Source organism: Eubalaena glacialis, chromosome 15 (genome assembly GCF_028564815.1).
Source record: "Eubalaena glacialis isolate mEubGla1 chromosome 15, mEubGla1.1.hap2.+ XY, whole genome shotgun sequence".
In the NCBI taxonomy this organism is placed as follows: Eukaryota; Metazoa; Chordata; class Mammalia; order Artiodactyla; family Balaenidae; genus Eubalaena; species Eubalaena glacialis.
This window is the reverse complement of record NC_083730.1, coordinates 15,536,165-15,680,343: the sequence shown is the minus strand read 5'-3', so window position 1 is coordinate 15,680,343 and position 144,179 is coordinate 15,536,165. Positions and strand designations below refer to the sequence as shown.

The 144,179-nt window shown below is 35.7% G+C and overlaps 1 protein-coding gene across 1 annotated transcript; it reads left to right on the top strand.

Annotated features, from left to right (window-relative positions):
* Positions 1-30,975: 30,975 nt before the first annotated feature.
* On the top strand, positions 30,976-125,406 carry LOC133075097 (glutamate decarboxylase 1-like). The gene is given in 17 exon segments (XM_061169224.1): positions 30,976-31,031; positions 39,900-40,012; positions 40,744-40,910; positions 40,912-40,987; positions 43,385-43,475; positions 46,260-46,372; positions 46,691-46,806; positions 48,392-48,471; positions 50,686-50,740; positions 51,259-51,375; positions 52,163-52,227; positions 52,330-52,407; positions 56,878-57,028; positions 62,097-62,204; positions 63,538-63,626; positions 119,125-119,132; positions 125,141-125,406. Coding segments are annotated over 17 exon segments (1,749 nt in total).
* The last annotated feature ends 18,773 nt before the right edge of the window (positions 125,407-144,179 follow it).

Below are 144,179 nucleotides of genomic sequence, written 5' to 3'. Positions count from 1 at the left end.
GATTTGCCCCTCTTAGAGAAATGAGGTTGTGGGTTACTTCCCTTATTACTCTACCACTGAACAGATTATATAAATTATACATAATGCCTCACATTTAGTTTTCAACTTTCATTTTTTTTCTATCTTTTAATACTCTCCTATTTAGAATATACATGTGTTTCTGGAATGTAATATCACCACTAAATACTCATGATTTTGTCTTTTTATCCTGTAATTGTAAGAGAAGTTTAAAAAAGCATGAAATATCTGGTAAGAAATTTTATAAATTGTATATATATATATATTTTAAATTAATTAATTAATTAATTAATTTACTTTTGGCTGTGTTGGGTCTTCGTTTCTGTGCGAGGGCTTTCTCTAGTTGTGGTGAGTGGGGGCCACTCTTCATCGCGGTGCGCGGGCCTCTTACTGTCGCGGCCTCTCCCGTTGCGGAGCACAAGCTCCAGATGCGCAGGCTCAGTAGTTGTGGCTCACGGGCCCAGCTGCTCCGCGGCATGTGGGATCCTCCCAGACCAGGGCTCGAACCCGTGTCCCCTGCATTGGCAGGCAGATTCTTAACCACTGCGCCACCAGGGAAGCCCTAAATTGTATATTTTTAATGCAATGCTTTAACTTTGTTTTTGATTTAACAGAAAAAAAAGGTATATGACAGTATGAATTAAAAAGTATAAAACAGGTAAAGTAAGACTGGGGGGAAAAGAACAAGCAAGTATGCCTCTGGTAGATGTTAATGTTGCTATAATTGAGCACAATCAGCTCTTACCTTCTGTAGCTAAGGCAAAAATGGAAATGTAATTACTTATAGAACTTATCTTCTTGTTTTCCATAGCAACTTATGTATATCTCTTACATTTAATTTATTGCATTGCTTTAGAATTAGCTTTCTTAGACTCTGGTTCCCACTAGACAGAGTTCCTTGAGGTCAGACACTCTACTTACCCAAAATAGTTGCTCCAAAAAAATCCCTACATTTTTACCCTCACAAACCGAAACTCATTGTCCGGAAAGACAGAAATAATCCAAGTTTTCCCAGCAATACAGATTTTTCATTTACTAAATCTGAAGGGGAATTTCCCACTTGGGTTATTATGAGAGGTCCATTGGGTAGTACATCAGAGAGTGTCCTCAACAAGTTTTATAGCAAATAAGGAAGTGAAATCCAAATATCCATTTCCTGTGGTGAAGTCTGATTAATTTGAGAGCCTAATATTGAAGCACCCATCAGTGTAGTGCCCTTACCAGGAGCACACTTAGGAGCTGCACACACGTAGACTTCTGGCAGTTTTAGTTAATGCCAAGGTGAAACTGTATTCCTAGAGAATTGTGGGTTTTGGATTTACACATGTGTTCCATGGACCCTGAGGGACTGCAGGACTTCAGAATTCACTAAGGAGTAAGGAAGAGATGGGAGCTTTTGATGTTCTAGATCACAAATCATTTTTTAACCAGAAGACGTCCTCTTCAATCTGACTAGCATATTGTTTCTGTATAAACATAACTACAAAAAACTGCATTGCTAAACAAACATACAAACAAATAAGTTTTGAAGATAATGGGCCTAGATGATTAGATGGATGCTGTGCACCTTGCGTGAGTCTCAAACCTGGCTGGTCAATCTGTGCACCTGGGGTTCTTTCCATAACCACAAGTATGAAGGTCCTGACCTTTAGAAATTCTGATCTATTAAGTACAGGGTAGAGCACAGAAATCTGTCCTAAAAAAAAAAAAGAAAAGAAAAAGAATAAAGCTCTTCAGAAGATTCTGTGATCACTCAGCTTGGAACCCACTGCTTCTACCATTTCCTAATACATAGTCTTTCTGTAAAACTATGGAAATAGTTGTAAATACAATGTAAAAACTATGGAAATAGTTGCTGGTACACAGCAAATTTAAACTTTGCTTTTTAGAATTTTCTGGAAATTTTTTTAGAATATTTTTGATTTACGGTTGGTTGAGTCCGAGGATGCAGAACCCTGGTGATACAGAGGGCTGACTGCACATTCTTTAAATTTTATTTATTTATTTATGGCTGTGTTGGGTCTTCGTTTCTGTGCGAGGGCTTTCTCTAGTTGCGGCACGCGGGGGCCACTCTTCATCGCGTTGCGCGGGCCTCTCACTATCGCGGCCTCTCTTGTTGCGGAGCACAGGCTCCAGACGCGCAGGCTCAGCCACCGTGGCTCACGGGCTTAGTTGCTCCGCGGCACGTGGGATCCTCCCAGACCAGGGCACGAACCCGTGTCCCCTGCATTGGCAGGCAGACTCCCAACCACTGCGCCACCAGGGAAGCCCTGACTGCATATTCTATGTTTAATACCCGATGACATAGATATATTATAATTCTACTAACTTAATGATAAGGAAGTTGACCTTTATAGAAGCTAACAAATAAATAGCAGGCTGGTACTTGAACCCTTGCGGTGACTTAAAAACTCTTTGATCAACTCATGGGGGAAAAATAAACACCTGAATTGAACCCTTTCATTACTGCTGTCTTTGGAAAATGTAAATGAAAATGCCTAAGATGTTGTAGGTGCCCCTAGAATAATGCTCTGAACAATAGCAATAATGGGTTGAGAAGGATCTGCTGTGTTTTTTAAAACAGTAATTCTGCAATACCTATGTAATACGGAGCAGTCCAATCCTTCACTGAATGTTTTATTTGACTTTTTTTTTAGCACTTTGGAGAAATAGAATTTCTATTCCTGAAAACCATCTGATGTCAAGTTTCTTTAAAATAAACTTTAAATTAATCTTCTTTTGGCTTTTGATCTTAAGTTTTAAAATGCCCTTGGAATGAAAATAGGACAACTTTGAGTACATGAGACACATAATCAATTGAATCTAACCTGGTTTTTTAATCCTTCTCAAAAGGGAGGACCAATTTAATCATTCAAAGTGGGCCAATTTTGTGTTGAGACAACCTTTAATCTTTAAAGAATTGAAAATAGGGCACTGATGAACAAATAACACAGTGTATTAGTATAAGACCAGTTATAAAGTAGGTGCATATGTAGAGGATCTCTCTGATCAAGTGAATCAATGAGGAAACATAAATAAACATAAATGTCTGTAGAAGACATTTAATAAATATTTGTTGGATGATGAATTATTTATCTTATAAGCATGACTCAGCTATGTGATTTCAAAATTTTCTGTACAAAGTCATACTATTAACATAGTACTATTACTCACTTGGGCCTTCATGATATAACGGAGATGGGAAAAATTGGACATAGTTAGGGTAAAACAATTGAAAAAAAATAAAGGAATACAAACAGGGATTTTAAAGGAGGTAGATATGTTTGGTAAGTTAAGTCAAACATCATATTCGCTAAACATGAAAAGCTGTTACCTGTCTGGGTGGTGGTCAGTTTCCCCAAAGTGTGCAGTACAGGGGTGAGTTCGTAGCGTAGGAAGGATTGAGTAGTGGCAGCATCCTCTTCATCAGCGCTCATGAGAGCCTTGCAAATGATGAACTTATTGGATTTTCTGACTATAAGGAGATCTACCAAAGTGATTTGGGATGTTTGGAGAGTTGGTAAACATATGATGTTTTAATCACCGCCTATTTATCCCATCAGTGAGGGAGGGATTCCTCCACTAGAGTTATGGGGATGGCTGAACACATGACACCAGACACTGGACGGATGAGATCACAGCAGTTTATTAATCACAAATACTCACAGCCTGGGGGAGGAGGACACCCCAGCCGGGCAGGACCACATTGGGCTGTACTTGGGAATAGAGCAATCAACAAGGGGCTGGAGGAGATGGGCTCTGGACCATCACAAAGGTGAGGTGACCCCTGGTTCCCACTCGAGGATGTGATTGGCTTGTTTGAATAATTCCCAGCTAGCAGCAAACTGAAACCCACTACAGTACTCTTGGATTAAGCAGGAACTGCTCTAGGTCCCTCTGATAAGGAGGGTTGTTTAGCTGGGGGACCTTATTCTCAGGAGCAGAGTAAGGAGAAGTTGGGCCATTCAGCGCCCTCTCAATTTCACCGGGTATCAAGGTAGCACTCGATATGGAGCCTTTATTTTAGGCGGCCTTACACCACGTGATGATGCAAGACATTATCAAAGGATGAACATTTTATTCCACATTTTTACTAAGACAGGAGAATTGCAAAGTGGCCTCCATTGGATAGGAAACATTCCTTTTCCCCTTTGAACAGAGGTGAGGTGAAGGGAAATAAAAATCGTTTTTGGCATCCTGCACCCAAAAGACACAACTGACAAACATGGGCCTGGACAAAACAGGCAACACATTTCTTCTGATGTTTTCCTTGTCTGCTATGTCATCCCTTTGTTCTCATAGACAAGTGATCCTAACTACAAGAGTGACAAGAACTCAGCATTATTTTTGGTGTGGAGTTCAGACAACAGCTGTAGGTCCAATCTCGACAAAGCAGAGGACGAATCAACCTTTAGCTTTCCTCTGTGTCCCATCTCTGGGCCCCTTTGGCCCGTTCATCTTCTTCAGCTGTTTCCCCTGTGTTTTCACACTATTTCTCTGGTTTACTGTGGCCCCCTAGAAGGGCTAGCTTTAATCAGATGTTTGTCTTTCATCCAAATGTCAGTCCATTCTTTATGCTCATTCAGAACTTGAATTTTCTTGGGTCAGCATCTTCCATTTATGTGCTGCGGTGTACGGAGAGTGAGATTTTGAACATCTACATCTGGACTCGCATACTAAGTCCGCTATTAACTGTGTGAACTTAAGCGACTTCATTCGTTTCTCTGGCCATGAGTGCTTTCATTTGTCAAACTAATTAGTCAAACTGTGATCTCTAAGGTACCTTGTAGTTTTTTCATCTCAGGCTTCTGAATCTATGTGTCAGAAGTCTGGCTCTCAGGCGTGGTTTAAAATAAACAAAAAAGTTGGTTCCTGTTCCGTAAGAGTGAGTATAAGAGGTTTCCTTCCTGAGCTGAGGCTTACTCCAGTTTTGAAGTCTGTGTGCTTGAGGTGTATATCTGCTTCTGCTGACTACCTGGCCCTCATCTTGGAATTCATTCCTCGGATCTTCCACTCCGCCTTTAACGAACACCTGGCTTGGGTTTTTCTTCTGGAATTGTTCTTCCCCCCCGCCCCCAATGCCCACTCATTTTAAAAAAATTATATTTCCTCCTGGCTCAGGTTTCTCATTCAGGAGTTTAATTGGAGCCCATGTTAGGAAGGGCAACTGTATTAACTGGTTGCTTGGAGGAAAGGCTCTAATTAAACCTTGTAGGGATGAATAGATCTTGAATTGGATGTCATTTGAAGTAACATCACATAGGTGATTGCCTGCTTTGCTTCCTAATAAATTCATTGGTACTGGCAGTCATGGTGGGGAACCAATTTTCTTTCTTTTTCTGCATGATTACCATTCCTGAAAGATTCCACTAAATGGTCCTGGTTGGATGTAGTAATAATCAACCTTCGTATCTTCTATCCCTGGTGGCTGAATTCTACTCAGCCTTGACTTCAGAGTAGATGGTTTTAAAGGGGCTTGTATGAGGAACTAGTCTTGTTTAATATTCTTTTTATCTTTTATTGATCTAGAGAGGAAGCCCAACAAGGGAAAAAACTAGATGTGATTAAATAAATTCTCATAAGAAGCAGTTTTAAAAACTGGCCATTCTTGATAAAATGTTGAAATTTAATTGTATGTGTTTACTTAATATTAGCTCATTATTATTGGTGCATTGGGATTCTTAACTAGATGTAATTGATTTAAGATTTATCACCATGATTTCTTATCATTATTGAATAATTTAATAATGTTTAATGCAATAATATAATGAGTCATAATAATTTTCCTCATTATTTAAGCTCTAGAAAAATTAATCCTTGACCTCAACTTTTTTTACAGAATTCTTTCTATAAAATTTAAAGCTAAGGAAAAGAGCTAAGTTTTAATTTTCAAGGGCAATGAAAAGTTTTGGAAATACAGACCATTATTCTGATCAATACGACTCGCACCTTCCTGCTCTGAGAGGAAGGCGGAAGCAGCGTTAAGTGAGCAGTTTGAGTATTTATTAAGACTTTCCAGGTGAACAACAGTCAGGTGGTATTATAAGTATTAAAGTCATTCAGAGTGTTTCACATTAGATTCCAATCGGCCTATCCGACTTTGGATTGACTCGTGGAAAATGTACACATATTTTGCTTTCAGAACAATTCAAAAGAACAAAACTCATGCTTTTCAAGGGAAGGACTTGACACTCCCCGAGGCACTTTAGAATTCCATTGCTGGTCTGTATTCCTGCTGAGCTTGCGTCAGGAAGTCAAGGCAGGACTACGAATAGACAACACCTTTGTTCCAAGGCACCAGCACAGGAACAAAGAGTATGAGTTTTGCAGTTGAACAGACGCATGTGAATTCCTCCTTATCTATTTACCCTGTGCCTTTAAAAGTTCTACTTGACCTCTCTGAGTTCTAGGTATCTCATGATACATATCTAAATATATCATAAGGTTACCCTGTGAGATAAATAAGATAAAATGCAGGCTTTTTTAAGGCTTTTACAAATGGTACTTAATATTATTTTATTCATAGAAATTCTAACTGTGATACTCCTCTCCATGAAAAACTTAGTCTAATTATCTTGTATTATGAGAATGATCTTAGCCTGCTGTGAAGCAATAACCTAGCATGAAACCCAGCAGGGTTGATCATCATTGCTAGTTGTTTTCTCCCTTATTAGAAATTCAATCCCCAAGATCACCTGGGAGGCATCCGAAACAAAATCTGAGGTTAGAGACTCTTAAGTTAGTTTGATTTTGAAAATGGTCAAGTTATAAGTTATAACTTTATGAATTTACAAAGACCAAGAAAATAAACATTTTTCTAATACAACTATTGTTTACTTCCTTGGGCTTTTAACGTTTTTTATGATAATTCAACAAATTATACTGTCACAATGAAACAAACTATGCTTTGCATATAGGGCGCTTGCTAAGTTACTATTTTTTTTCAAACAGACTAATGCAGTATTAGGAGGTAAAGAAAGTCATAAACATTCATATCCATTCAAGCACACCATAATAAAAGCCATCATCACTTTTTAAATTACTATTTTATAGGATAAATTCATTTCTGAAAAGTTGACTGTTAAGTAATGCTTAAATAATATAAAATGGAATAATTCAAGGAAATATTATTGGCCATTTAAAGTATGACATAAATGTATATTGTTGACATAAAAATGCTCACTATATTTTTAAGTTAAAAAAATCAAGTTTCAAGACAGTTTGCATATAATTCCATTTAGAAATTCTTATCATAAAATTATTGTAATACATGGAGTCATAATTTATCTCTTTGTGGTGGAGTTGGCTCTACAGGGTGGTAAAAGTTAAGTATAATGAGAAACACTCTAATTCCTGTATTGGACAAAATACATCTCTATTAATTATGATTGTTCTCACTTTAAATTCAGAATCTCTCCCTCAAATAAGTCCTGCAATCCTACTTGAGTTTCCCAGTCAATTCACTCTCCCACTTTCCTATAAACTATTCATACTCTCTCTCTCTCATCAAACTTTCAATAGCTCCTCTTTCCTTTCCCCTCATTCTTTGCTGATAACCTTCTTTGTTCCCTAGAAACTGAAAGCATTTGGAAAATAACTTCTACCTGCTCCCTCCTCCAAATCCGCCCTCCTTACATGCATCTGTATCTGTACACTCGTCCTTGCCTCATGTTTCAAGGGATAAACCATGTGTGCTATTGTCCAAGGCCAACTCCTCTCGAATCTATTTTGTAGCTGTTTTCTTTTTCTATCAGGATTTCAAAACGCCGTAATCGCTCATTGATTGTTTTTCAAATTGTCACCTCATTATTGCCTCTTCTCTATTCTCTGGGACCCTCTTTAATCAGGCTTTTGTCCCCATAGCCGTTCTGGCCAAGGTCACCATTGACCGCCCCCTACCCCATGGTCAGTTCTCAGTCCTCATCGTATTTTCTCAGCAGTATTTGATACCTGAATCATTCCCTTTTTTCTGAAACACTTTCTTCATTTGACCTACTGTACACCTCTCTTTTGGGGGGTTTCCTACTGTTTCACTGACTGCCTGGCCCTTCTCAGTCACTATTACTGGATCCTCCTCATCTTCCTGTGTTTTAAACTGTGTAATTCTACAAGGATTTTTTTTTTTTTCCCCATAAGGGGGACCTTCTGGCAAACCGCCCCCTTTTTTTTTTTTAATTTATTTATTATTTATTTATTATTTATTTTTGGCTGTGTTGGGTCTTCGTTTCTGTGCGAGGGCTTTCTCTAGTTGTGGCGAGCGGGGGCCACTCTTCATTGCGATGCGCGGGCCTCTCACTATCGCGGCCTCTCTTGTTGCGGAGCACAGGCTCCAGACGCGCAGGCTCAGTAGTTGTGGCTCACGGGCCTAGTTGCTCCGCGGCATGTGGGATCTTCCCAGACCAGGGCTTGAACCTGCGTCCCCTCCACTGGCAGGCAGATTCTCAACCACTGTGCCAGCAGGGAAGCCCCTCTACAAGGATTAGTACACATTTTTCTTCTCTTCTCTGACCACAATTACTCTTAGGTGATCTCACTTATATATTTAATTATGATATATATGACACATGTATATATAAAATTAAATATCATATGAGAATATATATATTTCATTTTGTATGAATATATGTATATTCAAAGTAGCCCCTTCCTCCTCAACTTCTCACTTAACTCCAGACTAATATGTCTCACTTCCTATTTGGGTATCTATAGATAAGTCAAATTCAACATTTCTAAAACTGAACCCTTGATTTGAATTTTCATCATCCCACTCACCCCCATGTACACATATCCCACACCTTGTTCTCATGCAGTCTTTCCCACCTCAATTAGTGGAAACTCCAGTTCATCTGTAGTTCCAGCTTTAAAAAAAAAAAAGGAATTCTATCTGACTCCCCACTTTCTCTTACATCTTGTATTGAATCCAGGAGAAACTCCTAGTGGTTCTCCCTTGAAAATGTTTCCCTAATCTGACACCTTCTCATACCATCCTCTCTGACCATTTGAGTCTGAGCGCATCATCTCTTGGATTACTGCAACAGAATCCCAACTTCTGTTTTTGCTTCTGCCCTTGCCATCCTATGGTCTTTTCTTAACACAGCAATCAGTATGATCCTTTTAAAACCTAAGTCAGTTCATCTAACTTCTCCACTCTAATGCCTCCCCCATGGCTCCATCTATCTTACTGAAGGTAAAGGACAAATCCTTACAATGGCCTGTAAGCGTCTATGCAATCTAGCCTCCTGTTACCCTCATTGACCTCATTTCCTACTCTCCCCGTGGCTCCTCCCACTCCACTCACCCTGGTCTCCTTGAGGATCCTTGAACACATTAAGGAAGCCCAGACATCAGGACTTTTGCTATTTGCTCTCCTAGGATTCCTTCACCCCACCCCTTCCAGGTAGTCATATCACTTACTTTCTCACTTCATTCTGCTGTAACATCATCTCATTAGAAAAGACTGTCTTGATCACCCCGTGTAAAAGAGCACCGCCCTCCCTCCACCACAGTCCTCCTTATCTCACCAAAATGTTATAACTTGCCATCACCTGACATAGTTTATGTTATTTATTTATTGTCTGTCTTCCTCGGCTAGAATAGAAGCTACATGACAGCAGGAACTTGGCATGTTTTGGTCATTGCTGTATGTCCCATTTTGAAGTTGTAATCTACTCTTCATTCCAGGGCCAGACCACCTGGAGTTTGGCCCGTGCCCCAAACCAACAACTCCATGCAGATAGGCTCTGCCGAAGCCCAGCAGCAGGATCTGTGAGTCAAAGGTGACCCTGAGACCTGTCCCTGGAAGGCTGGGCCACCAGCTTGCCTTCTCTGACTCTCAGGGGTCCACTCCAGGGGGATATCCGCTCGTTTAGGCGGTGCTCTGAATCCCCTCTCCTCACGCACCCTGATACAATGGTCTCTTGCCTCTTTGGCAGGTACAGACCTTTTTCCGGACTCCCTCCCGGCTAGCTGTGGCGCACTAGCCCCCTTCAGGCTGTGTTCACGCCGCCAACCCCAGTCCTCTCCCTGGGATCCACCGAAGCCCGAGCCTCAGCTCCCAGCCCCCGCCCGCCCCGGCGGCTGAGCAGACAAGCCTCTCGGACTGGTGAGTGCTGCTCGGCGCCGATCCTCTGTGCGGGAATCTCTCCGCTTTGCCCTCCGCACCCCTGTGGCTGCGCTCTCCTCCGTGGCTCCGAAGCTTCCCCCCTCCGCCACCCGCAGTCTCTGCCCGCGAAGGGGCTTCCTAGTGTGTGGAAACCTTTCCTCCTTCACGGCTCCCTCCCACTGGTGCAGGTCCCGTCCCTATTCTTTTGTCTCTGTTATTTCTTTTTTCTTTTGCCCTACCCAAGTACGTGGGGAGTTTCTTGCCTTTTGGGAGGTCTGACGTTTTCTGCCAGCGTTCAGTGGGTGTTCTGTAGGAGCAGTTCCACGTGTAGATGTATTTCTAATGTATTTGTCGGGAGGAAGGTGATCTCCACGTCTTACTCCTCCGCCATCTTGAAGGTCCCTCCACCATGTCCTTTTTGTGTGTGACTCAAGGCTTAATAGTTAACCGTCTTAGCAAATTTCAACTAGGCAATATAGTATCATTAACGATACTCACCAGGCTGTACATTAGATCGCAAGCACTTATCTTCCATAACTGAAACTTTGTGCCCTTTGACCAGCGTCACCCTATTTCCCCTTCCTCCAGGTCCCTTGCAACCACTATTCTAGTCTCTGCTTGTATGAGTTTGACTATACCAGTCCCGCCTTATCTGAGGTCTCTCTATCTGCAGTTTCAGTTACTCTCAATGAACTGTGATCTGAAAATATTAAATGGAAGATTCCAGGAATAAAGTTTTATAATGCATGCCATTCTGAGTAGTGTGATGAAATCTCGCACCAACCTGCTTTGTCCTGTGCTGTGAATCTCCCCTTTGTCCAGTGTCTCCAGGCTGTGTATGTCACCACCCGATAGTCACTTGGTAGCCATCTCGTTATCAGATTGACTGTTGCGGTATCACAGTTCTTTTGTTCAAGTAAACCTTATTTTACTTAGTATTGGCCCCCAAAGGCAAGAGTAGTGATGCTGGCAATATGGATATTCTCTTATTGTGCCTAATTTGTAAATTAAACTTTATCATAGGTATGTATGTATAGGGAAAAACATAACATATATAGGGTTCGGTACTATTCATGGTTTCAGGCATCCACTGGGGGTCTTGGAAAGTATCCTCTGTGGGTAAGGGAGACTACTGAATTTTAGATTCCATACCTAAAGTAAGACCATGCAGTATTTGTCTTTTTAAAGTTAGATACAAAAATAGAACATAAATTATCACGAAATATATTTTGAATTAATTAACTCTTGAAGTTTACTCTCTACTACCCTTCAAATTTCAATCAACTTCCATTTCATATTATTTCAGTTGGCATAATATTTCATATTATTTCAATTTCAACCTCCCAATATTTCCAACCCCAAATATGTTCAAGGTCCCTGGCAGAAGGGTGGGGCTGTATAGTGGACGATCTTATAGGGGTAGGGCTTCTACTATTATTTCAGTATTTTCATAACCCGTATGATATTTCAGAACTGGCTGAATATGAGCCCTGATTATCACCAATATTTCACAGAGAAATGTATGAATTTGAAACAAGCAGCAGGAAAGACACTGAAGTTTAAATTTGTTCAAATAAACCTCAAATATATACAAGAAAGCCTAATGAGCAGTAAATGGAGGAAAATATCTGTCCAGATGAACAAAATCTTTTCTCATTCCTATTTTGAAATTATAAGCCATATTTATATTTTCTAAACTTTAGTCTTTATAAATTTTCTGAGAAGCCAACACATGTTTTTCAGTCACAAGGTTTTTAGTTCTCTCACAAGAATAGAGAAAATCTTGACTTATACAAACATGCTTTTTTATTTATCCTTCTGGAATCCAAAGCCATCAAATGTTAGTGTGTAGAATTCAGGTAACTAAAAGAAGGAAAACCTGTGTTGCCTAGTAGAAAAAAATTAGTGCTTATAAGAGAAAGGTGGTTGGTGATTTGCCATCATGAATTCAGAAGTTTCTTTGTCCAAAGTCGGAAAGTAGAAAATAATTAATTACATCATCAAGAATAAGACTCACAATTGCCCATTTTTATATTTTCAGATCAGATTACTGTGAGTCAGAAAGCTGATTCATAGGATGAAATGCATAAATGACACAATGTCTCTAACAAAGGAAAACATCAATTTCCCTTTTTTCAATATTTAGATATTGCCCTTTGATTGAACTGAAGATTCTTGTAAGTTAATAGAAGATAAGCAAACTGATTCTATTCATGAGGTTTCCACTATGTCCTTCAACTGAAACAAACTAAAGGCCAGTCTGTCACTGACATAAAGCAACCAATAACTCACGCACCCAGAAATAAAGAATACAGTTCAAATAATGTTATCTAGCATACATTGTTTCAGAAATCAAGATTATTAGCTATAGATGGAAATGTCAGCAGGCAGTCAGCAATGGGCATGTTTTCGGGATAGAACATCACCCTCATGCTCTGTGCTATTAACTCATACAGCCCGTTTCCTGGAATCGTGTAAATGCTATATATTTATTGTCTTTGAATTTGTTTTTGTGAGCTGTCATCACTTGTGTTCCCTGAAATTCAATCTTAGTACCATCAGTTTCACCACATTAGGGTGATAAAATAGATTCTGCTACTTCTCATCCTACTGCTTTACCCAAGTGCATTACCAAAGGGTGATATGCCCCATTTATGAATATATCTACTCATATAAGCCATTGGCCATAGAGATAAAATGATTAGAATCTTAGCATAGTTCCATTCACTCACTTCATGGGTTTTTAGGTCCTGTAAATATCAAACTGTTTTCCTTGTAAAAATAATTGTAAAGTTTAGAGAGGCAAACCATTTTTGTTATTAATGACACTCCCACAGAGTTGTCAGTTTCTTTAAACTTGAGCAGGGTGCACCTCCCTTAAAGGTAAACAGTCCAGGCATTCACAATGGCTTAAAAGAATGAATGGGTGACTTCATACATGTCAGAACCCTGGCCACTCATCCTTATGCATACAACCATTTCTTTCCCATGACATCACTGCTGGACAAAGACATTAGAAATATGTTCCCCTTTAATAATATGTTCCCCTTTAATATAGTGCTTTGGAGTTAAGCAAACTAGGATTTTAATCCAAGCTCCATCCCTTACTTATGAGAATATCCTCATCTTCTTTGAGCCTCATCTTTAAAGAGGAGGAAAACTGGCACCACTCTTACAAGATTGTTTTGAAGGCTAGTTGAAAGCCTAGGGCATGTGAAAGATATGCTCCTCCAAGTAGTGATGGGAAATTAGACACAGTGCATGTGCATCAGTAATATCACGAAAAAAATGTACCCACATTATCCCTGTGGCAATGAACCTTAGCCAATCGCCACAGGGCATGTCTCCTGTTCTACACTGATTGATGCACAAGTTCTTAGCATATTATGATAATTACTATAATATAACTAGGAAGAATAAAGATAGGAAATTGAGTTCCTACTGTGTGCCAGGCATTGTTCAAGGCTTCTTCTATTAAAAGTGCACTTACAATGAACTTCCATGACTGTACAGTAGAAAGAGCAGTGTCAACAGTTAATGTAATTTACCGTCAAGAGAACTCCAGCTATTCATGAGGAAGAGCTACCTTTTATTTCTCTGTGGTCTTTAGCTGGCCTACACCTGGTAAATGCCCAGGGAAGATCCTGAAAGAGTCCCAGGAGGTGTCAAGATTTCAGGCTTTGCTTTCCTTTCCTCTAGAGAACCTTACAAACAGAGAAGACCAAGATGTGATGTAAACAAGCATGACAATGTCTGGGGTGTGTGTAACTACCAGGTAAACTTTGGTAGTGCTCCGGCGACATTTCTCTCTCTTAATATTTGGGGAATCTTTTCATTGTTCCTCTACCTTCTTGCCCTTGAATATCATACTTATATCATAGGCATATATTCAAATATAATGATTATTTTGTATCAATTTAGTGGAATAGTTTATTTTTGGATGAAAAAATAAATCCTCACACATTGTCCATTGTAGTCATAGAAAAGTATTCAAATTTGTATTTTTCTCTACTGAATTGTGTTTCTTGGCTTCTAATAAAAAAAGAGAGAATTCTAAAATATAAGGTGGAGATCATATATATTACATTGTATGATTTTTACTATTAACTAATAGTTATTTGCTAATAACTAATTGTTATTTATTAATAATACATACTGTTATTTAAAGAATCAATGATTTTTTATTACTGTTGCATTTATTCACTAGAATGTGAAAGAATAAATATCAATGTCTCCAGAAAAACATAGGACAGAACCAAAATGGATCCTGTCCATTACAAATAATAAAATGATGAATAAAATATAAAAACACTTAAAATATATAGCTGAGTTTTAAAGAAAAAACATTTTTGAGTGCTGGAAATAGATAAGACCCTCAATGCCAGGTCAAGAGACTAGGGCTGATGATTTTGCAAACCCTGAAAGTGGGAAGAGGAGGCAACAGGACGAGATGTAAAGCCTAGAAAATTTGGAGCAGAGGTTCTGACTCCACATGGGGCTTTGGACTTACTAAGTCTTAGGTCTGAAAATCCTAAATAAAACCATAAGGCCAGGACTTTGTGGTGCTTCCTCTTCTGTGAAAATGAAACTGGAAAAAAATCTTCTCACCAGCCTAGGAAAGTTGAAAGAAGCTTGTAATTTGCCCCAGGTACAGGCTGACATTGGGGAGGGGAATGGCTTTTAAAATTGAAAACTCAAAAATATGTGACTCATGAGTCACTTTCAAATTCACACTATCAATCAATGTCATATATTTTGTTAATAGAATAAAGGGGGAAAAACACATGATTATCTCAAAAGCTACAGAAAATCATCTGACAAAAATCCAACACCCTTTCGTAATAAAAACACCCAGCCAACTAGGCATAGAAGAGACCTTTCTCAAACTGATGAATGTCATAGATGAAAAAAAAAAAACAAACAAACCCACAAAAACCACAGCTAATATCATACTTAACGGTGAAAGACTGGATGTTTTCCCACCTCTATCAGGAATAAGACGAGGAGTTTCACTGTCCTACTTCTGCTCAGCAATATACTGGAAGGGTCTAGTCAGGGCAAGAAAAAAACAAACAAAAGGCATACAGATGATTGGAAAGAAGAAAGTTAGACTATCTCTACCTGTAGATGACATGACATGATCTTGTGTATAGAAAATACCAATGAATCTACCCTCAAAAGTCTGTTAGAACTAATAAAAGAGTTCAGCAAAGTAGCATGATACAAGATCAAGATTAAAAAATCAGCTATTTCTATAAAACAGCAACGAACAATCCAAAAATAAAATTGAGAAAATGATTAAATTTACAATGGTATCAAAAGGAATAAAATACTTGGAAATAAATTTAACAGTAAGTGCAAAATTTCGCATTGAAAACTACAAAACCCTGTTGAAAGAAATTGAAATAGACCTAAATAAATGAAAAGTTATTGCATGTTCATGGATTGAAAGACCTAATATTGTTAATAAAGCAATACTGCCAAATTTACCAACACATTTAGTGAAATCCCTATAAAAATGCCAGTTGGATTTTTTTGTTGCTGTGGAAATTAATATTCAGATCCTAAAATTCACATGAAAAGACAGGCAACCTAAAAGAGCCAAAACAATCTTGACAAAGAACAAGGAGTAAACTTCACATTAACAAGAATAAAGGCTAAAAACTACCTATGAATATATAAAGGAAGTTTTAATATAATGGAGATACCACTACAAAAAAAAATAATGGACTGGGGCTTCCCTGGTGGCGCAGTGGTTGAGAATCTGCCTGCCAGTGCAGGGGACACGGGTTCGAGCCCTGGTCTGGGAAGATCCCACATGCCGCGGAGCAACTGGGCCCGTGAGCCACAACTGCTGAGCCTGCGCGTCTGGAGCCTGTGCTCCACAACAAGAGAGGCCGCGATAGTGAGAGGCCCGCGCACCGCGATGAAGAGTGGCCCCCGCTCGCCGCAACTGGAGAAAGCCCTCGCGCAGAAACGAAGACCCAACACAGCTAAAAATAAAAAAATAATAATGGACTAGTAAAAGGATGAATGTTTTTAAAAAGTGGTGTTCACTACTCAGCTATATATATGATTAAAAACTTAAATCAGATCCCTGCTCACAGCGTGGAGAACACTAAAAGTCTGAAATGTAAAAAGCAAAAGTTTAAAACTCACAGAAGTACAGATAAACTAACAAGAGAAAGGCAAGTCAATTATGAAATGGATAAAAGACAGGCAGGCAACTCACTGCAAGGGACCCCAAGAGCCAACAGACATACGGAAAGTGCTCAGTCGCACTATTTATCAGGAAAATGTAAATTATAACAACAGTGAAATACCGTTTTACATGATTGGCAGAACTTAAAACTCTGATAATACCAAGTCTTAGCTAGAATATGGGGAAACAAATTCTCTCATGCAAGGCTTGTAGGAATCTAAGTGTTTGCACTGTTTGGGGGGAGCAACAGGCAATTTCTAATAAAGCTGAGCTGTGCCTATGTTTTGATCCTGCCATTCTACTTACAGAATTAAAACCTATTTAAAAGACCTCAACATAGGTGCAGGTGAGCATCCTAGTATAGTCATTATAGCCTTGTTTGAAAAAGCAAAAACAAATGAACAAACTAACAAATAAATGTATATCAATAGGTACAAGGAACACCTTACTATGGTGCACTTATACAAGAGAAATGAATTTAATCTGTTTCAATCAGAATTGATAAATCTTAAAACCTAATGTTGAGTTTAAAAAGAAGGTAAATAATAATTATATTATGGTGTGAATTTTACAAATACATAGAGGAATTGTATTTGTTGTTTACAGATAGGTAAATATGTTATAAATTTATAAATCATAGAGAGAAGGATGTACATGGCTTCCTCATGAGGAGAAGGGTGTGGGGAGAGATGGAGGAGAGACTTTTAATCTTTTTTGTAACACTTTATATAAACTTTATTTTTATATATTTAAAAATCTGCATATAATAAAATACATTATTATTTATGTATATACATTTTATAGCAAATGTATATATATAAAATCCTGAGGTAAACCTGGCAAAACAATTTTAAAATCTGGGTAGTGAGTACATTGTTTTATTGTTCTCTGTACTTTTACTGTCTTTGAAATCTTTCATAATTAAAAATAAATATATGAAAGCCTTCTTTTGAAAGTAAAATATATCACATGGTTTTGGAACTATCAAGAAGTGTGTAAGCATAGGGCATATTTTGGTTAGTTTAGCATATATACGTAATTCAAGGAAGGGCTTTTTTTTTTTTTCAGCTCTGAGGAAGCAGTTAAAGACTAAATGAATTGATTAATAATATGTTCTTATCATCTTAAGATGCTCCTAAAATACTGGAAAATCAAGTATCTTTAAAATGGCCATATCCAGAATAATATTTATCTTCTCCTTCATATATATAAGATTTAATTTCAAATTTACCCCTTTACTAAATCTCTGGCCCTGAGTTTATGAAATGAAGATTATCAGTTTATACTTTGTACATACTAGAAAAAGTGTTTGTCTTTAGGATGCATATGTAAGCACTATAGGGGAATAAATTTGCAATTATAAATACAGTTATCACTGCTATTTACAGAATGAATACTATTCATTAGTATCTCAACAGCTGATATACTAATACCAAGGGATTTTTAAAAAAAACAAAACGACAATATCCCTAGCACTTAGAATGGTGAATAGCACTTAGTAATTAATTACTCATTAGTTTTTTATCGAATGAATGGGACAATGAGTGTGGAAATATTACTTCATTTGATCTTCAGAATGATCTTTAAAGAAGGTATTAATCTCTACGAGGTTAACAAGGTTTTCTAACTTACCCAAATTCACACCATAAACCACTGTTTCTTTCACAGTTGCCTCTTGAACCATCCTCCAAGTCGGGAACAAGAGTTCCTGTCCTTACAGAACAGGGTTGCTGTGGATGTGTCAGCAGCAAAATCTCTGATTGGGCTGTTTTTCTAGCAGGTAGAGACACTGTATGACCAAGGTTACGGGAAGTGGGTTCTCCTACCTCTTTCCTATGAATTAGTGGTGAGAGAATTTGAAGATTTTTTCTTTGGAGAGAGAGTCTGCACTCATTTCTATATTCTGTTTTTCTTCTCAGTTAACAGAAAGCTAAACACAAAGTTCATTTGCTTCTATCTGCTATCATATCATGGAAATACATCTCCTTCAGGAAGTCAGTATGTATGCGCATGGGGCGTAATTGAGGCCCTGTGATATGGGCCAATAACTTCTCTTTAGCTCATGTGTGAATCTCAGGTTAAGTGTTACTCTGTTAAATGACATTTAAATTATTAATGCAACTTTCAGACATGTGTATTTTAGTAGTGCCCTCTCTAGTCTCAAAGGCTTTAGGTAGAAAATCATATATTTACCTTACCTAGTGAGGACCAGCCCAGGTGAAATACCAGAGTGAGATAGAGGCCTCTCGCCTGGTGGGAGAGGGATGAGGACGTGCTCACAGGTGGAGGGATCACAGGTGGTGCTGAAAATGGAAGTTGTACAAATTCTGTTCCATTTCACCAAGTAGGGCCTTGCCTGGGCCTTTGGTTGGGAGGCCTCTCACCTAAGTCTGAGAAGCACAGATTGCTGACCTTGGTTCTGGGTTCTCTAGACTGAGGCTTCATGACTGTGGCTCTCAGGAGTCTAGTAAGAGGGTGACACATGCTCACAAATAACTGTGATAGATGATAGAATGTCCCTGTGAGAGAAATAAAGAAAATGATTAGATTTCCTTTTAGGAGAGAATTTGTAGGTCATAGGTACCAAAAGACTTGGGGATTAGGGTGGAATTTTTCATGACTGTTAATGACTTGGCAGCATTTTTGATGTAAGGAGAGGAAATGGGATAAAAAATACACTCATCTCAATCAAAAGAGGCAATTAGATTTCTAAAACCTGCCATCAAAAAATGAGTGTTAAAAACAAACTGAGGATTACTGAGTGTGGATAAAGAAATAATTTCTCTTATTGTGGGAGTCCTGGATTAATCACATCTAAAGCATATTGCTTTTCCTTAAATTTGACCTCTCCAAGCCAATACATATCTTCCCCAGAGCTGAAAAATATGTACCACCTGACATTATAAATCTCTCTACCTGATTTTTAAAATAATTTTATTAATGATTTTGTTGTATTGTAAGAAAATTCCTGTATGAATAATACAGCAATCTGATTTTCTTAATACATTGTAAGAGGAAAAAGTAGCATTTTGGACTATCAAATATTTTAAAAAATACTTTTGTTTTCTAGTCTGGTAAACAAAGTGAGAGAAACGGATCCTGCTGAGTTAATTCCTTGAATTTCATCCTGCACAGGCTCTCTACCTCTGATTTTAAGTCCAACAGTGCCCTCTACATCCCATTCTCTGTACGGAATTCCAGCGTTTTAAAAACACAGAATGATCAAGAAGACGAAACTGCCCTCAGATTTATGACTGTATCCTCAAAATAAAATACGTATAACAAGAAAAATTTACTCATATACTCTTTAATCTAAAGTACATAATTCTCAATATTTTCTACTTCTAAATCGGCAATATCTTCTGATCTTCTAAGAAGATAGATGTCAGGCATAGGTTGCTGGAAAAATATTAAATCTTATATATTATATTCACATATTACTTATGATATTTTCAAAGCCATATTTGAATTATCAGTAATTTTAGAATTTTTTTTAAAAAATGTGATCTCTAAAGGTTGTCACTGCTTGAAACTAGATTTCCAGAAAACTGGGTCCTATTCTAAAATGTTTGTCTTTGAGATCAAATAACTCTCAAGTTGCCAGCTGTTAAATTGTCATTAGTAATCTTGACTTAATAACTTGATATATTTAGAGACAGCATGCTTTTCTTTTATAAATTTATTTATTTATTTATTTATTTTTGGCTGTGTTGGGTCTTCGTTTCTGTGCGAGGGCTTTCTCTAGTTGCGGCGAGTGGGGGCCGCTCTTCATCGCGATGCGCGGGCCTCTCACTGTCGCGGCCTCTCTTGTTGCGGAGCACAGGCTCCAGACGCGCAGGCTCAGTAGTTGTGGCTCACGGGCCTAGTTGCTCCGCGGCATGTGGGATCTTCCCAGACCAGGGCTCGAACCCGTGTCCCCTGCATTGGCAGGCAGATTCTCAACCACCGCGCCACCAGGGAAGCCCCAGCATGCTTTTCTAAATGATTTCTCCTGATAAAAGTAACAGCAATTTCATTTGAAGGACTCCATTTTTATTAACAAATGTTCTTATTCAATTTGATTTTTAAGGATTTCGATGTGTGATGAAGAGGTTTGTTAAGCAGGACCAATTCAGTTACTTCTGAACTTTGTGCACTGTCACTGTGGCCTAATTTATATGTATCAACAGAGTTTCCATTAGATGTAGAATTTTACTTTGTGATTAAAGGTGCTATTTCATAGGTAAACATTTTGAATCCTGAAGAAGAATTTCAGGAATGTAAATGTTTTTAAGAAAAAACAAACAAATAATTGATTTATTCCAGATCATTATTAGCTACTTAATATATACCACCACATCTTGGGAACTAGAGATAAAGAGGTGAATAAATTGAGAACATCACTCTCATGGGGAAATTAGAGGAGGGTGTCCAGACAATAAAACAGTCAAGAATCAAGTTAATTTTATACTTGCAGATAGTTTTGAGTGCTCTGAGGAATTACAGCACAGTGACATGAGAGTTATGGGTCAGAATGATGAGGAGCAGATCATTTACACTGGGTTGTCTCAGAAGACTTGTCTGAAAAGATGAGGTGGTATAAATACTCAGAATTACATCAAAGCTCATATAACCAACATCATTAGTGTGAGAACTTATAATAGAGGGAAATTCTTATTCTCTGCTCCACAGGATGAATGCAAGGACAAGGTGGGGACCGACATGAGGAAAACTTGGGATTATAACTGGGTGCTATTTTTGATATTGTACCATTGGATTTAACATTTGGCACCTCTTTGGAGATACACTAGATTTTGAAAAGAGAGAGACAGACAGACAGACCAAGCTATCATTTACCCCTCTTTGAAGAGTTGATCTAATTAAATTCTCTGAAAGTAAATGATAACCAGATTTCTCACAGCAGAATCATAATATAACATATATTACATATATGACATACATATATATGTTTATATATTATAATCCCTATATATATATAACATGTACAACATATATAACATATATAGAATATATATAGCATACACATAACTTTTAATTTTGTTAAATATAAATAGAACTCTGAATACTTATTCTGGCAATGAAAGATTATCAAGATTTGACTTATCCTCCACCTGTAAAGTAATAAAAGTCCAGATGCAAAATGTGAAACAATAGTATATTTTTAACAAAAGGAAGAACAAGAGTGCAACCCTTGAGAAAAAGAAAACAGCCATGTGAGCCTTACAATTTTGTCAGTTTCCAGCTTTGAGGCAACCTGAATTTCAGGCACAGAAACAAAATACTTAAAAATTGCCCAGAAGCTTCGTCTGCATGAATGCCTGAAGATACCACCTTTTAAGTGCTGAAGAAATGCTGTCAACATACAATTCTATATTTCAAAAAATATCCTTTAAAATGAAGGGAAAGTAAAAACATTTTAGACAAACAAAAGCTGAACTTCACTATAAGAAATTTTAAAGGATGTGTTTTCGGGCAGAAGGAAAATAATGTCGTATAAATTTTAGACCTACTCATGGATGAGAGGAACTAAGAATGATAAGTATTGGGTAAAAATAAAATAATTTTTCTCATTTTTCAGTTTCTTTAAAAGACAATTGATTGTCTTTTAAAAGCAAAAACAAACAAAAAAGTACTTTTAGATTTTTAACCTAAATAGAATTAAAGTGTTTGACAACAATAGCACAAAAGAGAGAAATAGAAGTGTGCTGTATAATTTGAGGATAGATAGGGATAACTTTAAAATGTATATGGTAAACCTTAGAGCAACTATTAAAAAATAAAGCAAAGAGGTACAGGTAATGAGCCAAAAGTAACCCAAAAGAAGGCAGGAAAAGTGAAAAACAAAAACCCAAAAAACCCAGAAACAACAGATAGGACAAATATGAATCAAATAGCAAGATGGTAGATTTTGAGCCATACACATGGGAAATTGTATTAAATGTAACCTGTCTAAACAATATAGAAAAGGCAGAATGGATAACAAAGCAAAGAGGTAATGTAGGTTAAAAGTAAATGGAATGAAAAGATATACTTTGCAAACCCTAATCAAGAGAAAGCTGAAGTAGCTATATTAATATTAGACAAAGTAGATTCCACAAACAATGAAGATCATCAGGGATAAAGAGGAACACTTCATAATGATAAAGTGGTAACTCAGCAAGAAGATGCAAAAATCCTAAATGTGTACTCATTTAATAACAGAGCTAATAGGTAACTAATGAGAACCTACTGTATAGCACAGGGAACTCTACTCAACAATGCTCTGTGGTGACCTAAATGGGAAGGAAATCCAAAAAAGAGGGAATGTATGTATACATATAGCTGATTCACTTTGCTGTACAGCAGAAACTAACACAACATTGTAAAGCAATTATACTCCTGTAAAAATTAATTTAAAAAAAAACCAGCTGCAATGTACATGAAACCAAAACTTATGGAACTGAAAGAAGAATAAATAAATCCACAATTATAATTAGAGAATTTAACTTTTATTTTTCAGTATTAGGAAGAACTAGATGGTGAAAGGAGACATATAAAAGACATGAATAACACAGTCAACCCATCTGAAATAACTGATTTTTAAAAAGTACTCCATTGAGCCAAGAACAATACAACTTCCTTTCAAGTGCTCATGGAACATTCACCAAGATAAGCATTATACTGGGCCATAAAATGTCTCAAAATTAAAAAAAAAAAAAATTGAAATCATACAGAGTATGATTCTGACCACGATGAACTTAAAATTTTAAAAAATCTGGAAGTTCCCCCCAAATTTGGAAATTAAGCAGCACACTCCCACTGGGCAATGGAGAAATCACAAGAAAATTTTTGAACCAAATACAAATGAAAACACATTATATAAAAATTTGTGAAATGCAGCTAAATTGACACCTAAAAGTGTATTTATAGTTTTAAAATTTTAAAGTAGAAAAGAAGAAAGATATAAATCAAATGATCTAATTTCTATCTTAAGAAGCTAAATAAAGAGCAAATTAAACTCAAAGAAAATGGAATGAAATAATAACGATAAAAGAAATCAATGAAATAGAAAAAGAAAAGAACAGAGAAAGCTCAATGAAATCAAGAGCTGATTACTTGACAAATTCAGTAAAATAATAAACTTTGGCTAGACTGATCAAGAAAAAAATTGAAGAAATTACTACAGATTCTACAAATATCTAAGGGATGGTAAGAAAATATGAAAAAATTATGATAGCAAATTTTACAACTTAGATAAATGGAAAAATTTCTTGAAAGATGGAAAGTATCAAGTTCTCAAGACTTACTCCAGAAGGAATAGAATAGCTGAATAGTCGTATATCTAATAAAGAAGTTGAAATTGTAAGAAAATTCCAAGTTCAGATGGCTTCAAGCATGAGCTTTGTCAAACATTCAAGGATGTTCTGGATGTTTTGTCTAGACAAAACAAAATGGATGAATATCAAAAATATAATGCTGAATGAAAGAAGTCATACACAAAAAAGTACATTTCCCATGACTCCATGTATATGAGATTCTGGAAAATACAACATAAACTACAGTGATAGAAAACAGGTTAGTTATTTCCTAGGGCTAGAATCAGGGGATGATGATTCTCTGGATCTGGACACAGAGAAACGGGCACAAGGAAACTGGAAATTGTTTGTATCTTAATTGCTGGTGAAATGCAATATATAATTTGTTAAACTCATGAAAATATACACTTAAAATTGGTGAATTTTATGATGTAAACTACGTCTTTGTCAAGTTGCTACTAGAATGTAAAATACAAAATTATCAAACTCAGACTTTTTTCCTGGATGTGGTATTTCAACTTAATGTTTAGTTCTCACTTCTGGTGGATTGGAGAAAAGTGACTTTAATTTTCAATCTAGTAGTTCACTCACTAAAAAAAAAAACCCTGTTATTAGCATTTCAGTTGACAGGTATACATGTTATTGGGTGGGGAGGAGATAAAAGAGGATGTAGCAGATGCAGATACCTTTTTAAGGCTATTTTCCAGGTGTAACAACTTTATTTTGACTGATAGTAGAAAGGACACTGGTTCGATTCAGCAAGATATTTTGTTTGAGGCTTATTGTGTGATAACCAAAACAGCTGGATCTGAATAATGGAGGTTCTGAAACTACTACAATACCATTTGTCTAAATTTTATTTTAATCACAGCTAGTTCCTAGATATTAAAATTCCTAATTGTGATTTATCTGAAAGGCTTAAGTGAGGGTAGGAAGAGAGAGTACATAAAGGATTTAAGTATTTCCCATCTAAACAATCACTATGGATTTTGTAAAAGTTTGGAATTAGAATATTTTAGCAATCTTTCGATTATCATTTTTGGGGTGTGAAACAATTAATTAGATTATTTAAATCACATGTAAATGGTTTGTCTGAGGTCTTTGGTTTATATTGAATTTGTGTGTTTTAACTAAAGTCTGACATCATAACATATGTAAAGCTAGGTAAATTTAGATAATCTATGTAAAAATTCAAACATAATATTTATTCTTTTTGCTTTATTTAATATTTATGCTTTCCTCCAAAATAGTCTTTTATCTTAAAAAAATAATGTTTGAGTGTAAAAAACAAATTGAAATTATTTGCTATTGACCACACCTACTCCCTGGTAAGGTTGTAAGGAAGATTGTATTGTTCATCTGTAGACATTGTGCTTGATATCAGTGTTCTAAGTAAAACCATGGCTGTTTATAAATACAAATCTGCAAGATTCATGGTTTGCATTCTAAGGCAAGAGAAGCCTAAATTAAGCTCCAGCATTTTTAATACATGTTGAAATTGAAGGTTTATAAAAATCATGCTACAATCCTTTTATGAAAACAAATAATTTATTCTATATTTTTCTAGGCTGATAAAAAAATTGTAGCTAGTCTCCAAAATAACTGTAATCCGTCATGTGGAAATTGAAAGTTTCAAAGGGAGATTGATCCAATATTTTCACCTTCGCAGAGAGGATGAAGTTATTTGGGTCCCAGAGAAACTAACAAGAAGGCAGATTCTGGTTTAAGAGAATGTGATGTATCATTTGACATAGATATTTCAGAGAGAGGCTCTATCTTTTTTTTAAATTGAGGTATAATTGATTTACAATTTTGTGTTAGTTTCAGGTGTACAGCAAAGTGAATCTGTTATACAAATACATATATCCACTCTTTTTTAGATTCTTTTCCCGTATAGGCCATTAGAAGAGTATTGAGTAGAGTTCCCTATGCTATACAGTAGGTCCTTATTAGTTATCTAGTTTATATACAGTAGTGTGCATGTGTCAATCCCAATCTTCCAGTTTATCCTTCCCTCCGCCTTTACCCCCCATTCCCAGTAACCATAAGTTTATTTTCTACATCTGTAACTCTATTTCAGTTTTTCTTTTTTAACATCTTTATTAGAGTATAATTGCTTTACAATGTTGTGTTAGTTTCTGCTGTATAACAAAGTGAATCAGCTATACATATACATATATCCCCATATCTCCTCCCTCTTGCGTCTCCCTCCCACCCTCCCTATCCCACCCCTCTAGGTGGTCACAAAGCACGGAGCTGATCTCTCTGTGCCATGCGGCTGCTTCCCACTAGCTATCTATTTTACATTTGGTAGTATTTATAAGTCCATGCCACTCTCTCACTTCGTCCCAGCTTCAGTTTTGTAGATCAGTTCATTTGTAGCCTATTTTTAGATTCCACATATAAGCGATATCATGATATTTGTCTTTCTCTGTCTGACTTCACTCAGTACGAGAATCTCTAGGTCCATCCAAGATGCTCTATCTTTGATAGAATAATTAAATGAGATGATCTCATGACAAAAGGTATTGCTAACTTATTTATACTATAGATAATTACTATGAAAAGTTAAGTTGAAAAACTTGCTGAGTTGATGTAAGTGAACTAGTCAAACTATTCAAGTTTATTCTGCTCTATTATTATTCTCCCTCTCTCTCTCTCTCTCTCTCTCTCTCACCTTTCTTTCTCTGGATACCAGGCTTCAAGAAGTAATGGAATATAAAACTAATTATAATTACAGGATAATAATGCCAAGTATATCTTTCAACTGGAAGACATTCTACTTCCTTTCCATTTGTTAAATTTTACAAAAGAATAAACGTATAGTTGAAGCAATACTTGAATGAGCAGTAATTGAATTTCATGCCCCATCAGCCAAACTTAAGGATATTCCCAACTATTGTCTCAGAGCACAAAGCATGGATTTCATTATATTCAACATAGAATAATATCCTTTAGAGCTGCTGACCTGTTGAGCTTTGAGAGGCTGAATAAGGACAAATACCTTTTAAAGTAAGCATGCCTTGGGGTAGTTCATCTCACAATAGCTGCTGGTAGAATTAAACTCCACCCTAACATTCATCTTTTCCATACACAACTCTGAAAAATTTAAGATACATCCCTGTAATTTTCAGCATTAGCAGCAATTTGGAGGTAAAATAGTTATGCTTTAACTCAACTCTCTGACCTTCCAGGTTGTGTATGTGTTAGAGGTCGTTTCCCCTTTAGTCATCTTCTTCTTGGTTCTCATGGTAAGAAAATGATTACCTTGGCCATGAGGTCAGAGGGGAGTGAAAGTCCAAGAATTGGGCATTAACAGGTTGGATCCTTGCAGAGAGATGGAATAGTTTAAATGACAATGCCCAAGGGGATAATGCAAATGCTCTTAGCCCATCCAGACAAGTTTCTATAACTGAGTACTCACAAGACACGGGCAAGGTTTGTCTCAGAGCCACGTGAATGCAGATAGCTCCAATCTGCATTCCCACTTCCCCAACTTTAACCCAATGCACTCAACACACTGTAGTGTGTAGTCATAACTAGGACCTTCAAAACTCTGTATGTTTATACGCACAGTCCCATTTGCTTGAGATGTTTTTCTACTCTTCTTTACAACTTAACTCCAAAATCTAGTTAAATGTTTTGGTTTTTTTTTAACATCTTTATTGGAGTATAATTGCTTTACAGTGGTGTGTTAGTTTCTGCTGTATAACAAAATGAATCAGCTATACATATACATACATCCCCACATCTCCTCCCTCTTGAGTCTCCCTCCCACCCTCCCTATCCCACCTGTCTAGGTGGTCACAAAGCACCGAGCTGGTCTCCCTGTGCTATGTGGCTGCTTCCCATTAAAATGTTACCTTTACTTACAAAACCTTCTGAATTCTCTCAAGCAGAGTTGGCCATTCTCTCCATGCTCCCATGCTACTTTATATATTATACATTTCTTTTCTCTCTATTCTACTTTCTTTTATTGAAATATAGTTGATTTACAATGTTGTGTTAATCTCTGCTGTACAGAAAAGTTACTCAGTTATACATATACATACATTCTTTTTTTATATTCTTTTCCATTATGGTTTATCCCAGGACATTGAATATAGGGCTATACAGTAGGACCTTGTCGTCCATCCATTTTAGATGTAATTGTTTGCATCTACTATCTATTCTACTCTGAATATTGCATTCAAATCATTGATTATAGACCAGTTTTCCTTGCTAGAATACATGCGCGCTTTTAGAGAAGTCTACAAGATGTTTTTCATCCTTACTCCTGTAACTAAGCCTTTTTTCCTGACCCATAGTAGACAATGTTTGTTTCTTGCACTTGATTTTTTATAAAAAGAGCCTTCAAATATTATTTAGTTTGATATTCACAATTCTGTATGATTTTCTGAGCAATTATTACTAAACCAATCTCACCAACAAGAAACCTGACTTATAAAAGAACTGCGATTTGCACAAGGTCACCAGTGACATTGCGTTTTTTGCATTAAGTGTTATCATGATAGGTAGCTCCTCTGTTGAGCCTCTCCCCAAACATTCTCTTTCTTCACTTCCTTTCCAGAAATAGCAAGTAACCTAAAGTTGTTATATATTCTTCCCATTTGTGTTATTATATTTTTCCTATATGTGTTCTTAGTACTTTATAGGAGTTGAACTTCTTGCCACCTCTGCCCGCTCCACAATATGAAGTTAAATAAGTCCTGGGCTTCAGTCTCGATCTGTGTATTTCTAGTTTCGTCCTTACCCATAAAGATATTTAACTTGTTTTTGAGAATGGCTATATGTTTTAAATAGATACTTAAAGGCTGAAGGAGGTGTGAAAGCCAACTTTTGGAATTACATTTTTTTCTGTTTTTGTTTTCTTAATCAATGATACTGACCAAGATGATATTGAAGTTCCCCTGAGCTTGATTAACCTTTAGACAGATGTCTTCCTGATTTGAGTCCCTTAGAGCTTTTACCTTAGAGAACTTTTTTGTCTGCTTCTTTGAAATGTCTTTTAAGAAGTCTCTTGTCAGTTTCACAACCCAGGAATGTCTTTTTCTAGGACCTGGGAACCACTGCTTTGAAGTCTAATTATCAAGGAAGATAGTGCCCCTATCTCGAGTTTTGGTGGAAGGATAGTAGCCTAAATTAGGTAGTCTCCTTGCTCCAAGTTGTAAACTACCTCCTGTTACAAGGATATGAGAAACTTGACTTTTTTTTTGGATGAAGCCAATTAGTGTACACAGAAAGCCTATGGATCCCCTTTTCCCCAACCCCAGCTCTTAAAACTCTCAGGCCCTTAGAGCTGAGCTCCACCTGAGTTCTGGCGTCTCTCCTCTATTGCAATAGCCTTTAGTAAAGTCTTTCTTACCTGTTAAATTTGTCCAGTGCAATTTTCACTTTGACAATATAGAACTTCAAATTGTTTGGAAGGGAAGTTTTATTTCTCATTCTCATAGAGGCAATTTAAGTTGCTATTAGAAGTTATTTATAAAGTACTTCACATTGAGAGCTTTCAAAAAAGAAAAATGGAAATATCAAATTTAAAGTGTACTTTCTAGACTAAATCTCAAAGGTTTTGCAAAAACCCATCAGCCTCTGAGTTTCAATTGCTCATATATGCAAACAGCTTTGCAATTATTTAGCATTTTTTGTTTGTTTGTTTCTTTGTTGACTGCTTCGGGCTCTGATTATCATTCTATCCTCATCCACTCTTCTCAAAGTCTGGAATCTATTGCTGCCACACCTTATGGTATTTACTTTTGGTGTGTATTTTGTTTTTATAAAATGCTTTTAGCTAAGTAAATACATTTCTTTTTCTTTTATTGGAAGACTTACATTGTTTTGTAAAACATTTTCTCATGGTTATCACTGATACACCCTAGCTCTTTGAATTCCTTTAAGATATTAAAGTAAGCAATTTTCTTTACCCATCATGAAGAGCCTAGTTTTATGAATGTGCCTCTATTTAAGAAAAATGGATTTTTGAAGTCATATAAGAGACTTGGTGCTATTTATTTTATCTACAGCAACATGTTAGGAGAAACAATATAAGACTGACAAAGTGAAAACACAGGAAAAGAACACAGTATGAATGTTTCTAGGGCATTATTAATTGAGGCCAGAGTGTAGCATTTAAGAAATGTTACTGCTGATTCTCAAGTCTTTTATAATTTTCTCACAAAACTTTTCCCTAACAACATATCATTATTAAAATAATATAGAAACAGGGGAACTAATATTGAACTAGCTATATTTGTTAGGGCTTCTTTGTTTTTATTAAGTTCATATTGTCCTTGAAAATATATAATACGCCAAGCTCTATGCTGTGTGGGACACAGTAAGGAGATGTTGAAAATAGATTAAAAAAAAAAAAAGCTGCACCAGTTTTGTTTAAAAAATGTCCTCTAATGCAAAGCTTAAACACTGATATATTTATTATTTCATTTAACAGGTATTTATTAAGTCCCCTAAGAAGTCCTGACACTAATGGAAACTGATAGACAACTGATAAATGATCACATCATAACAAACACTATCATAACATAGACTGCTTACCTGTCTAAATACTTAAATATGTTAGCATAAAATTCCAAGGAATTGCATAGGAAGGGAACTTAATTCAGTCTTACATGGCTATGGAAAGTTCCAAAAAATGAAAATGTGTAATTTATGACCTGAAGGGTGTACCAATTAGCTAAGCAGAGGGTTAAGGAAGAGGTTGCAAACTAAAGGCATTACATTTTAAATGGACCAGATCAGAGAACATGACTTTAGCTTGAAATTGAGTTAAACAGATTCCCCTTGAATATGGACAATGAAGGCTGGGGAAAGAAAAGTGCTTAACCTGGTGGCATAGACAGAACCAGAAAGGGTTTTATATACCATACTAAATAGTTTGGGCCTTTGAACCACCGAAGGATTTTAGGCAGGATAATTTTAAAGTTATATTAATGCTTCAAACTGATGACTATGCATGCAGTGTCTGTCTGTCAAGAGTGGAGCTTAAGGAACCAAGATATTAGAGATGTAATTAAGAGAGGAATAAAAATACAGAAATATTGAAGAGGATAAGTCAAAAATAATTTATTAATGGGAGATGTTGGAGAAAAGGGGAAGTAAGGGTTGAGACATTTCTCATTTGGGAAAGTGAATATACAATGATGTCATTCACAGGAACAGGAGAAAGAGCAAGAAGGAGAGAAAATGAGTCCTGATTTAAATATGTCAATTTAGAATATTAGTTTATTTTTCAAATGAGTTTAAAGCCCGGCAACTTGAACTAGAAATATAACTTGAAATCATAAGCGTGGAAAGTAAAATAAGAATTGAAGAGTGAGGGGTTGAACCCTAAATAAACAAATATGGAAGAGAAACAGGAGTCCAGTAGAGCTGGAGATGGTGTGATCATCTCTAAAAGGTAGTAAGAAAATCAATATAATATGATATTATAAAAAACAAGTTAAGGAAGTATTTGAGGAAGGAGGGAGTGGTCAACAGGATTAAAATTTGGAGACAAGAAAGGAAAGAAAAAAGTTTCGATACCTTTTAGGTAGAGTCCAAATTGAAGTTGAATAATTGAATTGAATAATTGATTAAAAGTGGAGGAAATACAGGTAGAATGATCTTTAAGTTAAGAAGCCCGACTCTTAAGAGAAAGAAAGAAATTGTGTGATGAAAAGAGGGTAATGTGGGTTCAAAAATAGAGGAGTTTTTAAAGTTGGAACAGCTTTGAATTTCTATAAGGGCCAGTGAAATCTGTATTAATTTGTTAGGGGCTCTATAACAAATTACCACAGACTGAGTAGCTTAAACAACAGGAATTTATTTTCTTTCAGTTCTAGAGGCTAGAAGTCTTGAGATTAAGGTGTCAGTAAGATTGGTTAGTTCTAAGTCTATCCTTCTGGCTTTGTAGATGACCGTCTTTCTTTGTGTCTTTACTTGACATTTATAACTCAGTCATAGCTACAGTCACTCTCTTTAGTTCTCCTTTTATTTACTTTGATGTCATTGTAGGTGAGATGTACTCCCCCACCCCAAACCCACCACTGTTTTATTTTCCAGATATTTCTCCAAAAATTATCTTTCTGCCCTCCACTTCTAGGTGCACTCTGCAATCTTTTCATCACACTCTGTTGCAGCTCTGTTTCCAGTAAAGGGGAAGAAGTTGAAGTCACAGGAGAAAGAAAGGATTCAGGAGGGAGTGAGGTCCCTAAGGGGATGTAGGATAGAACAAGATGCAGATGAGAATCGGCCATAGAGGAGGGATATTGCTTTAGATAATGGGGATTGAAAACCAGATGGAGGCAGATACCTTTGAATTTTTAGAGAAATTGGAGTCTGATGGCTTTTATCTTTGTAGGGAGAGGAAGTATAGTAGTAGTTGTTCTAAAATTTTGAGGAAGATTTTCTGAGTGGGAAAGAGGCCAGAAAACAATAAAACACGATGTTGAGAATATTGACCGAGAGAGTAAAGTAATGAACTATGCCTCTGCTGACTGGGGAAGAGACTAAACTTAGGAAGGAGTTAATGGAAAAGTATTAATGCAGGTGTCCAGGCCCTGGAGATCTCAGGATTTAGTATTGATTAATTTGAAACATAAAACCTCAGTGATCTTGCTTTCTCTAACTTTTATTATTAGCTAAATTTATCAGTGTTTTATCTTCTCCAAACGTCATTAAACTCTCTATGTAAGAAAGTTGTTTGTTCTTTCATAGAGGTTAATACAATCATCCAGTATCCTTTTATACCAGGTATGGTTTATGTACAGAATTAAGCATATTTACTCACCATCTTATGATGTTTTGAAAGACATTGCCCTTGGGTTTAAGAATATAATACTTATTCTGAAGGAACAGAACCGAGGGTTAAAATGTCCAGGACTAATAATGAGGATTGTTTGTTGCGAAGGATGAAAAGATTGCAGAGTGCACCTAGAAGTGGAGGGCAGAAAGATAATTTTTGGAGAAATATCTGGAAAAGAAAACAGTGGTGGGTTTGGGGTGGGGGAGTACATCTCACCTACAATGGCATCAAAGTAAATAAAAGGAGAACTAAAGAGAGTGACTGTAGCTATGACTGAGTTATAAATGTTGATTTTAAGTTTGCTTCATGTAGTTTACAATGTTTTTCATCTCCCTATATTGTAAGTTAGTACTGCACAATTATTAAAATTCATACCTTTAAAGCAAGAAAATTAACAGGTGAATTTATCAAAGTGTCAAGTGACACATTCCTCCAAACATTTTTTTTTTATTCTCCAAAACTACAGCTAGGGTGTCATGTGATGCAAAAATCACACTGATGATTCATCACTTCGACCACATTTACTGCTTGCTCACCACGGCTACTGCTCATGCGAAGTAAATTCACAGAAGTCTGTCATGAAATATGGGTCCTCCTTCAACCTCCTGATTTTGTAGCTCCACTCCTGCTACTGCTGTCCTATGATGAAAAAAAAAACAAAAAAACAACGATTCGATGATTTAGAAAATGGAGTTAAATAAATCGTACATGCTTATGCTCATTCAGAGTCTTTATCTCAAAGAGTTTCACTCTTACATTTTCCACCTTCTTTCAAATCCCTTTCTCAGTCACCTTTCTTCAGCCTTCCCTGGATGCAAGGATACTGCAAACTTGACTGCTGAGATGCACATAGGTGGAATGGAGACTCAGAGTTAAGTAACTTTTGAGGGCCAGTGTTAACTTTAAACAGTGAATTAGGATTTGGGTTCGGATCAGCTGGACTCATTCACATTTGCATTATGGTGACCAGTTTGGGCAGAGGGGAAATTTGTTTTGGGTTAGATGGAGAAAGCCAGGTAAAACTCATCTCAATAAAAAGAGGATGACTAGGGATCCTCCTCACAGCGTATTTGAAGGGAAGCGATTCTTACTCTCAGAGATTCAGTTCTGAGGATGAAATAATTTTTTTGTTCATTTGAAAAGTCTTAATTGAATGCAAATTACGTCCTAGGCAAATGCTAAAGGCCAGAAATACAGAATAAAGTAAGCACCATTCCTAACCCTGAAAAGATCACATTCTAGTTGAAGATATTGGTTTGTACTTGGTTTGTACTTATTGGTTGCTATGACTCAATCAATTATATGACTATAGTGGTTCAAATGCCTCTTGGGAGAAGTAGGTAAGGTATAAGTAACTCTAGGAGAAGTAAGGAATCTTCATAAATATGATAAGATTAGAACTGATTTTGAAGTATAAATTGGCTAGGTATGAAAAAGGGAAAGTATTCCAGGCAAACGGAATAATATGAACAAAGACACACAGAGAAATGTTTAACTGTTTAAACATAATTTGCATCTGCTCTGAATAGGGAAATTTTTTTTTCCCCATGATTTTTCTCCAGAAAGAAACAACTAATCCTTATGTGGTCATTTAAGGTTTAAAAAAATCCTTAAGATAATTCAGTTTTGAAGAATTAAACATAGAAGAAAAGGAAAATTGTTGGGACACTACACCAGACTGGTGGGACTTAATCTAAAATAAAATCAAACTGATGAGTTTTCTGGCAGAATAAATTACAATTTTATCCTATGTGTATATAAAATACTACCCTATGTATGGAAATCTCTCTCCTAATTATAAGAAAGAAATGGTCACTAATTTATTTACAGCACAATCCCTTAAATAGTATTTATTACAATCACTTCTGTATGTTTCATAATTAAACTTGGCTGGCAACCAAAAACTATAATTAATCTAAAAGCAGTATGTGGAAATTCTAGGTTAGACGATTGCATGAGGTAGGGTAATCAAGAGAAAATCAGTGTAAATGTACATTTCACCATTTCATTGATGAAAGTTGTTTATGGTTTCTAGTAGCAGCAAGGAATCCTACATATTTTATGTTATTTACTTCAAGGTTTTGAAAAATCAAAAGGTAAATCACTCTGTTTTTGCAAGTCTATAGTTTGTCAGGAAGAAAATAACTGTTCCACTTTGAATAAAATCCAAGGTTGTTTTTCCTCTGAAACACCATTTGCTGCTTTCTGTGAAAGTGAGAATTTACACAGGAAGTTTGTCAACAGGATAGTATCAGAGTAGGAAATATTTCCAATGAGAGGATGTGAATGATGAGGCAGAAGAATGATAGTAGGATGAGAAATGGCAAAAACAAAAACAAAAACATATTTTTTTGGTTGCAAAGGAATAGTCATAGTAATAATCATGGTAGTAGATTGGAAGCAATTTCATGATCAGAGCTCTCTGATGCCTCCCTCTCTGTAACTGGAAAAGGAAGATGACTAAATCTCTAGAAACTCATCATTGGAGAAGGCAATGGTGTAAATCTGCATAACAATCATACCCTTGTTTTTCCTGATAACCTTCCATAACTGGTCTCCCCCAAACCCCCAACATCTTCTTTTGTCTTTAGCTAAAGATGGTATTTAAGGCGGTGGCTTGGGCCATTTTAGGGAGTTACAAAGTTTTTCCTGAGTAACTCTCATGTATACAGGAGGTAGACATGTTATTAAACTTATTTTTGTTTTTCTCCTGTTAATATATCTTTATTACAGGTGGGTCTCAGCCAAGAAACTAGAAGAGTGGACAGAAAATTATTTTTCCTCCCCTACAGACACATTATAGTCAATAAATGTCCTTTGAATAAATCACTAAATGAATGTAACTCACCTGGCTGTGGTCTGTAGAATTAGAAGAAAACATAATTACAGAGAATAAATTCAGTTAGGAGGCTTTTGAGATCTTGTTGGCAACTTAGAAGATGAATGAGGCAAAGATATGATTAAAAATTGACCCCCCAAAAGTGGAACCTTGTTGTCGTAGATACTATAGATGCCTCAATTCTAGGTCACATCTCGAACAGTTTATCTCTTCATATAACCTAATATTTAGTAATTAGCACTTGATATAATTTAGAGAAAAAAAGAGACTATATTTAGCATTTATCCCAAGATTTAAGAACATACATTTTATATTTTTTCTTTTATAGTAAGAAATAAGGTATTCTTAAATTCCTATGCAATAATAATACAAAATATAAAAATGCTTTATTATCTTGTATCTTGATATCTTTATTATCTTGATGCTTTATTTCCTTGGATAAAATTTATTTTTTGGTCCTCACACCAGGAGATTTGGACTAAGCTGCTAGAACTTGCTGAGGTTGTTTAATTAACTTCATTAACACAAAATAGCCATCTACTAAGTTCTCAGTTTTGCACCAGATCATCATAAACAAAGGTGAGAAAGACAAGATGCTAGTTACTTCAAGGAACTGATAATGTAGTCAGTGAAGTAGAATGTATAAAAGTAATTACATTGCAAGATACATAATAAACACTCTAAGGTAAAAACCCAGAATAAAACTTAAAATATTCTATATTGATAATAAGGAAACAGAAAACTATTTTCATTTTATGGTATTGAGAAAGACTAAGGGGAGTCCTGTAAGAATAAGTAGAACTTCAAATAATAAAGGAAATTTGGGGAAGGCAGGCAAAACTGAGTTAATAGCAAAACAGATAAACTTAATCAGTGATTAACTCAAGTAAACTCTCACAAGGAAATAAACATATTTTGGACATATACACAAGGTCCTATCATCTTGTATATATAGATCACACTGGAGGCTAAGTGAATGAGAATTAATAGATGAATAGAACTCCATCCTGATTCCCATTACAAACTAGAGAGATGAGAGATAATGTACTATCCTCTGCTCTTTTCTGGTTAATCATCACCATCTCTGACAGTTTTAAAGCTTTCTAATGTGTAAACAAGAATCAAGCTAATATCTCATTTTCAAATGGTGTTCAATTATGTAAATCCCCATTTTTCATCTTTGCTTTTATTAGCATGGTAGTGTCCAGTGATTATAATGGGAGAGCATTTTTTTAACTATTCAAATGTCATTTATGTAAGGAGCAAAATTTTTGCATAATACATCTTCTACAAAAGATCCCATAGATAAATAATTCAGGGAATATTCATGAGTTTATTCATTTGTTTTATCTATAGATGAATTAATGTGCAAATAAATATTCATGAGCCAATTTGTGTTATTGGTTTATTTTATATCCAGGTGTTATTTTTTTCCTCTTTGTATTCAGTAATGATCATTTGAGATTCAAATGCAAACACTAGGCATAGTTGTCATACCTGTCCATCATTAAAGAATGAATAATAAATCTTCATGAGGAAAAAAAAATTTAACTTATTGCCTCCTTTTAAATAAGACAATACCATTGGAAATCCTATTTTCTACCTCGGAATAATTTTGTATCTACATCAATGTTTATGAAGGCAGCATCTTATAAAGCAAGAGTTCTAAAATTTTTGGTCTCAGGATCCCTTTACATTCTTAAAAATTATTGAAAACCTCAAAGAATTTGTTTTATGTGGGTTATATCTAATAATTTGGTTATATTAGAAGTATCAATTAAAATTAATAAATTAAGAAATATTTATCAATTTATTTAAAAGCAACGATTATAAAACTATTATATATATTAACATAAATAACATGGTTTTTATAAAAAAATAATTCTATTTTCCAAAATAAAAATAGTACTAGCATTTCTTTGTCAACCCACTACAGACTGGTTCCTGTTGTTAATATTTCATTACAACATTTTAGCAATCACAGCCAATATGCACTATACTGCCAAATCCAACAGGCAGTCCTTGCCCTTATGTCCTTATCTTTTTTTTTTTTTTGCTTTACAAGACAAATGGTTTTTTAAAATATTTTAAAATAAGATAAATAACCTGATAACTTTACCCATACATTTATTATTTCCAATATTCTTCATTCCTTTGTGTAGAGTCAAGTTTTTAAAATATCTTTTTATCATTTTTATTTAACCTGAAGGACGTCCTTTAATGCATTTTGTAGTGCTGTCAACAAATTCACTTTTGTTTGTGACATTGAATTCTAGTTTTCAGTGTTCGTTTTCTTTCAGTACTTTAAAGAAGCTTTTTCATTGCCTTCTGACTTACATTGTTTCTTATGAGAAGTTCTCCATCATTATTGTTTAGTCCCCTGTAATTCATGCATCTTTCTTTCTAGTTGCTATAATTTTTAAAAATAATAGCTTTCAGAATTTTGATACATGTGTCCTGGTGTAGTTTTCTTTCTGTTTACTCACCTTGGGATTTGTTGAGCTTTCTGGGATCTGTAGTTTTCATCAAATTTGGAAATATTTTTAGCCATGATTTTTTCAAATATTTTTCTGCTGCTCCTTTCCTTCTGGAACCCCTATTAAGGATGTATTCAATTTCATTATTTTGTTGCATGTATGGCTAGGTTCTGATCATATTTTTTCAGCATTTTTTATCTCTGTAACTTCAGTTTGCATAGTTTCTATTGCCTTTACTTTAAATTTGTTAGTTTTGGGGTTTTTTTCCCCCTATAACCTCCAATCTTCTATTAGGCCATTATAGGGAACTTTTAATCTCAGATATTTTATTTTTCAGCCCTAGAAGTTCTATTTAGTTTAGTTTTATTGTTTCCATTTCTCTTTTTATTATTATTTTTTTAAAAAAATCCTTGCATATATTTATTTTAGTAGATGTTTTTAAAGTCCTCATCTGTTTATTCCATTATCTCTGTCATTCCTGATTCAGTTTCTATTTACTGATTTTTCTCCTGGTAGTGGGTTACATTTTTTTTTTTTTTTTTTTTGCTTCTCTGCATATTTTATTATGTTTATTGTAATCAGGACATTGTGAATTTTATGTTATTTTGTTTATAGATGTTGTCATCCTTCAGTGTGTTGAGTTTTGTTTTGGTAGGTAGTTAACTTACTTTTGGGTCAACTTTATCAAGTCTTGCTTTTAAGTGTTGTTAGACTTTTTTTAGGACTACTATTTTAAGTAAGTAAATTCTACTTTTTGTTCAATCCAATGGGCAAAATGTTATAATTTTATTATTAAAATATTATTAATGCATTAATTATCTATTAATTTACCAGTATTAACATTTTAAGAATTTATTAAAGTCATGTATTGTATGATATTCCATGATTACTTTTGAGATTGATAATTTTTTCATTTGCCTAATAGCCATTTTAATTTTTCTTCCATTTCTTGTTTGCAATTTTCATAGTACCCTCAAGTTTGGTGATTTGGCTAGGCTGGGAGGGACTGATTAATTCCAGGTTATATGACCTGATATATCCTTCAAATCCTTAGTTCCTAAAATACCAAGAAAACTGGTTGGTTTAATTATCAACTACTACATATGTATTTCATTTGGTTATTGAACTAAGTTGTCTCATTATAACAACTATTTGTATAAACTGGATACTACTTGGCTGTTTTCGGGCTTACGTAACTAGGAAAACTTGAGAGTTGCCTTGATTTTCTAAAGCTGCTGTCAGTCAATTAGCACAGATATTATAGATCTGGTTCAGGCCAGGTTACACTAAAACCTGTGAAATTCAACTTGGAATTATTTGTCCCTATTAGTCCCAATTCTAAAATCATTTTTCACAATGTAGGCTTCGAGAAAATGTGAGAACTTTTGAGGAAAGAATATAAATTACATGTGTCAACAAATAAAATGTAGAAATATGAATGACAGGGCTTCCCTGGTGGCGCAGTGGTTAAGAATCCGTCTGCCAATGAAGAGGACATGGGAGGATAGATAACTTAATGGAGTTTCGATGCAAATACCTGTCTATAAATTCTAGTTCCACCATATATAAAGCTATCTTTGTTAATAATAATAGTTATCTATATCATAAGCCTATGTTATAAGGATTGAATAGAATAATACATGTGAGATACTTAGAACAGTTCCTGGGCCATAGTATGTGCTCAACAAGTGTTAATTATTATTATTTCTTAACTTCTTTAAATCTGTTTATCTGCATACTGGGAAAAATGTCTTTATAAGGATTAAAATGTGTGTACAGCACTTAGGACTATTAGTATGTAGTAGAATTTATAGTTAAATGCTAATATGTATGCAAGGCACTTCAGGATCTTATATAGTAGGCATTGTTATTTATAGTTAAACATGATAGGTCTTAATTACTAATCCTCTACACTAAACTGATATGAAACTAACAAGTAAGAATTGTATCATTTGCCCTCTATGTGGTTATAAAAGAGCTTTACAGAACTTCAGTAGAACTAATGCTTCTCTCCAGTTTACACCTATCCACCAAAGATCATGTGTAAATAAAAATTTCAAATGTTATGAATTTTTTGGAGGCATACATTTGATTACATACAAAAGCAGTAAATACATATTATCAGCATGTTTTAATAATCACAAATAACTTTCTTTCTCAACTTAGGAAACAGATGAGAAAAAAATCTGTTCATCCTTTTCAATCAGCTGACAAAGATGTGAAAAAAGAAGCTCACACTGAGAATTTAATGACTAATTTATCAAATGCTTATGCTTCAGGTATGGATGCCATTAACAAATGTTGTTTGTTTTCTTTTTACAAAATTCTATGTCATCTATATATTTATTGAAGCAATTATGATTTCCTTAAGATCTGATGCTTTAACTTACTTTTAAAAGTACACTTACCAGCTCAGTTTTTTTTTTTTTTTTAATAAATTTATTTATTTACTTTTGGCTGTGTTGGGTCTTCGTTTCTGTGCGAGGGCTTTCTCTAGTTGTGGCAAGCGGGGGCCACTCCTCATCGCGGTGCGCGGGCCTCTCACTATCGTGGCCTCTCTTGTTGCAGAGCACAGGCTCCAAACGCGCAGGCTCAGTAGTTGTGGCTCACGGGCCCAGTTGCTCTGCAGCATGTGGGATCCTCCCAGACCAGGGCTCGAACCCGTGTTCCCTGCATCGGCAGGCAGACTCTCAACCACTGCGCCACCAGGGAAGCCCACCAGCTCAGTTTTTGACAAGACAAATAAGGTCCATCTAGGAGAACTTGAAGGGACAATTCTTCTGTCCAATGATGTTAATCTAAAATGGTCTATTTTTTGGTGAAAACTGTTATCCAGTGGGACTTTGAATGAAGATTATTTGTTGGATTCCGACAAATGCTACTTCATTTGCTATTTGACATGGCCTTTTAATATCTTTAATATTTAATGATCAAAACTCAATCTCATGGTGATTTTCTTTGGCTCTTTAGTTACTGACCCTGCTGTTTATCTCTCTTTTTTTTTCTCTAGATTTGTTGCCATCCAAGAATGGCAAAGATTTAACAAAATGTTTTCTGCTACAAGTGGTAAATATTCTTCTGCACTACATCGAGAAAACTTTTGATGTTAAGAGTAAAACATTGGACTTCCATCATCCTCATCAACTTCTTGAAGGTTTGGATGGGTTTGACTTAATAGCTGTCTGACCATCCTGAGTCTCTGGAGCAGTTGCTTGGTTATTGCACAGACACCTTAAAATATGGTGTTAAAACAGGTGATTTTCAAATTTGTGTGCCTGAACTGAACTGAATGAATAGCTTTGAGTTTACATTTGTGTTGAAAAATACTCCAATTTTATTCATTTTTATTTAAAACATTTGTCTGGTTTATTTTAAATTGGTATTGTCATATGAATTGCTTATTAATTAACAGAGAAAAATAAACAAAATGATTTTGGTTTGGAGAGTTATATCTCAATGGAAAATAACATAAAATTTTTATTTACCTTTTTCATTTTTTTGTTTTATTTGATCATATTCATTATTGATGCTTAATTTATTATCTCTGTACATCAGTAAAACATAGAGTGCTAAAACTAGATATATGTATAATTTATATATACAGCCTACATTTTAGAAAGTGTTTTCTGATTAAATTAACATCATTGTAACTTGATTCTTAATCTCAAAGCAATGATACTTCCAGGAGCAAACGATATTTGAACAGGCTCTAGAGGCAAAAAAAAGATTCAAAAAGAGCTATCATGCACATCATCTTTAAGATATAGTGTAAAACCAGTGCAAAGAACAATCCATTTTGGAGCTAAGGAGGGGAAGATTAATTTAAACTGAGTTGAATATAGATTATTCAGTTTGACAATTAATGTTTGGTGATCCTTTCTTAATATAAAATTTCAAAAAATCATTATAAGAGGGACCTGGTTTTTTTCATAGTTGAAATTACTTATCTTTTTTTGGTGCTTTTTTTATTTTTATTTTTTATTTTTTTTCACATCTTTATTGGAGTATAATGGCTTTACAATGGTGTTAGTTTCTGCTGTATAACAAAGTGAGTCAGCTATATGTATACATATATCCCCATATCCTCTCCCACTTGCGTCTCCCTCCCACCCTCCCTATCCCACCCCTCTAGGTGGACACAAAGCACCGAGCTGATCTCCCTGTGCTATGCGGCTGCTTCCCACTAGCTATCTGTTTTACATTTGGTAGTGTATATATGTCCATGCCACTCTCTCAATTCGTCCCAGCTTACCCTTCCCCCTCGCCGTGTCAAGTCCATTCTCTACATCTGCATCTTTATTCCTGTCCTGCCCCTATGTTCTTCAGAACCTAGTTGAAATTATTTTTTTTTGGTGCTTTTTAAAAATTATTTTCCATTATGGTTTATTACAGGATGTTGGATATAGTTTTTGGTGCTATACAGTAGGTCCTTGTTGTTTATCCATTCTATATATAATAGTTGGCATCTGCTAATCCCAAACTCCCACTCCATCCCTCCCCCACCCCTCCCCCCACCCCCCTCACCCCTCTCCCCTCCCCCTTGGCAACCACAAGTCTGTTCTCCATGTCTGTGAGTCTGTTTCTGTTTCGTAGATAAGTTCATTTGTGTCATATTTTAGATTCCACAGATAAGTGATATCATATGGTATTTGCCTTTCTTTCTCTGAGTTACTTTGCTTAGTATGATAATCTCTAGGGACTTGATGTTGTTTTCTAAATTTATTTATTTATTTATTTATTTTTGGCTGTGTTGGGTCTTCGTTTCTGTGCAAGGGCTTTCTCCAGTTGCGGCAAGCGGGGGCCACTCTTCATCGCGGTGCGCGGGCCTCTCACTGTCGCGGCCTCTCTTGTTGCGGAGCACAGGCTCCAGACGCGCAGGCTCAGTAGTTGTGATGCACGGGCTTAGTTGCTCCGTGGCATGTGGGATCTTCCCAGACCAGGGCTCGAACCCATGTCCCCTGCATCGGCAGGCAGATTCCCAACCACTGCGCCACCAGGGAAACCCGGGACTTGATGTTTTAACCAAAACATGTATAAGGAACTTTGGAGGGAAACTTGTTTCATCTTTTAGGTGGCTCCTCCCCCATTCACTGCGGTAGCTTGACACACCCCATGCTGGGTCTGCTTTAGGCGGGCTCCTCGCTCTGGCATTCAAGCCCTTTCTCAGCTCCGTGCCTCTCACAGCTGCTCCTTGTACTCATAACAACCCTCCTCCACTGTCTGGAAACAAACTAGATTGTCCCTGAAAGACCACTTCCTCCGAGAAGTCTTCTCTGGAGGTTGCCTCTCCTGCTCCCCTGACTGCCGTGGATCCCCTAGGAATGGTCTTAGAACACCCTGATCCTTTCCTTTGTAGTGATTTTTACTGTAATTAAACACCTTGGTGTCATTATTTGATTATTGTCTTTTTCTTCCACCGGTCAGTGAGATCCCCATGGCAGCGGCTACGTCCGCCTTGTATGCCCACCGGATGCCAATACCCAGCATTGTCCCTGCATATGATAACTGCTCAGGAATATTTACTGAATGAAATAATTAAAGTGTGCTTGATCCATAATACCTGTTCACTGAGAAACTGCTATAAAATTTAACTACTTTTTAGCCTTGTGTTTTTTACTTTGACTCATTTGCAATTTTGTCTTTTTTTCTAGGACATCCACGCTATTTTAAGCAGCTCTCCAGTGGGCTAGATGTGATTGGACTTGCAGGGGAATGGTTGACAGGCACTGCAAATACCAACATGTGAGTATCCTTCTGGGTCTAAGGAATGTGAGACTATTAGACACATAAGCAAGAGTGAAAATGTCAGTTGTGGAAGTTACATTTTGCTGGATAGGATGTTTGCTATATCAGAAACAAATAGTTGATACTCCGAGAGAAATGCAAAGAAGATGGTTCCTGTTCCCTGGGTGACATTTTGACTGGTCCTCTGGACAGTTTCTCTCTAGAAAATCTCAGGATCTGAATTTCCTGGTAAGTAGTAAAGTTCAGTTTTTTAGTCTGAGTTATTAGTGTGCAGACTGGGAGTCCAGCTCCAGGATTGGAATCATTTCAACACTACCCAAAACAGCCCAGAGCACATAGTGGAAAAAAGACACAGACAAGTATGTGAAAAGTTTCCTGAATATAAATTAGAACTTCAGTCTGCTCGAAGGTGAAGAAAGTAAACTATTAAGGGAAAGTTAAATTGAACTCCAATGTGATTCCTTAAAAATTTTGAACTTTGCCACAGCAAAACTTACAGTTATACGAAAATTAGATACACTGCTGCAACGTTTTGAAGTAAAATTAATTTTAGGGCAATATATTTCAAGGTTAAAGGGATAGGGAAATGATTGGATATGAAATTGAAAGGATCAGTCTGTGTCAGATGTTAATATAATTTAACTAGCAATCAAAAGAGATAGGTGGTAGAAATTTAAACTTTAAAACCAAGAACTAAACATTTATGAGAAGTGACTGCTTTGCTATGTGGGAAAACTGTGGTTTATTTTAACTGTGTAGTTGTCATTGGGCTTTTAATGATGCACAGGGATTTATAGATGTGAAATGCATGTAAAAATAACCTGCACAGTTTACTGCTAGTTTTAATTTTTATTGCTTGATTATGGCCCTTTATTTAAACATGCATAGAGTAATACTTTAAAAAACCTATATCTTTTGAGACTATATGATGCATTTTATATGTTATATAAATTATTACACAAAAATCATTATATAAATCTTGCTTCGTTATTTGGAATCCCATTGTTATGAAACTTAATCATTCTCTGTGTGAAGAAAATATAGATTCTTGGTTTAAACAGAGAAATAGTGGAAAGAATACATGGAAGATGCAAAGATAAAGGATATAAGAGAGGGTTCTTTACCTTTGAATTTTTCTCATTTTAATGAATGGATATCTCCTACCATAATCTGAGATAATGGAAAAGCATGCGAGATGGAATTAAAGAGAACCAAATTTAAGTCCTAATTCTACCATTTAATGGGTCCCTGTTGTCTGAAAATAATAATGTCTACTCCATGGAATTGAAATAGGATCAAAAATGTAATGCGTGTAGAAGCTGAAATTGACAGAACACTGGCAGAAATGAGCCTCATTGAAATGGACAGCCGTAGGCTTGCTATGTAAACTTTGTTCTTCTTGGAACTAGAAGCCTAATTCTAATAGGTAATGGATTTTCTTAGTCTGTGTTTTTGTGCAGAGCCCGGGGCCAGAGTTTATAGATTAACACTTTATTAGGGCATGCCCTGCAGAAGAGCAGGATTGGGGGAAATGAAGGGAGTCAGGACAGGGCAGAGGGTAACATGAGGGGCATTTTAGACCTGGCTACCACTTAGTATAAGCAGAAGTGAGTGCATGAGCTCCTGGGATGTATGCCCCCCTGTAAGTGACTGCTTCTAAGATCAGTCCCTCTGGAGAGAGCAAGGGGAAGAAATTTATTCTCAACCAGGTCTCTTACAGCCAGGGGACTGCACGATGGGATGTTAAGTTCCCCACACATACTTGGGACTACCAGCTGATTCCATGACTTGTGATACTAAGGGCAAAAGGAAGACCCTGGGGCTGAAGGTCAGAGACTGCAAGTGTGGGTGGGAGGCAACTCTCCATTGGGTTGTGGGTGAGTCTGAGTGAAAGTGGTCACAGTGGTGGCTGGGCCTGAATAACATCCAAAGGCCTTAGAGACAGAGAAAGCTGAGGACATCTGAAGTGGCACATACGTGGTGCCTGATACCGGCATCATATATAATTACACTTAGAGAGGTCTTTACAATTTTTTGAGGACAAATAAAAGGATTTCTTGAGAATAACTGAAACCACTTTTTGATTTCAGAGCTCACTGCACATACATCACTGTTTATTGCATAGGACACATATAGAGAAAAGCTTAGAGCCTTCTTTTAAATCCCAGCTTCTTTCTCTGGAGCTAATTTCACAGGGAGACTCAGAGGAGAGTGCCCGTAACAGTGCTCTCTGAATTCTTTTCCATGGGGCCCATGTGGCTCCTGTAACGTTTACTTGCTTCAAGCTGTTATTGAAAACATAATCGTATTTAGCCTTTTTTTGGGGTGTGTTTGCTCACAGTACAGTCTTTAGGTGAAAAACGTTTATCAATCAGTTTTTAGAAAAGACTCTTTCAGGTTCTGCAAAATATTGTCTGTAGCTCTAGATATCTGTCTTTCTAACTTGTCCCCTAGGAAATGTGTAAATATTTTCTTGATAACTGGGCATTTTCTGTCCCAAACAGTGTTGTGTGTGTGCTGAGGGGATGGAGCTACTTTCAAATTCCTTTTGGTGGAAAATGAAATTCCCAGCTACCACACAAAACCATGGAAACCTTGATACTTCCTTTGTAGAACTAACGCACTCTAGATCTGGAAGGGACCATTCAGAACATATAAAATTTAACCATTTCTTGCACAGCCTATTACAGCATACAAAAATGTGTAGAATCTTATCTAGCACATGATTTTATTTATCCTCTTCCATGTAATATAATTCACAGTGGTATTTCTATATTATAGGTTTACCTATGAAATAGCTCTAGTATTTACTGTCATGGAAACAATTCTTCGTAAGAAAATGTGTGAAATTATTGGCTGGAGAGAAACAGAAGCAGATGGAATGTTTTCACCTGGTAAGAAAAATGTTTATGAGCGAAAAGAAATATCAGGAGACACTCAAAATATATTTCAACTAATATGACTGTTTTCGAGAGAGAAATGTTCATAAGCCGTTGTGTTGCTTATAATTATAAAGAAAGTTTTTAGAAATCTTAAAGTTGTGAATTGTGTTGTTTGAGCTTTCTCTTAACACTTTCAAGGAAGGCTATTTTAAAAATGACATCAGTAATTTGGCACAATTTTAGTTTCAGAAAACTCTCAAATTGTCATGATTTCAATCAACATTTCTGATGTTTGAAACTAGATTAACAGTCACGATTTCTCTTCCATAGGTGGGAGTATATCAAATCTCTATGGTATATTAGTAGCTCGTTATAAGCAATATCCAGAGATAAAAACAAAAGGCATGACAGCACTTCCATGCATTGTATTGTTTGTTTCTGAACAAGTAAGTATCAAGTTTAGATTTTTCCAACTTTTAAGAGTCTTCTAAGATACACTGATAAAGTAATTGAAAGACTGAGAATATTAGCTTCATTTTTCCATTAAATATATTCAGTAATCTCTGTCTGGATCTATGGATTAATATTGGAAAGGGGAAAAACAACTTTCCAGTTGGTATAGACTCTATAGATTAGCAATACAGATAAGTCAGTATTAAAATTTTATTTCAACATAGGAGAAACTAACAGAAAAAAATGTGATTATAAATATAAAACATTTTGCTACCTTTACCAAAAAAAAAAGCAAGAAATAGAAAATTCAAAGATATAATGGTTCACTTTAAAGTTGAATGAAAAGAACGAGAATGTGTTTAATGTTTTCTTTTTCCAGTTAGGACTGTAAGAGTCAGTTGACAAGAAAGCTTTATTTTTATAGGTCCTCAGCCAAATGTTTCTGATACTGACAATATATCCATTGAGGTCTCTTTTAGTTTTAATGTTCCAACCCTGTGCCTAGTAACAATACATATTTTTAAAAAATCAATTCATCCCTCTAATAAATCCGATCACTTTTTTCTTTTCTACCATGGTAACATTTATAATCGTAAAGTGTAATTGTAGTCCCAGCTTGAGAATTCTATCTAAAAGTACTTGGAAACACAGGGTTTTCTTTAAAATGTCCCCATGTTTGCAATGTCTTTCCTTTGCCAAACTCAAATTGGCATTATATAAATGTATATTATCACATTAGAGACCACTGCTGCATATTTAATGTAATTTACTATAGAACTTAATACAATTGAAGATGCTTGTTTACAAATGTCATTTTCATCATTTCACATATACTTTTTAAATATAATGAGCAAATAAGCTGAAATTCCACAATGCAGATTAAAAAAAAACATTTCCTATTTCATCTATGCATTCTCCATTGAAATGAAAATATGGTTAGGGTTTTAAATTTCTCTACTTGTTTCTCTCATATATCTGGTCTTTTCCGGGCAGCTAAAAATAACCCAGGCCAAATTTATCTTTGAGCTGTCACCTCCATCTTACTGATACTGTTTACATTATGCAAATGATACAAGGAGATAGTAGTCACCTAGAAGGCAAGAAATCAAAGTTGATGTCAAAGTCAAAATTAAAAACTGCAAGCAGAAGAAGAATTGATTCATTTCTTCAGGCCTCACTCTTTAAAAAAAAATTGGAAATTCAAGACTTAAACCTGTCCATAACATGTAAGGATTTACCTGGAGGATATTGTCACTAAATTTATAAATGACACGATTCATGTGTATACAGAGAATGAGAATATTCAAACTCCTGCATTTAAAGAGTCCTGTTCTGTGACAGTACCTCCTAGAAAGAGGTACTACAACCTTCTTCATCTCAACAAATGTCATGATAAGGGTCTGGAACTATGCCTTGAGAACTCTACTTGCATGTGTATATATATATATATATATATATCTCCATGCACAAACCCATGCAAAGCTATGCGTATAAGCCCTAGTGTGAGTGATGCACTAGTGTAAGTGATGATTTAAGGAGGGAGAATTAATACCTTTCTTGTTTTCATTTTTGCCCAAGGGTCATTATTCAGTAAAAAAAGCTGCAGCAATCCTTGGTATGGGAACTGATAACGTAATTGAAGTAAAATGTGATGAAAGGTATGTTCCTTAATACATTCTCAAAATTTTTTATTATCATGCTTGGTATGAAGATTAAAATCCCATTCTTCTCTTATCCCAATTTTAAGCAAGAATACTCTTCCATATTAGTTTCAATAATTTTAACTAGAAGTAATTATGAAACAAGCACCAAAGGTATCCTATCCTACGGTTAAGACTTCTTTACTAAGTATAGTCCTAAATCAGTGAGACTGTCACATATCCGTTCCTAGTTTTAAGTAGATCCAGTTAGCAATATAATGATGTTTGGAGATGAAAAATTCAACTGCATTAGAAATCTACAGAGTGAAAATATATTTCCATTTGTCTTGAATCCTACTTTTCATAAATAAACTATATTACAAATACATATATTCTGGAAGATCATTTTGATGCATATCAAATGTATTTATACATTTATGCATATCAAATTCTGTGTTGTAATCTGCAACTTATTCTTTTAATTTTTTTGGCTTTAGAATATATCTTAGGAATCTTAGCCCATGAATTTATACAGACCTTCCTTATTCTTTTTTAATTACTTCGGAGTTTTCCATTTTATAAATGTAACATAATTTCACAAATCTTATTTGAAAGGGTTTTCACCTAGATTTTAGTATTTAAGAACAATGCTTAAATGAATATAATTATATAAATATATTTGAGTGTCTGTGTCTGAATATTTCTCACGTGAATCTCTAGAAGTTGAATTATTGGTTCAAAGAATGTCTGCACTTACAATTTCATAAAGATTTTTATTTGCCCTTCAAACATTTTTCAGTTAATTGATACTCTTATCTACCTTGTGAAGCCTGAATATTATCAATACTTCTATACTTGAAACTTCTGATAGACAAAGATGACGTTTAGTTATTTGGGACAATGTATATCCAATATATGGACCAGCCAATTGTGTATTACCATGATCTGTTCATGTTCTTTGCCCATATTTTATTGGTGGTTTATTATTTATTGGCTTGTAAAAAATATTTATATATTGAAAAGTTTTGGAATATAAAATATATAAATATAAAATATTTTGCAAATATGTTTTATAAGTTTATAATTCAATACTTATCTCAAGTCGTTTGGTTTTCTTTATATAAATCCTGAACATTTCCTGAGAATCCCTCCCCCAGATACTTTATATCTTTTTTACTGCTATGAATAGGATATGTTCTATGTTTATTCAGAACAATTAGTTAAAAAAATAGGAACCTAATTTACTGTTGTAACCACCCATTTGCTCAACATTCTTATCATTTTCAAGAGTTTTTCAATAAACAATGTTAGGAATGCCAGGTATACAACCATATGTACTCAAATTAGGTTTTTTTTCTCCTCTTCTTTTCTATCTATCTATCATCATCATTATAATCATCTAGCTAGCTAATAGGTATTTCTTCAGAAAAAATACTATAATATTGATGGTAGTGAGTATCCTTATCGTATTCCTGACTTTAAGAGAAATGCTTCTTGTGAATCATCAATAGACAGGATTTTAGTCTGAAAACTGGATGGAGTAGGAAAATATTGGCTTTTGGGTTTTTTTTCCCAGAAATTCTCTGTGAAGAAATGTGAGGCCACCTGAATTTGTGCCATGTTCTTCCCCCACTCCCCCAATTTGGATACTTGATTTTTCTACCTTGATACTAAGAAGTCTTTATAATTAAAGGTTAATAATTAGGTAGAAGAAAGAAAGAAAGAAAGAAAGAAAGAAAGAAAGAAAGAAGAAAGAAAGAAAGAAAGAAAGAAAGAAAGAAAGAAAGAAAGAAAGAAAGAAAGAAAGAAAGAAAGAAAGAAAGAAAGGAAAGAAAGAAAGAAAGAAAGAAAGAAAGAAAGAAAGAAAGAAAGAAAGAAAGAAAGGGAAAGAGAGAGAGAGAGAGAAAGAAAGAAAGGAAAGAAAGAAAGGAAAGAAAGAAAAGAATAATGTGTATCTTTCTTAGAAAAATCAGAATCTTCTGATTTGTAAGTAATGCTGATTTTAAGATGATTGAATAGTAAACTAAGCGTTCTTTAACTCAAATAACATGATATTTAACATTGGTTTTAGAGAACTAAACATTTACTTAATAGCTGTTTTTACACCTATAAATACCTTTGGGAGACAATAAAAACTAATTTTTTAATCTTGAATATTATGTATTCTTCTAATTGATAGAATTGGTTTGTTTATTCACTCATAAGAAATCAATGTGTATTTGCATTTTTAAGGGGAAAGATGATTCCAGCTGAGTTAGAGAAAAATATATTACAAGCTAAAAGGAAGGCATGTTCTGAAGTTCCATATTTAACACACAAATGCATCTTAATTTTCTTCACCTACTTTTGTTAGTGGAAAACAATTGATAAGATAATTGCTAAAGGAAATAAAATAATCCCTAAATGTAGGAAATTTCTTCTAAAACTGAAGTGAAATAATTAACATTGTAGTATTTCCTGATAATTTTGTTTCTGTTAACTATCAAAAGAAAAGTTATCAGGATATTTACTAATAAAGGGGTTTGGTCATCTCTATTGTTGTGGTATGATTTTCTGAAAATAAATTCAGAGAGAAATAACAATAAATGAGACTCAGAGGTAGTGGTATTAGTTCATCTTATGGTTAAGCTACTTTTTCCATTACTGTAGGTACCTTTGAGTATTTGAAATTATTAAGTACTTAATGCCCTTAGTCAAAGTTATCCAGCTTCCTGATGTCCAGAAGTGTAATGGTTAAGTAACAATATTAGCATAGGAGTGGACTTCATGAGATTGTAAGAATGATGCAGCTTTTGTCATCACCAGGGCCAAACTCCTTTTTATGTCACTGCCACAGCTGGCAGCACAGTGTTCGGGGCCTTCTACCCACTCCACGACATTGCAGATATTTGTGAGATGCACAAACTCTGGATGCATGTGGATGTAAGTCACATCCTTGAGTCTGGATCATGATTCACCTTTTGAAAAAGATGTATCCTATGAATAGTCCTTAAAATTTCTTAATTGGCATTGCAGACAAGACAAAAATTTCTGTAACCCTAATTTTTATAAAGAATAAATATCAAGAAAGAATAGTCTTATTTGCATAAATTATCTTAAATTAGACTTAATACACTATCATGGAAAGAGCTACAAATGTATCAAGTGTTTAAAAAAAGTCTAAACCTCTATTAATATTCAACCAACAATTTAGAAAATCAGTTTAAAGAAATAGTTAAACCAATTTTAAATCAAAAAGACTTAGCCCATTACTCTAATATACGTTTCTTAATTAATAGCTATTATGGAAATCAAAAGTTTTGATGCTATTAGTTTGGTACAATGACTTTGGGCAAAAATGTCTTTGGCTTTGACTAGAGTTGGACAAATTTAAAGTTATATAATATGGTAGATATTTTAATTCTTCTGTAGTCTTGCCAAATCTGATGCCAACTTTTAAAAATTTCTGTCTCTGGAAATTACACAGAAGGTATCTCTTTGAATTAATTAGAAAAAAAACTTTACTATGTCATGAATAGACAATGAGAACTCATAGGAGGAAATTTTTAAATGCATTGTTCTTCTAAGTAGGATAATTATAGCCAAGTTTATAATTACCTTGAATAACAATTAAATCTTCATCAACTTTTGAAATAAATTTAACATAGGAAAAAGCAGTCAGTGCTATTTAAAAAGAAATAGGAACACAAATCCTTTGTATCTGTTACAGGCAGCTTGGGGAGGTGGATTGTTGCTGTCCAGAAACCACTCCTATAAACTCAGTGGCATTGAAAGGTGAGACCCGGGCCATTGCTTGTGCAAGGGAAAGAACCTATTTAGGCTTCTGTTTTCTTTCATTAGACCGTGAGTACTAACTAGAGCTGTTTTGTCACCTAGGGCCAACTCTGTGATCTGGAATCCACATAAACTCATGGGTATCCCCCTTCAGTGCTCCACTATCCTGATTGGGGAAAAAGTAAATAATTTCTATTTTCAAGTAGTGACATAATGGATGTTTTGGTAATGATTAGCTTCATTGTGAATGTTCAAAACCAAAATAATTGTGGCCTCATTGAATTAACATAGTGCAGCACCATTTGCCCTACTGAAGAAAACTGATCCTTCCCCTTTGATCTTTAATTAGCAACCACTGGGTAACTAAACTGCCACAGAATCAAATGACTAAAGGGCAACAGTTAGTAAGTCAATGTGTGGATAAGATCTGGGATGAGACAATGGACACTGATAAGGACTACAGAAAACCGGGTCATTCATGCCCCACCTTTTAAAAACACCAGAAACAAACGAACAAACAAAAGATCTCTTTGGGGTCAAATCTGGCCCAGTGGCCAATTTGTTATCCCAGAGTGTAAGGCCAAAGTAAGACTCATTTTAAGTGTGGATGACTATCAATAACGGTGATATATTTTTAGCATAAAAAGCACAAATTTATGGGTTGGATGAAATATTTTTTGCTTATAAGTTTGTGTATTTTATCTCCATCAGTAGTAAATGTAACACTATATAAGAAGATAAGCTCATGATCTCCTCCAAGGAGAGGTGCAATTATAAATTTCAACCTGAGTATTCCTATCTCTACTTAGTTGTCAGAAATGCAGACACACTTTAGGCAGCTATCATTCATAGCTTTGTTTTCTTTCTCTCTTATTCACAAACAATCCAGTGGATTTGGATTTAAAAATAAAGTGCTCGTCTTCCCATTACAAACTGCCTGAGCTGGTACTCCCCACTCACTCTTTTTTTTTTAAAATATCTTTATTGGAGTATAATCACCTTATAGTAGTGTGTTAGTTTCTACTGTATAACAAAGTGAATCAGCTATATATATACATATATCCCCATATCTCCTCCCTCATGCGTCTCCCTCCCACCCTCCCTATCCCACCCCGCTAGGTGCACACAAAGCACCGAGCTGATCTCCCTGTACTATGCGGCTGCTTCCCACTAGCTATCTATTTTACATTTGGTAGTGTATATATGTCCATGCCACTCTCTCACTTCTTCCCAGCTTACCCTTTCCCCTCCCCGTGTCCTCAAGTCCATTCTCTATGCCTATGTCTTTATTCCTGTCCTGCCCCTAGGTTCTTCAGAAATATTTCTCTTTTTTTACATTCCATATATATGTGTTACCATATGGTATTTGTCTTTCTCTTTCTTACTTCACTCTGTATGTCAGTCTCTAGGTCCATCCAACTCACTACAAATAACTCAATTTCGTTCCTTTTTATGGCTGAGTAATATTCCACTGTACATATGTGCCACATCTTCTTTATCCATTCATCTGTCGATGGATACTTAGGTTGCTTCCATGTCCTGGCTATTGTAAATAGAGATGCAATGAACATTGTGGGACATGACTCTTTATGAATTATGAATTCATGAATTCTTTATGAATTCTCAGGGTATACGCACAATATTTGGATTGCTGGGTCATATGGTAGTTCTATTTTTAGTTTTTTAAGGAACCTCCAAACTGTTCTCCATAATGAACTGTATCAATTTACATTCCCACCAATAATGCAAGAGGGCTCCCTTTCCTCCACACCCTCTCCAGCATTTATTGTTTGTAGATTTTTTGATGATGGCCATTCTGACTGGTATGAGGTGATACCTCAGTGTAGTTTTGATTTGCATTTCTCTAATTATTAGTGATGTTGAGCATCCTTTCATGTGTTTGTTGGAAATCTGTATATCTTCTTTGGAGAAATGTCTATTTAGGTCTTCTGCCCATTTTTGGATTCGGTTGTTTGCTTTTTTGATATTGAGCTTCATGAGCTGCTTGTATATTTTGGAGATTAATCCTTTGTCAGTTGCTTCATTTGCAAATATTTTCTCCCATTCTGAGGGTTGTCTTTTTGTCTTGTTTATGGTTTCCTTTGCTGTGCAAAAGCTTTTAAGTTTCATTAGGTCCCATTTGTTATTTTTGTTTTTATTTCCGTTTCTCTAGGAGGTGGGTCAAAAAGGATCTTGCTGTGAGTTATGTCATAGAGTGTTCTGCCTATGTTTTCCTCTATGAGTTTTATAGTGTCTGGCCTTACATTTAGGTCTTTAATCCATTTTGAGTTTTATTTGTGTATGGTGTTAGGAAGTGTTCTAATTTCATTCTTTTACATGTAGCTGTCCAGTTTTCCCAGCACCACTTATTGAAGAGGCTGTCTTTTCTCCACTGTATATTCTTGCCTCCTTTATCAAAGATAAGGTGACCATATGTGCATGGGTTTATCTCTGGCCTTTCTATCCTGTTCCATTGATCTATATATCTGTTTTTGTGCCAGTACCATACTGTCTTGATTACTGTAGCTTTGTAGTGTAGTCTGAAGTCCGGGAGCCTGATTGCTCCAGCTCTGTTTTTCTTTCTCAAGATTGCTTTGGCTATTCGGGGTCTTTTGTGTTTCCTACAAATTGTGAAAATTTTTGTTCTAGTGCTGGGAAAAATGCAATTGGTAACTTGATAGGGATTGCATTGAATCTGTAGATTGCTTTGGGTAGTATAGTCATTTTCACAATGTTGATTCTTCCAATCCAAGAACATGGTATATCTCTCCATCTGTTTGTATCGTCTTTAATTTCTTTCATCAGTGTCTTATAGTTTTCTGCATACAGGTCTTTTGTCTCCTTAGGTAGGTTTATTCCTAGGTATTTTATTCTTTTTGTTGAATGGTAAGTAGGAGTGTTTCCTTAATTTCTCTTTCGGATTTTTCATCATTAGTGTATAGGGATGTTAGAGATTTCTGTGCATTTATTTTGTATCCTGCTAGTTTACCAAATTCATTGATTAGCTGTAGTAGTTTTCTGGTACCATCTTTAAGATTCTCTATGCATAGTATCATGTCATCTGCAAACAGTGACAGTTTTACTTCTTCTTTTCCTATTTGTATTCCTTTTATTTCTTTTTCTTCTCTGATTGCTGTGGCTAAAACTTACAAAACTATGTTGAATAATAGCAGTGAGAGTGGGTAACGTTGTCTTGTTCCTAATCTTAGAGGGAATGGTTTCAGTTTTTCACCATTGAGAACGATGTTGGCTGTGGGTTTGTCATATATGGCCTTTATTATGTAGAGGTAGGTTCCCTCTATGCCTACTTTCTAGAGGGTTTTTATCATAAATGGGTGTTGAATATTGTGAAAAGCTTTTTCTGCATCTATTGAGATGATCATATGGTTTTTCTTCTTCAATCTGTTAACATGGTGTATCACATTGACTGATTTGCATATATTGAAGAATCCTTGCATATCTGAGATAAACCCCACTTGATCATGGTGTACGATCCTTTTAATGTGCTGTTGGAGTCTGCTTGGTAGTGTATTGTTGAGGATTTTTGCATCTATGTTCATCAGTGATATTGGTCTGTAGTTTTCTTTTTCTGTGACATCTTTGACTGGTTTTGGATTCAGGGTACATAAAGTACTCTCCTTTGCAAGGTATCGTTTTTATTCCATTCCCCCCACACCTCATTGTGATTCTCTCCCTAGATCCATAAGCTGCTCCTACAAGAGTGTGAGTTTTCTTCCCTTAGAAATTGGAGTTTGCAGACTCCCAGACAAACTCCCCTTTTGTTAGCTCCCAAACTTATCACTGTATAGACATATGATCTTGAAAATTACTTACCATGGTAAAGTTTTCATTTCTTCAATCTATAAAAATGATATAATAGTAGTAGGTATGCCATAAGTCTTCCGTAGGATCAAATGATATAATAGTTGTGACGTGTCCAGCATATAATAGACACATAATAGATACATTGTTATTTTCTTCTTATTCAAAAAGTTATAATTGGTATTTATTTAAACTATACCCAGTCAATGCACACAGGTTTAGCCTTTGTTATGCTGTGGCAACACACATCTTTTGAGAAAATCCTCTTTTCAACTGGGTGATGGAAAACATTGCTTTTGTCTAGTGATTATCTTTTAATAATATTTCTCCATTCTTCAACACTGAGGAGGAATGTTTTCAACATCCTTTATATGCGAGGAAATGGCTAGGAAAGCACAAAATTAAATAAACGGATTATTTTATTCTGTACCTCCTGTGGCCATCAGAGCAGTTTACTTGACTGGCACCTAGATGGTTGATTTATGAGAGAGTTTAGTTAAAGTGAACCAGGCACCCAGTTCGTGTTAACTTCAATACACGATAGCCACATAACTTCAGAAGAGCAGAAAAACGTCAAGGCTTTTAAGAAAAGGTAAAGAAAAATAGACAAGTAGTAACCTAATTACACCATCTACTGTTCCAAATAAATCCAAAGAACTTAATACACTAAAATCCTATGAAAGTAACATAATTTTTTATATAAAATAAACAAAAATTCTATTTAAATATGCATGTAAGGTAGAAACGCTAAGTGAATTGAAATAAATAATTGTGGTTTTTTATTGAAATGTGTATGACTTACATAGTAGATATATTATTCCTTTTTCGGGGTCTTCTGGGAGCATGTAACCAGATGCAAGCTGGATACCTTTTCCAGCCTGATAAACTCTACAATGTTGACTTTGACACTGGGGATAAAAGTATTCAGTGTGGCCGACATGTTGATATCTTTAAGCTCTGGTTAACGTGGAAGGCAAAGGTAGGAATTTGCCATCTCTTTTATTAGGTCTTATTTATTTGGATACCCAGTATAACCAATTACAATTTTTAGAGCTTTCTTTGGGTGCCTTTTCCCAAATTATAGTCTTTTTATTTTCTTAAAGTTTCTCAAAGAAACTGCTCTGTTTCTAATTGCAAATGGCAAGCTTGGTTTCTGAGCTCAAAATTCTACTGAGGTGGAAAAATTTTTAGCTTGTTTTACTGTTACTATCAAGGGGCAGGAATAAAATCTGTTAGGAATATAAACTTGTTTGCAGCTTCTTTTTTTAAAAAAAAAAAACTGCTTTTTTCTAATTGTAATTGGAAATAGGTCAAGCTACTTGAAGTCAATATAGATTCCCAGATGTGAACACTTATTAATTGCCTGAATGTTCAATCTACCTTAGAGGCAAGAGCAGCATATATTGTCTCTCCAAACACTATGACAACAGCAGGACATGTCTACACCCTCATTCTGCCCCTTATTTATAATTTTTAACTGTCCCTTATTTAAAATTAATTTAAATAATTGACATGCTTTTAGGAAGCTATTTCTATCACCGTCTTCCCAGTACTCTATAGGAAGATGGGCATTAGGTTCTGTTCAGATGAAAGCTTTGCCATGAACTAACAGCATCTTTAAATATATTGGGGACCTGGTCCTCTACATTACATTACCCACCCTGTGGACCCTAAGGGACTCTTCTCAGATGTCAGTATCAGAGGCAGTTAGAGCTGGTTAGATTTTTATTTGGTGGATATGGAATTCCTAGTAAAAAACACTAATAGAAAAATATGTTCTGTAACATGAATCACAGAGGCAAATTCATGATCCTACTTTGGTTAGTCTATAATATACTGGCAATAATATATTGGTTAGTATATAATATATTGGCAACATTTTCTCTTCTAAATTTATCTCTTTCATCAACTGCTTTTTCCTAACCTTATAATCACCTAGTTTAAAACACAGACCTACTAGAGAATGGACTTGAGGATATGGGCAGGGGGAGGGGTAAGATGTGACAGGGTGAGAGAGTGGCATGGACATATATACACTACCAAATGTAAAATAGATAGCTAGTGGGAAGCAGCCGCATAGCACAGGGAGATCAGCTCGGTGCTTTGTGACCACCTAGAGGGGTGAGATAGGGTGGGTGGAAGGGAGACGCAAGAGGGAAGAGATATGGGAACATATGTATATGTATAACTGATTCACTTTGTTATAAAGCAGAAACTAACACACCATTGTAAAGCAATTATACTCCAATAAAGATGTTTAAAAAAAAAAGCATTAAAAAAACCACTTTGAATAGTATATCTACATTGGTAACTCACCTTAAATTCTTTTGATAATGAGGCACTGAAATAATGAATACATCCATTCAACAGTAATGGATCTACCATTCATTGAACATGTATTAGGCTAGAAAGCTTTACGTATATTATTTAGCTTATGTTTCCCAACAGTTGTGCTGGTTATGTCTGTTAAATAGGTAAAGAAATTAACTTGCTAGTGGATGAAGAGAACTAAATCTAAGGAGCAAAGATGACAACTCACCTAAATCCAAAATATATATTTTTCCACAAATTCATACAATTCATAGCACCATGGGAATGCCAACACTCACACTGGGTAGTGATGGAAAGCAGGCTCCTCATCTTTTGCATATGGAGACTACTTCATAAAAATGGTGTATAAACACGTTATATAAGTAGGGCCATTCCTGGGAATAGGAAAAAAATTTCAGCATGCCGTGAAAGGGGAATTCTTTTATATACTAGAAATCAGGTTCAGGTAAATATCCATGATGGGCTTGAATGGGAGGAGTTGACTTGCAAGTTTGTAGCATGATTTATAACTACTAAATATTTAAACATTTGCTATGTGAATCTCCATCAGTACTCTTTACAAAATAATGGGCATTAAGAATGAAGTCCAGATATATAAATAAAATTTTTATAGTTTTTCTCATTTGCTATAATTACAGAATGAATACTTCATTGATAGTAGAAAGAGGAGCCATCTTTAATGAAATTCATATTTCTTAAAAATAAAATTAGTTACATAAAATACTGTGATAGGTTACAAAAGTAAGTAAGAAGAAAATCATACAGTAATGTAAGATTCTACAAACATCGATTATTATGCAGAAGCAAATCTAATGCAAAAGCTTCATTTTGGTTGGATTTTCTACATGGGTTGGACTGGTTTTATATTCATAAAATGACTGTGTTTGGCCAGGAGAGTGCTATAGGGAGCTTAATTGCCCAAGAGCCCATCTGCTTCTCTTAAATTCATAATTGCATTTGCCCTGAGGCTGTGCTTTCCAAAGTTTTCTCCCAGTCAATGACTGATAGAGCATGGCAGGGATTCTAAGGCATTCCCATTCCTGAGAGACACGAGACTCTCTTGATAGTTGAGTTGGTGTGAAGAGTTCCCAAGGGCCTTTCTGAATTTTACTTAGATTTCATCATAGTCCAGGACGCTTCTTCCCCACCTTTCCCCACCTGTTTCCTTCACTTAGGGTCAGACTTATTCACAGTCTGAAAGCTCTCCCAGTCTGACTGGCTCCTTCCCACTGTCTTTCACGCAGGTACTTCACTAATAAAGTCCTTGCACCTTTAATCTCATCTTGGTGTCTGCTATTTGGAGGACCTGGGCTAACAGAGCCCAATTAAGTTCAGAATAGAAGTGCCATTGTCTTTACTATTCAATCTTTGTAGATTTTTTTCAAGAAACTTAAAGATACGTTCACAAGGAGGATGCATATCCTGATATTTTTCATTGCCAATTTAGTATGCATTGAATGCCACCAAAAGCTCTATATGGAAAATTGCTGAAGAGTAATAAACTCTATGCCAAGTATTTCAATGATATTTAGCCCCATTTCTTCAGAATTCAGAGTAGGAATATTCTTCATCAATAATTTCTGTTAACTTTTCTGCAATTTTTTCTTCTTCTAATTACTTACAGCTTCCCCCTGAACCAGATTGCCCTCAAAGAAAAATATCAAATGATAAAGTGGTTAGCTCAAAATATTAGTCCACTGATATTTAATCATGTCTATTCTTAAGCATTTCAAAGACTAGTAATGCCTTCTCCAAACCAATATTTTTTCAAAATTGTGAAAGTTGGGAGCATCTGACCAAATGTTCATACAATCAAAGCTTTTTACACATTTTGATTCATATATATTTCTTGTGGAGAAAAATAAGGCTTTGAAAAAGGATAAAAAGTTGTGTGCTAGGGGTAAGTATTTATAATTTTAAATAGTATGGTAATTGTCAATAAGAAGGTTACATTTGTGCAAAAATCTGAAGAAAGTGAAGAGGAGATCACGCTAATATTTAGATGTGTAGCAAGAGGGAATCTCAATTAAAAATCTTTGAGACTGAAGCACACCTGTTGTGTCTAAGACACAACAAGGAGATCAATGTGGCTAACGTGGAATGAGCTGGTCATACGAGGAAATAATGTAAGAAAGTAAATGAAAGTGTTCCTCGGTCATTACTCTTTCTTAGAACTCCATTGCCTTCGGTCTCTGTTGAAAACAAGTTCTGATTTAAACAGAAAGTGTAGCCTCTTGGGGGCTCCTAGCATCCCCGCTTACTTAGTTGTAGGTGTAGCACCCTTACCTCGTGCTATTTGCATTGTCACTGAGTTCCCACACATGGTAGGACCGGTGGAATTCCACGCTCATTGTGCAGTGCAAAGGCTAGGTGTGCCTGGGGAGGCAAGGAGTGGCAGACATGTATGTTGGCTGTATCTCTTTAGCTCATAGGCATGATCCATTGTCCCACTGGACTTCACTTTCAAAACACAAGTCCAAAATAAAATTTTAAAGAATTTCAGGACAGCGACAGCAGAGCATTCAGCATTAAGCCTGAAGCCCTTCTGAATATGGGCTCTGTGTGGCAGCACAGGTCGTATGCTCGTGAAGCCAGCTCTGATCACAAAGCCTTAAGTATTGAGGAGACACTGAAGTACCACCTCATATGGTTATAAAGGCTCTACACTACACAAGCCTAGAGTAACTATGAACACATACCCTCAGCATGGACATACATGGAACGTATGGACAGAAGCAAAGAGACCAGTTAGGAAGCAATTTCAGTAATGCAGTGGAGAGTGATTGGGCCAGCATAGTGGCAGTGAATAGGTTAAGATATATTAGATTCTAATTACGTTTTAAAGGTAAATCCTGTGGAATTTTCCAAAATATTAGATGTGGGGAGTGAGAAAAAGAAGAGGGTCAAGGATAAGAAAACTTTGATGTTTTGGGCCTTAGCAACTAAAGGATAAAATTGATGTATTACTGAGATTGGGAAGACTGGGAGAAACAAGTTTGTGCAGACAGGTCAGGAGTTCACTTTTGGACATTTATTTTGAGATGTTTATTAGTTATGTGAAGCAGGAGTCTGAGGTTCAGAGATGAGGTCTCAGATGGAAATGCAAGTGGGAGAGTCATCAACCTGTATATACTGCTTAGAGCCATGAGACAAGTGGAAATCACCAAGGGAAAGAAGGTGAGTGGAGACAGATTGGTCGATTTTTCTGTGCCTCTGTTATCCACTTTATAGGATTCTTCTAAGAGTAAATTAAGCCAAGAGTGCGAAGCACTGAACTACATACCTGATATACTGCTGAAGCTCAACAGTTGTTAGTTTTAAGATGCACTATGCCAGCCAGTATGCCAAGGGCTTTATTTGTCGTATTTCTCCTATTCCTCACTGCATTATATATAATTTTTAAAAATTTGCTCTGCATACTAGACAGATAAAAAATTCATGTCAAAATATTTATCAAACATTTGTAGATCTAGGCAACCAAACTTAGAAAGGCTGAGTAACTTGCCTCAAGTTCCACAGACAGTAGGGAGTAAAAGCAGGTTGAGGGGATAGAAATAAGAATGCAGTGAGAATATATAATACCTACTGTTAGTAAGATAATAATCACATTTATTTAAATAAGTACATTTAAATAAATTTCATACATTTCAGGAACTACTTCAGTGTAATTTAAAGGTATTTACTTGAATGAAGCTTTTGATTTTTTTTAACTACAGGGAACCTATGGCTTTGAGGCACAGATCAACAGATATATGGAATTTGCAAAATACTTTTATAAAGTTTTAAAGAGAAAAGATAACTTTAAGCTAGTATTTGATGCAAAGGTAAGGACTCTATTAGTGGGCTTTTTTTTTTGAGAGAGAGAATTTAAAGTATCTATACTTTCTTCGCTGAGTATTTTTTTACTTGAATATGTTACCTATCCAATACTTTGAGATAATTTAAAAGTTGTATGTAATAATTATTTTAAATATTTTATCTAAATGCAAAACATTTAGGTTTTAAAAACTTTTCCATTTAAGTTCTCTTTCTTACAGGCCAAGGGTCCAAAAGACTAATTTGATGATTATACTCAATTTTTAAATTTTTAAGATGAAACTCTGGTTATAATTGCTTTTCTGATTTTGATGGCACTGAATCAAGAGTAATTTAATTGTTCCTAGCTTTTTCTTGTATGTTAGAGAATGCAGTTGGGTTTCTGGATAGTAGATGACATAAGAAAAAGTGGGCTTTAAATTATATGATAATCCTTGGTTAATCATTATTAAAGTACTAAGTAAGTATTAATGAAAAAATGGAGAGTTTTGCTAGTATTCTATCCATCTTCCTCTTCAAGGCCCAGTCAGCCAACCCAATGGCATGCTTTAAGTCATGCTAGTAAGAGTAACTATTAGGAAACAAAGGTGCTTGGTCTTTTTTCTACATTGTCTCCCTCTGATTGTATTATTTCTATTTTTGGTTAGTCTTGCTCAGTCTTAAGTGGAAACTAGAAGTAAAGAAATTTTGTTTGTTTGTTTTTAATACTGTACATTCTCTGATCATTTATCTGCCTCTCTGAAATGAGCTTTCATAAACTGATTTAAGTAAAGTTCTCTTATACCCCTTTATCTATATAAAAGACATCTAGTCACTGAAGCCAGAGCCTTGAATTCATCTTGAAAACCTAGCAAAGATCAATTCTATCTTTTGAAGATTTGGGAAATGTAAACTCTCCTATCTGTACCCGTGGCCACTGCTTCAGTGAAGTCTTCTCCATTCTCTCCTGAATTACTATAACATTCTATTAACTAATATTCTCCTCCCCTCAATTGTTCTCTCCCCTAATCGATTGTCCATACTACAGCCTGAATGACCTTACTCAAATATAAAATTGGCACTGTCATTAAAATATTTAATATATTTTGAGGAATGGGCATGGGATGGATGGCTGAAGACTGGGCACTCTGTGAGGACACCATTTCCTTTATCTCTGTATTTGGTGCCTGATATATGTATTAGATCCTCAAAAATTATTTTAAAATATATTAAAAGTTAAATTAAATTAAATACTTCTGGGATAACTAAGGAATTAGGTAGGGCTTTAAGGATACTTATAAAATTACTAAAGAATTAGGTAAAACTTTAAGAATATTTGTAAAATTTTAATTTTTGATTTAGCCTGAGTTCACCAATGTCTGCTTCTGGTACTTCCCACCAAGACTTAAACATATCCCCAAAACTTTGGAAGAGATCAAGAACTGCAAAAGGTAAGTTTGTGTGTGTATGGTGTGGTATTTATCATTTTAATATTGCCTTTTAAATAATGTGTCTGGGTTAGTTTGATTGGTTAGTGGATGGCAGTAATGTGGTCTTAAGCCATTTTTTAAAATATTTGTATGGAACCAAGTGAAATCTCAACCCACCAGTCACTTTGCAAATTAATCTAGTCATCATTTATATAATTGAAAAATATTTTTTGAATGCTTAATATTCAATCTACTGAGTTTTTTACCCTTTGGTTAATTCATTCATCAGTTAATGCTTGCCATATGTTCCAGAGGATTTAGAGGTATAAAATGAATAAGACAGAATTTGAGTTCTAAGCTAGAAGGCTTAGTGGGGAGAAGACAAGAATAGAAATAATTACAATTTTTATGAGCAATAGAAGAGGTACTTGGAGAAGAATTATCACATTTGAAATATTTATCATAAGGTCATCTGAGCAAGAATCTAGGAGGGATTTTATTACAGATCAGTGATCAATACTGAAAAAAATCCAAATAAATGCCATAGCAATGAGGAGATTTAATCTTTACCCTAAGAATGTATATTAAAATAAAGAGAATCGCCACTATTATGTGTTATTTAGCTATACATTTACTGTAAGTTTTTAACCTATCTTAAACATGCATCATATACATACATTTTATAATAGTATCACCACCACTTTTGAGTTGACCAACATCACAACTACTTATCTTAGGCAATGTGATCTGCCCTAGGAGAAGTTGAACACAAACTATCCGGTATCAGTGTTTAAGGGCATCAACTTTTTATATCATAAGAAAATTTCACTGGGCTTCTAAGTCCTAAGAGAAAATAGAGAATTTTTTTGTTTTGTTTTGCTTTTTGATAATACCCCTTGTTTAAATATTTTGTGGTTTGAGGCAATTATTGAGCGAAGCTCTTATTTTTTTTTCTTAACATGTAAGTGTTACCTTTTACTAGGGTAATTACTACCAGCTGAGGGTTAGTGGAGTACCTGTCTACAGAGAGCGAGCTATTTCCTGGAGATACACACACTCACTCACCAGAGAGCCGTCCCTCTCAGAGATCTGCGCATGCTCCTGGATGGAGGGCAAAGGGGAAATATAAAGCAGTTTTTAACAATATTGCAGGCAATAACTAATACCTTTTATTTTATGGTCATGTTGATTAATTAAAATATTAAAGAAGGACATTAAATGAAATGTCTGACCATATAATGACTATATAAGCAAATATATATGTATATATACCCTGCCATATATAAAAACTTATGGGAAAGTTAAGTAATGGAGAGCATCTGTAGCATTTTAAAGGTAAACTGTGTGCAGGAGTGGAAGTTTCGAGAAGAGGAGCACGTTCAATAGTTATAGAATGCCCTCCTCTTCCTCTCCGAGTCTCAGTACCACTTTGTCTTATAACAATAACCCAAGACCGTAATGTGATCTAATGTCACGTGCATGGTATTGTTTTAGGAGCTGTGCAAGACAATTAAACGGATAGAATTTGTCTCTGTAAAATTTACAAAGAAACTATGTTTTGCTGCAAAACAGTGACCTTGTAGAAAAACTCAAGATGTATTGTAATAATTCCAAGAGCGGAAGTTAGAATACCAAAAGATACTACTACTTTTCCATTTTCTATTTCATTTTACCTCTCCCAGATACTTCTACTTGAATTGCCATATAAATATAAATAAAATGTCACACAACCTTCTTTAATGTATTCTAGCACACTTGCATTATTTTGTGAGTTTGGTAATCGTGAATCATGGAGTAACAAGAGCTACAGTATGAAGATAGAACGTGCTGCCTTTTCTCTGTACTAAGCTGCTTCTTAAAAATTATCCCTGACAGTTTTAAATTGCCTGCAATTTACTTCAAGCTAATGATAGTTATGTAGCCATCTAGGATGTGGAACAGTATTTACTTGTAAAATTTCCTTTTAATGATGTTTGCATTTATACACAGATTGCTCCAAAGATTAAAGCACAAATGATAGAGGAAGGCACAGCCATGCTAAACTACCAGCCTTATGGGGACAAAGTAAATTTTTTTCGAATGGTCTTTTCTAATCCTGCCACAAGACAAACTGATGTTGACTATGTTATTGATGAAATTCAAAGACTTGGGAAAGATTTATGATACTGCAATATGATTTTGAATACCAAATCTAAACACCGACTTTAAAGATTTACTGCTGAAGATAATAAGAAAGGAATATTATAAATGATATTCTTTCTTCAGAACGTTTGATTCTCTTTTATCCTGTTATGCAAGAAGATGAAAGGGCAGTGGGTCATTGAAGATTGATAGATAGAGAGATAATAGATTCAATTTTGTTTATGTATTTGTTGTTTTCATTAATTCAATGAAAGATTATTGAAAATCCATTAACTGTCAGGGACTTTTCTTGGTGTGTTAGAATACATCAGTAAATAAGAAAGACAAAAATCCCTCCTCTTGTAAAGAAAGAAGTTCCATTATGAACATTCGGTAAGTTAACATATATTTACATGCTTGAATTAGTTGCATAAAGACTTCCCAAGGTGAAATCATTTTCAATAACATATTGTAGCATTCTGTTTCTGTAAAAAATAAAATAATACATATGATGTTTCTCTATTTCAATAAATCAGATGAACAAAACGTTCTGTATTTTGGAGCAGAGAGTCAGGGAAGAGAATGACAAGGGCTGACATATTTGCCTTTTGATCCCTGCATTTTTATTTAGAAGGAACTGTGGCTTCTACCAAACTTCTATGCAATGATTTAATTCATTTTTTTCTGCAATGCCATTTTTAATGTCTCTAAAGATCAACAACAGTGGCATCGTTTTATAATTCTCCAAAAGTATATTGGCCATAGTTCACAAAATGGAATCAGGTAGCTCCACAGTGATGATAAAATTAGTATTTTTCAGCTCCTTTTTTGAGATAATAGAGTTAACATTAATTGAGCACTTACGGTATGCTAAGCATCTTAACTTGCATGGTTTCATTTATTTCTCCCAATATTATGATTTAAAGTGATTTATTATCCCCATTTCATGAATGAGAAGATGAAGATTTAAAGAGTTTAAATAATGTGTCTAACAGCATGCTGCTGCTAAGTAATAAAACCCAAATTTGAAGCTAGCCAGGTTTTTTCTCAAGTGTGTATGACAAAGAACCTGCTAAATGCCTTGATGCAATTCACATACACTACCTACCAGTCGAGCCATTTGTCAAGTCACTTGACTTATGCAGATCTCTTTCCTCTTCTCTGAAATAGGAATAATAATGGTGCCTATACTGCAGGGATGTTGTTAGAATAAAATAAAATAATTGTGTTAAATATTTTTAAAAACTTTGAATCACTCTGTGTGTGTTAGTTTTTTTCTTTCACAATGTGTACGTATATCAAATCATCATGATGCATGCTTTAAATATCTTACAATTTTAATTGTCAATTATAACACAATAAAGCTGAAAAAAATTAAAAGATATTTTCTCAATATAGGAAAAAATCAAATAATTTTGTAACTTCAAAGAGAGCTGAGATCTTAAAAATTAGTATTACATGATGAGAAAAATAAATGGAAATATAGAATTGAATTTAGAGAAAAATACAAAGAGGAAAAGGATTTAATATAGTATATGTATAACTCCTTCTTTATAGCCTATTAACAATTATTTCCCACCAATAGACGAAGAGGAAGGCAGACCCAATAAGAGATCTGTAGTCTTGGCTGTGTATAGGCTCAGTGCATAATCGTTAGTTTTGCATATTTAATTTTTTATTATGTCAAATAAAGCCAGAGATTTAAAATATTAAAATATTAAAATCTCCAGCACGAAAATTCACAAACCACTTTTGACACATTCGATCCGTCACAGCACCTTCTCCATACACTAAACAAATCTTTTTTTGTGTTTCAGTTGCGTTTTTACCTTTCTTGAAATAATAAAGCATAATATGCTGAAAATGTTGCTTTTTTTCTTCTATATTCAATATTAAAATGGCTACACAAAAATTCACCAATTTTGATTTTTTTTTTAAATGCACACTGATATGACAGCTGTCACAATACAATCTAACAAAATTGTTTTGAATGAAGTTAAAGACAACTAAGTGCTACTAGAGCCATCTTATGGAAAAAACCTCAACAAACTTTTTGGCCAACCCAGTAGCTAGACTAGGTAAAAATAAAGTTCCATAACATTGGTTTTATCTTTATTAATCATTCAGGGTACAATCAAATATTGTCATGGTTCTTCATTACAGAGGAGATTGTACCCTTCTGTTTTTCAAGCTCTGTTGCATCCATTCAAGTTAAATGTCTGAAAACTTTTATATTTTAGAAATAAAAACACATGAATTGGGATAGAGATTCTTTTCAATTGTTCTTCTACCATATAAATAAGACATTTCATGTCCAAAGTTTTTCTCAGAGGAAACATAAAATTGATTATGCTACAGACTTTGATAGTTTGTGTCTTTGTGAAATACAGGGAAGAGCAGTTTAATTATCTAAGTGCAATGTATCCCTTGATAAGAATTACTGCTCTATTCGGGAGGGTTTGTTCCAAATGCAATCTGGTTTGTCAGACTTAGAAACATAAATCTGTTTCTTCCCTATGCATTATTCATAACTGCTTATCATTACATAAAGTTATCAAGCACAGATTAAACATTTCCTTTTCAAAAAATGTGCCTCAAGTTTCTTTGTCCCTATAGCCACAATTTTAGGTATTGGTTTTATTTCTTAATGAACACTTTGAAGTAAGAATATACTAAATCATAAGAATACTTTAATATATATTGCATAGGTTATATAAATTAGTTAAAACAGTGCTTTCTTCCAATATCAGTTCTGTGAATTAAGCAAGTATATGTTGTAGAGTTTTGAGAAATCTACAGTCTGCTTTATTCAGTAGTGTCTTGTTAATAACAAGGAACCTAATAAGAATCGTTCTCTCTATTTTGAGGTATACAGCATTTTCAATTATTTGGATACCTATTTTACACGTTGTTGAAAAATTGTAACATTTAAATTAAAGAAAGGATAATACTCATTAACCTGTGTCATCCCCCCCCACCCTTGAACTTGGATTATTTTTTATTTCATGGCCAGTCAAAATTATTTTATCCACAGAACACGATTCCCTTTGCTGTGTTCTCTCAACCAAGGTTCTGACACAAACCTTGTATTACATGAAATAATGTGTGAGCTTTCTTTCCATAACTTACAGGAATTCTATAAAATGGGCTCCTTTCTTGCTGTTAAGAGACTTAGTTTAACATAAAATTCTTAAAGGGATATTACTAACTTTATCTTTTTCTTTTGAACTTTTTCCAAATATATAACATATAATAAATAGCATTGGTTTAACCAACAGAGATGACTTCCAGAGAGACTGTGTCTCCTGAACTTAGGGTAGAACAGGGTAGACCAAAAAGTGAAAATAATGTGTTTTTAAATGTTATTTTCAATTCAAAGTGCTAGTATAGAATTGTGCATAACACATAGAGGAAACTTGAAACATATAACAACATCCAAAAGGGGTTCTGAAATATTTAGATTCTTACCAGGCAGATAATGTGGAGCAATGATAATCAGAGTTACGTGGAGAATCAAAAATACTTTAAATAGTTTGCTATTGCTGGAGTAGAGTATAAAATTACGGAGTTCTGCTTCAAGTAGCTAGAGAATTACAGGTCCTTAAATTTAGCATTTTGACAATGTGAAAACAACTAAAGTGAATGCAATGGGGGTAATAAAATAAAACTTGTATTGATGAGGGGGGAAAAGACATTGATTTTGATGGCAGTTTCAAGGACTGACTGGAGGAGGAGCAGGTCTTAGAGGCCATTGCAATAATCCAAGAAAAGAACTTAGCAGTGCAAGGTAATAGGGAATTAAGTTTCGGCAGTAAATTTGCCAAAGTGCATTGAGAAGATAAAAGTCCAGAGAGCCTGAAGTTTCTAGCTTGAGAGACAGCTTAGATCTCAGTAGCTCAGGAATCCAAAAGGGAGACCCATATTAGCACAATGTCATTGTTTTATTTAACTTGCGTGTAGAAAACAAGATGAAATGTATGGATTTACAGGGCTTAGCTCTCTGGAAAATATCACACGAGTTATATAGCTACCTGAATATAAAGTAGAGATGTTTCATGACTGAAAAAGCTCCCTTCCATGTAATTAATGTAGCATCATACATTACCTAGAGACTTCATATGTTAATGTAGTCTGAACCAGCGAGAAAGGACCTGGGGAACTCTTTGACAATCCCATGCCTCTGTCTACTTTGTGCTTCGCAATTACTTGTATCCTAGAAATTCTTAGTAAATCTTCGTACTGAACAAGATCCCTGAGTCTGATTTGACAATTCAGATCCTTTGTATTAGCTCAATGATTATCTGACCCAGGAGACTGAGAAGAAATGCTTGAAGACCCTGGTCTAAGTTAATTCCTTCACTGTTTCCAGTGCAGCCCTATAGAAGTGGGTCTGGAATGGAGAAAAGTCACAGTGGCACAGGATTGACTCTAAACAATCTCTCTTTTGCTGAATCATAATTGCTTTATATTCTTGGGGTCTTCAGTTTTTTGTTTGGCATTTGTCTGAGCTCAGTTGGTCCCTTAATTCCTTTTGAATGAAGAGTCAGGCTTTTTTTTTTCCTGTTTGTTTTGTTTTGTTTTGTTTTCCCTCTAATGTCTGGCTTTCACATTAGTCCTCCATCTAGGACACAACTTTTAATGTTTATTCTGCCCAATCAGCCCCTTGCTATTCCCCTGAGCTGCTTGCCCAGCCTTCATCAAGAGATGAGGAATATTGGCTCCACCCAGAGGCTATGCCTGTCACCTTTGTTTGCTATATTTCGAATGGTAGCCAACCCTTTCCATCTAAAATGTCCATCTAAATATACCTGTTTTTTTCCTAATCTAAACCCCTTCCATGGAATGTGGGTACAAATTCAGTAAATATTTTTACAAGAATATTGGAATTTTTCCCATCTCATGTGAGATTTCTTATGTCTAGGTCCCCATTATAGTTTTCCTTTCACAAATGTAAGAATGAACGGGCATTAAATCTTTCTGATCTTCACTCCTACACAGAATGTCTTTTCACATAGAAAAAAAGAACCCAAAACTTTGCAAGACACTTCCTTGATAAAGTGATGATAGTGGCTATGCTGATATGTTATTTAAACTATCTATAGGAATAATAGATATCCCATTAAACCATACCTGTATACTCTCAAACTAATAGCCATTTATAAAGAACACTGTTGTGGGACTTTCCTGGTGGCGCAGTGGTTAAGAATCCACCTGCCAATGCAGGGGACACGGGTTCGAGCCCTGGTCCGGGAAAATCCCACATGCCACAGAGCACCTAAGCCCGTGCGCCACAACTACTGAGACTGCGCTCTAGAGCCCATGAGCCACAACTATTGAGCCCACGTGCCACAACTACTGAAGCCCACAAACCTAGAGCCTGTGCTCCACAACAAGAGAAGCCACCACAATGAGAACCCCGCGCACCGCAACGAAGAGTAGCCCCTGCTCGCCGCGACTAGAGAAAGCCCGTGTGCAACAACGAAGACCCAACACAGCCATAAATAAATAAATAAATAAATAAAAATAAATTAAAAAAAAAAAAAACACTGTTGTGCCTTAAATTCTACAGTTCGTTGGATATTCAAACAGTCTTACCATCTCCAAGCTTCCTCCCAGTACTCTGAAATATCCTGTTAAGAATAACTTTAAAATTTCTTAAAGAAGCAGCTTTGGTACATCTAGTTGCAAACCTTACCATGTTTTAAATTATAAAATAATTAAAATAGCTTTGGTTAATAAATTCTAGCAGTACTTTATGAGCCTATGGTCCTTGAAAGGCTATGAATATTTTTGCAATTTTTACTTTGATTACAAACAAATAGTCTAATTGGGTTCTATAACCTCCTAAGTTTAAATCACTGGTAAACTGCACTATGAAAATCCTATGAAAGCATTTGTTGAAAATGAGATACTAGCCAGTAATAATCTAATTTTTGATAGCCATTTTCTAGATTAAAATCACTTTGGCATATATTATTTTAGCTGATTCTGTTTTCTAAAGAAGGCATAGTCACAAACTTTGTGAAAATAAAAAGCATGACAAACAGCTTAAAGAGCATAGATGCTGGAACCAGGCAAACTGCCCCTTACTAGCAAGTTCCCTGGTCTCCCTGTATTCACTTTCCCCATCTCTATAATAAATAATAAGAATTCCTCACAGGTAAATGAATTAGTTTGTTTACATTAAGTTCTTTAAACAGTGCCTGAAGTCTTAAATACAGACCCTAGATACATGTTAATATTATTAATACTACAAACACAAGTTTTAAAATTGTTTTTTTGAGATAAGTTTTTGAACTCAGTGTTCAAAACTCATTTCCTTTCTAGTTTGTCATTCTGCCTTTCCATGTGCAAAGGCTTGTGTCAGAGGCACAATACAGAACAAATAGACAATAGTTGCACCTAAAGTGTGTGTAGATGTTTGATGGGGGCAGTAACAAGAAAGGTATGATCTGAAACTATTTAAAGAAGAACGATATAAAGATTATGAATCTATTACTTAAGTAAAAAGTATTTCAAATAATTTGACAAAATGAAAAAAATTTAAACATTTTTCAATTATACTCTTGTTTCATAATTTTATTTCCTAAGTGCAAAGAACACTACCTTTCTGATAAAATGACCAGACTTTATCAGAAAATGTAACATTAATCTAGAAGGAAGAGTCATAACTTTATCAGGAAAAGAAGTTTTATATAAATTTTATCCATGAATTATCCCTGATCCATGGTCGGTCAGTTTTCCTGTCTCCTATATATAGCATGCCCCTGGAGCTCAGTGTCTACCAGGCTGAAATACAGCAAGAATAAAGGTTATTTTTTTGGCTCCTACTCTCCATGTTTACCAGTATAAAGAGATATATAGAGAAATTTATGAGAGTCGGAAATTTTTGAGACAGCAAGCAACACATTTGGATCAAAACGATGAATGTTATGTTTGCTGAGGTTGGTTCTGTATTCCCAGGCAGACCAAATAATCTTGGATACAGAGACCTCGAATACATTTGGAACTTGTACTTGGAGCTGACCCATGATTTCAGATTTTCTCTCGGCAACTCTGCAGCCCCATCTGAGAGTATCTTACCATTGTGGTCCCTTGGGAATATTTTATGGCACATTTAATTTTCCACAGGTAGTAAACACAGTATTTCTAAGTATCAGCTCCCCTATTTCCATTTGTCAAATCATTTAAATGTAAATAGAAATAGAAGTGAAGCCATACATATGCAAATTATCTCTGATTTAGCCAAGAGCTAGAGGTATGACATAATTCATAGTTTACGTTAATTCCCTTTGCCCAGATCACATAGCTCAGGGAATAATTGGCATAATTAAAAGTACAACTTCGTTCAATAATTTAACTTTAGTACATGCACTTCATTTCAGTGATTTATGGATAACTCTGAAAATCAACATTACTCAGCCCCTCTCAAATGATATGGATCGATACATGTATAATTACAGCAAATGCATTCGTTAACAGTGTTATAAATTAAAATTTTTCCTTTGAACAGATGATTTATTATGATCATTCAACAGTGCTGGATTTTTGTTACAATGACTGTATTGAAAAGTTAAATGCCTCCAGGAAGTAAGGTGACAAAAATATGAAAATGCCAACTATATAGAGTTGTTTTACAGCTTTGTTAAATTTGGTTTCTACTTTTTCCTTGACCTTTAAAGCAAAGAACATTTCTGTGGGGTTTTTCCCCTTAAGTTAGAAGAGCAATTTTGCATCATGTTGCTCTAAATTTTATGCTTACCTTTCACCCCCTAACTCCAAGGCCATCAAAGGTAGAGACTTTCTTAATTGAATATTGTGAGGCAGAGATCAGGCTAGGACCTGGTGTATATTAGGGACCAAAAGGAGCTGGAGTATTTGGTGATTGATTTATACATTCACAAGTTCTCACAATAATGCACATACCAAATGAGATCACATGCAAGTAAAGATAGTTTTGTGAGACCTGGCTAAATGTTACTACTTATTTGTGACATTTAGAACTTGTTATGAAAATCAGAGAAATTTAAGTTGTTTCTGTTTTCTAAGAACAGAAACACACTTTATTGCAGACTTTTGGGTCAATACTGTAAATTCTATACCCTGAGTCTCCAAGGCTTCTCTGAAGTGCATAATTATTGCCAATCAAAAGTATCTTGACTGATCTCATGCAACCCAATTACAAGACCTAGTATAAAACTACAGTAATCAAGACAGTGTGGTATTGGTGAAAGGATAGATACATAGATTATTGGAACAGAATAGACAGTACAGAAATAAACCCACATAAATATGGGAAATCGATTTTTGACAAAGATCCAAAGATAAATTGATTGAGAAATGATATCTTTTAAGTAAGTGGTGCCACACACACACACACAAAAATCTTGACCCATAGCTCACAACTTATACATAGAAAATATAGAAGAAGAAACTTGTTGGGTCAGTCAAAAAGTTTTTAGCAAAATTCATAAAAGAAAAATTGGAGCTTTATCAAAATTAAAAACTTTAGGTCCGTGAAAATACAGTTAAAAGAAAGAGAAGACAAGCTATAAACTGGGAGAAAATCATGTTTCTGACAAAAGGCTTGTTTGCAGATTATATAAGAACTCTCAAAACTCAACCATAAGAAAAGAACAACCTGATATTAAAGAATAAGCAAAAGAACTGAAGAGGTACTTCATCAAAGAAGATATGTGGATGGCAAATAAGTGCACGAAAATATGCTCAAATTATTCATTAGTAAAATGCCCGTTAAAACCACGAGATATCACTGCATACTTACTAGAATGAAAAAAAAAAATTGGCAATGCCAATTGCTAGCAAGAATGTCGACCAACTCTAACTCTCCTACATTGGTGGTGGGAATGCAAAACAGTGCAGCCATAGCAGAAAACAATTTGACCTTTACTTATAAAGTTAGAGATAGACTTCCTATAAATCTCAGCAAATTCCACTTCTAGTTATTTGTCTAAGAGGAATATAAACTTATGTTTGTATAAATCCTGCATGCAAATGTTTGTTTATAGTAGCTTTATTTCTTATCACCGAAAGCAAGATACAACCTAAATGTCCTTCAGCCAGTAAATGGATAAACCAACTGTGGCAAATATTCCATTGTATACTCTCAGTAAGAAAGATAAAATTTTGATTCCCGTAACAACATAGATGACTCTCAAATTCATTCTGATAAGTGAAAGAAATTATGCACAGATTGTAGGAAAAGGCAAAATTATTGGAGACAGATCAGATGAGTGATTCCCAGGGGCTGCAAGTCAGGGGGAGGGATTGTCTATAAAAGGGCAAGGGATTTGGGAGGTGATGAAACTATTTTGTGTCATGACTGTAGTGGTGGATACATTACTCTATGCCTTTGTGAAAACCCACAGAACTGTACACCACAAAAAGTAAGTTTTACTGTTTGTAATTTCTAAAATAAAGAACAATAATTTGGAAAATTAAAGCAAAGTAATGATTACTTTGTTCTCAGTTGCACTTCCTCTGAAGTAAGACAATGATTTGATTCAATGGTTAGAGAGTTGATTTGAGACAAGTAGGAGTTACAAAATACCATGCACCAGTAAATATTTCAAAATATTTTCAAAATATTTCAAAATATTATCCTGTTACTATACTACTAAAATTTGGGGATTCACCATGTTTGTTATAATCGTTTTACCAGATGTATTAATTGTATCTTATAACGTGGATGGACTTTATTTTTACTTCGTTCCGTTGGCAGAAACTTCAAGATGCAAAAAAATATTAGAATCCAAAAGTTCATGATGGATTCATCCAGGAAGTAATATCGATTTTAGGTGCCGTTTCCATTGTGTTTGGGGCAAAGATGTCTATAATTGCTTCTATTGCTAAAAAACGAAATTTGTAATGATCTATTGATAGGTATTCCTTCATAGTAGAATCACTAATGATAAGATATACGGAGACAAATAATTGACTTGAATATGTTCATTAGACATAAATCAAGGAGAGAAAGATTTTACAAATATAATTAAAAGAGCCTATATTTTACAACTAGAGCCACATGAAAAACTTCTACTTTGGCAGAAAATCTGAACATCTACTCTGATAGATGATCTGAAGTCTGAAAATAAGAGTGAGTCACAGAGATTTGGGAGAAATCAGTATTTAATAGGATCCCATTTAATGGGCTTCTGTCTGGTTCTTCTCAAGCAAAGGAAAATAGAGAAGTTCATATCAGACTTTCTCTCCTTCATTTCAGGTGACTGATCACTCAGTGGGTCTTCCACATTTGTTGCCATGACAACAGAGAAGTGGAGACAGAGAAATGATTAACTATGGCTCTTTAGAAACTCAATTATATGTTTGATAGGATGATGTGGCTGATAAAAAATGACAGTGCAGCACAGTGCTCCATAGATTCAATCTGACTTTTCTTTTTGTACAAGCTGTCTTCTGAACCATCCCATCAATTTTTATATCAAACCCTGGTAAACTGTTTTCTCTTGATCCAGTGGTCCTCACAGGCTATTGCTTCTTCCAACTACATACATTTCCACAATATTGTCCACTGACAACTCTACTGCTGTGCCCAATATACACTTATTACCAGTTTGCTGGTTTTCCTGTTGCTTGTTCATCTACAGCAGAAGAGAAAGTTCTTGCTCAACTGGCCTGTGGACACAATCAACTGAGTTATAAATCTTAACTCTGTCTTTACATATATATCCCCACTCATAGGAAATTTTTTCTGAACTAATAATGCCTCCTTCAATAATAGATACTTATATTCAGGTAGACAATTATCTCTACAAGGATAGGGACTGCTTATGGGACTACCATTTTGTAACCAGGGCCAATGACATGAGTGTCAACAATACAATTAATGTATGTTTACTGACTTGGATAGTACATTAGTTGCAATGACATGCTAGGCAAACTGGCTCTCTTGCTGGACAGTAACGTCTTCTGGGCCAGGGATGATTCTATTCCTGGCAAATAATGGGTGTGCAGTGATGCCTAGTATATCAATGAGTGTCATGCACTTAGCTCTACAAATGTAATGCTTCAAGGTTTTGATAGCTATAGGATGAGGGAATTTAGAACTGTTGTACTCTGTGTTATAACAGGTGTCATTTCTCATTCCCTGTTTACAGTGGAGAAATGGTAGAGAGGGAAATGGTACTGAATAATTTAATACAAAGAGCATATACCACATAAACCACACACATATAAAAATGACATAAAATCAGGAGCAATTACATAAAACAAAAGTTAATTCTTTCGTTATTATATATGGCCCTAAGCAGGTCATTAGTATCCTGAATTTCAAGGTTTTAGGTGGGTGTATCATGAGGAAGCAAAAGCAGAATTTTAAAAACACAGTGACATTATTCAATTACTATTCACACATTATCTTGCCAAGGTCTTAATGGCATTCTTCTCAGTCATTAAGCAGTCTTCTACAGTGTTTTACTAGAGAAAGATCACTTGGCCGGAACTCAGTGCTTTGGGTGTTTGAAGCTTGTTTTGTCTAGTAGTTCTTAAACTCTGGGTCATGGCCCCACATGTTGGCCCATTTCAGTGGTTCTCCAAGGGATCTTTTGAAAAAAATACAAATGCATAGACCCACCCAGACAAATTAAATCAGAATTTCTGAGATTGTGATCAGAATATTGTTTTTAAAGTATCCCCAGTGATTCTGAAAAAAGTTACAGTTGAATCACTGGCTTATCAGCCAGTAAAGTTAAAATAGAAAAGTCTGGCCTCACTGAGTTCTATCCCCTGAACAGCCATCAATAAATTGGCTAGTTTTTTGAAAGAATGAATGTTCACATTTATTGTACACAATGTTTTGCTCTACCACAACATTTGATGAAAGATCATATATTTACTTTGAGCTGAAATAAAGTATACAATTGACCCAAAGAGCTCATTATCTGAGCATTTAATATATTAATAGTATGATATATGTTATTTGGATAGATATTCTAAGTAGAAAAATATGAGATTGTTGAACAAGGCCTTTTGATATTGAGAGAAGCAATTATTCATTCTGGAATGGAAGTAGCTGAATTTATTTTAATCACATCTCTCTCCAAATAAAAAAGAATCATGCAATTTGTAAAACTATAGGATATAAGTAAAAAATTATTTTAAGGATACTTAAAGGTCTGATGTAAATGACTTCTAGTTCAGTTACAGGGATTATAGATGACCTATTTTATTTCTTTATAATCTAATGTGTATCAACTAATCTGAGACAACTTAAAACCAACTACTTAAAATAAAAGAGATTGATGTTCTTAAGGGCAGGGAAAGAATAAGAAAGTGGCAGCAACTCTTCCTCTTCTCTATAACTTATTCACCAGGTAAGGATGTCTCAGGATTGGTTTTTCTCTCCCTCTGGGTAGACAAGGCATGCAACGAAAGAAGAGTTAATCCAGTCTTTGATTTCAACTAAATACAGTTAGAGGAGCTTGTTGGAAAACATCCTTCTATTTTCAAGGTATAAAGAATAAATCTAAATTGGAGAAGTCTGGAATGTATGTCATCTGTCTATATCTAAAGGTCAAACCTCTAATAATATATCAGGCTTTGATAAAAGAAATATTTATATAAAAATTTTGGCCTCCAAAAATTCTTAACTTCTATGTTGCTGATATAAGCATAATATTAAAAAATAAAGAAATTCTCTTGTCAAATGATGTATCCTCAAGATATTCTAAATAAGTAAAACAAACCTTTGGCAAAATGATCAATAAAAAGATAGAAGTACAAGTTAACACTTAAGAGGAAACAGGGCTTTAAATACAGATTCTATAGAGATTTTTAAAAACATAATAAAATTCAAAGCAAAAACTAATGCTAGTAATTTTGAAGGACATACTACCATAATTTTCTTAAGAAGAAGTAGAAAAATAGAAGAAAATGAAAACATTAAATGACTCAGTAACTTTGCTGCCCTATAATAGAGACATAGAGCAGGTCTTGGTAATTTTATAGATGGGCTTTATACACCCTCAAGGAACAGATAATACCAACTTTATCACAGAATAAGAAAAGAGAGAGACCCCTCAATCCATTTTATATATGTATTCTAACTTTTAATAAGACCAAAATAGAATAGTATAATAAAATTACATTTTATACCAAAACCCTTGTGAACACTGAGGTGTATATTCTAAATAAAACACCATCAAATCATATTTAGTAGGGACTTCCCTGGTGGCACAGTGGTTAAGAATCCGCCTGCCAATGCAGGGGACACGGGTTCGATCCCTGGTCCAGGAAGAGGCCACATGCCACGGAGCAACTAAGCCTGTGTGCCACAACTACTGAGCCCGTGCACCACAGCTACTGAAGCCCGCGTGCCTAGAGACCGTGCTCCGCAACAAGAGAAGCCACCACAATGAGAAGCCTGCGCTCAGCAACGAAAACCCAACACAGCCAAAAATAAATAAATATAACATTAAAAAAGAAATCATATTTAGCAGTGTATGCCCATCTAAAAGAAGACTCAATATCTTAAAATAGAATGCTCTTCTAATTAATCTTTACATTCAAAGCAATTTCGATCAAATTCTCAGCCGGTGTTTTGTGTTTATTTTTCAAAAATTCACAACCTGATCTCAAACTTCTTATAACAGAATAAAGAACCACAAATACCCAAGTCATTCTGAAGCATAAGTATTGGGAAGAAGAACTTTCCTTACAGAATATCAAAACTTCCTGCAAAACTCAAGTAATTCAGACACGGGTACTGGCAGAGGAGTAGATCAATAACTTAATGTACGACTGGGACTGAAAGTGAGAATTCATATACATGTGATAGAAAAGTAACAATGTGGTGAGCAAGATACACACCAATTTCAGGATGCATAACTTCCTTCTTGAGACAGGAAATAGTCAGAATAGCATTTCAACAAAACATGGAAATTTACATTTCTGTTTTTCCCAGTTTTATTGAGAAATAATTGCCATACATCCCTCTTTAAGGTGTACAGCATGATGGTTTGATTTGCATACATTGTGAAATGATTACCACAGAAGGTTCAGCTAACATCCATCATCTCATAGAGATACAATAAAAAGAAAACGAAGAAAAGGAAGAAAAATTTTCTCCTTTTGATGAGAACTGAGGATTTACGCTCTTGATAACTTTCCTATATATCATGCAGCAGTGTTAACTATCGGAGGAAGGTGGTAAAATGTACAAACTTCCAGTTATAAGCACTAGGGGTGTAATGTACAACAGGATGACTGTAATTAACACTGCTGCAGAGTACACAGAAAAGATGGCAAGTCACATTTCTTTCATCTTAGGCAAATACAAAAAACAGTGTTAAGGTTTGTTTATGTGAATGATGGTGAATGGATATTTGTTAAATCATCTTCTATACGATTGAAATATTTCATATTTAAACAAATGAAAAAATCATTTTTAGTGTAGTTGAGAAACGTAAACTGAAAGTCAGAAAACTGGAATTTTAGTCCCTTTTAGCCTTTAATCATCTCTATAACTTAACTTTCTAAGGATCAGTGTTCTCGTTTATAAAATAAAGCCACTAGAATAGATGTGTGCCTTTAATCACCAGATGGTAATGTCCCTGGCTGCTCTAACCCATGTAATTCCCAGGAATTTCAATGTGCTTTGAATTTCAGCTGCATTTATCAGCCAGCCTGTATTTGTCAAGTAGGTGATACAGTTCCTAACTCCTCTTGCTTAATCCTCCGAGGAGGCAATTATGATAATATCAATGAATGCATTAACTGGCTCTTAATGTTTATCAATTCCAAGTCCTTCCTCATCTAATTATGACAAATGCCCGTGAATTCAAACATCCCAGTGGGAAAACAGTAAATGTATACTGGGTTCCATCCAAAAGAATGCAAAGTGAGACTGGCTGGGCTCCAATTTTCCTTTGAAAAGAAGGCCTTAGCCAGGTCTGTGAAGGCATACGGTCCCTGCTGGTCTCTCTCTCCCGTTCAGTCTTTCCACATTCCATACAGCAGGAGCAATCAAAGACATCACCTTACGTAATTCTCTATACTCTTAACCTTAGAGTGTCCGCTTTACATGCTGATCAGACAGGCCTGTTAGGAGGGGATTTAGTAGAAACAATACTCCTGCTTCAATCATTTTCTTAACAAGAGCAGTGATCCCTTGCTGCCCTCCAGGCAATTCTCAAAGTTGTCCTTTAGCCTGGTCAGTTACAACTGGGCGACGGGCAGAACTAGACAATAGGAAAAGGGTGAGGACGACACGACCATTCACTCATTATACCCACACCATTCGTGCATTTGGAAAAAGGCAATGAGAATTCAGAATAATGTTTCCAGTTACATTTTCCGCTTTGTAACCCACCTCACACCTTTCTGTCCTCTCCAACACAGAATCTCCGTACTCTGCCTCCCCGTTCCATTACTGAGCCTCTCAGAATATCATCGCTGTCCCTCATGCCCAGCAAAGCCACAGCATTTTGCATGTACCACTCCCTGGCTGCTTCACTCGGATGGTTACCTAAGACCTAAGATCCCCCACCAGGGGTAGGATGATTGGGTGAGCAGATCATGGGCTCTTAGTGTTTTTCAGATTCTATCACTTTAACTGAGACAGTGAACTCAGCTCTGGTTCAAATATTTTTCATTCCAAACCGAAATCCTCATAGGTGAATTTGAATTCCTCAAGTCCTTGGAGGCATAAGGAGACTAGACACCATCATCTTCATTGAAAGAGTGCTGAGTTTTGTTTGGACAGGCACTTAGGTTACTGGTGTTATACTTGATCTTGTCAGGCTTGTTTTATTCTTTATCATGGCAAATCTATTTCAGTTTTTAGCTTAGTCCTAGGGCACTGGTTCTGTATTTTGGAGCTTTGTCCTTAGTCTGAAAGCTTGGTCTTTCTAGAGTCTCCACTGAATGTCCGGGGCACTCAGCAAGGCCTCTTCACTCCGCCTGGGCTAGAGTTCTCATCACCAGTCAGTCCTAGGGCAGTTGCTCTCCGCTAAGCTTCACGGAATCTCCAGCTGTTCACGCATAACCCAGCCCAGGAGACCCACGGTGAACCCACGCTCAGGCTTCCTGAACCTTCTTCTGAACAGCAGCCTCTTCTCTGGCATTGCCCTACGCATGAGTCCCGCGGCTTCAGCACTCGAGAACTTCAGCTGTGCCTTCTCAGCCCAGCAAGACCCGTCCACCGGGGCTCCTCATCCTGGCACAGCAGCGGGCAAGTACTCCAGGGAGAAGAGGTGATCCACGTCGTTCCTGGTTCTCTTCTTTCAAGGATCATGGCCTTGCACTGCCTTTGTTCGATGCCCGGAAACTGTTGCTTCAGATGTTGTTGTCCAGTTGTATAGTTACCACTGGCTGGAGGGCAAGCACGGTACCAGTTACACTATCAGGCCTGAGAGTGGACACCTGTCTTTTTCCAGGGCATTTAAAAAAAAATAGCCAAATAAGTATGTAAGTGCCAGCAGATGTCAGCCAAAGGCAAGGCAATCATATACGAATTTTGTGTTAGGATGTCAAATATTAAATTATCAAAGTCAGAGCTTAGCAAACATATCATTTTTATTACTTATTTATTTATTTAAAAATTTTTTTTCTGGCCGTGCCGCGAGGCATGCAGGATCTTGGTTCCCCGACCAGGGATCGAACACGTGCCCTCTGCAGTGGAAGCATGGAGTCTTAACCACTGGACAGCCAGGGAAGTCCTTCAAGTTTTTAAATGTAATGACTCTACTTAAAATTCCCTTTTTTGTGGGGGGCAGTGTGGATAGCAAGAAGAGGAATTTGATCTTCCAGGGTAGCAGTAGAACTTCAAGTCACTCAATTGTTCTGGCCTCTCATAAGGCCCTGAGAATTCAAACTGAGAAGGTATTCACAAAGAAGTCTCACACCTTGAAGGGGCCAGCACCCATTACACCGTATACCTGACCAAGCTGGCCTTAAGGTTCCCTCAGTTTGACTAAACTTTAGACAGACTTCTTCTTGATTCTTAGCCAGACCCTGACCTTCCTTTTCTTAGAACATTTGCTTTTAGAAAACTTGTAAATTCTTCCTCTATCCCTTTGAGATGTAAATGTTTTCAAAACTTCTTGCCAGTTTTACAATCAAAGAATGTCTTTTGGAAGAACCTGGGAGCCATGCCTTTGAAACGTCATCAAGTAAGACAGAGCCCCCATCTCCCAGCTTCTGTGGGCACCTTGTTCCAAGTTGTAAAACTACCTCTTGTCATGAAGATATGAGGGTTTTATTTTTCTTTGGGGTAAGGCCACTTAGCAAACACAGATGCCCTAAGATCTCAACACTCAAGCTCTTAAAGACTCTCCAGCCCTTTGTTTCAGCAGAGTTGAGCTCAGACTGAGTTCTGCCCTCTCTCCCCTATTGCAGTAACACTGAATATCATCTTCCTTATGTGCTTAACTTTGTCCAGTGCACTTTTTTGCTTTGACCTACAAAAATAGAATTTACTTAAAAATATCTAAGTCGTCTTTCTCATTTTAAACAAGGATGGTGTTCACCATACTTAATATTATGTAGACATTCAAATACAGGCTTAGTGTTTTTTAATATGAAGTCCTTGTATCTGAGAGACAAGACTGCTTGAGTGTTTCAGTCCAACAACAAAAAAATTCACAGGGCTGTAAAAATGGTTACACATATCTGTGAATATACTAAAAATCATTGAATCATACATTTTAAAGGGGTGAATTGTATGGTATGTGCATTATATCTCAATAAAGCTGTTATAAAAGTAAAGAATAGTAGGAAGCTTCTAGGGAATACAGTGACTGCCAGCTAAAGTGAAGTCTAAAAAAGACAAGATAAGAATTCTTCTCTGTTAATAAAGTTCATAGTTTGTGCTGCTGTTTCACACATTAAAGAATTCTTTGTCTTTTAGGTGTTTCAAATGCTTTAGAAACAGTGTTCAGAAAATTACACAATTCATAAAACAGTGATTATTATGAAATTTAAAGATAACTGAAATTGAATGAGTTGATTATGCATGCTAAACAAGTAAGCTTACAAACATTTCTTTTAAGTATGTTGTATTATTTGTAACTATAAAGAAGTCATAACTTTAGCAGCTTTTCAAAAGGGTCCTTGAACTCCCAAGAACCACTGATCTACCTGAGCAAAAATCATGTTTCCTTTATTAATAATTACTAGATATATTTAACTTTAAAACATATATTTTCTAAAAGTTAGCTAAGTGAATTTTGTTGACTCCATTCAGGAAAGCAGTATTAATGTACACTGTGAGTCTCATGGTAGAAATCAGCTTGTTATATAAACAAGCCTTTATATAATTAACTACTTTATAAAATAGGATTCTTCCATGTAAGATAAAGCTAAAATATAGCTTTTATTATAATATATTTGCTAAAAGCATACTGGAAAAAAAACAAAAGTTATGTAGAGTAACCCATGCAAATATGTCATATATAAAGTTATTCTCTTAAATTTTCACTTTGAAATAACAGTTTTAATGATTGGTTATATATTAATTTCTTCACTACACCCTGCACAGAGCAAAAGGCACTATTGGTGTGATTTTATTTTTTACTTTGAGCTTAATAGTATTCTAAAATATTTAAGCACTTTAAATCGTAATATGCTTATGCTATAGAGTGAATCTGAAGGAAGTTGTATCCCTATCTGTATAACTGTGAAAACAGCTCTCCTGTGGTCTTTCTCATATACACATATGCACACACACACATTCTAAATTAGAAATATCTTTATGTGAAAAGTTTTTGTAGACTAATTAGTCTGTTATATGATCATGATGAATAAGGGATGGCTAAATTATTCTTTTTTGTGTATTTTATTATTTTTTAAATTTTTATTGGGGTTTAGTTGATTTACAATGTTGTATTAGTTTCAGGTGTACTCCAAAGTGAATCTGTCATACATATACATAGATACACTCTTTTTTAGATTCTTTTCCCATATAGGCCATTACAGAGTATTGAGTAGAGTTCCCTGTGCTATACAGTAGATCCTTATTAGTTATCTATTTTATATATAGTAGTGTGTATGTGTCAATCCCAATCTTCCAATTTATCCTTCCCACCCTCTTTACCTCCCAGTAACCATAAGTTTATTTTCCACATCTGTAACTCTTTCTGTTTTGTAGATAAGTTCATTTGTAGCCTTTTTTTAGATTCCACATATAAGCGATATCGTATGATATTTGTGTTTCCCAGTCTGACTTACTTCACTCAGTATGGCAATCTCTAGGTCCATCCATGTTGCTGCAAATGGCATTATTTTGTCTTTTTTTTATGGCTGAGTAATGTTCCATTGTATATATGTACCACATCTTCTTTATCCATTCCTCTGTTGATAGACTTTTAGGTTGCTTCCATGTCCTGGCTATTGTAAATAGTGTTGCAATGAACGTTGGGGTGCATGTATCTTTTGGAATTATGATTTTCTCCACATATATGCCCAGGAGTGGGATTACTGGGTCATATGGTAGCTCTATTTTCAGTTTTCTAAGGAATGTCCATACTGTTCTCCATAGCGGCTGTACCAATTTACATTCCCACCAACAGTGTAGGAGGGTTCCTTTTCCCCCACAACCTCTCCAGCATGTTTTGTTTGTAGATTTTTTGATGATGGCCATTCTGACTGGTGTGAGGTGATACCTCACTGTAGTTTTGATTTGCCTTTCTCTAATAATTAGTGATGTTAAGCATCTTTTCATGTGCTTTTCAAACATCTGTATGTCTTCTTGGGAGAAATCTCTATTTAAATCTTCTGCCCATTTTTTGATTGGATTGTTTGTTTTTTTGATATTGAGCTGCATGAGCTGTTTGTGTATTTTGGAGATTAAGGGATGGCTAAATTATTCTTCAGGAAAATTTTTATTTAAAATTTTTGAAAAATAATTATTAAAATAATGTTTTATTACAGAATGCTGAAATATAAAGACTCTCAATACAAAGCTACTCTTCCATAGAAAGGACATTCCTATATTAAATATAAAATCTAAGACTTTAAAAAAATTTGTCTCTATAAGTGACTAAGCAATGTATAAAATCATACCAGATAATAGCAAAAAAGACATCCTTAATAATGTAACTAAGAAAGTTCATCTGCTATAAGAGTTTGATTGGGGGCTTCCCTGGTGGCGCAGTGGTTGAGAATCTGCCTGCCAATGCAGGGGAAACGGGTTCGAGCCATGGTCTGGGAAGATCCCACATGCTGCGAAGCAACTAGGCCCGTGAGCCACAACTACTGAGCCTGCGCGTCTGGAGCCTGTGCTCCGCAATGGGAGAGGCCCCGACAGTGAGAGGCCTGTGCACCGCGATGAAGAGTGGCCCCCGCTCGCCGCAACTGGAGAAAGCCCTCGCACAGAAACGAAGACCCAACACAGCCAATAATAAATAAATAAATAAATAAATTTAAAATTGTGCTTTTAAAAAAAAAAAAAAGAGTTTGATTGGGAACACAATATTTCCTTAAATCAATTAAAAGTTATTTAATAACTTATTTACATAAATAAAACCAAATTATTCTCTTTTTACCAATGTCAAGTTCTACTCTATGGGCCATGAGACTGACAAGATAGATGTGCTTGAAAAGTGTGACAACCAGGTTAGCGGATAATTACAACTAAAAAAGGGCATTTAATTCTATGTGGATGAAAATAACATTCCATCAGTGTAAAACCAGCCATTTTGTACAAATAGCAAAATAATGCTTGTGTGAATAAAAATATCAAGTATAACTTGATATTTTTAAATATCAATATAAAGCTATTATTTAAATTTCTAATAGTCAATTCAAAATAACCAGCTATTAAAAACTCTGTTCATTTAAATTTTCAACTGCTATAAAACATTTCAAAAGTGCATTTGATTGAGGTTAGACATTGTATTAGAGAAAAAACACTTTTTAAATTTGCTGATATTGTACCAGATAATTGAAGTTTTAAGAGCAGTTGTAGGTAATTCTCCTTAAATAAATGGAAAGAGTCCAACTCCCTCATAAACATTGCAAATGCAGGTTTAATTGACTTCCAAAAGTTATTTTACCCTTTGTATTAAAATATGAAATCTGTACAATATTAAATGTAAAAGTAAGCTTGTTCTTTATATAAAAAAGAAGAAAAAGAATTAAAGAATGCTAGGTTGGTTTGGATGCATAGATGTTTCTACTATTAGTTTGCCAGTTTTTCATATAAAGCTATGAAAGTAATCTGTCAGACTGTGAGGACCATGTGGTCTCTGTCACAATACTCCAGTGTCCTGTTATAATGTGAAAACATCACAGACGATGTGTCAACAAATGGGCATAGCTGTGTTCCAATAAAACTTTATTTACAAAAATCAGTAGTAAGCTGGACTTGGCCCAGGGGCCATAGTTTGCCAACCCCTTTTCTAGACTAAAATCAGAACGTGCCATTTGAGTAACAGTTTATCCTGGTCATCTCAATGTGGTATGACATTTCTTCACCTAAACTCAAAGATGCCTGTTAATAACAGAGAGCTATAATGATTGATTTTATTTTATTTTTTTTTTATAAATTTCTTTATTTTATTTATTTATTTTTGGCTGCATTGGGTCTTTGTTGCTGCACGCAGGCTTTCTCTAGTTGCAGCCAGTGAGGGCTACTCTTCATTGCGGTGCATTGGCTTCTCTTGTTGCGGAGCATGGCCTCTAGGCACACAGGCTCAGTAGTTGTAGCGCACAGGCTTGGTTGCTCCACGGCATGTGGGATCTTCCCAGACCTGGGCTTGAACCCGTGTCTCCTGCATTAGCAGGAGGATTCTTAACCACTGCGCCACCAGGGAAGCACCAATGATTGATTTTAAATGTAAAACAAAGAAGAAATTTAGTATGTTCCTTAATATGGGTAATGAGTTCTCTATTCTTTTCAACTGGTTTTTCAACTGGTATTTACCTACTTTATATTAAGATATTTTATACCATATTTACCTTATTTAAATTACACTGCTCAATATTGTAATCACTTATGTTCTTCTGTAGTAATACTAAATTATAGCAGAAGACATAAGTTTGGTTTTTGTTTATCCTAAGAAAAGTATAATTTAATTTAGTTCATGTTGCTTTTCCTTCCAAGAAAATGAAAGTTAAAAATGTATCAATTATTTACAGGAGAGAATTTATTTAGGGTGCCTAAGGGCACTATAATAAGGATATTTAATTTATATTTTAACAGATTTAAAGAATGATCTAAAGGTGTGAGAAGACCCATGATTTTACTAAATGAGCATAAATATTTTTAAAGCCATGCAGGCAAGACTATAGAGCATATAATTTATATATGTCCAGAAATAGACCCTGAGAACAGAATTTGAGTTTATATAGGAAGTGAAGGAAACACCTACAGGGGTGTGGGAGAGCCAGCCAATAAAGTATCCCCCAGGGAGCCAGCTACCTCTGTGAGCAAACAGAGCTTAACCCCACTGGGATACTATCAAAGTCAACAATAATTGATTGAGGGCTGCTCTGGAGAATGTTAATTCCCCAGCACCTCTGGAGAATGTATGCACAGCAAGTCAGGCTCCTGATAAAACCCTCAGGCAGAGATGCAGGTGCTGGCAACAAGGAGTCAGGTCAGGGCATGCCGAACTGGAGTGTATGAGGGGGTTTAGGTGGGGCATTGGCAATGTCTACTATAGTGCATCTAACTCATGAGCCTATACCAGCTTTTGATGCTTAGAAAATTTTCAATGCTATTTTTCCTGCTCTTTTGGACAGAGTCAAGAGCAAGTTGGCTTAATGGAACTTTTAATTTTCTTATTTTTTTTTAAGTTCATGTAAATTTAATGATTGAAAAAGCTGATCACATAGCAGCAAAGAGATGTATTTTCCATTTGACTTGAAGTTGTGTCACCACTTGCAGCTCATCTCCAAAGCTTCATTATATCTTTGCTTAGTTGGAAAACCACTTTCTTGTTGGGAAGGACGCCCCAGGTCAACTAGGAAGCTATGCACTTAGGGCAGCAACGTGCTGAGGGGTCCTTCAGAGCAGTTCTGCAGAGAGCACGTCTTGTAAGTCTCTGAGAGCTGGCAGAGGTGATCTTCACCAGCACAGTCTCCAAGCTGGGCTCTGACCCTGAACCCACAGGCCCTGCTCCCTTAAGCTCATCAGTGTTTGTTTTTGTGAGCTATTTGGTAGAGCACAATTTGCTTTGGGTGTTGTTGCATCCAATTTATTTCTTTAATATATTTAACCTACAAGTACACCAGAGGGAAACGTAAATTAAAAGCTAACCAATTTCAACCATTAACTTACATGGATGGTGAAAGAGAACTTCTTCTTTGCTTCTGTAGACAACTTAGCACCCCTGTTTGACTATTGAAGGTGGAGCCCCATTATGTTTAACTTAGATAAGCTAGGTATAGATAGATAAGGGGTAAATATTCCTCTGAAATAAAGCAAAAGGAGATTTGGGAGTTGTGTTCTATTCATGCCTCTAGAAGGTGAGAAAGGAAGAGAGGGAGAGAAGAGAAAAATAAAGAGAGAGAAGGAAGGGTCTAAAGGGTTAGGGTAACCGGAACTTAACAGAAGGCTGGAGCCTAATGAAGAATATATCCACTGAGAATCCTTACAGCGGAGACTGGCCGATGAATTTATAGGAATAGCGATATATGACATACAATTTAAAATTGTTCTAATCTGCGATGTAATTATTCACTCTGACCCAAAATATTTTGTGTAGAAATCTGAGACAAACAAAAGATTTGGCTAGTGGAGTTTGGGACATGAAGAGAAAATAATCACAGTATTCTATACGAGAGAAGCAGCATAGCAATCGACACTTAGGAAACCAGTGTCTAACTCTGGTGTGCATTCTCTCAGGAGTGGATACGAGACTAATCAACTTCCTCCCAATAAGAGATTCTGCTGAAGGAACATCCCACTTTGGGAAGGTTTTGCAGACTCCTAAGAAAACATCACTTAATAACAGAATGTTGAGTATTCTATAAAACAGCCTAGACTCTTCAAAAAAAGTAAAAATTGTTAACGTAAAGAAGGAGATCAGAAGGAATGACAGACTTCTCTTGATTACTGCTGCACAGCAGGGAAACAGCCTCCAAAAACGTTGCTTTGAGTCAATTAAGCAGGCAAAGGATTTTGTAAGGTTTGGGGGAATGGAGCTACTGTGATAGCAAGTGGCTGAGACGTTGAGATGTAAGACCCAGAGCAGACTTCCAAGCTCTCTGGCTTATTTTCAAAACAAGATATCTGGTTAACATGAGCAATAAAAAAAGATCCAAGTCGTTTCCCTGAGAAAGATATCAGTGGTTATTTCTTAGCAACTCAGCGTTAATTTAGGACCAAAAAGAATTTCCCAAAGTATCTAGGTAAAATTCTGTTCGATCAGAGGAATTCAAGATAATTCAGGAATATCCAGTCTCTCAATGGCACAAAAGACTAAATAAATCAGTAAATGTGTGTAAACTCTCCAACCTAGATTTAGAAACATAATAATGAATGCAATGTGCAAATCTTAATTGGATTCTTAAAGAAATAAAAGAAACCAACTAAAATAGGTAATTTTGAGGACAAGTAGGGCAATTTAAATATGACCTCTGTATTATATGATATCATTGAACTAACATCAATTTTCTTAGGTGTGATAACAGTATTATAGTATGCAAGAAAATGTTTTATTATTAAGAGGTTGTATTGGGGGGGCAGTAGCTGATGTATTATACTAAGAATATTCAGATTACGATTTGCTGAATGTGAAGACACAAGCAGGTGCCCCCTCAGGATCTGAGCTCCCACTCTGGAGACGTCAAGTTGAAAACCTTGGGGTCATTTTGAATGAAGGTGCAGAGGAAGAAAAGCCACAAGATTCCCTAGTTACAGATCCTAGAAATGGTTTTGGGGTGGGGAGTGGTGTGCGATGAGCCAGTGAAAGGGCAATGCTCTGACCGAGGTCATGAGTGAGCAGGAAATAGAGGGCAGGGTAGCAAGTACCTATCACTTTTCAGGTGGTTGGGGGAGAGGTCACTAATTCTAAGTGGTTATTTTAAAAGGTGCCTCTGGAGGAGCAAAGTGGGAACTTGGGGCAGGTATCCTAAACTCAGGTCCTTATTTAAATGTATAGACTTTGGGTGTGAGCAGAATTGTCGGAAGGTAAGATGCCTAAGCAGCAACACCAGAGACTCGTTTTCTCATCACTGAGATGTGCATACAGAAATATTTAGAAGTAAATGTCATAATGGCTTTAATTTATTTTCAAAAATTTTACCAGAAAATATATACCTGTATAAACATAGAAAGATCAAGGAAATATGGCAAAATTATAACAATTGGTCATTCTAGGTAAGGGTATCCTGTGTTCATAGTACTGTACTTTTTTCTTTACTGTAGGTTTGAAAAATTTCAAAATAAAAATGAGCAGGGAAAAAAATGAGTTTTGAACTGATTCTTGATGACCTCCAACATCAAAGATCAGATGAAGTCTGATCCAACAGAGGATGAGAAATAGCTAGAGAGGTATAGTGGAAAGCAGAAGAGTGTTGTGTCATTGAAGCTAAGAGAGAAAAGTGTATCTAGAACAAGGGAGCAGTAAAAGTGTTCAAAGCTCCTAAGAGATCATATAAGATGTGGGCTAAGGAATAGTCACTGGATTAAGTAACACAGTGGTCACTGCTCATAACATACAGCTCAAAATTGAATTTATAGTTTAAAAAGAAAGGAGTGAGGTATTCACCATGAATTAATTTAAAAAATGGAAATAACACCATGATGGAATATGGAAAAGAGATAAAGATGACTCAGGGTCAGGAAATCTGGTGTCTCTACAGAGGAGCACAGAATTGAAAATGCCCAAACAGGAAGAACTAAAAAATTTTGCTGAAATGCAGACTACTAGTTACATTCAAAGAAAAAATGGACAGTTGTTCTCATCCATGGTTAAAGTTGTGCTATGAATACAAAAGAAAGACAAAATGGCAAAGAGGGCTATTGTCAAGATTTTCTTAAAGCAGGGGTATTGGATCTCAGCTGAATAGACGGTGCTGTGTGCAAAGCAGGCATCTAAAGGATACAGGATGAAGTAGAGGTATCTATGGACTGGATGAATAGAAAGAATTAGTGATTCTCAGTTTCTTGAATTAGTGATTTTGGAGGTAGAACAGTTTTCAATGATGACAAAAAGGAAGACGTGCAAAGTAGATATGAAATTGTATGAATGAAGGAATTTCAGAATTACGGTGTTTCTGTTACTGTGGCTAATGCAGTCACTCCCAAGGGTTACCTGAGGAAGGAGTCCACTTGGGAATGAATTATGTGAGGCATTGTATTTTGCAGAAATTCAGGAAAAATTCTTGAACAAATACAATTGGAAATTTGGGGAAAAAAAGATATGGAAAAATATGAAATACAAATGATACTCTTGGATTGGTTAAAAGTATCATTTATCTCATCCTTGTCTATCTAAGTTTTTTTTTTCTATCTAAGTTTTGAAACAAATTATTATCATTCCAATCAAAGTTTTCCTTAGGTTGATTCCTAAATATGAACAAAATGTTTTGTTTCAAGGAAAGAGATAATTTATATAAATTTCTTATCTATGAAGAGCAGGTTGGGAAAAGGCATGTATTTTCATGTTGAAAATACAGAGTATATTTCTGCATGTAAAAAATACCAAAAAAAGCACTTTAAACGTAAAAGGAAATGTATGAATTAAATCGATCTTTGGTTTTTTAGAAATGCAATTTATGTTAATTAAATCATTTATATTTTAACTTTCAAGTATAAATAATTAGCAAAATGGGAGTGCCAAGTCAAGGTAAAATTCAGCAATATTTGAATTTATGTATTTATGGTATTTCATCTTAAATTCTTTTAACCTTGGATTTAATTACACTCTGACTACATACAATCTAACTAGCAATATCCACAATGTTCTTAAATTTAATCTTTCCATCTTACTGATTAAATCTGCTCTTTCATTTACAGAAGCACAAAAACAGATTTATTTTTGAAGCTCTAGAGCATTTGGTTGATTTAACATTGGAAAACCAATTAATGTAATCCATCATATCACCAGGCTAAAGAAGAAAAATCATATGACCATATCAATAGATGCAGAAAAAGCATTTGACAAAAATCAACATTTACTCATGACAGAAACACTCGGCAAACTACGAATAGAGGGGAACTTCCTCAACTTGATAAAGAACTTTTACAAAAACTCTGCAGCTCAAAAGAATGAGACGACAAGCCACAGACTGTGAAAAATATATTTGGAAAAGGCATATCTGATAGAAGACTGTTAGCCAAAATATACCAAGATCTACACCCTGAGGGATAGAGAGGAAAGAGTCCACAATACAGGTTCCTCCTACTCCAGTGGTCTCAAAAGCCCTGCGCAGGCCTTCCTTTTATCTTCCTTTTCACAAGATGTCATCTTTTCCCTAGAGACCTTCATACTGGCTTCTTATTGTAGTTTATGTCTAAATGGAGGTCATATCACATTGGTTGATGTCTCTGTTTATAAAAGTTCTGTGTATTTAAAACAGAATGAAATAGAGACCGTTTTCTATTTATAAGAATTTCAGGGCTTCCCTGGTGGTGCAGTGGTTGACAGTCTGCCTGCTAATGCAGGGGACACGGGTTCGCGTCCTGGTCTGGGAAGATCCCACATGCTGCGAAGCAACTAAGCCCGTGAGCCACAACTACTGAGCCTGCGCGTCTGGAGCCTGTGCTCTGCAAAAAGAGAGGCCACAATAGTGAGAGGCCTGCGCACCGCGATGAAGAGTGGCCCCCGCTTGCCGCAACTACAGAAAGCCCTAGCACAGAAACGAAGACCCAACATAGCAATCAATCAATCAATAAATAAATTTTTAAAAAATAAAAAATAAAAAAAATAAAATAAAAATAAAAAGTCCTAGTGATGAGTAAGAAATCGGACTATTCCTATTAAAATTCCACTAGGCTGTGTAAAAAAAAAAAAAAAAAAAGAATTTCAAAGAAAACTGAAGACCATGGGTTTCTGTGTGCCATTTAACCAAAATTCTAATAAATGAAATAATATTCAAAGGCTTAATAAGCTGGAAGAATTAGCTGCTATAGAATGCCTAATTTTTGCAAGCCATAGAATTTGATTTCTCATTTTAAAAAAACGAGAATACTAATATACTCCTTGTAATGTTATCTTGTGAGAATTAACTGATATTATGAATGTAAATTAACTGAGACTCAGAGAAATTAACCAATTTGCTTACATTTACCCTGTATAAATGACAGGTGAGGGGTCTTGTACTAATTAGTAGAACTTGTTAGATATATTTGGGATGAGTTTGGATGCCATGACTCTTAGAAACTGATCTTTTTATAGGTTCAATTGAATATGTCACTTTATTGTACTAGAATTTACTACAATCCCTTTACTACTTTCCTCATAGAACACACATACGCACACGTACCAAGAAACCTTCCTTGCATTTATTTAATTTTTCCACCAGATGGCATGATTAGCCCACAGGTTGTCAAATAGTCTAGAAAAAGTTCTTGTAAAACTTTGACATCCTTTATTTGTGTGGAGTTAAATAAACATATGTTTGGCCGCATTTGTTCCCATTTATATTCATATGCCTTTTTACCGTTCTCAAATGAAGCACTACTGAAAAACCAACATGTACGTTGTTTGACCACATTGCCATGGGTGAGGTAAGGAGAGGCCAGTTGCAGTTCAAGAGAGACACTGCACAGACAGGAACGTTTATGGTTTGGTTACTCCCAGCTGCCTGGGGAGAACAGGGCACACCGCGCAGGGCCACTCAGGGAAACAGTGGGGTGGACTGCCAGGCAGAGGGAGGGAAGTGAGCTCTGGACAGGCGCCTTTACTGTAGTTTCCGTGGGGAAAAAAAAAGGGGCAGGAAAGCAGGTTTAGGATGGGCTAATTTGAATAATTTCAGCAGGCTCTGGGGGGACAGGGGCTGTCCCTGGTTGTCTGGTACCCGGCCCTGGGGCAATGAGGGAGGTCCTTTGGGATGTGGACTTAATCTACTACTCAAGAAGGAGAACTGATCTCAAAACTGGGTCAAGACCACACACACACACACACACACACAAACTACAGTATGTAAGTATCCTTTAAATTTTGTGGCAAGTCTCTTTATATTTCACACAGGTGAAAGTCCTCTCTATCCTGTTGACAATTGAAGCTCTTTTCATTCACCCCTAAAATAATGTTCATGAAGGAATTCTGGCAGCCACTGTGTAGGTTCCTCTGCCTAGCAGTACAGTGGGGGCGGGAGGAATAAGCCTGGGAGTTTCCCTTCCTTGGGGTGGCCTTTGTTCCCATTTTGTGTAGGTAGTTACCTCTGTGTCTTTTTTTCTTCGTGTATAAAATTAAAAGGCTGAGCTAGGTAACAAAGATTTCTTCCTTCTCTAAGTCAGGATATTTGATGCACAGAGCTTTAAAGAAGAGTCAGAAAGAATGGTGGGGAAATTATACAAGTCCTGGTTAGTGAAAATCAATTAAATGATCATGTATTATATAATAGAAAGCAAAAGTTGTGGATCCAGATAATAAAATTATTTGCAAAAGGTGAGGGGTAAAATTCAAATGGAAAGGATACATTCAGGCAAAAGGTGGCACATATATTAAAATTTGAAAATTGAAAGCCCAGAAGCACTAGCCTAAGTCTGTCTCAATACCCCCAACCCTTCCTCATCACTACCCATATCAGAAAAGGCCCCCACCTCCAAGCAAAAGTAAATAATCACCTGGCAAGAGGACCCTTTCTGAAGGCTCTCCACTCTAGCCATCACTGTCATGGTAAAGAAGTGATGAGAGGGAGCATTCAAATTTACACCCACCTGTGGCTCAGGCCATGCAGGATCTCTCAGGGATTATGACCAAAGAAGCCCTTTCTTCAGCAGCTCGCAGAAATACCGTTCATGGATTTGCCCGAGGCATAGCAATCAGGCAGACTGGCCAATTCAATATGAGTTGTAAAGAAGGAATAGACACAATATTTTAGAGATAGTATTGTAGTGGGAGATATACATTTAATCTAAAGTGTAGATTTCTACCTTACTTCTAGGATTTTCACACATTCACTTTTCAATTATGTCCCACAATTTGCAGTTAAATATAGAAATTTTAAAGTCATTTTAAACAGTTCATTGTGATTGCAGATTTTAGTTCTGGTTAGGATTTTTATTTTACCTTTTCTATTTTGCTGTCTTATGATTTGAAATCCCATAGAATGTATTTTCCAGGCATGGTCAAGTCTACATTGACAATGCTTTCTTAATGAGTAGGGTAGATTTTCTAGACACAGACACACTATCCTACTCCAGCTGTAGTCACCCAAACGGCAAAGGAAATTGTATATATATATATATATATATATATATATAAAACTATATCTAACGTTTTTGAAGGCAAGGATGTTTGTCTATTTTGTTCATTTCTTATGTTTGCTGCTGGGAATTGAGCATGGTACTATTAGATCTTCAATACATTTATTTTGTCGAATGCATTAGAAACAATTTCATTTGTCTAAAATTTGCTGTTTTGAAGGAAGGAAAAAAAATCAAGGTTGAGTCACAGGAAATTCTCAAGAGGAAAATGTATGCATGCAGCTTCAAATTATATACAAAAATAGTGTTCAGAGGGTAAAAGCTGTATAGTCTTTGGAAGCTGCAGTGTAAAAGAAGAATGATTCTCAGTCAACTCTAATAAAGAATAAAGATAACTGTGGGAATTCCGTGGCAGTCCAGTGTTTAGGACTTGGCACTTTCACCGCGGGGGCCTGGGTTCAATCCCGGGTCAGGGAACTAAAATCCCGCAAGCTGCGCAGTGTGGCCAAAAAAAAAAAACAAAAAACAAACCCAAACAAAACAAAAAACACCCTGGTTTTGTTTTAAAAAGAAATAAAGGTAACTGAATTGGTATAGAATTTGGTAAGGATAGTTTTGCTACAAGAATTGAACATAAGTTCCTTTAGAAAAGGCACTTGACCCTTTGGTTCCTTTTTGTTTCCCCACCGCCTGGACCAGTGCAGAGCATGTGGTACATGTATAGTAACAGATAAGTGACTCCAAGGAGATTAAGGATGGATGTTTGAGAGGCAAATAGATGGCCTTTCCTTTCTAAAGCTTATACTAAGGAGAGACAGAAAACACTCTTCTGAAAACAAATACTTGGGTTCATAGTTTGGAACTCTCTTGGCAAACTAGCAAGAGAATGAGGCCAGTAATGAAAGGGAGGTAAAAGGTTGATTAATGAACATATTTTTAAAATAATAAAAAGCCCATCAAGGGTATTGACCAATTGGGGGTACCTAAGAAAGACTAGGATGGATTGATTGGATTTCTAATTTATGTCATAAATTCCTTGCGTTTTAAAAATCCCCTATGACAATATTTTATACTTCATTAAGTTTATATCTTCAGTGTTTGTTTTTCCCATTTCTTCTAAATTTGGGCATTTCTGTGCTAGTGGATCTTTCCCCAACATTGTGACAGCTTTTCTCTGAGGCCAAGGCCAAATTATACATACATCTTTAAAAAGACAATCGTTCTGTAGTTGCAGAGTAATTACTTTTCTAACTTCCATAGTAAATTTTCTCTTAAAATACTAGCCACAGTGTGAAATTGAGTAGACATCTGACGGAGCTCAACCCATTTATTTCTCCCCTCAAAAATCATTAAGTTTGAGTCACATTGAAAGCTGTACTGACATTAAAGAATGCATTCTATTGCTTTAAATTGCTTTTCTACCTACACATTATCCAGGGACAAAAGGCACCTCACAATCTTTCACATTTTGAGCTGTGTGTTTTAAATAAACACACACACACATACCATTTATAATTAATAGGTAATAGTAACACAAAGAAGAGAACAACCTAACTTATAGTTTTGGCTTCCTGGGTTACAATAAATAATTCTTCTGATCAGGGATGTAATTTGGTACTCTTTTCCAACAAAAGTGCTTGTTACATTATAATTTATTTTGCCTTTTATAAAATTTTCTTAATTATGCAGAAAATGTGAGCAATCTGGTTAACTTTTTTTTTAATTTAATTTACTTTTTTATACAGCAGGTTCTTTTTTTTTTAACATCTTTATTGGAGTATAATTGCTTTACAATGGTGTGTTAGTTTCTGCTTTATACCAAAGTGAATCAGTTATACATATACATATGTCCCCATATCTCTTCCCTCTTGCATCTCCCTCCCTCCCGCCCTCCCTGTCCCACCCCTCTAGGTGGTCACAAAGCACCGAGCTGATCTCCCTGTGCTATGCGGCTGCTTCCACTAGCTATCTATTTTACGTTTGGTAGTGTATATATGTCCATGCCACTCTCTCACTTTGTCCCAGCTTACCCTTCCCCCTCCCCGTATCCTCAAGTCCATTCTCTAGTAGGTCTGCATCTTTATTCCTGTCTTGCCCCTAGGTTCTTCTGACCATTTTCTTTCTTTTCTTTTCTTTTTTTTTTTAGATTCCATATATATGTGTTAGCATACGGTATTTGTTTTTCTCTTTCTGACTTACTTCACTCTGTATGACACTCTCTAGGTCCATCCACCTCACTACAAATAACTCAGTTTCATTCCATTTTATGGCTGAGTAATATTCCATTGTATATATGTGCCACATCTTCTTTATCCATTCATCTGTTCATGGACACTTAGGTTGCTTCCATGTCCTGGCTATTGTAAATAGAGCTGCAATGAACATTTTGGTACATGACTCTTTTTGAATTATGGTTTTCTCAGGGTATATGCCCAGTAGTGGGATTGCTGGGTCATATGGTAGTTCTATTTTTAGTTTTTTAAGGAACCTCCATACTGTTCTCCATAGTGGCTGTATCAATTTACATTCCCACCAACAACAGTGCAAGAGGGTTCCCTGTTCTCCACACCTTCTCCAGCATTTATTGTTTGTAGATTTTTTGATGATGGCCATTCTGACCGGTGTGAGATGATATCTCATTGTAGTTTTGATTTGCATTTCTCTAATGATTAATGATGTTGAGCATTCTTTCATGTGTCTGTTGGCAATCTGTATATCTTCTTTGGAGAAATGTCTATTTAGGTCTTCTGCCCATTTTTGGATTGGGTTGTTTGTTTTTTTAATGTTGAGCTGCATGAGCTGCTTGTAGATTTTGGAGATTAATCCTTTGTCAGTTGCTTCATTTGCAAATATTTTCTCCCATTCTGAGGGTTGTCTTTTCGTCTTGATTATGGTTTCCTTTGCTGTGCAAAAGCTTTTAAGTTTCATTAGGTCCCATTTGTTTATTTTTGTTTTTATTTCCATTTCTCTAGGAGGTGGGTCAAAAAGGATCTTGCTGTGATTTATGTCATAGAGTGTTCTGCCTATGTTTTCCTCTAAGAGATTGATGGTGTCTGGCCTTACATTTAGGCCTTTAATCCATTTTGAGTTTATTTTTGTGTATGGTGTTAGGGAGTGTTCTAATTTCATTCTTTTACATGTAGCTGTCCAGTTTTCCCAGCACCACTTATTGAAGAGGCTGTCTTTTCTCCACTGTATATTCTTGCTTCCTTTATCAAAGATAAGGTGACCATATGTGCGTGGGTTTATCTCTGGGCTTTCTATCCTGTTCCATTGATCTATATTTCTGTTTCTGTGCCAGTACCATACCTTGATTACTGTAGCTTTGTAGTATAGTCTGAAGTCAGGGAGCCTGATTTCTCCAGCTCCGTTTTTCTTTCTCAAGATTGCTTTGGCTATTCGAGGTCTTTTGTGTTTCCATACAAATTGTGAAATTTTTTGTTCTAGTTCTGTGAAAACTGCCCGTGGTAGTTTGATAGGGATTGTATTGAATCTGTAGATTGCTTTGGGTAGTATACTCATTTTCAAAATGTTGATTCTTCCAATCCAAGAACATGGTGTATCTCTCCATTTGTTTGTATCATCTTTAATTTCTTTCATCAGTGTCTTATAATTTTCTGCATACAGGTCTTTTGTCTCCTTAGGTAGGTTTATTCTTAGATATTTTATTCTTTCTGTTGCAATGGTAAATGGGAGTGTTTTCTTAATTTCACTTTCAGACTTTTCATCATTAGTGTATAGGAATGCAAGAGATTTCTGTGCATTAATTTTGTATCCTGCTACTTTACCAAATTCATTAATTAGCTCTAGCAGTTTCCTGGTGGCATCTTTAGGATTCTCTATGTATAGTATCATGTCATCTACAAACAGTGACAGCTTTACTTCCTCTTTTCCAATTTGGATTCCTTTTATTTCTTTTTCTTCTCTGATTGCTGTGGCTAAAACTTCCAAAACTATGTTGAATAATAGTGGTGAGAGTGGGCAACCTTGTCTTGTTCCTGATCTTAGTGGAAATGGTTTCAGTTTTTCACCATTGAGGACGATGTTGGCTGTGGGTTTGTCATATATGGCCTTTATTATGTTAAGGAAAGTTCCCTCTATGCCTATTTTCTGGAGGGTTTTTATCATAAAGTGGTGTTGAATTTTGTCAAAAGCTTTCTCTGCATCTATTGAGATGATCATATGGTTTTTCTCCTTCAATTTGTTAATATGGTGTATCATGTTGATTGATTTGCATATATTGAAGAATTCTTGCATTCCTGGGATAAACCCTACTTGATCATAGTGTATGATCCTCTTAATGTGCTGTTGGATTCTGTTTGCTAGTATTTTGTTGAGGATTTTTGCACCTATGCTCATCAGTGATATTGGCCTATAGTTTTCTTTCTTTGTGACATCTTTGTCTGGTTTTGGTATCAGAGTGATGGTGGCCTCATAGAATGAGTTTGGGAGTTTTCCTCTTTCTGCTATATTTTGGAAGAGTTTGAGAAGGATAGGTGTTAGCTCTTCTCTAAATGTTTGATAGAATTCGCCTGTGAAGTCAGCTGGTCCTGGGCTTTTGTTTGTTGATAGATTTTTAATCACAGTTTCAATTTCAGTGCTTGTGATTGGTCTGTTCATATTTTCTATTTCTTCCTGGTTCAGTCTCAGAAAGTTGTGCATTTCTAAGAATTTGTCCATTTTTTCCAGGTTGTCTATTTTATTGGCATACAGTTGCTTGTAGTAATCTCTCATGATCCTTTGTATTTCTGCAGTGTCAGATGTTACTTCTCCTTTTTCATTTCTAATTCTATTGATTTGAGTCTTCTCCCTTTTTTTCTTGATAAGTCTGGCTAATGGTTTATCAATTTTGTTTATCTTCTCAAAGAACCAGCTTTTAGTTTTATTGATCTTTGCTATCATTTCCTTTATTTCTTTTTCATTTATTTCTGATCTGACCTTTATGATTTCTTTCCTTCTGCTAACTTTGGGGTATTTTTGTTCTTCTTTCTCTAATTGCTTTAGGTGTAAGGTTAGGTTGTTTATTTGAGATGTTTCTTGTTACTTAAGGTAGGCTTGTATAGCCATAAACTTCCCTCTTATAACTGCTTTTGCTACATCCCATAGGTTTTGGGTTGTTGTGTTTTCGTTGTCATTTGTTTCTAGGTATTTTTTGATTTCCTCTTTGATTTCTTCAGTGATCTCTTGGTTATTAAGTAGTGTGTTGTTTAGGCTCCATGTGTTTGTATTTCTTACAGATTTTTTCCTGTTATTGATATCTAGTCTCATAGCATTGTGGTCAGAAAAGATACTTGATACGATTTCAATTTTCTTAAATTTAACAAGGCTTGATTTGTGACCCAAGATATGATCTATTCTGGAGAATCTTCCATGAGCACTTGAGAAGAATGTGTATACTGTTGTTTTTGGATGGAATGTCCTATAAATATCAATTAAGTCCATCTTGTTTAATGTATCATTTAAAGCTTGTGTTTCCTTATTTATTTTCATTTTGGATGATCTGTCCATTGGTGACAGTGGGGTTAAAGTCCCCTACTATGATTGTGTTACTGTCGATTTCCCCTTTTATGGCTGTTAGTATTTGCCTTATGTATTGAGGTGCTCCTATGTTGGGTGCATAAACATTTACAATTGTTATATCTTCTTCTTGGATTGATCCCTTGATCATTATGTAGTGTCATTCTTTGTCTCTTATAATAATCTTTGTTTTAAAGTCTATTTTGTCTGATATGAGAATTGCTACTCCAGCTTTCTTTTGATTTCCATTTGTATGGAATATCTTTTTCCATCCCCTCACTTTCAGTCTGTATGTCCCTAGGTCTGAAGTGGGTCTCTTGTAGACAGCAGATATACAGGTCTTGTTTTTGTATCCATTCAGTCAGTCTATGTCTTTTGGTTGGAGCATTTAATCCATTTACATTTAAGGTAATTATCGATATGCATGTTCCTATTACCATTTTCTTAATTGTTTTGGGTTTATTATTGTAGGTCTTTTCCTTCTCTTGTGTTTCCTGCCTAGATAAGTTCCTTTTGCATTTGTTGTAAAGCTGGTTTTGTGGTGATAAATTCTCTTAGCTTTTGCTTGTCTGTAAAGGTTTTAATTTCTCCGTGAAATCTGAATGAGTTCCTTGCTGGGTAGAGTAATCTTGGTTGTAGGTTTTTCTCCTTCATCACTTTAAATATGTCCTGCCACTCCCTTCTGGCTTGCAGAGTTTCTGCTGAAAGATCAGCTGTTAACCTTATGGGGTTTCCCTTATGTGTTATTTGTTGTTTTTCCCTTGCTGCTTTTAATATTTGTTCTTTGTATTTAATTTTTGATAGTTTGATTAATATGTGTCTTGGCGTGTTTCTCCTTGGATTTATCCTGTATGGGACTCTTTGTGCTTCCTGGACTTGATTAACTATTTCCTTTCCCATATTAGGGAAGTTTTCCACTATAATCTCTTCAAATATTTTCTCAGTCCCTTTCTTTTTCTCTTCTTCTTCTGGGACCCCTGTAATTCGAATGTTGGTGTGTTTAATGTTGTCCCAGAGGTCTCTGAGACTGCCCTCAATTCTTTTCATTCTTTTTTCTTTATTCTGGTCTGCAGTAGTTATTTCCACTATTTTATCTTCCAGGTCACTTGTCCATTCTTCTGCCTCAGTTATTCTGCTATTGATTCCTTCTAGAGAATTTTTAATTTCATTTATTGTGTTGTTCATCACTGTTTGTTTGCTCTTTAGTTCTTCTAGGTCCTTGTTAAACGTTTCTTGTATTTTCTCCATTCTATTTCCAAGATTTGGGGTCATCTTTACTATCATTATTCTGAATTCTTTTTCAGGTAGACTGCCTATTTCCTCTTCATTTGTTAGGTCTGGTGGGTTTTTGCCTTGCTCCTTCATCTGCTGTGTGTTTCTCTGTCTTCTCATTTTGCTTAACTTACTGTGTTTGGGGTCTCCTTTTTGCAGGCTGCAGGTTCGTAGTTCTTGTTGTTTTTGGTGTCTGTCCCCAGTGGCTAAGGTTGGTTCAATGGGTTCTGTAGGCTTCCTGGTGGAGGGGACTAGTGCCTGTGTTCTGGTGGATGAGGCTGGATCTTGTCTTTCTGGTGGGCAGGTCCACATCTGGTGGTGTGTTTTGGGCTGTCTGTGGCCTTATTATGATTTTAGGCAGCCTCTGTGCTAATGGATGGGGTTTTGTTCCTGTCTTGCTAGTTGTTTGGCATAGGGTGTCCAGCACTGTAGCTTGCTGGTCCTTGGGTGGAGCCGGTTCTTGGCGTTGAGATGGAGATCTCTGGGAGATTTTCGCCGTTTGATATTACATGGAGCTGGGAGGTCTCTTGTGGACCAGTGTCCTGAACTTGGCTCTCCCATCTCAGAGGCACAGCCCTGATGCCTGGCTGGAGCACCAAGAGCCTGTCCTCCACACGGCTCAGAATAAAAGGGAGGAAAAAAAGAAAGAAAGAAAGAAGAAGATAAAATAAAGTAAAATAAAATAAAGTTATTAAAATAAGAAATAAAAAATAATTATTAAGAAAAAATTTTTTAAGTAAAAAGAAACAAAAAAAACCCGACAGAACCCTAGGACAAATGGTAAAAGCAAAGCTATACAGACAAAATCACACACAGAAGCATACACATACACACTCACAAAAAGAGAAAAAGGGAAAAAACTATATATATTGTTGCTCCCAAAGTCCACCTCCTCAATTTGGGATGAATCGTTGTCTATTCAGGTATTCCACAGATGCAGGTACATCAAGTTGATTGTGGAGATTTAATCCGCTGCTCCTGAGGCTGCTGGGAGAGATTTCTCTTTCTCTTCTTTGTTCGCACAGCTCCCGGGGTTCAGCTTTGTATCTGGCCCCGCCTCTGCGTGTAGGTCGCCTGAGGGTGTCTGTTCTTCGCTCAGACAGGACGGGGTTAAAGGAGCAGCTGCTTCGGGGGCTCTGGCTCACTCAGGCCAGGGGGAGGGAGGGGTACGGATGCAGGGCGAGCCTTTGGCGGCAGAGGCCGGAGTGACGTTGCACCAGCCTGAGGCGCGCCGTGCGTTCTCCCGGGGAAGTTGTCCCTGCATCACGGGACCCTGGCAGTGGCGGCCTGCACAGGCTCCCGGGAGGGGAGGTGTGGATAGTGACCTGTGCTTGCACACAGGCTTCTTGGTGGAGGCAGCAGCAGCCTTAGCATTTCATGCCCATCTCCGGTGTCCAGGCTGATAGCCGCAGCTTGCACCCATCTCTGGAACTCGTTTAGGCGGTGCTCTGTATCCCCTCTCCTCGCACACCCGGAAACAATGGTCTCTTGCCTCTTCCGCAGGTCCAGACTTTTTCCCGGACTCCCTCCTGGCTAGCTGTAGCGCACTAGCCCCTTCAGGCTGTGTTCACGCCACCAACCCCAGTCCTCTCCCTGGGATCCGACCGAAGCCCGAGCCTCAGCTCCCAGCCCGTGCCCGCCCCGGCGGGTGAGCAGACAAGCCTCTCGGGCTGGTGAGTGCTGGTCGGCACTGATCCTCTGTGCGGGAATCTCTCCGCTTTGCCCTCCGCACCCCTGTGGCTGCGCTCTCCTCCGTGGCTCTGAAGCTTCCCCCTCTCCACCACCCCCAGTCTCCGCCCGCAAAGGGGCTTCCTAGTGTGTGGAAACCTTTCCTCCTTCACAGCTCCCTCCCGGTGGTGCAGGTCCCGTCCCTATTCTTTTGTCTCTGTTTTTTCTTTTTTCTTTTGCCCTACCCAGGTACGTGGGGAGTTTCTTGCCTTTTGGGAGGTCTGAGGTCTTCTGCCAGCGTTCAGTGGGTGTTCTGTAGGAGTTGTTCCACATGTAGATGTATTTCTGATGTATTTGTGGGGAGGAAGGTGATCTCCGCGTCTTACTCTTCTGCCATCTTGAAGCTCTCCCTCTATACAGCAGGTTCTTACTAGTTATCCATTTTATACATATTAGTGTATATATGTCAATCTCTGGTTGACTTTTAATTAGCATATTCCAAGAAGGGAATATAATCCAACTAGGGACATAAGGGTATTGATTTTTTGCTTTCTATGCCACAGCGTCAAGTATAACATGGATGCTGTTTGTATTAATGTATATTCCTAGCAATAGCTTTGAAATCTGTCACTCTTATTGATTCCTGTTTTAAAATAACCAATGCCCATTGATTTAGGCAGAAAAATTATTGGGATGGATTTAGCACTTGCTTGCTATGACTTATATAGTCAATACCTGACCTATTGAACAGACATTCATACTATTGCACTTTAGGCATACCCACCAAAGTACAAAGTATGCAAAAAGATACAGTAGATGCATATATTAGAAGTGGCTTGCAGACCACCTGTCCTTGTGGGTTATTTTCTGGTGGATTTCCAGAGGGGGGTGGAGGGAAATTGTGCACAGTGGTGTGGGTGTCTTGCAGACTATATGTAGCAGAAGCTGTGGTATCTGAAATATTATCATGGAAATGTCTGGAATTTATAAGAAAATTCCCAAGATACTAAGAGCATTGGATATAAAGGAATTTCTGTATTCCCATGGACAACCATAGAGCTAATGACAATAAAGGTAGGATATGGCTAAATTTGAAAATTCAGCAGACATGAATCTGAAAACTTATGGTGTGATATAATCTATTTCCTATTTCTCAACAAATATTAGATTTTATCAATTATTCTGAAATTACCCCATGTTCAGATGAATTCAGATCCAGAAAGCAGAGATACCATACCTTAAGAACTTTCAGAAACTACTCACTTGAGTTATCCCTGTTCTAGGATATATTTATTTAATACTGACCTGACTTCAGACTTTTAGATTTAGCCTTTTGTCTTGTATCTCACTATTGCAATGTATTCTATGGCCTTGTAACTAACTAATATTCTTGGCTTGTCCCTATTTTCTGTTGTGAACCCTGCCGATTTTACACAGCTTCTCCTTGTTACAGCCTGTCTGATGCCCACATGAACCTGATTTTACAACTTCCCATGATTTTGCACAGGGAAGAGAAGAAAACATACTTTCCATCTTCAAATAAAGCACCTAAAGGTGATTCCAAGGCAATGAGCAAATTTCAAATACCATACCTTCATTTACAGAGCTCCTATGATTTTTCTTGTTTCTTGAGAGAAGTGTAATTGGGGAGAAAAATTAATCTTTAGCTTGTCACCTTGTCTCCTAAGATTCATGTCACTCATCTGTATAAAGGTGATCTTGATTTAAATTCTCTAAGTTATACAAATCTATAAAATCTCTATTTAACTATATTAGTAGTTCAATCAAATTTCATTGTGAAGTGGGTTTTCAGGCCTATGGTTGTAGGAGGTTTGGTATCTGTGAAGCACTTAGGTAAATGGTTGATAAATATTTGAGTTTGACTTGAATCTTAATGCATCATATTCTCAAATATTTAAGAATATTGCATTTGGTTGTTCTTGGATGAATTTCACTCTGTACATCCCAAAAGTAATCTATCTCTGGTTTTACCCTTTTAAAAATGATTCTTTCTTTTAAAAAAAAAATCACAAAAATGTGGGGGGATTAATCAAACACCAGTCTTTGGAGTTAAACAACCTTGCTTTAATACCTGATTCCACCACTTAGTAACTCTGAACTTGGGCAAGTCACTCAATTTTTCTAAGGATATTTCCCCAGTATCATCAGGGGGTGCACATTAAAACCACAATGCGATACCACCTCACATCTGTTAGGATAGCTATTATTTAATAAACAAAATAATGACATGTTGGAGAGGATGTGGAGAGAAGGGAATCCCGGGAGACTAATGATGGAAATGTAAATTGGTACATCCATTATGAAAAACAGTGTGAAGTTTCCTCAGAAAGTTAAAAGTTTAACTACCAAATGATCCAGCAATCCCACTTCTGGGTATTTATGCAAAGGACTGAAATCAGCATCTCCAAGAGACACCTGCACTCCCATGTTCATTGCATTATTATTCACAACAGCCAAGATAGGAATACAACCTAAATATACATCGGCAGACTAATGAATAAAGAAAATGTGGTATACACATTCAATAGAATATTATTCAGTCTTAAAAAAAGAAAATCCTTCCATTTGCTATACATGGATGAACCTGGAGGATATTATGCTAAATAAAGTAAGCCAGACATAGAAAGACAAATACCTTATTATCTCAAACTCATAGAAACAGGGAATAGAATGGTGATTTCCAGGGGCTGGGGGTAGGGGGCAGTAGGAAGATGATGGTCAAGGGCACAAAGTTTCAGTTATGTAAGATACACTCTGACATCCACTATACAGCTTAGTGTCGATATTGTACTTAAAATTTGTGAAGAGGGTAGATTTTATGTTGAGTATTCTTACCACAAAAATAACTAAAAAGTTATAAATCAAGCTTACAAACCCTTAAGTAAAATATATTTGTTGATTGAATATTTATTGATTCAAGTCATTTCTTGCAGTCTGCATGACTTTTAAAATATTTTAATATTTGTTAATAAAAACAAAATAAAAAATAACTGGATGCCAGAAAAGGGAAATTTCCACTGTGCATAGTAGCTTTTTTGACAATTTCACGTACCCAGATGTCACTGAAGACCAACAGCTATTATAAGACATCGTGAAATATTAGACAAAAACATTGCCCACCTTTTGGCCGGCATCTATGTCCCTCGGAGCTCTTTGGTTGTGAGTTTTGCAGTCCTTATTAACATTTCCCTGTAAGTGCCAGAGTGAGAGATTAAGTAAGATGTATAGAAGAGCAAAGTGGTTTTTAATCCAACAATTGGCCCCAAGAGATTGTATTTAAACCTACTTAGAAACAATGAATTTTTTAGCCTCTTTAGAAAAAATACTTCATGGTTTGCTTAGTCATTTATTAAGGCTATTCTGTTTGTGATATATAGCAGACTTTAGGTTGCATAAACACACACTTATACACATATGCATACATGCACACACGTATTTCTATTGTATGATCAGATTATGTAAGTTGTTAATTAGATGGATAGAGAAAATATCCAAGTCCCAGTTTTTATCCAAGGATAGATGTATCGTTATTATTGGGCTGCTGACTTCTGCACTCTCTCAGTTGTCCATCTCTCTAGACATAGAGAGTCCCCAATTCCATCAAGCTAGTTCTCTGCTGAACTCAATATGTGATAATCACCCTGTGTAGACTCATCTTCTCCCATCTGGGTCTCAATGAAATCTGATAATTGTGTTACTGTTCTGGGGGAGAGAAAGCCATTTCACAGCACCGTGTGAAAGGGAGCAGTGCATTAACACTTTTGGAGGCCGGTCACTTGGCAGCATTTTTCTCTTGGGCTATGAGGCAAGTATCCTGAGTACCAGTGTGCTTATTATGGGTTTGCCGATTGCATGACAACGTTTCATAGAAGATGTCAAGTCAGATGTCTTTCTGTGCTTTAGCAGCTCTATCTTTTTTCAAGGCCATTCACATGATGAGAAGTTATTTAAAAGTCACATTTTTAAAAGGAAAAAAATCCAAATGCATTGTAAATAGCATTTATTTTCCTGCAGGAGAATAATCACTCAGAAACGGTAATTATCTAAAACACTGAAAAATTCAGCCATCATTGAACAGGTTTCAATCTTTTGATATTAAATAGAGGGACAGGATCTAAGTGGCATTAGAAAGAATGAAAAATTTCATAGTTGGCATAACAGTTTTTGTTGTATCAATATTTCAAATTCTCCAAAAGATTACAAAAATCAAAATAACAAATTATGACAAATTAAGCTTGAAAACTGTGAAAAGAATTATTCCATATCCACAATAATGAGGATTAAAATGAAGGTCATTTTACATATTATTTTTACACAACATTCTTTGTTCTCTGGGTTTTATACATCATTGAAATCAGAATAAAAAGTCAAGAACATTTCTGGTCATCGCCAAGAGTTGCAATGAGTTAGGATTTCCAGTTCTCTTGCTGCTTTTATTTTAAGCAAGTAAAAAGAATCTGTGCTATTTCTTAAATTCTAAAAGTTGCTCTCAACCACATCTGCTCTACAGTGTTTACAACAGAAAGTCTAGTTTCTTTATCAAATATGCAAATGGTTATTTTAATTTAATGTGGTGTTTCCAATTCAGTTAAGAGTTTCCCACAAGGGTGAACTGTTTTACGAATCAATTCTGATGCTTGCGCATTTCTTATTATTTTTGGTCTCACCATGTCCTTTAAAGCCTGAAGTGCGGTCATCCTACAGCAAATGTATGTTGCACATACTATTTGGGTCACAGTAGTCTTACCATTTTTTGTATCACAAAAAATGCTTGGAGATTCTGATGGTATCTATGTGGATCTATGGATCATTCCCCTTGATAACAAACAATAAATGACAAGAGTATTATACGTAATTTCAGTGGATCTGTGTCCTTCTAACTGAATTCATGGACTGCAATTAAGGAACCTCAGTTTATTTTTTCCCCGTGGGTAGTGAATGGGACTTTAGAATATGCAAACAGGAAAAGACAAGTGAGCTGTGAACTTTGAAGCATGATGATGGCCTCACCTGCCTGCACCTCAGTCTCCTCTTTGGCAAAATGCGGTGATTGAATGAGATGATCTTGGACTCCATTCCACCTCTGACATTCTATCATTATGTGTAACAATTAGAATGATGGTGATAATAATTTCTCTAGAACAGCCGTCTTCAAACTGTGCTCTTCAAGCCATAGGGATATTAGAAGGTGCTTAAGAGGTGTCACGAGGTCGTTAATCAGTGAACTGGATTTAGGACTGCTCAGATCCTAAGCAGAACAGTTTCTCTTGAATTTGTTTAACAAATTATGCATTTGTGGATGAGTTCACTTAAAGAATACAGAGAGAGAATATATATGTATGTATGTATGTGTGTGTCTACATATGCTGTCCAATATGGTAGCCATTAGCCACATGAGGTTATTGAACTCTTGAAATGTGGCCAGTGCGACTGAAGAACTGAATTTTTTTCTTTTACTTAATTTTAATTTAAACAGCCACCTATGGCTAGTTTCTAAGATGTCGGACAGGACAACTATAGAATTTTTTGAGCTAAATAAACTGGTCTCAGTTTCTTATTATTAGCAATCCTTTTTCTTTTAAGTTTTAGGCCCCAATTTACTATGCATTTATGCTTATATTATTTATTTATTAAGATATAATTGACATATAAATTAGTTTCTGGTGTACAACATAATGATGAGATATTTGTATATATAGCAAAATGCTTACCACAATATAAAATACTAAATAAGTCATGGGGATATAATGCACAGCATGATGACTATGATTAATAATACTGTATTGCACATTTGAAAGTTGCTAAGATAGTAGATCGTAAAAGTTCTCATCAATATTAGCAATCTTTAAACCTCAGCTGATGACTAATAAGAGTTATTTTAGATGCAATTCAAGCATCAAATGAATAATTGTACTGGGTGACTGAATTCTGTTTCATAGTTAAAATCCTGAAATTCTTTTGCTCAGATTATGAAATGGGCACAGAATTTAAATCAGACAAATCTGGTTTGAATTCCAGCTTTCTAGCTTAGTAGCTGAGTGTCATATCTACAGGTGAGTCACTAACATCTGTAACCCTCAGCTTCTTTGGTCAAACAAGGCCAGTAATTCCAATCTCATAGGACTGCTGTGAGGATTAAAGAAAATAATATGTATGAAGTCCCTAATGCAGTGCCTGGCTCATGAAATTGATTTTCTACAAATGTTATGTCACCTCTCTATGTAGTTATATAACATGTAACTGAGTCATGTTTAATTCACCTTTTCACCTCTTTAGTATTGAGGATGGAAAAATAAAAAATGATAAAAACCTGTTAAATTAGTTTTACTTCTCTAACTATGACTTTTAATTTGATCACGAACTATCCAGGTATATCCTAAGATTGGGGGAACCAGGAGATAGAGAATAAAGATTTACAGTTACAGCTTAATATAAAGAGTACAGATTTGAATCTTGCAAACACATCCACTGCCACTAGCAATAATGCTACTGTCAACTCCAGAATGTGTTTGTCATTGAGTCTTTGAAGACTTGTGCATGTGCTGATGTGGATACAAAAGTCCTTCCTCCATTTGGGTTCCCCTCCAGCAGGAATATATCAGCTTTAGTGGAGGCAAATTGATTTTCAGGAAGAGTTCAGGTAAACAGCATTGTGGTAGCCACTGCCCAGAATCAACCGTAAGAGGATAGTCTTTTTAAATCAGAAAGATATTTCTTGAGCAAAATACTGAGTAAGGAACACTGAAAGGAGACTCTGTTTTCTGTTACCTAATAAATTTAGTGCTCTAAGTATGCCGATACCCAACATGAGACTTGAACACAAATTTCCAGCTTATGTATATTTTCCACTTATTCTTGACACTAAATTCCAGTTCACAGATTTACACCCTAAATGTGCTTAAAAGAAAACAGTTCAGAAATTTTAGTCTAAGTGATATATTCCTGTGTTCCCTGAAAAACCTGAATTTCCTTGTAGTTGAAAATCAGAAGTATAAAATATAATTTTGTTTTATAGTATGTAGTTATATACTGCTTTCCTTGGAAAGGACTGTTAGTTCTATATTTCTTTGGATAACTCCAAAACCTAAGTGCTAACTCCTCACATGGGACTCTCTTTGAAACCATTTGGCATAAAACAGATTTGTTCAATGAATCTCATAGACATTTGACTAGGTCAACAAAAAAATAATATTTTTATGCTGGAGGAACGGTGCTTTTCAGCACTGGGTCTAGACTTATTTTACCAGTAAAGATGTATTAGTAGTTAGTGGCTATTTACAGAAGCAGACCTTCATTGACATTTGCGAAGGTGTGTCTAAGCAGACAGTTCCAATTGACTTCAAAATGCAATGCGGCCCCATGGTGAATCGCTGAATGATAAATCTCACCTCCTCCACCAAGGTGACTTTTATGTAAACATCCTGGACTTCTGAGGAGGCCTGATCTGCAGGGAACCTGCCTGTCTAATTCCGACGCTTTGCAAAATTACATAATGCAAAGCCCCTTGCTTATTCTAAAAACAGTGAGTATAATTAGTCTTGAAAATCAATGTTTCCACTCATCAGGATGACAAAATAACTTGTTAAGAAGCGTGCTTAATTTACATATCCAAGAGTCCACAAAAGCTTCAGCTACCATTTATTTGATTATATCCTTTTAGGAGAAAAAAAAATACAGTTCATTGGCCGGCTGCCACTCTCTAAAATATAGGAGGTAATTAGAACCATACTGTGGTCATGTTTTCATAGCAAAATACAATCTGCTTTCAGAGAGAATATGCCATTATCTTATCTGGAGCTCCTTTACTCATAATTAAGATATTTATGCTTATGGGTGAAATTAATAAAATATGAATAAATTGAAAATGGACTTCATATATAATATCTTGTGAATAACTCAACAAAAATTTTGGAAATTAAAAATATTATGTATACATATGTATATATGTAAAAATCCTTTACTTTTTTGTGTAATAAAGGACAAAAATAATGTGCAACAATAAAATGTTTTTTTTAACATAATTAATGCCAGTGACAAATCCTTAACTATTTTTTTAAGTGATATGAAACAACAGTAATTTAAAGAATTTTACTTATATTGGAACTGTACCATTATTACAGTATTTTGATGGCCAAGAGCAAAAACCTACCAAACTTATGAGAAAGTATGAAAAATCTAAAGGAAGGAATGAACTTTTGTGTCTATTACTTCTGTATTTCTACATTCATCTTTGGATGTGGGTTACTATTTTCTTTTTTCATTTTAAAACAAAGTTCCTATGGCATTTGTTTATTCCCCTAAGAAACAAAGTAATATTAATCTGTTTAGTTTTCAATCATCATGTTCAGTTCCCTCAAATCTTTTGTGGATAGTAATTCTTCTTCAATCATCTGATTCCCAAAACCAAAAATGTTGCATGCCTTTAAAATTTTCCCAGTAATAAATATATTTGTCAAGGAACTGGAATATTTGAAATCATTGACACCAGTGCATTCTTTCCTGGTTGATAGATCTACCTGGGAAGAAGTTCATTACAAGAAATTAGCTTTAGTTGCATGATCTTGGAATCAAGGATGATAATTTTTTTGGCATCTGGATAAAATAGCATCATAATATGGTGCTATTTATAATGGAAACTATGAATTTAATTACATTTAAGATCAATAAATACTTGTTGAATAGATGCTGTGAGCTGGCCTCCTGTGTTCCAGACACTATTCTAAGGGCTGAAAAAACCAGTGATGAATAAGACCTAAATGGTCACTTCCCTTACAAAGCCTACATTTTAACAAGGAAAAGAGAAGACCAAAAATTTATAAACAATTTACTGTAGGGGGAGTACAGTACTTGAAAATATCTAGTAGAAGGAGCTGGGCTTTTCCAGAGGCCCTTTAAATTTTCTCTGAGGATATTAAATATAAGCCAAAGCCTGAAGTATTAGTAGGAGTTTAAGAAAGATACTTATTTTACTCTTGCTTTTTCTTGGTTTAGTTTTTTTTTTTAATGTTTTATAGTAAATGTTGCATTATTTTATGTTTAGTTTAAATTACTATTTAGCCTACTCAATAATACTAATAGCTTAATAATACTTTTGGATTATTTGAATTCATTAATTGAACATGATAAAGATGAATTTAATATCTGAAGTTTGGAGAATGCATAAATCTTTCTAAAAAGAATGTGTATAGCACAATGTTCTCACATCTTACAAGTACCTGAAGAAAAAGGAAAGGGAACCAAATGATTTAAGAAGTAATTATTCTACAGTAAGCCTTTCCTAGGAATTATAGTATCAGGATAAAATAGCAAAATGACAAATGTTATTATTTTTATAAACATACATATCATACATTTAAATTATGTGGATTATAACTTATATATTATAAATGTATAATATAATAGGCACAAATATTATTTCTATTTTACAGGAACTTTTCATAGATCATATAGATGGGAATTGGAATAAACAAGCTCAAGGAAATGAGGACCAATTTTCCATTTCCAATTGAGAAGTCAGTGATATCATATATGTGGAATTTTCACTACATGCATGGTTCTATATTGTTTTATAAGAAATTAAAAATAAGTTACAAATCCATTTCTCTATGTATTCTACTTATGATTACCCTTATATTACAATTAGGTTAATTCATTTTATCAACAATTAGATTGTGCCTACTTTGTGGTAGGTCTTGACATACAAAGAATCTAAACCCTAATACAGTCCACAAATACCTCAAAAGAGTCAGACACATACTGATTATACACGTAGTTCAGGAATGAGCAAAAACGCTGGTTTTTGTAATCTTATTTGATCCTGAAAGAAAAATAAGGTAAACAAGAGAGATATTTTTAATCACATTAATTTTTAAAGGGAAGCTGAAGTGACTTCCCTATTACCATGCATTCTGTAAATTATAGATGTGGGTTATGAGGCCACAGATTAGAGGGACTCACAAAGCTAAATAAAAACCACTTGAATTAGGCCCAAAAATCAAAATAAAATCTAAAATTTGTAGTTAAAGTTTTAATCTAGATAACGGCCCCTCATGTAGCTTCTCCCAATTCCCCACTATAAAAACAATTTAAAAAAGAAAAAGAAATGGAAAAGAGATGAATATTAAGTGGCAATTAGCTATTGCCAACATCTGGGGCTGGAGGAGAAATTCATTGATTATAAGATGTGTGGATTCCAATTAACAATCATAATCAGAAGTTATCATTTGTTCATTATTAAATGTTTATTGTGAGCCATTTTGTTCTCTCTTGAAAGAGAAGTAGTGATATGACTTAGTTTTTTTCCCTCTACTGTTCTGGATCTGGTTTTAAAAAAAATACCAACATCTATGCTGAGCAGAAAAATGGGCCGCTAGTCTTTCTTTCTGAAAAGGTCAATATGAATAGTCATTTTCAACTTTGCAGAGACTGCCACAGAAGGGCAAAGAGTATGAATGAGTGTTGATTGCACTGTAGGGGGAGTGGGCACTAATCCCGACATGGAGGTTGTAACACCAGGAATAAAGTGAGTGGAAGCAGAAAAAATAACGGGTTTGTTTGGTTTGTTTTTGTTCTCTACTGTTTCATATCACCTTAAAAACAAGCACTAATACAAGCACTTAATAATAATATGAGATAATATTTCTGTCCAGCAATGTTTAACATGTTATATGCTCGCTCATCTCATTCAGGTCACATATGTGGGTATGCCCTATAGTCCAGCCCTGCCATTACAAATAAAAATTAGATCAGGTTCAGAAACATCTCTCTTTCTGTTATAAAATGTCTGCATAATTCTAATAAAACCCAAGTGGGTATGAGCAGGGACAAGGGGAATTTATATACCCTGAATGTATCACATTTTAACAGATTGCTTCTTACTCTAGAGGTAAGTAAACATATAAAAACACCCTTGAATTCTGCTTCTGCTTAAGATGCAGAAAGCTTCAAGAGAGTATCATTTTCAAACTAACAATGAAAGAAAAAAGCCAGGTAATCTACAAAATCATTACTTTTTATTGAGCTCACCAGAGAGTTAAAGTCAAAAGTCAAGTAAACTACATTCCCATGAGAGACAACCCTTTTCAGTGAGAGCTGGGGCACAGGAATTCTTATCTTAGAGAATAGAAGATGTGAATGCCATACAAACAAGTAAGAAAAAAATTGGCTAGAATTGTAACACATTATGAAAGAACAAATGTGGGCTAGCATCAGATTAGAATAGCTAAAACCCCCAGACCCAAGGGGAGTTTATGCTCTCTTACAATCTTTTTTGAGTAGCTCTCCAACAGGTGCTCAGGAGAAAGGCTAGGGGTATGGTGGGAGACAAGAGGGGCCCCATTTGGTGGTACAGGTATGGGAGGTGATTGAGTACTGCTGGGGCACAGACTCAAAATCCTGCCAGATTTCCTTGATCATTCACTGCTATGAACCATAAACTTTAAAACCCTAGGATATCAGTAGCAATCACTCAACTCCCAGGGCTGATTAAAAATTCATTAACTCTGAGAAAGAAATAGAAGCAAAAACCCCTCTGTCTTTGGATGAGGGTAGAAAGACCTCTCACTCAGGATACTGGCAAAGATCAATTGCTTTGAGAAAAACCTTCTGCACCTGGGAGGGGGGCAGGACACCATGGTGGGTTCAGGATTCTGCATCCATTTCAAGCAAAAATTTATAAATTATTTACTATGGGGGAGTACAGTACTTGAAAATATCCAGTAGAAGGAGCTGGGCTTTTCCTGCTAACCCTGGAGGAGAAGCAGGAGCCTAAGACAAATGACAGATACACGTCTGAGCACGCTGACAAAGCTTCATCCCCAAGGGTCAGATAACAGAGGCTGCCTAAGGTAGAGGCTGACCAGGCAACAAAAATAGATCTGAGTGAAAGCGCTCCCACTGGGGAAGGAGCAGAGCCAGCAAGAGAACGTCTCTGCAGCAGGGGCTCAGGGACTGCTGAATGCTGAGGGTGGCGCCAGAAAAGTGAGAACACCCCCTACACCAAGCCCTGCTCTAAGTACAGGAAGAGCAGAATTGGAAGAACAACAGAACTGAACAGAACAATATCAACAGTGAAACCCAAACCCACATCAACTCCAGATGTTTTTGGAATTGGATCTCTGTATATAATACATTTCTGGCTGATTTTAATATCTGTTATTTGCTTTTGGTTTTCAAGAGTTTGACTATACAGTTGTCTCTGGGTATCTGCGGGGGGATTAGTTCCAGGACCCCTGGTGGATACCAAAGTGCGTAGATGCTCAAGTGCCTAATCTCAAATTGTGTAGTAGAGACAGCGCTCTGTAGCGTGGATTCCACATCCATGGATTCAACCAACCGCAGATTGAATCCCGATGGCTGACTATGTCCAGGCGTTTTGTTTTTTCTTTGTTTTTGTTTTATTTTGAATTCTGATTAAAATTTGCTGAGATTTTTGGATCTGTGGATCAATGTTTTCTCTATTTCAGAAAGTCCTCAACCATTTTCTTTTTCAAACATATATTGTTTTCTGTGCACCTTATTTTCTCCCTTTATCTTCTGGGAATCCAGTGATAAGAATGTTAGACTGAAAGTACTGACAACAGATATCAGATGCTTTTTTCTGTGTTTTTAAACATTTTTTATCACTTTGCATTTTAGTTTGGATTGGCCCATCTTCAAGTACACTGATTCTAAACAGTCTCCTATTTAATCTACCAGATAAATTCTCCTATGTGATATTATTTTTTAAATTCTTAGCAATTCTACATGGTTCTTTTCTAGAGTTGTCACACTTCTAGAATTACCATCTCTTCATGAATGTTATCTACTTCTTCCAATAGATCCTTCGGCATTTTTTTCATAGTTGTTTAAAATCACTGTCATAATTTTAACAACTGAGCCATCTCCAGGTCTCTTTCTACAGAGTATTCCTTATCTTGTCTATATGTCATATTTTCTATTTTTGTTCGTGTATATTTTGTAATTTGTGATTACATGCTAGCATTTTCATATAAAAATGTAGACAATAAATCAAACGATACTTATTTTCTGCACATCCATCTGATCTATAGTTTACCTGGGTCTGGGCTTTGTTGCTTATTGAATTTGAGTCAGTTCACCACTGATTTCAAATATTTTGAGAGTTGGATGGAGACTTTCCTATCTGCAGGGCATGGGGCTAAGAATTGGTGGCACTCAGCAATCTTTCCTATGCTTCACAGCTGAGCCACCTGAGAGATCTCTTCCTACTTCACAGCCTGGCTGCTAGGTTTCTGGGCCACTGGAGTGTCCCCTTTGCTCCCCATCCTGTTCCTTGACTTCTGTGCCTACAAGAGATCTCCGCAGTCCTGCTGTCTCTTCCTTCAGAAGGCAGCCTCCCTGCGCTCTGGAGGCTCTACTTCTGTGCCTCCAGCCTTTGGTTTCTGAAATACTGGGCGGTATCTGGGATTTCTCACAGTTCTCTCACCCTGCCTCCAGACTTTGGTGATTAAAAACCCTGATTCCTTTAGGTGACCCCCTTGGTCTACATGTTCAAGTCTCAGTTTTTGGCAGTTGATGGGGGGCTTGGGTGGATGTTTTCTAAACATCCCTTCCTCACTCTTTTCATAGCAAAAAACCCAGAGCATCTTTGATAGATGTCTACCCGATCGCCTGCCCTCCCACCACTTCCTATAGGTGATTGCTCTGCAATGGGGAGGAGGACACAGGCGCCCTAGGGAGACTCTTTCTGAGCTCTCCTTCTGTGTCCCAGCTGCTGACACACTACTCCCCAGTAGTTGGTGAAGCTGTGTGGGAAAATGTTGGTGTTTGAGTGCAGACGTGCTCCGTGGTGGGCATCCTTGCCATTCCAGTATGACTTAGCCCACATGTTAATGTTAAAAGTTTATCCATTTTTACCTTATCATTATCTGTGATGGATTCCTCTTCTGTCTGTTCTTTTGCCAGCGATAAGCTCAGCTGTGGGTTTTATATCTCCTGTAAAAGATTTGCCACTTTTTGGAATTCGGTCCTTTAGGATTCTTAGAGGCCTCAGCAAACTATTGCTTCTGTCTCTTGTGCTTGCTGTTTTACTTGAATAGCTTCTTTTCACTAGATCTTTTTCATCTCTAAGGATTTACTAGAAAGTACCATCCTTCATCACCACATGCAATTACTACTCTTTACATGCCATATTCCATTACCTTACTTAAAAGTTGTTTTTCTTCATAGTCTTCTCACTCTGTGAAATCATGTTATTTATATATTTGCCTACTGGTTCATTATCTAAGTTTCTCCCTCAGAATATAATCTACATGAGGGAAGGCACTTAGACTATTATAGTTTCAACATACAAATTTTGGGAGGAACACATTTTACTCTATAACAAGTACCTTTTATTTCACTGGCCATTTGGGTCTTTCTTTAGAAGTGCTGCTTCAAGTGTTTTGCCATTTTCTTATTGGATTTCCTGCTTTTCTTTTATTGATAGCTCTTTATAGATTCTGCATATCTGTGCTTTGTTAAATATATGTATTACAGATATCTTTGTCTTATCTGCGGCTTGCCTTTCACTCCTAAATGCTGTCTTTTGATAAACGGACGCTTTATTTTTAAGTAGTCAAATTTATTAATGTTTTTCTTTGTGTTTGTTTTCTATTTAAGAAATATTTGCCAGGCTTCCCTGGTGGCACAGTGGTTAAGAATCCGCCTGCCAATGTAGGGGACATGGGTTTGAGCCCTGGTCTGGGAAGATCCCACCTGCTGTGGAGCAACTAAGTCCGTGCACCACACCTACTGAGCCCGCTCTCTAGAGCCCGCAAGCCACAACTACTGAGTCCATGTGCCACAACTACTGAAGCCTGCGCGCCTAGAGCCCGTGCTCTGCAACAAGAGAAGCCACCGCAATGAGAAGCCCGTGCACCACAATGAAGAGCAGCCTCCGCTCGCCACAACTAGAGAAAGCCCGCGCACAGCAACAAAGACCCAATGCAGCCAAAAATCAATAAATAAAATCAATAAATTTAGTAAAAAAAAATGAAGTATTTGCCTATCATGTGAATGACAATTTTCTCCTGTTTATTCTAAAGGCTTTATTGCTTTATCTTTCTGATTTAATCTGCAACCCACTTAAAATTGATTTATGTATACAATGTGAGGGAGATGTCAAGAATCCTACAACATATACTGAAAATAGTAGCATTTCCTTATTTCTCTGACACGTCATATTTGTCAAAGATCAGATGACCATATATATTCGGGTCTGCTAACCAGGGAAGCTTATCTGATTTTTATTTTCCAGAGATTTTTCTGGAGGTTGGTCACATAGATATGGCTGACTGCACATGGGATTGACCTTAGTTCCAGCCCCTTCAGAAGCTGAGGTGAAACCATGGGGCCCAAAGTTCCTGCCATAAATCACATTGTTAGCATAGACAATCTGGTGTGGCCTACAGTCCCCAGGTAAAAACAAAAACACTTCTCTCACTTAGGACATCCCAAGAATTTACAGGTTACCTCCCAGGACCTTGGGGCAAAGGGCCAAACTTTGCTTTCATTCAATTGGGTAATACCAATTGTGCATCACACAGACATACATGCTTATTTCTCCATTTTTTTTTTTTTTTGCATGCTGATTCAGTGATCTATAATAATCAATAATAACAAAAATTCATTACAGAAATATGGCAAGTTGACACAAGAGCTTCCTGATTTTTGGAACAATTTACCATTTCATTCCCTCATTCTTTTTATTTTTCTTCAATGGTTTCAAGCTTTCAACTAATCAAATGCAATTTTAATAGAATGTAATTTTAATAAAATTTTAATTTTAATAAAATGTGGTTTTATTAGTTGAAAGCTTGAAATCAGTTCAGAAAAATATGTTAGTAATCAACATTTAAGGGAAATTTGCAGAAAAAATACTAACAAATGATACTTAGAATTCATTTGGACACAGGTTTTTATTTGAAGAGTCAAGCAAAGAAATCTATTATTTTTACCACTTTTCCAATTTGCATTAGAACTATTATTTATGGCAATTAGAAGGTAATGCATTTTAAATATATACAAATCACAGAAAAGATAATAAAATCTTTTATATTGGTGTCATTATCACTTATATTCCCTAATTTAGTCATAGCCAACGATATTAGTAGTTATTTTGGAACTAGGTATCTAATTTATTAGTCATGAAGCACATTTTCTCAACTGTGAGCATTTTCGTGTTATTTGCATTGTATTTTGTACACTTTACTCTGTGAAAAGAAATTTGAAATTTGAAATGAGAAATAACCAGATAACCAGATAAAAGCCTGTATCAAAGATAAGGAGATATTGTTAGGATATTTGACAAAACATTTCCAGTTTGGTTTTCTTCCAAATTTACTAACGTACTCTATGAGCGTAAAGGTATAATGTCTCATTTGGATATACTATCACACAATTCATGAATGATTTTCAGCATATAGTTTCACTACATAAGAATTGTCAAGTTATTCTTTGCCTTCTAAGAGCAAGAGTTTCTTCAATTAATGAAATGCTTAATAGATACTGCTTCCTACTCTGGATGAAAAACCTAATCTAAAATACAACAGTTATAAACAGCTGAAAAGGTTAGGGAACCAGGAGGAAAGTCAATAAAGGACAAGAATACATTTAGACAGATCTTGATTTTGGAAGGGCAAATTGTCCTAATGGATCCAGATCTGGAAATAGAGAGGAAGGATTAGCCTTCGAATGCTTTTCTGGACTAGAGACCGAAGCCAATTTGCAAGTTAATGTGATCTGCGTTCTGAGCTGATGCAACCTACTTTTATGATTTAATTTGTAAATACTCTACACTGAGTACATTCTCATAAAAACAGCTTTCACCCTCTCAAATGGCATCAGTATAAACTCAGAACTAGCAGGTATTTAAAAGTATTAGCAATGAAGCACAAATTCCCTTTGGATGAATAATCTGATGAAATGGTATTTTGGAAAATAAATTCTATCATCTAAATATTACAAAATTTAAAAATTCTCTTATTTTTAAACAACTAAAATGGACATATCATCAGTGCAAGATTGGTTGGGTAAAAGTCTTATATACTGGGTTTAGGGGACTGTCTCCATGGCACAAAATCCATGGTACAAAATCTGGTACTCATGGTTAATCACACAGATTCCAGTTCTGTTTAAAAGAAGTACCGAGACATTTTCCTTACCAAAACATGGATATCCTAACTACTCCTTGAATAAAAGAAACCATAATCTAGCATTTGTAAGAGTTTTTGCTATTTCACAATTCTCACTGAAATGATACTTATTGTTATTGATTTTGATTTGCATTAGTTATGTTCCTGTATGCAAAGGGTGATGTTTTTGGTGACATAAAAAGGAATCAAATAGGTCTGAGTCTTCTGGTAGGTAGCAGTCTGAGATCAGTAATTCTAACATTAACAGATGTGGAAAAGATTACCTGAACATGAGTAAACATAAAATACCACTAAAACCTCATTAATTTGGTCATAACCTTCAGAATTTATCAATATTTGAATAGAATGCATTAATGTTTACTTTTGATAAATGCATTTTTTTCTTCCCATAACTAAGGGTTAAAAACTAAATTCTGAAGGAAATGCAACATAATATTTTAGACACATTAATTTACATAAGTGATACACTTAGGAATAGTTAATCCACAAGATTTTTTAAATAAGAAATTGTAAATCTTTTTTTTTTTTTTTGGTCTGAAAATGCTCAGATTTTTTCAACATTAAGATAACTACCCCCAATCTTATAACTTCTTTTTTCTATTTATTTATTTATTTATACAGCAGGTTCTTATTAGTTATCTATTTTATACATATTAGTGTATATATGTCAATCCCAATCTCCCAAGATATCCTCTGGAATGTATCTTATTTCAATCTTTTTTTTTTTTATAACGTGGGAAAACTTCTGAAATTTGTAGTTCTGCTATTTGTTCTCCTATTGGAGAACCAATACAACCCAATACAAGGACTTATGTACAGGATTTTATCTGGGGATTTATCTAAAGGAGAAGAATTGAAGGAGTCAGGATCAGGAGAGTGAGATTATCAGAATTATCAGATTATATGATTTTAAAAAGTATATTCAAATTCAGACTAATTTCAGACAAGTTAGGAAAAGAAATTCATTTGTTTAATTTGTAGTACTTTTTTTTCCAAATCATTTGTTTATACTATCAGATATTGGAACATAAACTAACTGCTAATAAATATTCTCTAAAATAACAGATTAAGCACAACCTTACTTGCAAAGGCCATACAATTAAGGTACTCATTTTCATCCTAACATTGTAATAATGTACATAAAATAATTTATGTATTATTTGGGTAAAATATTTTCCAAACCTGCATTTATTTAGGAAATTCTACTTTTTCGAATAACCTCGTCAAATGATCTAAACATCTGAAAGACAGGAGTCTAATTTTATGTACATTTAACCTGTAGTTTAGCAACCAACATTTACATTAAAATGTTATTTCAAAAAGAATCCATTATTTAAGTTCATGTATTTGTGTATTTCACGGGAGGATTAGATAAAAAAAAAATCTCTATGGCAATACCTACTTCAGAGAGCATGACATATTTAGATCTGGGGAATGAGCTTACAAATGTAGTACAAACATCTATGAATTTTTCTCAAAAAACTTATTGAAAATATTCACCTTTCTTGTAGAATCAAACAAGATCTAAGAAAAATCAGAACCCTAAATATACAGAGGAAGTTGCAGTTGTATCTAGGAGAAATTATTAATCACCCTTAGACAGTTTCTGACAAACACGCAAAGTAGAATTTTTAAAATTTTCATTGGACTCCTGTCCATATGATCAACTTATATTCAAAACATAATTCTAGGGCTTCCCTGGTGGCGCAGTGGTTGAGAGTCTGCCTGCTGATGCAGGGGACACGGGTTCGAGCCCTGGTCTGGGAGAATCCCACATGCCGCGGAGCGACTAGGCCCGTGAGCCACAATTGCTGAGCCTGCGCGTCTGGAGCCTGTGCTCCGCAACAAGAGAGGCCGCGATAGTGAGAGGCCCGCGCACCGCGATGAAGAGTGGCCCCCACTTGCCGCAACTAGAGAAAGCTCTCGCACAGAAACGAAGACCCAACACAGCCAAAAATAAATAAATAAATAAATAAATAATTAAAAAAAAAAACCAAAAAAACCCCCATAATTCTAAAGTCATCCATAGAGTTGTCAGGATAATGTGTGTATATTTTGAAATTATAGAATGTAGGTTATAAAATGAATGTATATGCATGTCCCTTAGGATGCAATTAAAGGCCAATTTTCCTATACATTTTTTGTGATTTTTAGGAAGCAGTGAAAATTTGATATTTTAAGACAGCTCCTAGAGATACACTGAAATAGATCACTGTAGCCAAAAAGAGAGTTTGAAAGTGGTATTTTTACTTACAGGCTACAAACATGTAAAGCTTCTTAATTCTCATGGAAGTCTACTTTGTTGTTTTATACAAAAGGGATACTACTTTCACTGGCAAAATCAGCAACAAAAGGTGTTAAAAGACATGGCCCCGGACTTTAAAGAGTTTTTCTGTTACAATATATGTACCTTCCAATGTGCCTCATCCATTACAGATCCAATTCCTCATCAATAAACAGTATCTAAATCAAAAAACTCTTGTGAAGATTAAATTAGAACATGTTTGTAAGACATCGTTTTACTTGTTAATAAAATGAGGCTGCTATGATTTGCAATGATTTTAAAAATCTCTACAAAAGAAACAGACAGGTACTGTCCGATAGCATATAATGTCAGCCAAATATTTAATTTAAATTTTCTAGTAGCCACATAAAAAAGTAAAAAAGAACATGGAGAAATTAATTTTAGCAATATATTTTATTTAACTCAATATATCTAAAGTATTATCATTTCAACTTGGACTCAACATTTAAATTATTAATTTGATATTTACATCCTAGTGTTTGTTTAAATTAAGTTTTGAAATCTCGTGTGTATTTTATGCTTACTTAACATTTTAATTCACATTGTGAATTGAATGTGAGTTCATGTTCCCGATAGCCATATGTGACTAGTAGCTAATAATGGATAGTGCAAACTTAGACATTGAGAAGCATTAGTATTACTTTGTCCTATAGCAAGAGCAATGTATCAATTCGGTCCTTAACACATCCACTTCTGTCCTTCCTGGTATTCCCATATTTCTTCTCTTTTCTTTTCCCAGTCCTAGCCATTGAGGTCATCAGTCATGCCACAATATTTATTGAGCATCTACTACATGCCAGACAGTGTTCTAGTTACTGAGGAAACAAACAGAAATAATACTAACAAGTTCTCTACCACCATCACGCTTATATTCTGCTGGTACATCTCTAGTTCTGTACCAGTTCAGAGAAGCACAGTCCCTATTAATTTATAGAGTAAGCCATTCATTATAAAGATGAGACTTTCCATGATGGTGGGAACTAGTTGTTTCTGTATCTAGTGTTTGGCCTGAAGTCAGCAGAGCTGGCAGCCAGGAAGGAAAGATGGTTACAAACTGGGGTAACACAGGGAAAAACTGAAACCCACAGAGAAAGACTGGAATCATGAAGTCTACTAGGAACCCACATCTGTCTCTTGCTGCTTTCAATCCTGATATCGTGGGTGATGGATAAACTAGTACCATGCACCACAGAGCAGCACATGCACCTGAGCCAGGACTCCCTGAATCTAACAGAAGAAATCAGGTGGGAGCTGGAAGAACTTGGGGTCCGGCTGTTGTCCCACACCCACGAGGTGAACCATCACATCAGCAATGATATGAAGAACAGCAGAAGCACCTGCCCCACGCCAGCCTTTGGAGTATACACACCAGAGCTCTCTTACTTCTGCCTTCCAGCTACTGCACTAATTCCCCTTGTGGCCAACCTGAACCCAGAATCATAAAAGAAAGGGAATACTATGAAAAAGAGTTTTAACGTAAATAATGTGACACAGTACAAATCCACCATAATGTCTACCTCAGGGGGATTCCTAACATCTTCCTTATAAGCATTTACATTTGATTTTCCTCTGTTTCATCCCATAGTTTTAAAAAACTTTCAAATTGTAAATGTTGAAGAAAATGTCAGAAAACTAAGCACTTTGAGAAAACAAGGTTTATGTGTACTAATCTGCCTATTTTCTGTAATAATATGCCCAAGAGTTCTGCAAATAGTAAGAGGACTTCATTTAACCTGAGCCATAGAAAAGGAGGTGTTCCACATAAGAAAGCAATCCAGATATATCGAGGTTACCCCATTAAACTCATAAAAACTAATCTTTGTTTAATGAGAGTGTCATTATTTTAGTGGTCAGTTCTGTGCTATAGTCACTGATGCCCCAAGAGATCGTATAGTCATTTTCCCTTACCAATCAATAATGATAAAGTACTTCTGAAGCAAAGTCAAAGTGGATGGAATTATTCAATTAAAAATTATTTCTATACAGCTACTTAGAAATTCATTGGAAAGAAGAACATCAAATAAGTAATACCTAAGCTGGCCAAGAAGTAGTTTTGATGTGTTAGTAAATGGCACGTTTGCTCATCTCTGCTTTTCCGCATTACATGAACAAATAAAACAAGAATGAACATCTGAAAACAAGAACTGTGCTCATCTTATTAAATTTATAAAATTATCATACATCACAGATTTCTTTCTTAATATGCATTTTAATGATCTCAATTCTACTTTCGTTACTTTATTTTCATTCCATCAGTGGTGAATAGTCATCTACAATACGTGCTGCAGTCGATACGTCTGCTTCTATGAATTCTCCCTTAGTTACCTTTGGTGTAAATCTCCCGTAGGCAGGGAAATTTAATTACTATACTTTGGAGGAAAATTAACTAGGCTTATTAATATACCCCTGATGACAATGCAAAGGACTTTATTTTTATGACGGGCTTTGTTACATCTATCTGTGTTGTTCAGATATGTATTTTACTTAATTTGTTTTCTCTTTTTGTGTTCTGCAGATTTTACCCTACCAGATAAATTACCTCTGGAATAATAATAAGTTAGGAATTAGTTATTTATATATGTGGAATTTATGTGTAATTACATAAAATGTCACTAGTAATTTTACTGTCTTGGTTTCTGTCATTATCTATAACAACTCCAAAATCCGTTTATCACTAATCATTAAAAGAAGCTATTTGGAACAAATTTCACTGACAGCATTGACAAAAACTATGAGAAATAACTTCCAATTCAGTGTTTGATTTCTTACATCTTCTTATTTCATTCTTCCTGAAGCGAATAACATTTTTCCTCGTTCACAATCTAATACATGATGGAATGTTAATAAGAGTTATTTCCTAAGATTACAACAAATGTTTTAATTTAAATCATCCATTTGAAGGTGACAAACAAATATTTTTGCTATTTCTAACTACTGATGATGCTGTTTTATGGAATTAATTCAGTGTCAATAATATCTTCTGAATCCTGATAAAGTGGGCACTAATTTCACCTTCTCAATTCCACTTGTTTAATAATTTTCACCTTTTATTTACCTAAAATCATGTTTTTGTAACCCTGATTACAACTAGTTATAAGATGTTTTAATTATAAAAGAAGTAGCTATTGAGCATTTATGTTATTCTTTTGTCACTACACATAAAATATCTTAAGTCCTCATAACAATTAAGCAAATTGTGTTATTATCCCCTTTTTATCTAAAAACTTTAAATAACTTTCTATAGATCATACAGCTATATGAGTCAGAGCTAGAAATTGAATCTAGTTTAATCTGAATCTATGCCCTGTGCTTTTTCCTTTATGGCATACTGCCTTTCTTTTTTTGGTGAAAAAAAGAAGCTTGTCTAAGAGAAGATAATCTATATATTTTTATACAGATGCATACATGCACCAAATAACATGTAAATGGAAATGCTTATTATGCAAAAGGGACATAATAATTGTTTGACCTATATTACAAGGGCTTTGTGAAGTTAGTATATGTAATCTGTTTTGTATTTTGTAAATAATTATATACACAGGACTTAAAAACAATTTAAATGTCTTTAAATAAATGCAAGTCTCAAAGTTATTTAGCAGTCAAAGGCAGAATAAACTGGTGGAAAAGAACACAGACTCATTATATTTGTAATTATATTTCCTAGTTAAAAATAAAGGGGAAAATCAGAGACTTACAAACTTTATGACACATAGACCATTGGAATAAGATATAGTTTTATAACAAAGATAGTTTACTAGGTATCAAATAACAATTCCAAAGTGTCAAAAAGTTTTATTTTAATCTATGGGACACACTTATAAGATGAATTACATACATGTAGTATCTTTTCATAGCACAGGTATATTATGCAAATTTGGGTATATACAATTTCTTCCCAGTTCTCCAATATTTTACCATTTAATTGATGATACCACTTACAATTGAGAGTCATATATTTTGGTCATATCTCCAAACAAATAAATTCACAACTATTAATGTTTTAAATTCTTCCTTACCTTCACTCCCAAAATCTTTCATTTTCCTTTTTATTAATTTTCCTGGTCATATCAGAATAATTTAAATTGTTGCTAACTCTGCTCAGTGTATCAGAATAAAGATAAAAATATTATAAAGTTCTTGGAATTTTTCAAATCCTTTTATTCATGGTTAGGTAAAACATATTGAACAATACATGCAATCAAAATTTATATACAATAAAAATTTATTACACAGCTACTAGTTGCTAAGAACGGTGGAATTTATGGCCCCCTGGATAGCATTTATACCACTACTCAAGGCACCAGGTGACGGTATATTATGGGGTTCAGGAGGAATGTATAACTTTTGATAGACTACGTAACCAGTCAGAATTGAGGGAGAAAGATGGCTAAGGCGAGACACTTCCAAGAGGGATTTGGGGCAGCTGAGGGGGTGGCTGTGAAAAAGTAGCTGAGCTGGTGGCCATCCAGCGATGGTCAATGGCAGCTAAGCAGGACAGTGTCTAGGAGAGGTCAGAGATTTGTTAAATACAGGCAGTTGAGTAAATTAGTAGACATACCGAGGACAGTGAGAGCCAGGTTTCTGAAGTTAAAAACATGTAATAAACTTTGATGTCTGGATTTGAATTAAAAATATCTGCGAACTAATGATCATCTATCAATCAATGTAAAATATATTTGCGTGTGCTTGTGTGTGTGTATGTGTATATGTGTGTGTGCACGTGTGTGTATTTTTTCTTGGCTTTGTTTATTGAGAAAATTTGAGAATAGCAACACCCTAGTAAAAATGAGCACACCTAGGGCTTCCCTGGTGGCGCAGTGGTTGAGAATCTGCCTGCCAACGCAGGGGACACGGGTTCGAGCCCTGGTCTGGGAAGATCCCACATGCCGCGGAGCAACTAGGCCCGTGAGCCACAACTACTGAGCCTGCGCGTCTGGAGCCTGTGCTCCGCAACAAGAGAGGCCGCGATAGTGAGAGGCCCGCGCACCGCGATGAAGAGTGGCCCCTGCTTGCCGCAACTAGAGAAAGCCCTCGCACAGAAACGAAGACCCAACACAGCCAAAAATAAATAAATTAATTAATTTAAAAAAAAAAAAAATGAGCACACCTAGCACCAAGAGCATCTCCGTTTCTAAATTCCATTCATTCTCCAAAGAAAAGAAACAAGGCTCCTTTAGAGAAATGACTAAGTCTAGGGGCAGATAGGCAAAGTACAAGATGAGCCTGAAACATGTTATTGTGCCAGAAACTAGGGAAATGCTCAAAAGCTGATGGAATACTGACAAAAAACAAGGAACTCAGCTTGAATGGACCCACACTTGCCAAAATCTGACATAATTTGAGCATCAAACTAAATAATAATGATGATAAACTTTATCACAATAAAAGTTTAGCAATATTTAGTAATCTATGAAATTATATTGATATAAACAGATAATGGAATGAGTGAATAAGAGAAAGCTCTTTCTTATAATTGAATACTAATGAATATAGAAAGAATGAGATAATTATAAAAAAATCACCATTTGGTATCCGTCATAATTATACAATTTTAAGGCAACATTCTCCAACGAACTGCTAGGAGAAATTTGACCAGCTAATAGGTGAAATTAGGATACAGGGTGAGATGTTTACATAGTACCAAAGTATCTCCATATACTTTTTAATTACATATGTAAAAAGAGAAATTTTACAGTGAAGAAACAGACAGATACCACCTTATTTAACTACTTAACAGTTAATATCAGTAGTAATGGAACACAATGAAATCCTAAAGCTCCAAAGGGGCATAAGAAGAATATAGAATCTGGGATATTCCTGCCAAAAGTACAAAGCCTGAATCTAATCATGAGGAAACATCAGACAAACCCAAAGTGAGGGTCATTCGACCTTCAAAATAATAAGATCACAGAGACCCAGACAGGACTGAGGGACTGTTCCAGAGGTGAGTAAATAAGTAAATATATTGAGGATAGTGAGAGCCAAATTCTCAAGTAGAGAAGGTATTTATCAATATGAAAATGAGAAAAGCTAGAATGAACCTTGAGTTTTTTATTGGAATTGGTGGTGTCAGTGTGAAGTCATGTTTTTGAATAGAAGGTTAAATGGATAAATAGTAAAATAGAAAGATGACAGATAGATAAACAGACACATACATACACACACACACACACACACACACACACACACACATATTGAAAGAGTCAAAAGAGACATGACAACTAAGTGCAATGCTTGATCCTGGATTGGATCATTCTGCAAAATTAGACATAATTGGACAATTGGCAAAGTTTGAATGGGGTATATAGATGAAGGGAATTTGGATTTTCTGAAAACTTATGGTTCTTTCAAAATAAAAATTTTTTTAAATTTTGAGAAATTTTGTACAGGATAAAACAACCAATACGTTGAATACTGTAATTTGAAATAGGCCAATATATCCAAATTAGTGTGTTTTAAAATACAGTTTTCCATTTTACTGTATAATTACATGTTCTAATTATACAACTAATTCCTGTAAGCATACTTATATAATTAAATGATATAATTACAGAGAGTAATTGCATAATTATAGTAACTACTAATTACAAAACATTCAACGCACAAGTAAAACAACGAAATTAATCTCTTTAATAAAATATCTCCAAAAAAGCCATTTTGGATTTTAAATAAAAATTTTATTTACAGCATATTTTAAAACTACTATAAATTTTAAACATATTCAGTTTTTATCTTTATTCAACATTTAAAAAATACAGAGCTATTCAAGAAAAATATTGTACATTTATTTAATGTTTAAAATGATTTGATTTCCTAAAATTTACTGAACTGTCCAGTCCATTATTTTCTAACACTTATTTCTAAATATTTGAGTGGAAACATGGCAAATGTTTTTTGAGAGTAAACAATTTTGTTGATTTTTTTTCTTGTTGCTTCTTAACAAAGAATTCTTCATGTAACCAGAGATTCATAAATATATATATATATATTTTTTTAAGTAACCCAAACTGGAGAAATCCAGTGGGAACATTTTTTTTTTTTAATTAATTAATTTATTTATGGCTGTGTTGGGTCTTCGTTTCTGTGCGAGGGTTTTCTCTAGTTGTGGCAAGTGGGGGCCACTCTTCATCACGGTGCGCAGGCCTCTCACTATCGCGGCCTCTCTTGTTGCGGAGCACAGGCTCCAGACGCGCAGGCTCAGTAATTGTGGCGCACGGGCCCAGTTGCTCCGCGGCATGTGGGATCTTCCCAGACCAGGGCTCGAACCCGTGTCCCCTGCATTGGCAGGCAGATTCTCAACCACTGCGCCACGAGGGAAGCCCAATATTTTTTACTAATATCAGGGCAAATAGGAAATCCATACTACGTATGCAAAAGTGGATCCAATCTCACATTAGATAATTAATTATATAAATCACCAACATGAATGTTCTCAGAAGACTCCTGGACATGTCTTCCTATACTAATTTTTCATTTGGATGAACATCTGAATGCATGTGTGACCCTCCAGGAATGTGGCTCTTATTTTACTTCTGTTAACACATTACCTTGCTTAGTTTGTCAATGCCTCCCTTTGCATAGCCCTTCCTTACAAGCGTTTTGCAGAGTTGACTTCAGGCCATCAAGTACTAAGTATATCCACAAAAATCCCGACTTCCTTTTGATTATTTTGTTATGCAAGTTTGTGCCTTTCTCCCAACCTGATTACACATATGATTTTTTTCCTCTAGTATTTGTTTGTCTTATTTTTAGGAAAGTAAGTATTTGTGTCTGACATTTCACTTTGATGTGAATGTACGACATTTGGTCGTGGATATCTGCATTATACATTCTTTTATTTTTGATCCCTGAAAGCTTTTGATGGGTGGAGCAACCAGCAACTTTTATCTGTGAGAGAAATGGTTTGATAAAAAAACCCAGAATAACTGGTATTTCTGGCGTCAGAGTACATAGGTAATTGCCCTTTTTCAATATTTGCATTGATGCTAAAAAAATCCTGGCACCTACATGTCTCTACGGTACTGAGAGCGGTTTAGCCCCATGAATGAGAGAATAGTAGATCTAGTTTCAGTTTCTGAAAGAATATTTTTTCCACATAACGCTGTGATATTGGGGTTATCTAAATTTTCTCCTAAATGCCATAATTAAAATTATAATTCAAGTTATATTATTTGTCTGAGAAGTTGAATTTTTTAGATGAAATTTACATAACATAAAGTTAACCATTTTAAAGTGAACAATTCAGTGGCGTCTCTATTTCCAAAACATTTTCATCACCCCAAAAGGAAACCCAGCACCCATCACAGCTGCTGAGAAATATTTCCAGTCCGCTTAGTTTCTACTGTCCTACTGGCATTTATTCCTCAAGTTGGAATAACTTGGGATCAGTTTCCTTGGGACTTAAGAAGTGTGTCTTTGCCTTCTATTACTAAATTTTTCCACAGGCTGTAGACTGCTGAACCCTACCTTATCTTGACTGACCTAGAGTTACATCCTCAACCTTAGCCCTCAGGGTTACAATTCCCTGCCCCATGTTTGTCCTACTGACTAAATTCACTCTCCACACAAATAAGGACCTCTACTGGGTTTCCAGAATTATAAACATATTATTGTTAGGAGAGATCATAGAGAAGACAAGACTGCTGGTTGACCTGTGGGCAGGATCCTGGCAATCAGAGGTGCCTCACCCCCTTCTCTGTGCTTGGAATATGCACCCCCTTGCTTTCCGCATGCTAGAAGCTGCCCAAGGACACATCCTTGAGATACTAATATGTTGAGACCATCTGGACAATTTATGTGACTGAGCCCAATTAAGGATTATATAAACTTTTAAGATTCTAGCAGATGGGTGTGGAGATCTACTCATCTTGTGGCCACCCAAGACAAACCCTGTATGTAAGTTCCTGTGCTCATTAAACCTGCTGCCTACCAGTCTGGAGTGGTCTGCCTCTTTCTTCAGTCTCTCCCTGCCCTCCAAGTGGGTGGTGAGGGCATTGGCTGGCTTTAGATTACAAACAGGAAGCCCCTGAGGAGGCTGCAAGCCAACAATTATGTGATCTTCAGCTATTCCATTGGCTAGTATACGCAGAGCAATGTTAAAACAAACAAACAAAACAAAATAAAACAGAACAGTGGTGTTAGGGTGAGACTGAAGCCCTTGTCTTCTTCCTGATTTTAATGGGAGTATATCTAGCCTTCTTATTAAGCATGATGTGGGCTTTTGGTTTATATTGTTTGTCATGTTAAGAAACCACCCACTTATTTCTAACATGCTTAAGAGAGTAAACAGCTAGGAAACAGAAAGGTTAGAAATGGGAGATGACCCAGACTTTAAGAGGTCAACATGGATGAACTCCACTTAGAGCCTCCCAATATATCTTCTGTGCTGTAAACCATAGAAATTCCTCCAGGGCTCTAGGAAACTATTGTATGATGCTGTTATATCTTACTTCTGTTGTGTTTTACATCATGTGTAAAGCCAGTTACCTGAAAACTGATCTAAGAAGTTAGATGATTTTTCCTAAATTGTGATCCTCAAGTAACTTGTTTGAATTCAAAATGCAGACTTGGATCATTGCAGATCCCTGGCCTCACCTCAAACCTACTAAATCACAATATCCATGCATGGCCACAAGGAATCCTCCTCAAAAATAAAAATAAATCCCACATTACTCTTAAGTACAAGACAGGTTGAAAGCATTTATTTAGATGGGGTGATTTTATAATAGAAATCGTGTCTAATAAAGCCCATCTATGTGTGTTTGCCAAAATTATTCAATGAAAAAAACTGAAGATTCCAGAATCCTCTTTCCCATACAAAGACCATCACTTTATCCATCATGACCTTTAGACAACAACAACAAAAAAAATACCATGCAAGGTGAAAATGATATAATGGAAGTATTAAGTGTGCTTTTAACCCTACTAACCTACTAAAAATATTAAGTAACCAGAGGGCTGGGATCATGTAGCAGTTGTCTGGGTTTCTAGTATATCACATGCACTTGACCCTTGAACAGCATAGGGGTTAGGGCTGCCGACCCACCTTGCAGTAGAAAATCTGCTTGTAAATAATAATCGGTCCTCCTTATAATCTGTTCCTCTGTATCTGCAGTTTCTCGTTACCCTTGGATTCAACCAACCTCGGATTGTGTAGTTCCATAGTATTTACTATTGAAAAAAATCTGTATATAAGTGGGCCCTTGAAGTTCAAACCCTCTTGTTCAAGAATCAACTATATATTGTTGAATGGATACATAATCTATTGTATTAATACTATTGTACCCATTTTTATAAGCTCCAAAGAAAATATTCTAGTTGACATTTTTATTCCATGCCATAGAATTGTTTGGTATTTAGAAATGATAAAACCTGCCAAACTGCATCTTGACAATAAATTTTAGAACAAAATAAGCAATCATGTCAATGAGGCTTTTAATAACTGCTCATGATACAACAAAGCATTTTAAATTATCATGAAGTAAGCACTTCATTTACATTTAACTAGGCATGGACTGTATACTAATGAAACCATCACAGTGAGGGATACATCCTCATGTGTTAAAAATACACAGATAGTTCTTAATTGGAATTCTTATACAGGCTTTAAAAAGGGGAATGAAGATTGCATTTTAATTTTAAATTGTTTTGTCAAGATGCCTGTTCTAATAGTTTTAAGAGACAACACTTTCAATCAGGGTTGGATAAACCACCACCACATCCAGTCCACAAGCTGTTTTTGTAAATAAAGTTTTATTGGGACACATCCACACCCATCTCTTTACTCATTGTCGCTGCTTTCACACTCTGAGGCCAGAGTTGCATAGCTGCAACAGAGACTGTATGAACTGGAAAGCCTAAAGCAATTACAACCTGGACATTTATAGAAAAAGTTTGCTGACTCCTCCTTCAGATGAATTCAAACTCAATTCTGTGATATATTGTATGTTCTTGAATAATTTATTAATCTTCTATTGGTCTCATTTTTCTAATGAACAAAATGGGAATTAAAAGACCTAATGTTTATAAATTTCCTGGTGCGTAAAAGGCATTCAAATTATTCTTAAGGGAGTATTTGCTTATATCAATACATTCTCTACAGCTTTTTATTTCCTGCTTATTTGGCACTATTCAGATTTGCCTTGTAGATTACTAAATATTATGTAACTATGCCACTTATTCCATGAGTACATTAAAAAAAAAACTATTTACAACAGGTGCTGAGTTAGAGCCTGAGGATACAACTATGAACAAAAAAAATGTGTTCCCTGTCTTAATGGGACTTATAGCCTAATAGAAGATAAGGACGATTTGCATAAGCAACTATGTGACAGCCTGTTAACTGCATGATTGAGAAAAGGCAGACACAGTAGGAGCACCTAATAGTTTTGGCACAGTGTAAGTATTCTAGGGCTTCCATAACAAAGTACCGAGGACTGGATGGCTTAAACAATAAAAATTTAGGGGATTCCCTGGCGGTCCAGTGGTTAGGACTCAGTGCTTTCATTGCCATGGTCCAGGTTCAATCCCTGGTTGGGGAACTAAGATCCCACAAGCCGTGCAGTGTGGCCAAAAAAAATAATAAAACAATAAAAATTTATTTTCTCACAGTTCTGGAGGCTAGAAGTTTGAGATCAAGGTGTCAGCAGGGTTGGTTCCTTCTGAGGGCTCCGAAGGAAGGATCTGGTCCAAGCCTCTCTTCCTGGCTTAAAGATGGTCATCTCCTCTCTGTGTCTTCCAGTCGTCTTTCCTCTGTACATGTCTATATCCAAATCTCCTCTCCTTATAAGGACATCAGTCATATTGGACTAGGTCCTACCCTGATTACTTCATTTGAACTTAAGTAAGAAAGACCCTGAATGCAGAGCTCTAAAGACCCTATCTTCAAATTTGGTAGTATTATGAAGTACAAGGGGTTAGAACTTCAACATCTGAATTTTTGATGGATCATGTTTTTAGGTTTTCTATATACTTACTGATTTTATGGTTATTTATTCTGTCAATTTCTGAGAGGTGGGTGTTGAAATCTTCAATTATTATTGTATATTAATCTATTTCTCTTTTGAGTTCTATCAGTTTTTGCTTCACAGTCATTGGCAAATAGGACTGAAAGCCAAGTATCACTATTCCAGAGTTCTTTAGTGAACGTAGTCTACTTACATTTATGAAGTATTCTCAAAAACAATCTCAATAAAATCCACTATTCAGATATCATGCATTTCCTTGATAGGTACTGATAGATTCCTAAGATGCTAGGTGAAACTCCAAATTCTGTCTTCCAATTGGCATATGGTATAAAATTTTTTTAAATGAATCTTCAATTAATATGGACATATATGTGGCTGTGAATCTAATACATTCAGGCTTTGTGTTGTCCTGCTCCCCCTGATTTTTGTCCGTTTGTATTCCTGAACTGCATGTCAAGAGAACGATATTTTAAAGTGAGTATTTTTTTCTGTTTTATTTCTTTTATGGTTAATTCAGTTACCCTATTTTTAATAGGGAATAATTACATCATTTGTCCCCTAAAGATCCCAGCTAAGTTTAATATCCTGCCATTTGACTCGAAAGATACAGGTCCCAGTATCACATGAAGAACATGTGAAATGACATGTGAATGACATGAAAGACCCTCTCTTATGCTTCAAAAGCCTCAGTTGTTACTTAATGACCTTTATAAAAATAGGATATATATTGCAAAATATCAAATTACCCAACTTCTTTGGATTATGTTTACTTTCCTAAGGTCATTTAGTAACTTAAATAGTTATTGCCACTCCTTTTCCCCTAAAATGAGTCTTTATCAATTTTTATAATATTAAAAGAAATTAAGCATTGGGGAATATTTTACAGTGTTAGACAGTGAAAGAGTCAAACAATATATTTGTACCTTTGTTTAGGGACATGACAATACAGTGTCACTCATGTTCATTTAAACATTCTAAGTGCACATAAACACCCATGGCATCTTAAAATATTTTGGCCTTATCATGTCACAGATTATTTTATTTAATCTCAGATCATAAAATATATGAAAATTATAGCTTTCTAAATTTAAGTTAATTTGACACAAAAATGATTTTATAAATGTTTTGTGAATTTCCTTATTCCATTACACATTTATAAAGAGTATAATTGAATAGAATAGCAGATGGCGAAAAAACATTATGTAGCTATAATGTTGCATAATTCTATTGAATTTAAATTCATTAAAACACATATTTTAATGGTAGTGTCAGTATACTGAATTCTACACATCTAAATTATGCTGTTTTATAGAAACAACATCATATTTTTCAATTAGAATGTCAAATATTGCAATCTATAAATGTAAACAGTTTGCCCAACTCTATTCTGTTGCAAAGCAGACACATGACAAATGGAAATATGTATCATAATCCATTGAAAACACTGATATTTCCCATATTTTAATCCAGTGGAGCTAGTGACTTATAACAGTGAGTAGAGATGGGTGAAAGCACACATATGAGAGAAAATATTCATGTGAAACTGGGAATTGCTTTTCTCATGGAACCGAATGGCAAACTTTTTTTTTTTTAAGATTTTGTGTTTTTAAACTTATTTGGCTTTTTAAAAGATAGATGGTATAATCATTTGCTATTAACATGTCATAAAATTCAGTCTTTAATAAAAGAAACAAATTTAACAATAGCCATAGCTTTTTAGTTACTTTTGAAAAATCGGATATACAGTACTTTGTTATGTCTTCTAGTGGTATTCACTTAATATCTTCATGTCACATTTGAAAAATAAATGCCTAAATTGAAAACGAACTTAGTAAACTGGTAACCATATCTTTAAACTGATGGCCATGCCCATTGGGATATCTCCTTTTGACCAATCTTCTTGACATCAAGAAGCTGTCAGGGCTAGATAGTGAGTTCTGCCCATGACTAACTTATGCTTGGGTGCATTTTCTTTATAGTCAGCCAACAAGGATAGGGTCAATCATCAAATTTAACTTCCATGTTAAGCAAAAATATCCAAGATTATTCTAGAAAAATTTGTGTTTCCTGACTCTTAGTATACACAGAAAAGAAAAATAATCCTGGCTTATTTGAAATTCTTTACGGTATTTGCTAGAAGCCAGAAAGTGGAAATCAGCGGGATTCTGGGCAGCATATAAGAATAGCAGGAAAGGGGGCTTCCCTGGTGGCGCAGTGGTTGAGAATCTGCCTGCCAATGCAGGGGACACGGGTTTGAGCCCTGGTCTGGGAAGATCCCACATGCCGCGGAACGGCTAGGCCCGTGAGCCACAATTACTGAGCCTGCGCGTCTGGAGCCTGTGCTCCGCAACAGGAACGGCCGCGATGGTGAGAGGCCCGCGCACCGCGATGAAGAGTGGCCCCTGCTTGCCGCAACTAGAGAAAGCCCTCGCACAGAAATGAAGACCCAACACAGCCAAAAATAAATAAATAAAATTTAAAAAAAAGGTTAAAGTGATAAATTAAAAATAAAATAAAATAAAATAAAGCTATTTAAAAAAAAAAAGAATAGCAGGAAAGGACTAATATTGAGCAGGTACTGTGGTCAGAAACACGTATTATTTACAATGCTATTATAACACCCTTGTGCAGCACTATCATTCTTTTTCTTTTTCCCTAGGTAGAGGAGGAAACCAAAGTTTGAGAAAGTGAAATAAATGATCTGATATTACACAGAAACTTACAAAACTAGGACTTGAATATCATTCTAATCACAGCATTGTCTCATTGAAGCAAAACAAAACTATCATGTGAAAAAAATTCCAAAGACCCCCATTTACGATGAACATCCATTTTAAGGACACCAGAGTTTGTTAACCATAGATTACTCTTCCCAAACTCTGTATTTTCCATCCAATCCTAATGCCAGCTAGAGATGACCGTACTCTTCCCTTGGAGCTTTCACGTGGAGCTACGGAGCCATTTATGGATTCATTTGTGTTGCACGGTTGAAGTGCTTCCTGTCTAAGACCCAGTAAGTAGTACATATTAACGGTGAAAAATGAAGAGGAGTGACCTAATTAGTGACGGATGTCATTAAAATCTATGTTTTTAGTTTTTCAATTTTAAATGCTGCATCTGTATTCTTGGATATCAATTACTACTTGTTTTTAGTTAAAATATCCTTTTTAAAAAACTAATCTACATTTTAAATTGAAGTCATCTACATATAATACACAAATGTATTTTAGTTAAGAAGTATTAAGACACTTCATAATTATTAAGTTATCATAATCTAATTACCTTTTAAAAAAATAATGCCAGGTATATCATGGTGAAAGTGCTACAGGATCACATAAATGCTAGAGACAGAGCATACTGGAATAAGCCCTTTGTAAACAAATTTGGTAAAACCAAATAGAAGCATGCTTGTATCCAGTGATACATAACCTTACATGTGACAATAAATGCAAGCAACTAAGAATCTGCACACATTATGTGGGTGTCTTAGTCAATCCAAGCTGCTACAATAGAATACCATACACTGGGTGAAGTAAACAACAAACATATATATCTAACAGTTCTGGAGGCTGGAAGTCCAAGATCAGGGTGCCAGAAGATTTGGGACCTCTTCTTGGTTTGCAGACTACCATCTTCTTACTGTATCCTCACAGGATGGAGAGAGAGCTCTGGTCTCTTACTCTTCTTATCATGGCACTAATTCTATTGTGGAGGTACCATGCTAATGACTTCTTCTAAACCTAATTACCTTCCAAAACACCCCGCCCAGCCCACCCCAAATACTATCATATTGGGGATTAGGGCTTTGACATATGCATCTTGAGGGGATGCAAACATTCACTCCATAACAGTTGGCTATTGCCACACTATCTAAAAAAATCAGTCCTTTACTATTAAAGATTTATGGACCATTTTTAAATTCTGGCAAAGTACACCATGTATACAAATTTGAAGAAATGTCATGCTACCAATAAATATGATAATTAAAAAGTTTTTGGAATATTATCAGTAAATAATAACTGAAAAAATGAAATTTTATGAACTCTGACTAAGATTATATATAAAGTATGTGTGGATATGGGCAGGAATTTAAAAAGTGGGAAAAAATAAACTTCTGAGATGAAATTATGGGTACTGTTTTTCTTCTTAAACATTTATTATTTTTGCTTCTTAAATTTTAATGTGCTGATGAATCACCTGGGGATCTTGTTAAAATGTAAATTCTGACTCAGTAGATGTGAGTAGGGTATGAGATTCTTCATTTTACAAGCTCCCAAGTGGTATCTGTGCTGGTGATCTGAGGATCACACTTTCTTTAGCAAAGGTCTGTACTAGTCAGTTAGGTAGAAATTGGAAGAAAAAAGGGATGTAATTATCTATTACCCCAGAAAGACTCCACTCCGTTTTCTCCTTGCAGAAAAATGGTTCTTCTGGCCACAGTCTTGGGAGAAAAATCATTGGAAAGTGAGATAACCTCTCCCCAGTGATGACTAAAATATTTTCCCAAGAATTTTGCCTATCTTGTTCTGCTTCATATCCTGAGGCCTAGAAAAATTTTTGGCGGTGATAGGTACTCAGAAGTGTTGTCCAAACAATGAACAAAGAAAAGTCATTTATTTTCTTTGACTCTTAAACCTCTTTCTGGCACCACAGTCTGTGGCAGCCACTCCTCCATCTCTTTTGGCTACAATCACTAACAGGTTCTATTTTCTTTTCTTTTTTAGTTAAGGACAGTACTCATGATAGTCTTAAAACCCCTTTCCTGAGTTTTGCTTTTGTTATAAACCTCATAAATGAGACTAGCTTTGAAAATGACTTTTACGTAATTGATACACAGTGTTTTTAAAAGGGGACAGGTGACCTCCTAAACCCCCTCTGTTCTAAATGTTATCCGATGATAGGAACCTTGAGCTATTGTTGTTTGCTGCTGTATTCCCAGCACATACAATATTTTTTGCCCTAGTTAGCATTCAATAAATATTTTTGGAATGAATGAGTGAATGAATTAATACCCATACCAATTTTGTCTTTAATTTATTAATATTTTATTCATGATGGGTTTTTGCATTAATTCTGATTTTATAAAATATTATATTAAAATTATGTATCTTGACTACTGAGGGTTTTTTTGTGTGGGGAAGTTGTTTCCTTAAAATGTTGCACCAGAGGCAAGGGCTTCCCCTTAGTTCTGGGTCTGCATGTGCAGTATCTGCAAATGAAATGTTTAATTATTTAAAAAAAATATTCTTGCAACAGTAATTCAAAATAAAATATTTTATGGAATAAATATTTAGTTTCCTAAGGTGTTTAATAAGAATTGAAATGTCAATTTGTCAATTTAAACATGAGACAATATCTACCTTATTACAATAGAACAAGTGAGAAAAAGATGGAGGTGGGAATAATAATTAAATAATGCTTTTCTGCATGTGAAGTTCAAATGAAGCCATTTTATTTGAATAGCGAAGTGTGGCAGGCTCAGAAGTACCTCTGCCTGGGCAGTCAGTATCCCATCAGTATCCCGTTTGGAGGGCAAGGGGGTATATTGTCAGTTCCTATTGTGCGTATGAACGTTCAGGAGTTTCTCAATAACCACTTTGTGTGGTGGTAAAGCAAAGAATGGTTATTTCCACTGTGGTTTTCATGGAAAAATCTTGGGAGGGGGCTGCTTAAATTTACTTGGTGAATCTGAAGGTGCAAACTAAACACTTAGGTCTGGGACTTTCTGTATCCCTTGAGCTGCCTTTAGTCATTGTGCTTTCTCCCCAATTTTCCTCATTCCTCTTACATTCTCTCTTATCCATGAAACAGCGGTCACAGGAACACACAAGGTGAAAAATTAACAGAATCTCAAACCATTCAGTAACACTAAGAGCACTTTCTATCCCAATAGCTACTTCTTACACCCTCTAGGCTGGTTTTCTCCTCAAATTATCCACTATGGTAGACAGCTTGTTATTTATAGACTGAAGGACGTGCAGAAGGACACTTAGGTTGCAAATCCCAAATCCTGATCCCAAACTCTGCTATGGTTAGTAAAGTTTTGTGATATTCAGGAATCAAATAATAACTTTAATGATTGCACAAACCTTCTAACTCTACAAATCTTAGAAACTCATTCAGCAAGTAGATGCCATCTCTAATCCCCGTTTACTGATATAAACATATGTTAAAGGCATAGACAAGTGTGCATACTCTTCCAGTGCTGGCATGGAAGCTCACATGGAAAATTTTGTCATGATGTAAAATCAAGAAAATTATTCCTAGACTGTCAGCTATACATTATTCAGTATCAATTAACACGTTCCACACTATGCTTTCTAATGCCATTCAGCATGCATTCATACATTATGAGGAATATTACCTATGATTGCACATCATGCCATTTAAAGTCAGTTTCCATTAGATACTCCATATGCTGAAAGTAAATGATAATATTAATTCAGAATCAGGCTGAAGATAGATATCAAATCACATTTGGATGTCATGACATAGGTCCCGTACATGAAATTTCCTGATGACTTCCTTTACATGGCTTCATACTGGCCCAAACACCTGAAGGGAAGGTCTCAATAATTTAGGGGCCTCCTTTAGAGAAATACACACACATACATACACACAAATGTTTTGGTGCCTGGAACCTCCTCTATATGTATAATCAATTCTCGTTATCTATGGTAGTTACGTTCTATAAAGTCACTGTGAAAAATGAGTTAGTGAATACGGAACCATTGCTCCTAGCCAAAATACCTGTGAGTTTCTGATCCTATAAGATCAATACATAACCTTGTTTTATTCGGGTTTCTGTTTAAAGACACCTTATTTAATATATATTGTTGATTCACTATCATTGAACTCATGACCAACAACACAACTCATGCCTGGATGAAGCTTATCTAACACGTATTTTTTCCATAAGGCACATCACAGCCTTCTCCAGCTTAGGGACAGTAGATAGCACTTCAGCACTATGCTTGGGGGTCATTTTAAACAGAGAAATTGCCAACAAAATGCACAAAATGAGAAAAATGCAGCACTTAATAGATCATGAACAAGATACTTGTTTATAGTGTTAGAACTGAAACAAGAAGGCAGAGAGCTGCCTTGTTTGACTTCCACTGGGAACATTCATGCCAAGAGACTCTAGTTTTTTTTGCTGCTTTGCACATGTCTGTGAAGGACTGCAAAAGCACCATGCGTATTAAATTGGGGGTTGCAATAAATTTTATCGAGTAGGCCCATTTGCAAATATGGAATATACAAATAATGAGGATTGACTGTGTATATTTATATCCTTGTCCTATTTTTACTGTCTATTGATATTGATGTATTCTCCTTGGAGACCACCACTGATAGTCCTTAAAGGACAACTACTCCCATGGTAAGTCTCCAAAATCAGTGCAGGAAAGTCATCCCATCAGGAGAAGCAACCATATTAGTACACCCAATACTGATAGTAAACACATATGTTTGCAGAAATATAATTGTATAAATCGATCTGAAGGACCCCTAAACATGATCTAATTATTTTTCAAAAATAGGAAAGAAGGGCAAGATTACATGGTCAGTTACCAGCAGTGTGACGACCAGAACGCAGCTCTCTCTTCTCCTAAGACATTTTTTTTTTTTCTCGCAAAATCACCTGAGCTTCCAAAGCTATGATCTTTTGAGCCACTGGGATTTTCATGCCAACAGCTTGCTGCTCAGCAATACACACATATTCCCTTAGTGTTGTGAAGAGATGTTTGGGCCATTTAAAAACCTGTACTAGTCATAACAGTGAAATGGAAACACTTCTGTAATCTGACATCCATAAGCAAGTAAATAACTTGCTAATAAAAGTGGTCGAGAGTGAGTTTCTTTTTGGCTTTTTTTTGAGCTCTGTAATTAGCAAATCATTTGCAAATGCAGAGATTATATTTTGTATATCCATCATGTTGATAAATATAATCATTTTTTACACAGCAGAATAGAGTGAGCGTATCAGAGCAAGTGAACACAGCTTTTAGGACCGTACCTTTGGTTTTCCTTGGCACCCCAAAGGCCAGATTCTTTGTGACTTGCATCAGAGCTATTTGGAGTAATATTATTTTTGATCGGAGTATAAATAACCGAGATTAATTGACCATATATAGCAGGGTCAATAATAAATTATGAACCACCACATCAATTTGGACAAACAACCTTCTTCAGACTTCTCTTGGTCTTCATTCTAATGAGAAATTAAACCATTTATTTTTCCTATCTTCC